Genomic DNA, 109,408 nt, shown 5'->3' with positions numbered 1-109,408 from the left:
AAGGGCAAGGAATCTTGCACCAATTGTGCCAACTACAAGCCAATATCATTTCTATTGGTCCCTGGAAAGGTCTTTGCTCACATTCTCCTTGGTAGGATGCAGTCGTTCCTTAACAGACATTGTCATCCACAGCAGTCAGATTTCACTGCAGGGCAATAAACAATACTGGTCTTACCCTCTGGCTCCTGGCTGAGCTGCATCAAGAATTTAACAATATGCTTCATGTGGCATTTTGATTCAGTTGACTTGTAAGCACTTTGGCTTGCACTGAAAGGAGTTGCTGTTCCAAATATTCTGCTAACTCTAATGCACGATCTTCACACCTGTATTGGTGGGAGAGTAGGCGCTGGTTCCTGGCCCTCACTGTGTTTCTGCACAACCTTAGGTGTGCAGCAGGGATGCATTCTTGTGCCAGTACTATTCTGTCAAGCTATCAACTGGATAGTAATATTTGCTGCTCCATACATTACAATCAAGTTTGGTCAAGAAGAGTTTAGCGTCATCAGCAAAGTTTTGGTCGGTGCCTTTTTCATGCAGAATTCAGACAATTTCAGACCCACCCTCCAAAGCTTTCAAGACACTGCCTGCACTATGGTGTTGAATATCTCATGGCAGAAGACCAAGGTCCAGAACCTTGGAGGTAGGTCACCCGAACCTCCCGTGAAGGTGGGGTTGCATACTGTGGAGAGTTGATGAGTTTATCTAATTAGACCGCAAACAGAGTTCAAATGGTCACAGCAAAACAGACGGGCTTTGACAAATAGGTCTCACCATTTCCTGCATGAAGTCCATATCTTACTTATGAACACAAAAATGTCTTTGCACTGAGACAAAGTTCAGGATCTATCAAACCTGTGTACTACCTGTATTGCTATATGGGTCAGAAACCTGAACCCTCTTCAGGCAGACTTACAGAGGCTAGAGGCATTCCATATGCATTGTCAGTGCCAAATGGTTTGACTTTGTGCGAAATGTCACAGTCTTGCAAAGATCTGGCCTTCCTTCAATTGCTCACTATATGCAAAAGTATCATTGCATGTTTTTCATCCATGTCACAAGGATGGACTAAAACACTACAGCACACTGTACCCTCAAACTCTCCATTGACGTGTGAAGGGGTGCCTTCCCTGAACCTACCTGGTGACACCCACAGGGTTGTCCCAGAGATTCCTGGCTTTGCAGGAGTGAGCTGGATCTGGGAACTTTACTACATGACACCTGGTGCGATACCATCAGCCATGGTCGCTCTGGGTGGCACAACGGCCCTCAGTAGACTATGTGTGTTTGATCTGTCCCCGCAAAGTCGGCTCTGTCTCAAAATTGGTGCATAACTTCTGGAGTTAAGAGGGAAGTTTTCTACAACATTTGAAATGAACTAAACAAGAGGTTCCTGAATTATGACATCCATAAAAGTGTTCAAACAGAACTTAAAAAGGCTAATAGCCTGTTGGACTTGCTGCTGAGTGTTGGAGATCATGAAGAGTTCAGGAACTCTGGCACTTGGTAACAGATTAGTCTGCCAGAGGCTGAGTATCCTAGCCTAGTGAAACAGCTGCCTTTTGAAAATCCCTGAACCTGAGTACTCATCAAGCATCAGATCATGCAGGTTCAGACAGCTAGAGAGCCCAGAGTTGAATTTTCAGAACTTCTCAAACACTCACCCTCAACTTTGAAAGCTTTTCTTGCTGTAACAGCATCCAAAACAGAGCACTCTAATTCCCTACTGTGTGCCTAAATGGCCCCCTTTGAAACTGACTTACAGGAGTCAGTGGTAGATCCAGAAATAAAACCCAGAGCTACACACATATACCATTAGATCATGCAGTAAGAAACAGCCAATAGCAAATCATTTGTATTATTTATTGTTTTAATGTGTGTTTAGATTATATCATTGCTTTCACTTGCTTGTAAAGCATTGTGTACTTAAGTGGTGCTGTGTAAGTGAAAGAACGACAATGTCTGGAGAGAAATCCCTCTCAAAAGTTTGGAACAACAAAAGAAAAAGACAAACCTTCCTCTCCTTTCTCCAGAGAATCCATCTCAGGATTTACACTGGAATTGGTGTATTCTAGAACAAGACTAAAGATAATCAAATGGTGAGGGCACTAGCTTGGAACTCGGGAAACCTTAGTTCAGTTTCCTGCTTTGCCATAGACATCCTGTGTGACCTTAAGACTTACTCTTTCTCTGCCTCAATTCTCCATCTGTAAAATGGGATAATTGCACCTTCCTACATCCTAGGGATGTTATGGGGATAAATAGAGTAAAGGCTTGGTGACGTTCAGATACTACAGTAATGGGGATCATGTAAATACCATAGATAGTTGTATATGTCACCACATAAGGCTTGATTTCCAAAGGTGCTGAGCATCATCCACACTTTGAGTTGGAAATCAATGGGAGATGTAAGTGGTCAGCTCCTAAGGAAATTCAAGCAACAGTTAGTTCATTCAGTATTGAGTTAGAGCTCGATTCTCAATTACACTAAGGGTACTTTACACCAATGTGGCAGAGTAGTGTAAAGGATCTTAGTGTAGCTGAAAATCAGGCTTTTTGTGTTTTAAAAGTGTACTAAAACCCGAAAATACTGGACTTATACCCTTCTTTTGCTTTTTTATGATAAAGAAGGTCTGAAAAGATTTTCTCAACAACAGGGAGTTTCCTCTTTAGCTTAGAAAGTCATGTTTTGCCTATTCTAAAGGTCTCTATGGAATCTGGAGAACTAGTGATATGATCGCATTACAAGAGTTGAGAATGAAAATTAAGCATTTGAAAGGGTCAGGGACTTTTAGTCAGTCTATTTAAAACTTATTTTTGTTAACACTTATTTCATTTCAATGCCTAATTAACATTTTGGAGAAAGGAGGTCATTTAAAAATATTTAACACACCAGTCCTTCAATTAAGGTTATTTTTATTAATGATTGATATTGCTGTTACATCAATAAACTACATTAAAAGAATGTTATGGTTGCAAAAATCAAGCACTGAAAAGTTAGGAAATGCCATAATTAAGGGTTCCCTGGGCAATCTTCATTCAGCCTTCCTGTGTGTATGCATTATGATAGTGTTTAATTATGTAATCACATACGATTTTCCCCTTAATTATGGCATTTCCTAATTTTTTGAATGCTTGACTTGCAACTTTAATGCTCTTTTACAGTATTTTTTTATGTGATACATCATAAAGAAGCAAAAAAAAGGCATAAATCTGTTTTAAAAAATCATACATAGGTTATTTTTAATTCAAACAGCTGTCAGAAACCCAAGATACTATGCATAGCTGCTTTCAACCTGGAGGATTCCAGGAGACTTTATCCTACTTAAACCACTGACATTTACCTCTAGGTCACACAGAGAAAAGAATGTAATGGAAATAATGCTGCATCTCAGAATGGACAAGATGAGGGAGGTTTTAAGAAGCCTGAGAGGTTTTAAGTGTGTCTGTAAAAACAAAATCCTTCAGAGTGAAAGAGTAATATCTGCTTTAAAATTAATCCAAAATGAATCAGTCTCCCACCAAATGACCAAGGCTTACTAATTCTAAAAAATCTTTTTGTAAAAAAAGTGAATGGGTGCATTAGAGGAACACATCCTAGGAAGAAAATGTTAGATGCCACTTGAGTGAAGAATAAATAAAGGGATACAACAATCTTTACCTATGTTTCTAATAACACCTGAGATTATTAAGACTAAAAGCAATTTAAAAATATACCTCTACCCCGATATAACGCAACCCGGTATAACATGAATTCAGATATAACATGGTAAAGCTATGTTCTGGGGGGGCGGGGCTGCGCACTCCAGTGGATCAAAGCAAGTTCGATATAACGCGGTTTCACCTATAACGAGGTAAGATTTTTTGGCTCCTGAGGACAGTGTTATATCGAGGTAGAGGTGTACAATTTATTTTTGACTATGTTTGTTAATCTTAAAAATTCCTCTCCACTTCAACAATGAAAGCCACTGGAATCATTTTTGCTTCCACTCTGTTACCATGCTGGGATAGTTAATTTGCTAACAGTGCAAGGGAACATTTGAGGGGAAGGGATTAACAAATTTCCATTGGAGTTTTTAAAAAAAAATTGAAACATTTGTACTAATCAAGCTCCTTTTTACAGTCTAAATTTTGAACACCACACAGTTTTGAAGCTACCCCTGCTCATGAGGTACCCAGAAATGTTTGCATATTAGCAGAAGACAGGCTGCTTGCTACAGCTTTGAAAGAGCTGTTGCAAAATCTGCTTGCTAGGCAATCTGTAGCGAGTGGACTAGAAATAATGCTAGCAATAATGCTTTCTGAAGTGCAGATTTAACAGTGTTCCTTCCATTCTGTTCAGTATAGCATATATATATAGGTGTTACATAAGCCACTCTTGCTTCAGTATATTAGATTAGTACAATTCCCTGTTACATCAGACCTTCAGGTTTCCCCATACAGAAAGTGAACTGGTATAGAACTCACTCTGCCAGGGCAGAGCATTCTTAGTCTCACTGGGTCACATGACCTAATTGCATCCAGCCAATCCATAGTTAAAGGGACCTCATCAGGCTATCTAATCATTGAATGATGTGTGGAAGCTTAAGCTGCTGTCTTCTACATTGTGCTAAGACAGTGGTGACCCACTCAGTTTCATAACTCCTAAATGTACACACTAAAACTTTTCCACTTTGTTAGGGTGTAGCCAGAGCCGGCTCCAGGGTTTTGGCTGCCCCAAGCAGCCAAAACAAACAAACAAAAAGCCGCGATCGCGATCTGCGGCGGCAATTCAGCGGGAGGTCCTTCGCTCCCAGGCGGAGTGAGGAACCGTCCGCCGAATTGTCGCCGAATACCTGGATGTGCTGCCCGTCTCCAGAGCGGCCACCCCAAGCACCTGCTTGACAAGCTGGTGCCTGGAGCTGGCCCTGGGTGTAGCAGAGTAGTCTGATTCTGCCCCTTATTAACAAGACAGAATTGAAACATTATATGAACCACTTCACATTTCCAATTCAGCCACATGTTTCATTCTTTTGCAGTATTCATTTCCTTTTCACTCTCTTCAGGCTCCATTTTTAATCTTTCGTGTTAGTTTAACTTTTAGAAAGCTTGATTCTTTCTATAATGTTTTCTTTGAATATGAGCACATTTTTGAAGGGCAGCATGCAGAACCAGGGTCATGCAGAGGTTTATGGGGGCCCAGAGCAAAATCTGAAATTGAGGCCTCCCCCACCCTTCCAAAAAAAAATTACCACTGAAGAGGGGCCGGGGTGGGTTGGAGAGCAAGCCCACACTGCACTCACCCTGCAGTGGCAGATGCTGTCTCACAGGGTTGGGGCTGGCTCCCTGGTCCAGGCATTGCAACCTCTCACACGGGGTTGAAGTGCCACTCAGATTTGGCCCAGTGGTCCCTCAATCATGATGAGGGGCCACAGGGCCAAATTTCAGTGAGTGGCATTGCGATGCTGTGCATGGGGGCATTGCATGCTGTGCATAGCACCACTCTGGTTCGGAGGCCTACTCAAACAGGAGGCTTATTGCAAACTGCCCATTTTGTTCCCCCACACACACCTTCTAGGTCTCCGCTCAGAGCTGTAAAAGTAAAAATAATTGTACCATAACCCCAACAATGTAAAATTGTCATGACAGAGCAATTGCTTTTAAGGCTTCTCTAACCGTTACAAGATAATTCCCTTAAATAAAGTGTTTGGATTTTTTGGGGATTCGGTCTGATCAGAGGGTTCACATATGGGCTCATATTTGGACCCTTTACAAAACCTTTTAGGCAACAACTTGATTCTTGAAGACGTTTATTATAAAGGGAATTGAATGATTTACTTATCTGAAGAAATATTTAACAGAATGCTTTCTAGAAATTGATGAGACTCAGTACTCCACTTAGGTCTGCCTTGTAACACCCTTTGTCCACCCATAAGTGGGGTAGGTAGTTCCAAAGGAATGCTGGCACCCTGAACTTGCAATGCCTCTTAATTGTTGCACAGTACTTAGCTACCATGGGGTTAGAAGCCTTAGCAATATATCTAATATAGACAGATAGATTACGCAGGCATCTTCATATGGAAAGAAGAGACCAATGTGGAAGTTATATTTAATGTTTTATTGTTGTCAGTTGAGCTATTAAAAGTCCCAGCTATTTATATCATTCTGCAGGGCCCTTGTAAGAGGAAACAACATAAGATGCTACCGCAAGTAACATCCTGGTGGAAAACTGTGTGAGTGAGAGAGGCTGCACAGCTGACGATGAAAAAAATACCTCACCATACCTTGCTAACTGTTAGACTATTCATTATAATTTTTTTATTATTGCTTAATTTATTTTCCTGGATTTTGCTCTGGATGTTTTATGTAACTCAATGTGTTTATTATAGTTTTGTTTAGGAAGATTCTTCCTAATGAAAATTTTTCTGCATTTTGACAAAAACCTTTCAAGGCTTCTTTATCCATCATAAATTAGCAAAAAGGGGACAAGCCTACTTTTTCTCACTGCATGTCATCCTTAAAACACTACTGAACCAATCCTTCAATAGGTTCTGCACAGGCAAACTCCTGCATGAAAGCTGAGCTACAGGGATCTGCATGCAGAGTTAATTGCAGGATCAACACGGACATTTCTAACTATTGCCTCCTTTATTTACCATCTTGGTATCCTATGGGTATCTGTCCAGCACTAACAAAACTCCCAGCTTCTTGTTCCAGAATACAGTGTAAACCCTGAAATGGATTCTTTGCAGAGGCTGGAAATCTCCCAGGGAGCAGAGAACCAGTCAGCCAACAACATGGACAGGGCTGAGAAGGACCTTCCAGTAGGAAAATGTTCAAGGGGAGAGCAGGAAAATATGTGTAGAAGATAAAGGAGAAGGGGAATAAACTAGTGGAGTGGTTTTCAAACTTTTTTTCTGGCGATACAGTTGAAGAAAATTGTTGATGCCTGTGATCCAACGGAGCTGGGGATGAGGTGTGGGTGGGGCTCAGGGATGGGGCAGAGGTTTGGGGTATGGGGATGAGGGCTGTTGCGTGGGGCTGGGAATGAGGGGTTCAAGGTGTGGTAAGGGGCTCTGGGCTGGGGCAGGGGGTTGGGGTGCGGGAGGGGGTCAGGGCTCTGGGCTCAGGGCTGGGTGCAGGCTCTGGGGTGGGGCTGGGGATGAGGGGTTTGGTATGCAGGAGGGGGATCCAGATTTGGGGGGGGCTCAGGGCTGGGGCAGGGGATTGGGGTGCTGGCTTACCTCGGGAGACTCCCAGTAAGCGGGGTAGCGGGGGTGCTAAGGCAGGCTTCCTGCCTGTCCTGGCACCACGGACCACACTGCACCCCAGAAGCGGCCAGCAGCAGGTCCAGCTCCTAGGCGGAGGCGTGCAAGCGGCTCCGTGTGGCTCTCGCTCACAGGCACAGCCCCCCCCCCCACACACACACACACACTGAAGAGGAGCCGGGGTGGGTTGGAGAGCAAGCCCACACTGCACTCACCTGTAGTGGCAGATCCTGTCCCACAGGGTTGGGGCTGGCTCCCCAGTTGGCCGATTCACGTACTTCCATTTGTTTGTTTTAAACCTGCTGCCTATTAATTTCATTGGATGACCCCTGGTTCTTGTTTTATGTGAATGGGTAAATAAGACTTCCTTATTCACTTTCTCCACACCAGTCATGATTTTATAGACCTCTATTATACCACATCTTAGTCGCCTCTTTTCCAAGCTCAAAAGTCCCAGTCTTTTTAATTTCTCCTCATATGGAAGTTGTTCCATCCCCTAATCATTTTTGTTGCCCTTCTCTGTACTTTTTCCAATTCTAATATATCTTTTTTGAGATGGGTGACCAGAAATGCACACAGTATTCAAGGTGTGGGTGTACCATGGATTTATATAGTGACAATATGATATTTAGTGTCTTATTATCTATTCTTGTCCTAATGGTTCCTAACTTCGTTAGTTTTTTTTGATTGCTGCTGCACATTGAGTGAATGTTTTCAAAGAACTATTCACAATGACTCTAAGATCTCTTTCGAGTGGTAACAGGTAACTTAGACTCCAACATTTTGTATGCATAGCTGGGATTATGATTTCAACGTGCATCACTTTGTATTTATCAACATTGAATTTCATCTGCCATTTTGTTGCCCAGTCACTTAGTTTTGTAAGATCCCTTTGTAACTCTTCAAAGTCTGCTTTGGACTTAACTATATTGAGTAAGTTTTTATGATCTGAAAATTTTGCGACCTCACTGTTTACCCTTTTTTGCAGACCATTTATCAATATGTTGAACAGCACTGGTTTCAGTACAGACCCCTGGGGGACATAGCTATTTACTTCTCTCCATTCTGAAAACTGACCATTTATTCCAACCCTTTGTTTCCTGTCTTTTAACCAGTTACTGATCCATACGAGGACCTTCCCTTTTATCCCATGATTGCTTACTTTGCTTAAGAGCCTATGGTGAGAGACCTTGTCAAAGGCTTTCTGAAAGTCCAAGTCACTATATCCACTGGATCACCCTTGTCCACATGTTTGTTGACCCCCTTGAAGAATTCTAATAGATTGTTGAGGCATGATTTCTCTTTACAAAAGCCATGTTGACTCTTCCCCAACAAAGCATGTTCATTTTGGGGCAATTAACAGCGCTGCAACTTTCTCGCTCAGGGGTGTGAAAAAACACCCCCCACTGAGCACAGCAAGTTGCAGCGCTGTAAAGCATCAATGTAAACAGTGCCCCAGGACTGGGAGCTACACCCCTCGTTGAGCTGGTCTTTTAGAGTGCTGGGAGAGCTCTCTCTCAGCGCTGTGCCGCAACCACACAAGGCAGGTTAAAGCGCTGCCGCGGCAGCGCTTTTGCATTGCCAGTGTATACTAGCCCTAAGTGTCTGGTAATTCTGTTCTTTACTATCGTTTCAACCAATTTACCTGGTACTGAAGTTACACTTACTAGACTGTCATTGCCAGGATCACCTCTGGAGCCTCTTTTATAAATTGGTGTCTCATTAGCTATCTTCCAGTCATCTGGTACAGAAGTTGATTTAAGTGCTAGGTTACATACAACAGTTAAAAATTCTGCAATCTCATATTTGAGTTCCCTCAGAACTCCTGGGTGAATGCCCATCTGGTCATGGTGACTTATTACTTTTTATCGGTTTGTTCCAAAACCTCCTCTATTGACACCTCAGTCTGGGACAATTCCTCAGATTTGTCACCTAAAAAAAATAGCTCAGGTGTGGGAAACTCCCTCAGACCCTCTGCAGTGAAGACCAATGCAAAGAATTCATTTAGCTTCTCCACAATAGCCTTATCTTCCTGGTCTTCCTTGAATGCCCCTTTAGCACCCTGATCATCCAGTGGCACCACTGATTGTTTGGAAGTGTTCCTGCTTCTGATGAACTTAAAAAAGAAATGCTGTTAGTTTTTCTGTCCTTTGCTAGTTGCTCCTTTTTGGCCCGCCTACTTGTACTTTTACACTTCGACTTGCCAGAGTTTATGCTCCTTTCTATTTTCCTCAGTAGGATTTGACTTCTAATTTTTAAAGGATGCCGTTTTGCCTCTAATTGATTCTTTTACTTTGTTATTTAGCTATGCTGGCACTTTTTTGGTCCTCTTACTATGCTTTTTAATTTGGGTTATACACTGATTTTGCATCTCTATTATGGTGTTTTTTAAAAGTTTCCATGCAGCTTGCAGGCAATTTCACTCTTGTGACTGTAGCTTTTAATTTCCATTTAACTAGCTTCCTTATTTTTGTGTGGTTCCCCTTTCTAAAGATAAATACTATGGTGGTGGGCTTCTTTAGTATTTCCTTCCCCCCCCCTCCCCCAATGATGTTAAATACAATTATATTATGGTCACTGTTGAGTGATGTAGCTATATTCACCTCTTGGACCAGAGCCTGTGCTCCACTTAGGACTAAATCAAGAATTGCCTCTCCTCTTGTGAGTTCCAGGACTAGCTGCTCCAAGAAGCAGTCATTTAAAGTGTCAAGAAACTTTATCTCAGCATCCCATCTTGAGGCGACATGTATGCAGTCAATATGGGGATAGTTGAAATCCCCTCTTATTATTGAGTTTTCTATTTTTACAGCCTCTCTAATCTCCTGGAGCATTTCACAATCACCATCACGATCCTGGTCATGTGGCCAATAGTATATCCTTACTGCTGTACTTGTAGAATTCAAGCATGGAATTTCTATACATAGATATTCTATGATATAGTTTGATTAATTTAAAGTTTTTACTGTATTTGACTCTATGCTTTCTTTCACATATAGTGCCACTCGCCCACCAGTATGACCTACTCTGTCATTTCTATATATTTTGTATTGTGGTATTACCGTGTCCCACTGATTATCATTGTTCCTCCACAGGTCTCTGTGATGCCTTTTATATCAATATCTTCATTTAACACCAGGCACTCAAGTTCTCCTATCTGAGGGCTGGTCTACAATGGGGGGGGATCGATCTAAGATATGCAAGTCGAAGTATCTTAGATCGAATTACCTGGGGTCCACATGGCGTGGGATCGACGGCTGTGGCTCCCTCATCGACTGCGCTACTGCCGCTCGCTCTGGTGGAATTCCGGAGTCGACAATGAGTGCGTTTGGGGATCGATATATCGCGTCTTAACGAGACGCGATATATCGATCCCGGATAAATTGATTGCTACCCGCCGATATGGCGGGTAGTGAAGACGTACCCTTAGTATTTAGACTTCTAGCATTTGTGTACACTTATAAAATTTGTCACTTTTTAGTTGTCTGCCATTATGTGATGTAATTGAATGGGACTCTTTTACATTTGACTATTTCTCTTCAGTTCCTACCTGTATTTTATCACCTTCTATCCTGTCCCCTTTACTAGGATATAGAGAATCTCCATTAATAGAGCCTCCCCTACAGGATGTCTCTGTCCGAACAACGTGCTCCCTTGGCACCTGTTAGCTTTCCCCCAGCCCTTAGTTTAAAAAACTCCTCTACAACCTTTTTATGCTTACATGCCAGCAATTGGGTTCTATTTTGGTTTAGGTGGAGCCCATCCTTCCTGTATATGCACCTTCTTTCCCAAAAGGTTCCCCAGTTCCTAATAAACCTAAAACCCTCCACTCTACATCATTGTCTCATCAACACATTGAAACCCTGCAGTTCTGCCTGTCTAACTGACCCTGTGGAACTGGAAGCATTTCAGAGAATGCTACCATGGAGGTCCTGGACTTTAATCTCTTACCTAGCAGCCTAAATTTGGCCTCCAGGACTTCTCTCCTACCTTTTCCTATGTCATTGGTATCTATGTGTACCACAACCACCAGCTCTTCCCTAGCACTGCACATAAGCTTATCTAGATGTCTTGAGAGATCCACAACCTTGGCACCCCACAGACAATTCACTGTGTGGTTCTCACACTCATCACAAACCCAGCTATCTATATTTCTGATGATCCAATCCCCTGTTACTTTTACCTGTCTCTTCCTAATAACTGGGTTTCCCTCCCCCAGAGAGGTATCCTCAATGCGAGAGGATATCATGAAATCATCTGGAAGGAGGGTTCCAACTATAAGATTGTTACCCTCTGCTCCAGTTCCCTGAGAATTTCATCCTCCTCAAGAGAACAGAAGATGTCAGATTGGGGGTGGGACCACGCTACTGTGTCCCAGAAAATCTGTTATATGTACTTCTCTGTCTCCTGCAGCTTCTCCAGTTCAGCCACTCTGGTCTCCTGAGCCCATACTTGGTCTCTGAGGGCCATGAGCTCCTTGCACTGAATAGCACACATACACCACCTGGCCACATGGCAGGTAATCAGACATGCTGCATTGGGTGCAATAAACTGGATAGCCCCCACTCTGCTGCTGGACTGCCTACACTCTTTTTACTCCTTCAACCTTTTTGGTGGGGATTAATTAGCCTAAATTCAGAGAATGTTAATCATCTGTATCTGGCTCTCACACTTCCTCTCTAAAACTCCCTTGCAAAACAGCCCTGTTCGCTAGCTCCTCTGGAGTTTCATTAAGATAGCATTTTGTTAGCACTGTTTTAACCATCTTTATTAGCAATGCAGAAAATAAATATAACTTTCTGTACTATACTGAAGGTAAAAGAGTATATACATATGTGTGTGTGTTTAAACTCAGTAATAAATAAGTGCAATCAATTAAAATTACTATTTTTCACAAATCATTATAGTGCCATCCAGTGGTCAGTGAATAAATGTTTGAAGGGAAATTTTGTTTAATTATAATAGCAGAATGTGGCATGTGACAATAAAGGGAGTACAAAGTCATCAGCAGTATGGACTCAAATGTGTAGTGAACTCATCTGAAAACAAAAAATAATAATAAGTGGAAACAGCTAAAAATTATGAAAAGTGATGTGGAGTGCTGAAAGGATCAGTACTGGGGCTAATTTTGTTCTATTTACATATAATTTGGATTCAGGAAACACCATTTGCAGATGATATGATATTTGGGGATCAGTCAGTAGAGAAGACAGGCAGCCAAATTTAGAAAGCTTTTGTGGGTCAGGAGCAATTGCTGACATGCGGCATATACAATTCAGTGTACAAAGAGCAAGAACAGGCAATGAAGTTAGGGACAAAAATAGGAAAAGAGAATATAGACAAATGATCTTGAGGGTGAACATTCAGCTGTGTGCTTAGTGAATATAATTTTGGAGTCTATGAACAGAGGTATGAACACAAAAGGAACAGTAGATACAATAGAAAAGAATTGGGTAAATGTGTGTTTGGAATAACCTGTTAGATTTTTAATCATATAAGAAGGATTGGAATCGTTGGTTATTTAGAAGAGGCCCTGGCCAGGGCAGACCCTGGGGGATTCTCTAACCTTTGTCAGTTGACAGCAGTCCCTAAAGAACTGTCTGCCGAGTGAGGATAGTCATAGTAGAACACTCAGGCCACCTCTTTATTCTTCCTTGCCCTCAACAGACCGTTCACTATTACCAATGCACCCCCTGCAGTAAAGGCTGCAAGGGAGGTGGGTACAGGAGCTGGGTACAACTAATAGTTGACTCCCTAACACTGGGACAATCCCTATTAGGGAAGATAGGTTACTAACATTCAGGTGACAACATTTGCAGGCGACATTTGCTAGAGTTAAGTATCAAAGGGGTAGCCGTGTTAGTCTGGATCTGTAAAAGCAGCAAAGAGTCCTGTGGCACCTTATAGACTAACAGACGTATTGGAGCATGAGCTTTCGTGGGTGAATACCCACTTCTTCGGATGCATGTCGTGGAAATTTCCAGAGGCAGGAATAAATATGCAAGCAAGAGTGAGTCAGGCTAGAGATAACGAGGTTAGTTCAATCAGGGAGGATGAGGGCCTCTTCTAGCAGTGGAGGTGTGAACACCAAGGGAGAAGAAACTGCTTTTGTAGTTGGCTAGCCATTCACAGTCTTCGTCTAATCCTGAGTTGATGGTGTCAAATTTGCAGATGAACTAAAGCTCAGCAGTTTCTCTTTGAAGTCTGGTCCTGAACTTTTTTTGTTGCAGGATGGCTACCTTTAAATCTGCTATTGTGTGGCCAGGGAGGTTGAAGTGTTCTCCTACAGGTTTTTGTATATTGCCATTCCTAATATCTGATTTGTGTCCATTTATCCTTTTACGTAGGGACTGTCCAGTTTGGCCGATGTACATAGCAGAGGGGCATTGCTGGCATATATTACATTGGGGGACGTGCAGGTGAATGAACCGGTACAACAGGGATGGAGCAGAAGAGAGAGTCTGCCTAATTTATATCACTGTAGGCTGTCCCAGTTTAATTATCTACAAGGCTGGTAAATCAGTAATTACACCTAGATACAATGGTGATGGGTGTGGTATAAGAACCAGAATAGAATAGGATAGATACTACAAAGATTGGTGCTTTAGATAAACTGATTGAAACAAACCAACCAACCCTGAACTGCTCTTAACAACAGTTGCAGTTTTTGGAAACACGAGATAACCTGTAGTATGTACAAGAAATGTTTACTTTTGTGTGAAAAGTTTACAATAAACTTTTAATTCTATCTCCAAAATATACTCTTTAATAACTGATTGAAAGAACTATTTCAGTTTACATTCAGTGGAAACATTACTTATTATACCATGTAATTTTGCATACTCAAGCCAATATTGATAGATGCACATTCACTAGGTTTTAGGACATCTTTTTTTATAACCCATTCAACCTAAGGGCATCTCTACATCATGGTGTTGCAGCAATGCTGCTGTAATCCATAGTGTATATGTTTTCTGCAACAATGGAAAGGATATTTCTGTCAAAGTAGGTAATCCACTTCCCTGAGTGATGGTAGCTAGGTCAACAGAATAATTCTTCCCTCAACCTAGCCACTTCTACACCAAGGGTTAGGTCACCTTAACTACGGTACTCCAGAATGTGATTTTTTCACACCTCTGAATGATATAACTAGGTCAATCTAAATTTTAACTGTAGACCAGGTCTCAGATAGGCAATTGCATAATAAGCTACACCATGTAAATTCTCTATTCCATATCCCTGTGCAACCTCCTGAGTAGATTCTTCAAATTATGCAGCAGTGTGCATTAGTAGATTAGAGAATAGACTCAAATTCTAACTATTTGACCATCTGGGGCTAGTATCACAAATTTTCCACTGAACTGGCATAGGAAAACAGACAGCTACTTAGCTACTGTATTAGTATATTTTAATTTGCTGCTGACATGAATCTCTATAAAAGAATTATAGGTATATTCTCTTCTTAAAACATTGTAAAAGACACATGTAAATACTTACATCTTGGGATCAGAATATACCAAGTAAAAAGCAACTTTTATTGAAGGAGGCAAGGATGAAAAGAAATGCTTCTAAAAATATTATTGTAATTCTAATAAAATTGGACTTACAAGGGGAAAAATATTGTGTCACCTAGTGGTGAATCAGGCCCCAGGATTTCATCTTCTTTGTTCATAGCTTTTAGAACAACTGTGCTAAACCACTTAATCTCTTTGATTATCTCTCATATTTCTTGGCATATATTGGCATCAGCTCAAATGACACCTATACTAAATTCAGAATCCAAATCCAAAGCTGTTGAGCTGTGAGCTCTGTGCTTTTACAAAACAAGTCCTAAATTTTTTCATAGGCATAGAAAACATAAAAGTCACCGAAAGTGGTACCAGTTTCCTGTCCATAGTGGCTCACACTGACTATTGATGCTTCTGTTTAATCTGAACCACTGGTAGTAACAGTGGGATTTGTGTGTGTGGGTGGGTGTGGGTGGGTGTGGGTGGCAAAAAAGCCTGATACAGGCACCTACAAACGCTGCTGCTACTACCTGTGAACAAGTGAATCTGAAATGGTGATAGATCACTTGCTTAATGTAATAATAGTTTTTTTTTATTCATATACTATCTATCTGCACATGTAAATCCCCAAAGCACTTTACAAATATTTATTAAGCCAAACTTTGGTTCTCACTTTTTGGCTATGGTCAAGTAGAATTAAACTTCACAATGGTTTTAGGAGGTATGTATTATCCCCATTTTATGGATGGATAAACTGAGGCAGAGAGCGTTTAAGTGACAACCAAAGTGGCACAAGAAATTAGGGGCAAATCTAGAAGTAGTATCTAAGAGTCCTGACTCTCTGTTCCCTAGTCTAACTACTAGACATACTCCATCTGCAGACTCTCAGGCCTTGATTTCAATAGGAGTTAGGTGCCTAAATACCAATGAGGATCTGGGCTTACTCTGAATTTATCAGTACAAGACTGAAATAATAAAAAGCCAAACTTCATTAATAAAAAAGAACAATTCCAGCTACCAACTAATGTAAAGTATCAGAGGGGTAGCCGTGTTAGTCTGAATCTGTAAAAAGCATTTCATACCTCCTTCATATGTTTGAATCTGAGTCTCATTTTCACTAAGGCCACTGCTCTTACTTTCACTGCAAAAAGAGGCCTTAAAGTAGATATAAATTACATTTACACTTACTACTGCCAGAGCAATGTTAGGGGGCCTTGGGTCTTATCTGCAAACAAAAGTTGTATCATTTTAACTAAATTAGTTTAGAAATGTTCTTCATTAAATTGATGCAATTCCCTCGTATAGAAACTCTTAAATTGGTTTCAGACTGCCCCATATTGATTTGACAAGTCAATAATTAACTGACTTAAGCTAAACTAAAATAATGCACTCAAACTAATTGAAAAGTACCCACATCTCCAAGAACATCATAATAATTGGCACTAGTTGGAATCCTTATTGGGCTTCTTATTAGCTGCCTCATCTGAATGAATGGGTGTGGAAATGTAATGACATCTCAAACTAGTAGTTCTGATTGCTCCAGAACAGGTATGTTGGCAGGTATGGAAATGTGCACTACAGTTGCCTGTGTTGTAACTATCAATACCTTTCATCTCCATACCTATCAACCCATGCAAGCATCATGCAGTGGAATTGTGTCATGGTCAGGAAGGATGGAGGAATCCTCCAGTGGGTGACAGATCACCTATACAAGAGCTGCATGATTGGGGTTGTTGAGTCTGCTGAGACAACCCCCCCCCCCGACATTCAGTGAGTGGATCTGCATAGTCGAAGACCCACTGGCCATGCCACACATAGCAGATGGTGATCAATGGGATTTGCCCTCTAGCAAGGAGTGAGAAAGCATATCCCTCCTGTGGGGGCGATTGAGCTGGGCAAGGGTGGATGTAGCCTCCTGATTCAATGTGTGCCCCATCCTGTAGTAAAGGGGGAACAGAGAAAACCCACAGATGTACCCCCTCCACCTCTAATCCCAGCCTGGTATGGGGAGGAAGGGGTCAGGGTTGGACAACAAGCCCTCTACTGCAGGGCAGAGCTAGGCCCAGCTCCCGCTACCAGGCTTTGCTACCTAGCACACAGGGTTGGAGCAGATCACCACTTGGGTTTGGCACCCTGGGTTTCATTAGGGTTACCATATTTCCACAAGCAAAAATGAGGACACGGGGGGGGGAGGAGCCCCACTCTAGCCCCGCCCCTGCCCCACCACATCCACTCCCTCCCACTTCCCACCCCCTGATTGCCCCCCTCAGAACCCCCAACCCCCCCCGCTCCTTGTCCCCTGACTGCCCCCTCCTGGGACCCCTGCCACTAACTGCCCCCTAGGACCCCACCGCTTATCTAAGCCACCCTGCTTCTTGTCCCCTGACTGCCCCCTCCTGAGAACGCCCTACGACCCTACCTGTCCCCTGACTGCCCGGACCCTTATCCACACCCCCACCCCATATTCAGACCCCCACCCCCAGACAGACCCCCGGGGACTCCCATGTCCTATCCAACTGCTCCCTGCCCCCGACAGGACCCCCAGAACTCCTGACCCATCCAACCCCCTCTGCTACCTGCCTGCCTCGACCCCTCTCCACACCCCTGCCCCCTGACAGCCCCCCCAGACCCATCTAACCCCCCCTGCTCCCTGTCCCTGACTGTCCCAACCCCTCTCCACACCCCTGCCCCCCTGACAGCCCCCCCCAGACCCATCTAACCCCCCCGCTCCCTGTCCCTGACTGTCTCAACCCCTCTCCATACCCTTGCCCCCCTGACAGCCCGCCCCCAAACTCCCAACCCATCCAACCCCCCCCTCCCTGTCCCCTGACCAGGGCCGGCTTTAAAGAGACCAGGAATTGGGCTGTGCTCTGGCCGGGGTTGCGGGGATTGGGGCTGGGCCGGAGATGCTCGGCCGGTGCTGCTGGGGCCCGAGCCGGGCCGGGTCCGGGCCGGGGGGTGCTGGGGCCCGAGCCGGGCCGGGTCCGGGCCGGGGGTGCTGGGGCCCGAGCCGGGCTGGCGCTGCTGGGGCCCGAGCCGGGCGGGGTCCGGGCCGGGGGTGCTCGCCCCTGCTTCTTTTCAGACTTCCCGCAAAGCTCTGATTCGCGGGAAGCAGGGGAGGGGGAGGAGCGGGGGGGGGGCGGAGCGTTCAGGGGAGGAGAGGAGGGGGAAGACAGCTGCGGGGCCGGACAGCGTGGTAAGGCTGCAGGGGATGAGGGGAGCCGGGAAGGGGCTTTGGGTGCCCAGCGGTGCTTGGCCGGGGGGAAATCCCGGACATTTTTAGATTTTTAAAAATCCCCCCCGGACGGCTATTTATAGACTGAAAAGCTGGACATGTCCGGGGAAATCCGGACCTGTCCGGGGAAATCCGGACATATGGTAGCCCTAGTTTCATTTCCATGGGTGCACATGAACCCATGCTAAAGCCAGCCCTGGAGCTAAACAACCTTGAGCAGTTTCCCTTAATGGGAGCTTAGTACTCTGGGGTTTGCTTTGATTTTGTGAGGGTCAGGGACTGTCTCCCCTGTTTGTACAGCAAGTAGCACCCAGGCTTGAGCTGTAACCCGGTACTTCAATACAAAGCTTGGAGGTTTTTAAGGCCCAGCTTGACAAAGCCCTGGCTGGGATGATTTAGTTGGTGTTGGTCCTGCTTTGTGCAGGGGGTTGGACTAGATGACTTCGTGAGGTCTCTTCTAACCCTAATATTGTATGATTCTAACACTATAATAAATATCAGCTGGATCAAACCACCGGCAAAGCTCAAAGCCAGTTGCCGGGTGTTGCACGCGGTTTCCCAGCCAGCCAAGACACTACAGCCCAGGCGTGCGCACCAGGGCCGAGCCCCGACCTCCCCGTGCGCTAGCTATGATAGAGCCGCTGCTGGCTCGGCTAAAGCAGCCGGGAGCCGGCGCAGAAACGGCAGGTGGGACCCAGCTACCTAGAAATCACCGACAGGGAGCGCCGGCGGGTGGGGCGCGGCTGGCGTGGGGGCGGGCTTAAGGCCGCTAGCGGCCTAGGCCTGGACTGCACCAGCAAAACCGCGCCCGACCGCCCGCCCCTTGCGGGAGGGGAGTCGCCCATTAATAGAGCTGAGGACGGCAGTGGGCGTGCTACTGCCGGGGGAGCCCAGCCTGGCAGCTGGCGGAGATGGCGGTGGAAGCAGCTGCGGGGCCGCAGCGGGAGCTGGATAACGTGAGTATCGGGTCGCAGTCTGGCAATAAGGGGTCCTGCCCGGCTGGCGCAGCACGCGGGGGTCCCCGAGGGGGCGCGGCTGTGCGGGCCCCGGGCTCGGTGGCAGCCCCCTATAGCGTCCATTCCGCAAATGCAGGCTTGGAGGCAATCGTTAAATTCCCTGGGTTTTCACTCTTGGCTGCGCCTGCCTTGCCTCTTAGGAGCATGGGCCCGTGGGTCGGGACTCTGCACGGGAAGTCATGGGGCTGGGTCCTCTCTTGGCCAGCCCTGCATAGACTTCTCATCATGTGACATGTACCTCAGTTTCCCCAACTGCACAGCCAGACTAATGATTCTACTCTTGTAAAAGTGCTCTGGAGGCTTTTTTTAAAAAGCAGGGGAGAAGTTCCTATAACAACAAACTAGCATCCAGCAGGTAATCTTGCAGTTGCTGATTTACTCACCCCCCCCCTTCCCCTGCCCTGGTTTTTTAACTATTAGTTATTTTGAAATGACTTAAGAAATCTTCCCCACAACGTGGGTCCAACGGAGTACAAGTAATTTACACATATCTTTTAAACTGATGTGTTGGAAAACAAAAGGCAGCCTGAATCTGTTTGCTTATTAGAAAACCAAACAGATTTATTATATATACAAATTATACCAAAGTTTATTCAACAAAAGACTTCTGTTTGTGGTTTTGTGTAGCTCCTCAGTTTTCAGAACACTATATGGGCTCAAGAGTCCTGTGGGGATGTATGCAAGGGGGGAACTCCCATAGTGAAGTGAAATACATGTAGTGGGGTGGGTAAACAGGATTGAGAGCAGCTAAAAGATAACTGTAGGTGGATCAAATGGACTTTTGTACGAAGGAGTGGTGGTTATGTTAAACTCCAAAACTGAACAATTTAAAACTCATTCTGAAAAGGCTTTTAGGACAGAGGCTTTTTATTTATGTTTCTACATAATCTTTTCCTGTTGTCTCGTTTGGGCTCTAATGGGGAACACTATTTGCTTTTTTTTTTTTGGTAAGCATGTAAAATACTGATTGAAAAAAATCATGCATCAAAATAGCAAACATCCCTTGTAGGGGATACCACTTTTGTGTGTGTATGTATGTATATGTGTGTGTGTGTATCTATCTATATCTATATATCTTTGTCTTATCACAGAAGCAACTTCACTGCATAAACTTAAGTAACACCCCCAACCCCCACCCAAATTATAGATGATTATCTATAGTACCAAACTTGGTAATGCTGCTTCCTTAAGAAGGATGTGGAGGAAGTGGAATGGCCATGAAACTTAAGTTCTCTATTTAATACACAAAAGACTCTGACCTTAAAATGTATAAGCTGTTGATATAGTACATTGCCCTTCGAGAACAGGACCCAGGCCTTCCACGATGCCTGAGCTTAAAAGGTAGAGAAATATGCTCCTTTGGCTGAAAGCTTGAGAGCTAAGGATTACCAGGTCCAGAAACCTGCACTGATTGTCAGCTTTAGGCGCATGGGACCCCAGTAAAGAGCGAGTGCTGAGAGAATGTGGAATCGGTCAACACTCTGCTCAGCTGATGCAGCAACTCATGGTGTCGGACACAGTCAGGTGGTCAAGGGACATCTACATAGAACACATCACTGGACATCCTCAGTACCTGGAGGGATGAGCTGGAGTGCTGATGAGAAGTACAGTCAGGAAAGTAACCAATACTTTCCTCATGGATTGTATTTTCTAAATAACCAACCAACTTAATCCTCAATTACTGAGGGACAATCTCTACTCATTGATATATTTTGCTTTCCACAGCTAAATCCCCGTACAACTTTTAATGAATGATGTACCCGAATATTTGGATTCTATTATCTAAACTGTATTGTTAAATCTATTGACCTAAATTTGGATTATTGCTAATTATGTACTCTTATGTATCATATAACTTTATATTTGTGGATAATATAAGCACTATACCCAGATGTACAGACACTCTTTTCCCAACCTATATATATTTAACATTAGCTTTAATAAAATTTTAAAATCTGTGCATTTGGCTATCCAGATGCACAATCGCTGCAAACAAAATGTAGATAACTTCTGATTCTGGCATGGAAATATGGCTGGAGGGTTTTCGAAGCTGGGGATCTATGGTGTGAGAGTAACTAGAATTAGAATAAAGAGATGCTTTTGTACTCTTGAAACCATAACTGCAGTAACAAGCCACAAATGTGACTTCCCTGCATCTTTCTCCTCCTGAGGGTGCCCCCCCCCTTGCTTTGACCTAGAAAGGTAGCCCAGGCCTCAATAAGTGAACTGCACTGTAATGATACCTGTTCTCCTAGATCACTTGTCATGCCATCAGGGTATCTTGGAAGCTATCAGATTTAGCCATTCATGTAGAAACTAAGAGTACTATGCTGACTACAGTAGCAAAGATTAATGTCTGAAAACATAGACTTGTCATGGGTTAGTAGTGCTGGTAAGAGGGGGAAGTGATACATACTTGTAGGTATTTTTTGCTGTTCACATGAAATTTGCAAAATTACACCCACATCTTGTACTCTTCAGTCAGTTAAAGGTGAATATTCACACTTCTGATTTCATTTGTATTATAGTAACATGGGAGCACCGTGTTAGTGCTTTCATTTTGATGGAATGAGAGGCTAGGAAACAGGATGGTAGCTGGAAAGATCTTCAGAGTTGAGTATTGGTGTCTTGAAATATAGTGTGGCCAATGCTCATTTTTCATAGAGTTTGATAGATCTGTTTCTCTGAAGGAGCATTGACTATTTGTTCTTCACTGGTTTTCACCAGCTGGGAGATGCATAAATCAGTTCCTCCAGGTTGAGGCTCTAATACTCTCTTCTCCTCACCTTCTCTCCCCCCCCCCCTCCTTCCTCTCCCCCCCCCCCCCCCCGGCTTCTTTAGCTTCAGCATGTGTTATGGGGCCTAACTCAGTTAGAAAATGCCATCCTAACCAGCATTCCTATCCCAGTTAGCTCTCTGTGTACTTCACATGTTACCCAAGCATCAGCCACAGTGAGAGAGAGAGAGAGAGAGAGAGGTTATGGGTTGACTTAGCGAGTTGACCAAGCAATATAGTTCTGCTTGTTGTGATTCTGCCATGTTAATTGCAGAGGCTAGTTTTGCCTTCTTTAAGGCAATGATGCAGTCATGTAAGTGTCTGCTCTATTGGCAGAGGAGTTCAGAGTTTTGTGTGGGGTTTTTCTTTCCTTTGCCCCAATGGCTTTCTAAACTTCTTACTCTGCACTTCATCTCCCACAGTTCATCTGTGAACCTTGGAGATTTTCTTGGTTGATGTGGAGGGCTTGGAATGAAGGTGTCTGGATTAGCTTATCGAACCTTGGCCTTATATTTAGAGTTGAAAACCTAGGGGGTTTTGCAGTCTTTAGGGTCAGACCAGCTTTGGTTGCTCACTGTCCTGGCAGGATGGGTTTTAACACTGCCTGGACGAGATGAGATCAGATCAGCTATTGAACCATTGAAACTGTATGTGACGGGTGAGGTTACTGGGCCCAAGAAATCTGTGGGATTCTGGTACCATGTTGGGCTGCAGCTCCTAGGCCTTCCTGGAAGGCCACATGGCTTCCATCTGAAGGTCTGTTCACCCCTAGAAGTGCTAGGTTCCTGTTATCCGTCACTTCATAGCATATGTATGCCCTCCAATGTCTTCTGTAGCAGAAATGGGGAAGGGGACCAGGACTGCGTCTCCGTATCTTTTTTTTTTTTTTTTTTTTTGTGATGCATTCTGAAGTCTGTCTTGGCTTGTGACACAGTGTGCTCGGGGGACTAGCTGTATTAGGGTAGGGTTGGAGACATGTCTCAGTATTGTGAGAGAGTTCAGGTGCTTCATCCAAAATTATAGTGTAGGTTGTGCTGGTTTTGTTGACTGCTAACCTTACAGTCAGCAGTAGAACCCAGGTGATCATTTTTTTTCTTATCTATTTTAAGGATGTTACTGATTGAGCAATTCACTACAGATGCCTCTTTAAAATTTATCCTAATGTGGTGTTCTAAGGGGGATAATATCAGAATCTGCTGGTAGGGAGGGGAAGAATTTTGGAAGGTGTAGGGCAATGGGATTCCAGATCCTTTTTAAGGGTGTTTGGTGTCCCAATTCTATAGATCCTGAAGTCCTGGCAGTATTGTTTTGTGGTCCAGAAGACCTGTATAAACAGACACCACTGATGTAGGGTGATGGTACAATAGTGGACTCAGGGTGGGGCACATTTCTTCTCTTTTTACCTCTTAGTCTTAATCAACTGGCACTTCTACTTCCCATTCCTATGTGGGCTGCTGTTGAAGGGAGGCTGAGAGGGCCAGGTGGCAGTAGGAGTGGGTAGCCAGCAAGGTGGGTTTGGCCCTTAATATAGGCTAGATCAGGGATGGGTAAACTTTTTGGCCCGAGGGCCACATCTGGGTATGAAAATTGTATGGTGGGTCATGAATGCTCACGAAATTGGGGGTTGAGGTGTGGGAGAGGGTCAGGGCTCCAGCTGGGGATGTGGGCTCTGGGTAGGGCCAGAAATGAGGAGTTCAGGGTGCAGGAGGAGGCTCCAGGCTGGGACAGTGAGTTGGGGTGCGGGAGGGGGATTAGGGTTCCAGCTGGGGGTGCAGGCTCTGGGGGTGGGGCTGGGTATGAGGGGTTGGGGGTGCAGGAGGTTGCTCTGGGCTGGGACCGAGGGGTTCAGATAGGGGGATCGGGGCTGGGGCAGGGTGTTGGGGCCCAGGAGGGGGTTGGGGTGCAGACTCCAAGCAGCATTTACGTCAAACAGCTCCTGGCAGCAGTGGCATGTCCCCTCTCTGGCTCCTACGCAGAGGCGCGGCCAGGCAGTTCTGCGTGCTGCCCCGTCCCTGCAGCCTTGGTTCCCAGACAAAGGGAGCTGTGGGGGCAGCATTTGGGAAAGAGCAGTGTGCGGAGCCCCCTGGCTATCCCTACATGTAGGAGCTGGAGGGGGGGACATGCTGCCGTTTCTGGGAGCCGCACGGAGCCACTGCACACGCAGCGTGGGGCAAGCCCCGGACCCTGTTCCCCGGCAGGAGCTCGAGTGCTGGATTAAAACATTTGAAGGGCAGGATGTAGCTTGCTCACGCTTGGTCTAGATGCTAGAGTTGTATATAATCATAGGACTATTGTGATGTTTCACTTCATATCTTTATGAAAATAGGCTTATAATATAGGTCTGACATAACTCAGATACTTTATGCAAGATGTCTCATGTGAGATCATTGGAAAGGTTATGATTTACTGAATGTGATTATCCAATTTGTATGCCTGTATCATTTCTGTATGATGTATCTGTATTTCAAATGTTACTTTGTTACCCCCAACCAGCCCTTCAGGTACAACAATGGAAAACCAGACAGGGCTAATAGGCCATTAGCAGAGACAATAGACTGTGAAAGAGCTTAGTCTTCCTTTGGACACTCCATACAGCCTATGAATAATGGCTGCCACAGCCCTGCAGAGACATGGGTCTGAGTCACCTGGTACTGGACCCACCCCTCAGAATGCCAGTGTTCTTCCACTGGGAGACAAAGGGTTCCTGCCATACACAAGAGCTATATAAGGCAGGGGAGTGACATCATCGGGTTCTCTCCTCTGCCTTCCCACCCAAAGAGACACTGAAAAATACCTGGAAGCAAGAACTGAACTGGGGAGAGAAGGGTTGAGCCCAAGCTGGAAGGGTGTCTAGTTTGTAAGTCAGGGGTAGGCAACCTTTCAGAAGTGGTGTGCCGAATCTTCATTTATTCACTTTAATTTAAGGTTTCGCGTGCCGGTAATACATGTTAACATTTTTTAGAAGGTCTCTCTTTAAGTCTATATTGTATAACTAAACTATTGTTGTATGTAAAGTAAACAAGGTTTTCAAAATGTTTAAGAAGCTTCCTTTAAAATTAAATTAAAATGCTGATCTTACGCCGCCAGCCTGCTCAGCCCGCTTCCAGCCTGGGATTCTGTTCACGTAGGCCTGCAGCGGGCTGAGTGGGGCAACTCGAGGTCAGGGCAGAGGGCTGGAGGGGGGTGTGGGGGTGCAGGGCAGAAGGCTAGGTGTGGGGGGGTGCAGGGCAGAGTGGTGGGGGGGGTCAGGGCTGGGGTGCTCGGCTCATTGGGTGCTCCCAGCCCCGTGCCCTGAGCAGCTCATGGCAGGGGGCTGGAAGGGATATGCCCTGTTCCACCCCTTTCTCCAAGGCCTGTCCCTACCTCTCTCTGCCTCCTCTATAGAGCAGGGAGCATGCTGCCACTCGGCTCAGCTCCACCTCGCAAGGGCCGTCGCCGGCAGGGAGAGGGGGGAGGAGGAGGGGCCAGAATGCACCACGTTGTGGGAAAAAACGGGGGAGAGGGAGAACTTGGTTGCCGCAGGACCAAGCTTCTGCCTCCTGCTCCCGCAGGGGAGAGCGGTGGGTGGGGGGGGGCTGAGTGGGGCGGGGGGCCGGGACCCCCACCACCACTACTCTCCCCTGCAGGGGCAGGAGATAGAAACTTGGTCCTGCGGCAGCCAAGCTTTCCTCCTACCCCTTCTTCCCCCAGCGTGGCGCTTTCCGGCCCCTCCGCCCCCTCCTCTCACCAGGCAGGCAGCGTGCCGCTCAGAATTGGCTCGCGTGCCGTAGGTTGCCAACCCCTGTTGTAAGTAATAGTACCTGAGGTCTCAACAGGGAGATGAGTGCAGCTGCCTTTTCAAGACTTTCTATAATCTGTCTGCAACAATATCTAGGGTGAGAAATACTATCTTTAGGGAAACAAGCTTAGTTTGTGTGTTTGGTTTTATTTGCTTAGTAATCTGCTTTGTTCTGTTTGCTATCTTAACCACTTAATCTACCTTTTGTAGTTGTTAAACTTTTCTTGTTTATAATATAACCCAGTTTATGTAATTTCTATCGGGGTAGGGGGCAAGAAGTCATGCACATCTCTCTTCACGTTGAGGAAGAGGGCAGGTTTTTCTACAGCACAAGACCGTATTATTTTGGGTTTATCTCCCAAAAGGGGTGTGCACGTGAGTGCTGGGGGAGTCCTCTCACACAGAGGTGACTTCAGTTTGTGTCTGTAGTGGGGTGTGGCATTACCTGTGTTTGTGCAAGAGGCCGGAGAGCCTAATTCAGCAAAACCCAGGCTGGTTGAGCAGGAGAAGCTCAGTACATCAGGTGGCATCCCAGAAGGGGGTCAAACCAGTCACAACTATAACCAAATTTAAGGAATGGTTATCTTCTACCTGTGACTTTACTTACTAGTAGGCCTGGCAGAACTGGGTTTATTTGTTTTTGATGTTATCTGCTTAAAACATAAGCACTTTTTTTTATATTTTTCTCAATTTATTCAGTTGCATGAAATCTTGGGAATTATTGAATAGATGTTGAGATTCAAAAACGTAAACATTTGTAATGGTTAACAAATTAGCATGTCAAAATATACAAAATAAATATCTTTAAATAAAATAAATTAATGGAGATGTCCTATCTCCTAGAACTGGAAGGGACCTTGAAAGATCATTGAGTCCAGCCCCCTGCCTTCACTAGCAGGAACAAGTACTGATTTTGCCCCAGATCCCTAAGTGGCCCCCTTAAGGATTGAACTCACAACCCTGGGTTTAACAGGCCAATGCTCAAACCACTGAGCTATCCCTCCCCTCAGGCAAAAATAAAAGTGGTTGTCTATAAATTTTAATTATCAATGGAAATACTTTCTTGGCTTTTGTGTGTACAATGAAACCAACCTTTACTGATGATCTATAACGTGACCCGATATAACACGAATTCGGATATAACATGGTAAAGCAGCACTCCGGAGGGGACGGGGCTGCACACTCTGGTGGATCAAAGCAAGTTCGATATAACGCGGTTTCACCTATAACACAGTAAGATTTTTTTTTTTTTGCCTCCTGAGGACAGGGTTATATCGGGGTAGAGGTGTATTAGGAACTCTTCTATAGGCAACACCAGTGGTTTAACCAACCTGGTGCATGAGCACTCTCAACTTCAATTTAAATGGCTTATTTTAGTTTAGTTTAAACATGTTTGTAACAGGCTCAAGATGAAACAAAATAAGCCTCATATAAATCAAAATAAGCATGCATACAGCCTCTTGTACTTATTTTTATACAAAAATAAAACTTTAAATAGTGCAACTCTGGGTAAACAAGCCCCAAATTTTTGTAAAGCTCAAAGTTCATCTGACTCCTAATCTCTCAAAACCTGATTAATGGACAAACCTCAATGGGTTGTATAGGTTCCTTAAAACAAATATTCTGTAAATTCTCCTAAATGTATGTGCAGCATAAGACTAATTTCGGGTGGTCTGGAGTACAATTAATTCTTGAGTAAATTTAACCTTTTTAATGTCTTATGTAACTATTTCTAATCTTTATTTAGTAAGGGACTGTGACGTTGTGCAGTCTATATGGTTATATAAAAATATAAGTGAATGTAATGTAACTGGGATATGCTTTATAAGGTATCATTACAAAGCTCATAATCTACTGAGTGTGATCATCCTATTTGTAGAAATGTACCACTCTTGTATCTAAAACTAGAAATATAAAACATAACTCTGAGGGCCTATTGTAATTATGTAAAGTGTGGGCCATTAAGGATGGTTTGGAATCTTGACTTCCATTGTCTGCAGATGGCTGTATTTACCTGTGAGTCTTCCTGTTTATGTGTGTGCTGGCAAGTGAGTAATGAAGACTTGCAGTGACATGTGATCATGTCACCTGAACTGGAATCCATCTTTAACCTGGTGCTTTTCCAGTGACGGGGGGGTGGAAACCCAGAGGGACAAAGGGTTCCCGCCTTATGCAAAAGATATATAAAGGGGTGGACGAGAACAAAAAGAGAGGAGCCATCATGAAAAATCCCCTAGCTATCACCTGAGCTGCAACAAGAGCTGTACCAGGGGAAAGAATTGTACCCAGGCCTGGAAGGTGTCCAGTCTGAGAAAAACTTACTGAAGCATCTCTGAGGGTGAGATTATCTGTATTTAGTTTGATTAGGCATAGATTTGCACATTTTGTTTTATTTTGCTTGGTAACTTACTTTGTTCTGTCTGTTACTACTCTGAACCACTTAAATCCTACTGTCTGTATTTAATAATCACTTTTTATTTAGTAATTTACTCAGAGTATGTATTAATACCTGGGGGAGCAAACAACTGTGCATATCTCTCTATTGGTGTTATAGAGGGCGAACAATTTATGAGTTTGCCCTGCATAAGCTTTATGCAGCGTAAAACGGATTTATCTGGGTTTAGACCCCATTGGGAGTTGGGCATCTGAGTGCTAAAGACAAGCACGCTACTGTGAGCTGTTTTCAGGTAAACCTGCAGCTTTGGGACAAGTGATTCAGACCCTGGCTCTGTGTTAGAGCCAGACAGGAGTGGCTGGCTCAGCAAGACAGGGTGCTGGAGTCCTGAGCTGGCAGGGAAAACAGAAGCAGGGGTAGTCTTTGCACATTGGGTGGCAGCTCCCAAGGGGGTTTCTGTGATCCAACCCGTCACAGAGACTATTAAACTTTCTCTAAAAGTGAAAAATACATGCTTGCGGGTGCAGGGCTAGTAACTTCCACCAGTTCAGTTCGGCTTTCTTGAAAACTTGAAACAAACATCTTATTTAATTGAAACCATTCTAACATCTTATAGTGAATGGCTTACTATGGGTTGTCATAATTTCAAAAATATGCTTATTTAAAGTAGTCTTGTAATTTACATTTTTAGAAATGGCTTTTTATCTACCCTATCTCAAGGGGTTAAACTTAAAAGCACTACATGATAACATCTAACTAACTAGCCCATGCATTGAAGTACTTAAGTGAAAACATTTGTATTTAAAATTCTAAAAGCAGTACTGAGCAGAAATTTGTGTGGGGGTGTGTGGCAAGTGAAGTAGCAAACTTTCCCTGGCAAGGAGAGAGAACTGAATCATAGCACCTACAGACTCTATGGCCACGTCTACACTAGGGCTTCTGCTGGTATAATAATGTTGGTTACTGGGGTCTGACGTTTCCATATCCGCACAGGCCCTAATGTAAATGTAGCTGTACCAGCAAAAGCACTTTTATGCTGGTATAGCTACATCTTGCTTTGCTTGGGCAACTGGTATAAGATCTTTTGCCAGTATAAACTGCTTCTACATGAATAGTGTTTTCCAGTATAGACCTGGCCGAAGTGAGATTTTTCTCTTGGTACATGTTGACTTGCACATACTTAAATGCACCTGTACCTACTGAAGACCAGGCCTAAGGGAAGGATTCTCCCTGCAGTGAGCCTTTTTGGGCTCAGGACCCATTCTGAAAACCTTGATGGCCTGTCATGACCCAGTGCACTCCTACAGGAGATTTGGGGTGGGAGGGGGTGCAGAGCAAGATTCCAGCCAGATGTTAACAGATGGGGAACCCCCTCCACTGGGAAGTGAGTCTGGGTGGTAAGATGAGAGATCTTCCCCCCCCCCCCCTCCCCCCCAATACACAGCTCCCTGCATCCCATGGGGGTGGGGCAAATTAAGGGCTGGGGGACAGAAGGGGCTGGGGTGAAGTGGGGGAAGATCTAGGGGCTGGGAGTCGCAAAGCTGGAGGGGGGGGCAGGGCAAGTTATATGGAAGATGGGGGGTGTTACATGGCTGGGGGGGGGGTCTGTTGTGTTGGTACATTGGGGGCCAGTTTTTACCAGAGAATGTGACATGGAAACCAAAGCAGGAGACTACTCTTCCCCCCATACCTGTAGAAAGAAGGGGCAGGTTAGGAGGGAATAGCCAGGACCCCCAGAATCCCTCACCCACCCCCCACCATCCAAGTGAGCTGCTACATCTAATGCAAACAGATCTACCACTTCCCCCTTGGCTCCTGTCCTGTGGCTTCCCACTGTGGGCTTTGGGACTTCTGGAGTTGCAGCACAACTCAGGTTTGGCCCAACTGCTCCATCATCATGGCAATAGGGGGCTGACCAGGCCAAATTTGTGTGAGTGGTGTTACCCAATGCACCAAGTTGTAACAATGCTACTCATACAGAGTTGGCATGGCTGTCCCCTCACCTCCATTGTCATGATGAAGAGGCAGCTGGTCCATATTTGAGCAGTGATGCAAAACTGTGCACCAGGTTGCAGTGCCTATAGTGGAGACCTGAGCCCAACCAGCCCCAACACCTTTTAACTAATTTTGATGACTCAATTTTGTGTTGAAAACCAGCTGTAGGCTCTTATAACCACATACACGAGCCATAAAACCCTTTTGTTGGTTGGGGCAGAATTCCCCTTGCAAACCCTGGAATAGGGGTCAGGAGGGAATTTTTCTGTTGCTTGTGCTGTATGGTAGGCTTGGCCAGATTAGTCATCACAGGTTAATTTCACCTGGCATGCTGAAACTGATGAGTGGGGGGGGGGGGGGGGGAGAGAAGGGGCGGGGTGCCATGGTAACAGTTGACCAAGCACAGCCTTCTCCACATCTTGCATCTGTAGGTATCTGGTGTCACTAGCCACCAAGGGTGCTCTCTGCAGGCCTGTTGTCACAGCTCCACCCGCTGGCTGGGTGTGCAGTGGCCATTCCTGGGCAGGAGCTTTTTACCAGTGGGCTGGTCTCCCTCACAGATGGGGTTTGTCATCCTCATGGCCCTGGCTGGGGATCTGATCTGCCCTGCCAAGACTGCAGCCTTTCTGGTGCCTACAGGGATCTGGTGTCACCAGCTGTGTAGAGAGCCTGTGCAGTGCTGCTGCAAAAATGTACTAAAACAGATACAAATCAGGAGGGGAGGAAGGCTAAAAATAAAAACTGATATTAACAATCAGATTTATAAAAACAAACACATTCTGCCAAGTCTAGGTAATAGGGTTATCTGGGCAGCCTGGGACTGCTATCCAATAGGGCAGCCAAGATTCTTTGTTGGGAGCATCCCAGAATTGGAAAGGGGCTTGCATCACTGCACCCTTGTCCCCTAAGATTCCTTTCTGTGAACCTGCAGGTGCAGCCTAGAATCTCTGCTTTTATTCGTTTTGCATTTAGCATGGCTTACAATAAAGTGAATCAGTAAAACTTCTAATGTAGACAAGACCATGAGTCTCTTTACAGGTGACCCTGTCCTTAGAAGACCAGACTTCCTGGATCTTCAAAGGTAAAAATAAAGCTGGAAAACTGTCATCTTTTTTAAAAAAAAAAAAAAAAAAAAAGTGGTGTGGGGGGGGGGGGCACAGATACGCTCAAAAAGGCATGTGCCCAACCATGTTGGTTTCTAAGAGGAATCTCTGCAGTTTCTCCTAATGATACATTGCTAGTGCTTTATAGCTGCAAAGAATCTCTTGAATATGAAATATTATGGTGTGTCTAGCTTCCTCAAGTGGAAGAACTACTAAATTGAGAGAGAAGTCTCCTTATTTTTCCTGATGTGGCTTCTATACCACTGTTGCTTGCCATAGCTTTGAGTTGTAAAGTGGCTGGAGGGTTTGATCTCACTGACTTAAATCACCTGGCTTTTTAAATCTTTCTTCAATCTGGTTGAGGCTCTATACATCTAATCTGAACGTATACTTTTGCAATGTTAAATTTTAAGTTGCTGCTTTTAATCACAGTTTACAATCAGTAAAGCAGGGAACCTTGATTTAAATAAGTGACTTTAATCTTGTGTTGCCTTCGTACTTCAATTTCCTAAACAGATTCACTCTCATTGTTTAGTATAATCATTAAAACTCATCAACTTTCAATTAAAAATGGCCTTTACTCTAAATTTGATAGAGCATTTACTCAGACTCCTTTTTTACTTTTTAATGTTAAATGGTGAATGACATTTTTTTTAACTTTGAATTTGTCAAGCTACATTTGAATGGAGATCAAAATTCAATGAAACACACAAACAGCATTTTAAAACTTTAAAACGTAGACCAGAAAAATGGCCACACTGGGTCAGACCAATGGTCCAGCTAGCCCAATATCTTGTCTCTGACAGTGACCAGTGCCAGACACTTCAGAGAGAATGAACAAAACAGGGCAACTTTGAGTGATCCATCCCTGTTGACCAATAGCAGATTCTGGCACTTGGAGGTTTAAGGATATCTGGAGCATGGAGTTACATCTGTGACCATCTTGGCTAATAGCTGCTGATGGGCCAATCCTCCATTAACTTAACTAGATTTAGAAAAAGAATCAGATATATTTTGACATCACCTGGCAACAAGTTCCACAGGTTGACTGTGCTTTGTGAGAAGAAGTACATCCTTTGGTTTGTGTAAAACCTACTGCCTATTAATTTCAGTGGGTGACCTCTGGCTCTTGTCATGTGAGGGAGTAAATAACACTTCCTTATTCACTTTTTTCCTCACACCATTCATTATGTTATAGACCTCTGTCCTATTTCTCTCTCTCTCTCTCTCTCTCTCATGTTCACTCACTCACTCTCTTCTTTTTTGCTAAGCTGAACAGTCACAGTCTCTCCTCATGTGGAAGAGGTTCCATATCCCTAATAATTTTTTGCCCTTCACTGCACCTCTTCAAATTCTAATATCTTTTTTGAGATAGGGCAACCAAAACTGCCTGCAGTATTCAAGGTGTGGCTGTCCCATGGATTTATATAGTGGTGGTATGATATTGTTAAACTTACCTTTCTATGTATCAAGGCATTTAAGATACTGTCATTAAACAAATCAGCTCTTGACTGTAGCTAGTGAATTGATTGATTGTTTCTGGTCACCATGGGCAAGATTTTCAGGGTACTTGTGTTCTTTTGCATATCCCAGTAGGCACTTATCTGCATGTTTAGACCCCTAAATACCACTGAATAAGCATCCAGATTGTCAGGTTTTAGAGGTATTAGAGATCCTCCTCTTCCACCCGATTCCTCTTCATACATTGGAAGAAAACAAACTTTGCAGCTCTCTCAATTCCTGATTGGTTTTTCAGTTTCGAATGAATTAGTTCAAATAGGGGGTGGTTGTGTGTGTCTGCCCCTGAAACTGACCTTAAAAGTAAATAAAACAAAAGAGTTTGTGTTGGACAGAAAGGAGTACTTCCTTTTGGAAAAATGTAAATGTCAGCACTTGCTCCATTGCAAAGACTGAAAACAATATAGCCACTTATTGCAAAACATGACATGACCGAATTATAAAATTTGAATTGATCTCAGAAAACAAAGCTGTTTCCCCCTTCTTCATATAATTAAAGCACATTTTGCACACAAATTGAGGGCTCATTAATGCTGCATGTTTGTAAAATTATTTTAATTATAGTATGGTTAAGCCTGAACACGGGTTGTCATAATCTTAAACAGGCATAATCTTTTAAAATGTATTAAATAAAAAATCCAAAATGTTGGCTTTCCAGGCCTCAGGGGTCTGTTTGTTGTCCTTGCTTAAAATTAATAAGGCTTCTAGAGTTTTATCTTGCAGGGAGAGAAGAAACTGAACAGCCAGTGTGCTCTGGTCTAGAACAATTGTTTGGCGTCACCAGTGTGCTATTAAATGTAACTAGTTTTAAAGGTCCTGCAGTACTTAGAGTGTCTTGGGATAAAGTTTGTCACAGCCCATGTGACCTCTCAAAATAGATTCTAATCTCAAAGGTGAGGTGTTGCTAACAGCAGAATGGCTTCAGTTATCCTCATAATTAAATAGGGCTCTTGGAAGCCTAATGTGAGATGCTACATAAAACAAATCTGGTTGACCTCCTGTTTTGTGTAAAGGTAATCTGAAAACTGGTGACTCAGCACATCCATATTAACTGTGCTGAATCTTGTTTGCTCCACTTCCGTACTAGCTCTGCCCTGTGCATTTTAGGGAACTCTGAAGGGCTGCTGGTGCCCTGTGGGACAGTGTGGGGAAGACTAGCTGAATAGTTCCAGCTAATGTTTGTCCACACTGGGACTAGAATAGTTGTGGCTGAAATAGTTCAGACTGTCCTTATTGGCCCTATTGAAGCATAGTGTACTGGAGATGGTGAGATTTGGGGAATCTGCCTGTACAATGTAGGAATTCTGTGTGAGATTTTGAACTCAGTATGTCTTGACCAGACTGTAGACTCAATTTTGGATATGGGTCTCAAGCAGTCTGGAGTGGCTCATGAGTGTGAGTACCAACCTCAGGATAGACTGCTAAGAAGCAAGGCACAGACACCAAGCTGAGATTTCACTAACCATGTATCAAGTGCAAATTCTGAAAGCATTATAATAGCCTTAACATGGAATCGCAGACAGTCCCCTTGGGTATTCTGATCTATTTTGCCACCCAGGGAAGCCTTTCTTTGTGATAGGTGGTCCCTAAATCACAATAATATTCAGGAGTACTTGTGGCACCTTAGAGACTAACAAATTTATTAGAGCATAAGCTTTCGTGGACTACAGCCCACTTCTTCGGATATGCATCGCATATGCATCCGAAGAAGTGGGCTGTAGTCCACGAAAGCTTATGCTCTAATAAATTTGTTAGTCTCTAAGGTGCCACAAGTACTCCTGTTCTTTTTGCGGATACAGATTAACACGGCTGCTACTCTGAAACCTAACAATATTCCGGTTACTCCCAGTCCCAAAGGACCATTCACTTACCCCAGGTCAAGTGCACCTTATTATCTCTCACCAAAGACAATGCTTGTAGCTAATTCTATAATTAAAGGTTTATTAACTAGGAAAAAGAAATTAGTTATTTACAAGGTTAAAGCAGGTGAACATGTGTGTGCACACACACAAATGAGTTACTTTTTGAAACCTAAGACTAATAGAAGCTGCTGTAGCATGCAAGCTCTGTATGTCCTTTAGGACTAACCCATGCCAAACAACCAGGGATCTCTTGTTTATGTTTCGAAGTCTTGCCCACTCCCTGAAGTCCAAGCAGGACAGGGATAACAATTTCTTCTTGACAGGGATTTTTATTCTTCTCTCCTCCCCCCCCCCCCCCCCCACTCCAGAACTCAAGATGATGGGCTGAATGTTTATCTCCTCTTCATTGGTCTTGAGGGAGCAATCAATGAAGTCTTTTGTCCACTGATGTGCCATAATGGCTTGTCTGATGTTTACAGGCTTTCTTTTGTTGGGCAGGAGATGACACCTCTTGTGGTAAACTAGTATTTCCCACTTGGTAATTCTTCTCTCCTTACTGTGAGGGTTTAGTTTTAGAGCAAACACTTAAATATTTACCTTTATAACACGTGGTACAGCTGTTTATAAGCAAGCTTAATACATGCAGCATCCTACAAGCATTTCATAAAAACTAGGGTGACCATATTTTCCTATGCTGAATACATGGCCCCTAGTAAAATTACTTGTATTTGGGCGAGTTCAATGGCAATCAATCAGAACTATGCCGTACAAACTTTCAAATTAACATCAAGTTGACTGAGCCCCAGTTAAAAAGAAGTACTGTGTAGTTGGATCCTTTTTATTTACCTTCTTATCTTTAAGGCTTTAGGCTCACATGGGGAGGGGTGACTGACCCTCCTTGCTGAGTGCTCTCCACCCTCCATGTCTGGGCCCCTGGGACCAACCCACCTCACCTGGTGCCATGTCTTCCTGAGGCAATGTGTAGGGGGGCATGCAGGGTCACATTTCTTTCCCCCCCACACACCGTTTCTGCCAGTGTTCACACCAGAATATGGCCAGCAGCAGCCTTTCAGCACTGTGCAGGAGGGAAGGGATGGGGGCTGCTTCCAGCTGCAGGGGGGCATAAGGGAGGACCTGGCCCACGTCTTTGCAGAGCTCATCTCTTCTCCTCCTCCTCTGCTTCTCTTTTCTCTCTCTCTCTTCTCCAAGCTGAAAGCAGCTTCTTTCTGCCTGCACAATGTCAAAAGGCAGCTAACACCTCCAGGCTGCTGCTGGCCCCTGACATAACCCAGTCTCCTGTGTCCCTCCTCCCTCCCCCACCCCCCTGGCTACAGCGTGATCAGGAAGGGTTTAAGTCCTAAGGATGCATTGTGCACCAGGGCCCAGGGAACTTGATTGCAGGGGTTTCAGTGAACCTGACCAGAGAGGTGGAGCAGCCCCCTGCTCCCTGGGTGAAGAGGGTGCTATGTTCCTGCCTTGGGGCTGGCTGCTGTGGAGCTTGCAGGTTCAGGGTGGGAACAGATTGGCAATTGCTTTGCGGCGCGTCCATCGCTCTCTTCCTCTCCTTCCACACCCCCCCCCCCCCCATCTAGAGTTTAGCTGAGAGGTGGAGAGGCTACCCCATGCCAGTACTGTGTGAGGCTTTGACACATGCAGAGCTCAGCTTCTCCTGGAGGGGGGCACTGGGCTAGAGGGTCTTCAGCTTTCCAGCCAGAGGCAGTGGGGGGAAAGAAGGAGCCTGCTGGTGAGCCAAGCACTCCGACCAGGGGCTGGTTCTCCACACAGCATTGGGAGCAAGATGCGCTGGATATGGAGGAGCAGTGGGATGAAGAGGGAGGGGTGAAGGGGCAAAGCAGGGAGAGGACAGCGGGAGGGGGAGCACACAAAGGGCTGATGGGTTGGCAGCATGGGTCTTGCACCCCCCTCCCATTGTCAGCCACTGGACCCACCCACATTCACTGCTGGTGGGTGGGCAGCTGGTGAGCAGGGATCTGGCCTGTAGCAGGACCTGCCGGTACTGATATGGGGCGGGGGGAAAATATGGGACAATTTGCCCGTTTTTAAGAAAGTCAGGACACCTGCAGGAGGGCTTTAAAATGGGATGTCTCTTTAAAAATGGGATGTCTGGTCACCCTGAACGACTAAACACATTCTTAACTCTAATCTATTTTACTAATACTAACACATGGGGCCAGACAGGCTTCCAGCTAGGCATTTGTCAGTGTTCATTTGAGGCCTAAGGGCCTTGGCATGAGCTGATATCTGGTCTGGAAGCATCACAGTTAGTTTCTTTACTTCTGACCTGTTGAACTAGATTTCCAAAGGTTAGGGGGGAAAGATAATGGGAGAGGAGTTGACTTAAATGTACCACCATTGAAATATAATAATTGTAGACCAAAATATCTCCCCGCAATAAACCAGTTCTCCTTGTTGGGAGCCAACTTGCTTAGCAACAGTCACCTGGTATGCAGTAAGGTCACCTGATCTGTCTGGGATCACCTTGGGAGGCTGACCATGGACTTGTCTGTAAGGGGCGGAAGCTACTCTATTTGGTCTAAAGTCATTTTTTACCAGTTTAAGATGCGGGAAATAGCAGCAGGGAGAGGGAGACTCTGCCTGAACAGTCTCCCAAGGGAAGGGTGAGCTAGAGTGAGAGGAAATGTATGTAGTGTTTATTTTGTAGAGACCTGTATCTTTCTCATGCTGTTAAAGAGCAGTGCTGTGTTCAAGTCTGTATATCAGGGGTCAGCAACCTTTCAGAAGTGGTGTGCCGAGTCTTCATTTATTCACTCAAAATTATTACTGGCACACGAAACCTTAAATTAAATGTTTTTAGAAGGTCTCTTTCCATAAGTCTATAATATACAATTAAACTATTGTATGTAAAGTAAATAAGGTTTATAAAATGTTTAAGAAGCTTCATTTAAAATTAATTTCAAATGCAGAGCCCGCCGGACCGGTGGCCAGGACCTGGGCAGTGTGAGTGCCAATTAAAATTCCGCTCGCGTGCCGTCTTCGGCACACAAGCCATAGGTTGCCTACCCCTGCTGTATATGCTACACATACTATGTTTCCCCCTGAAAAACTTAAACTGTAACTTAGAAGGCTCACCTTCAGTAGGAGTCTGGGATAAGGGTTGTTTGAGTTACTGAGCTACCTTGAGGGGGTTCAGTGCTGGACCTGGGGGCCAATGCTGAGGGGCATCACTTCCATGAAGGGGTAACAGATGGAGAGTGGTGTCTAGGAAATGTGCCAGAGACCCAGGGAGGAAGCAGTGCTGCAGCCCACAGAAATCTAGAAGCTTAAAAGATGCAGGGATCCAGAAGTGGGATTCCACTCTCAGCCGTCTGTCTGGTGGCCGGCAGGGGGAGCAGATCTGTGACATTTTCAAGCGTGCCCCATCTGGAGTATTACATGTGGATGCAATGTTTTACCGTTCTAATCTAGAGGGACTAGATAATATTTAACATGACTGACTTCTAGTGTGGACAAGGCATGACATTCTATTAACTTATTATAGGATAAGCATGCTAAAATACAAATTCTAACCTCATCCAAAGTAGACAAGCTTAGTATATGGCAGCAGGCTACTTCGCTTTTCACTATTCCCTGAGCTGGAAGCAGTAAAGTTATCTCTTGTGGTGGTGGTCTTTTCCTTGGTTGAGATTTCAGCGTGGTTGAAGAGACTTCTGACACCTCCACATTCAAGAAGAAGCGGAACACCTCAATTACACTCCAAAATACTTTTCAAATATTTAAGACTAAAGGCCCTCAATAGCAATACAGCCATTCTAGAACTGGCCAAATAGCATGATATCTGCCATGTCAGTGCTTAATGACCTAATGATTAGTTTGTTAAATTACTTAATTCAGTGTTCTCCCAGAAAGTTAAAGCTGCTTGAAATTTTGTGGTACAAGAAGATGGCCTGCCTTGGAAACACCCATTGAAAGAGTAATGTGGGAAAATTAATCTGAAACTCATGATTAAATTTCAGGGTTCCTTGGAGATAACGCAGAGCACAGAAGATGATCCTCTACTCGATGCACCACTTCTTCCACCTCATGCGTTGCATTCCCAATTGAGACCGAGATTCCATGCTATTCCTACAGTCTTGGTTGCCAATTTTCTGTTGCTTATACATGTAAGTTTGGGGAAGAATCATCAGATTTTTTTTTTTTTTTTTTTTTTATCATCAACTTGGGTAGGAGGAGATAATGGGAAATTCTGGTTCTCCAACTGTGATGTATTGGATCTAAAGCAGGGATTGTGGGGATGGAGAGAAGCAACTTGTGTTGCATACTCCTCTTACCTTGTATCTTAAAAATTCCATCCCAACACTACAAGCTTCTCACTCTCATGGATATGGCAAGTTAATCTTTAATCTAGTCAGATAGGAAGTAATTTAGGTTGAGTGTTTTGGATCATGTCAGTGCTACAAAATGACATTTTAAATTAGGATGTTGCCTCAGGACCAAGAAAACATTCCTGTACTTAAACTTTTGTAGAGTTGATTTAAAAGATTTAGTAATATTTCATATTAAACACTAATCCAATCTAAATTTTTGACTTGCTTCTTAGTTAGTTCTAGTAAATTTAGCCTTGTCTGTACTCACTACTTCTAGTGCCTGATAAAGATTCCTGAGTTGTTGTACTAGCCCACCTTCCAACTGCTCAGGTTAGGAAAAAAGTCTTGGGCCTCATATGTAAGGAAACTTGGACTGATGTAGTTACATCAGTCCGTTTAACAGAATTTGGGTAGATCTAATGTGGACAATGCATTAATGTTACATCTGCAGCACTCCTTCCCTTTTTTGTTTGTTTTAAAGGCTCAGTCTACATATCAACTAAACCAGTTTCCTAAAATGGACTTCACTAGATCTGAGCAACCCCCTTGTGTGGAGACTCTTAAACCAATTTAAGAGTGCATAAAGTCAATTTAGAAATCAATGTAGTTGGTGTAACTTCCTTATGTAGACAAGCCCTAAACTCCCTGTATGTTGGTAACTAAAAACATTAAAATACGGCTTCTCTCTGACAAGCTTTAGCTTGTATTCTCAAGCACAGCTCCAACTGAATTTTTCTCACCATCCCTTTTTCACACCACCCAGATACTCATCACTTGGGACGAGGGGTCTTCTCAAGCTTGGGGGAGAATGGCAGGAGCCTACCAAGGATGGCAAGGGTTTTGGGGAAAATGGTGGCAACCAAATGAGTGTCTTAAAGATCATATCGTCGAGGCAGGAGGGAATAGGGAACATTCATTCCCCAATAACTTGTACATGTAGCTCTTAAGCTGCTAAGTTTGGGGTGCAGAAAAGACTGGGGGAGGGGGGGAGGGAAAAGGAAGGAACACTCAATCACCTGGTTGTCTGAAGGAGTCCTGCTACTCCAAACTAGATGTCCAGAATGCTTTACCTCCTGTCAAACTCAAAGTCCTCTTGAAATCAATTTTCACAAATTTGCATGCTTAAAACCTCAGATTTACTCCCTTTGCAACCTTCTTTTTGCTTTTCAGAGACTCCAGCTCCATTCTCACCTATGCATTCATAAACATTTAACTTTCCCTTACCTCAAAACTGAACCTTCACTGAGTACGTCAAATTGATCGGTTGACCTTCTGGAATATTGATCTATCTATTTCACTCATTACCATATTATCCAAGCACTTGACAATTTTTAATGCATTTGTCCTTGATAGGGAAGTGCTATTATCACCTTCTCACAGATGGGGGACTGAGCCACAGAGAGACTAAGTGACTTTGCAAAGCTCAAACAGGAGGTTTGTGGCACAGTAGGGAATCAAACCCAGATTTCCCAAGTCTCATCACCATAAACATTAGGCCATCCTTCCCTCTCCAGTCAATTCTGAGGATGTACACACTGCATAATATTTGCTCAGTTTCCATCCTAATCCTGGTTTCAGAGTAGCAGCCGTGTTAGTCTGTATCCGCAAAAAGAAGAACAGGAGTACTTGTGGCACCTTAGTTAAATTTGTTAGTCTCTAAGGTGCCACAAGTACTCCTGTTCTTCTTATCCTAATCCTGGTAATTTAAAATATACATACCTATAGTTCCATGTTGGAATACCTGAGAAACAGCAAAAGTATTAAAAATACTGCTTAAGTAACTGGACAAAATAAAAATGACAGTGGCATTCTAAATTACCTGTCCAGTGGACAAGACACTGGGCTGGGAGATGGAAAATCTCAATTTTATTCACCGCTTTGTCACTGACAGGCTGTGAGACCTTGGGTAAATCGCTTAATCTTTCTATGTGCTTTTTTAAATCTGTAAAATGGAACGGAAACTTTTTTTTTAGTATTCTGAAATGCAAGGATGAATTTGGAAATGGAAGGATGAAGAGCTATGAGTGTAGGTAATTATTATAATGGTAGTTTAGTGGCATAACTAACTTTCTCAAACAGATGCAGGGTGAGAAGTCCTATCCACTCTCCAGACATAAAAACAATTTCTGGCTGATCTCCATTACAAGGGGTTCTTTTAATGAGTGGATCCAGTTCAAGTGTTGTATAAAAAAGTATTGTTCTTGTCCAGAATTACCTGGATTAAGGTAGTAGAGATGTAGTTATTGGACACTTAATTAAATGTCCCAGACAAAAATAGCTAGCTATTATCTCTACCTCATGATTTCTAAACTGAAATCACTTGGATTGTAAACTTAAATTAACTCTTGGCACCATCTCTTAAAAATGGGAATCCTTAACTGAGTTTTTTGGTGAGGAGGAAGACTAAACTACATGTTAAATCCACATGCTTTTAAATGTCAAAAATGTGCAGAACTCGGTCCTATTAGTTCTCTATCTAGAATGCATGGGCTTATACTGTGAGTATTATTGTAACAGGATATACACTACTGTTAGTTTGATATATATGGAAGATCTAAATCGGGGGGGGGGGGGGGGGGAGGGAGAATGTAAGGCATTTACTTTCTTCCCTACAAACTTAAGATCACTCTGAAGTGGACCTACTATTAAATGGCAGCTTAGTATTATAAGTACTTGTGGATAAAGGTTTGGAGAGCTTGGAGTCCAATTGTGTGTGTGTGTTTGGTCTCCTCAGAATTTAAAGTATCAGGGGGTAGCCGTGTTAGTCTGTATCTACAAAAACAACAAGGAGTCTGGTGGCACCTTAAAGACTAACAGATTTATTTGGGCATAAGCTTTCGTGAGTAAAAACCTCACTTCTTGCATCCGAAGAAGTGAGGTTTTTACTCACGAAAGCTTATGCCCAAATAAATCTGTTAGTCTTTAAGGTGCCACCAGACTCCTTGTTGTCAGAATTTAAAATGCTCTTATTTAGGATTTTAGTAGATCAGGGAGGCTTAGAATCAAAATCTGTCACTCTTTTGGGTTTTTAATTGTGTAGACTAATTTTGTAAGTACTTGGTATACACAGTATAAACTAAAAACAAACCATCCGTGTTATCTCGCAGGATAATTGTATTTGAGCACTCTTACAGGATTGTGGTCCCTTCTGCTACAACTAGTTTACTGTTGACTGTGACAATCCCATGAGAGGATAAGGCAGTAGAATAATAACTTAAACAAGGCTTAAATGCCTCCTTTAACACTTTTTTTTTTAAAGCCACTATACCTATCCTCTTCAGCTTTGTGAAAAAGCCTGAGTCACCAACTTAGTCTGCAAAAAACATCTTGTAGACAGTACGAGGAAGGATGTTTGACTTAATACCCTTAACTAAAAAGCTGTGTCCTCTTATCTGATTCTTCAGCCACTCAAGGCCTTGGGCCACTAAGCTGCTTTTTGCTTTTTTAAAAATGGCACTAATAACAGGACTGGAAGTTGGTGGTTACCTACAGATCAGCTGTCATGACCGGATTACATTCAATATGGGCAACCAGAGGACCGTCCCAAACAGGAATGTATACTTGGTGTTCCAAAAGGGCTAGTTTCCCAAAGCTGAGGAAAATTATGAGCAATGCTGATTGGGAGGAAAAATTAGAAAAATGGGAGAGTCCTTTGAGTTTATTAGGTGGCCAAAACGCCACAGCTTCACAAAGAGGACAGCTTTGGCTAAAAGCACATCTTGGTACAGTGAAGACAGCGATTATAAATTACAAAAGCAATATAGCACATATAAAGAGAAATAGATCGTAATTGACATAAATTAGAAATCATGAAATGTATAAAATAAGGGAAGCTAAAGACATGGGAAAAATCCATAGCTGGTAAAGCTGTGGACAATAAGTAGTCTTAGTACTGTATACTAGGAACAAAAAAAATCCTAGCAGTGTTATTGGTCCATGGGTAGATGGAGGTGGTAAAATTAATAATGATGCAAAAAAGGCAGAACAAATATTTCAGTTCTGTATTCAGGAAGAAGCAGCATGATATACTTATTGTACAAGGATGAAGTATCTTCTAGAAAACTGCATTAGGGATTCTAGGGATTTTTTTTTTCTCCCCCCACCCCCTTCCATTTGAACCAATCCAGAAAATAAGGTATAGTAGTTAAATTTTGGTAATATTGCTTATATTTGAACTATTAACCTTCAGGTTTTCTTCTTTCCCTTCTTTCACAGGTTGCTTTTGTTGTCTTAGTATTTTTAGCAGGTATATATTGTTCTTATGTAAACCCAAATGAGGATGAATGCCCTGGAAACTACACCAACCCACTTAAGGTGCAAAGTGTTATAATCATTGCGAAGGTAATTCTGTGGATTCTGCATGTTGTCTTTGAACGATATGTTCAGCATCATCACGGTAAAGTCAGATGCAGAGGATACCTCCTGATCTACCGATCAACAAGACATCTTAAAAGGCTGCCGCTCCTTATACATTCTATAGGTGAGAGAAACTGATTGGAATTTTTCTCTTTTATGGATTCTGTACCAACAAATACTGTGAACTGAACTACTTCATCTACGCTTTAGGAACTCATAATTTTTAAGGTGTGACATACTAGTTTGTGAGTACTGTGCTTAATAGTTAAATACAAACCTCCCTACTCTGTTTTTATCACTGGCCAGAATGCACCTGAGTTGAAATAGATTCAGAAATAATAGCCATTGACTGGGTGTCTTGTCCCATCAACTAAATGTGGTAGCCAAAATGTCCTTAGAGCGAACCTGCGCTGCATTTGGCTGCTAGTAATTTTTCCCTGTTTCTCCTGGACTGTTGGCTGTTTAAATGCTGACTTGCATGCATCCATAGGGCCCCAGGAATGCTCTTGGCTAACTTTTTACTTTCTGAAGCCATTGTAGACTTCATATAGTAATAAGAATCTGCACTACTTAATCAGTGTGCAGGCTTTTGATCTTGACTCTGCAGTCAAACTCCAGAACTTAAGAGCAAAGGGTGTTCAGGTTGGAGAAAAGCAGGCATGTAACATACCCCATTTTACAAAAAGGGATGGGGTGGAGAACAATTATGTGGTCTACTCTGTATCATTATGAAACAGCACAGACTTTCTCATTTCCATGTATGGAGAGATGATGTGCATGTGTGGATAGTGTTTCCAAGGGGTGCATTCCATAACTGCAAAATGGAAGAAAAGTCTGAAGAGGTCTCATCCCCCTTTACCATTTTCCACATACTCCAACTTCTAATATGTCTTAGGACATATGTACACTATAGCGGCACAGCTACAGCACTGCTGGTGTGCTGCTGTAGCATAGATGCTTCCTATATTAGAGATCATGAAGGAAACCCCTTCCACTGAGGTGGTAACTAGGTCGATGGAAGAGTTCTTCCATCAATCTAGCCATGTATAACTGGGGTTAGGTTGACCTAACTGTGGCACACAAGGCATGATGGTTTTTCACAGCCCTGAGTGATACAGTTAGGTTGACCTGCTTCTTTTAGTGTAGCCCAGGCCTAGGTTGCATGTTGCTGAAGTTTCAAGCAAAATAAAACTCCTTAATTTGCAGCAGGATTCATGTTATGAATGCTACTTCATCCCTACTTTCCCTGGGGCAAAGAGGATTCTTGGCAGCATTTTAACTCTGTATGTTCCTTAATTTTACTTTTTTTTCCTAGTGGCGGCAAGCATATAAGGTGTTTAACTAGCAGCAGCTGTCCAGCTGTTTCCAGAAACTGAAATTAATTCTTGCCTAAAATCATATGGTCATGGCTCATTTTTGAATAGGGGGTCCTTTTTATAGAAAGGCACTGATTGTGGAGAATAAAACCTAAGCTGACTACATAGTGTGCTTCAAATAGCTGAAATGAAAACCTCTCTATTATCTTGATAACACGTATGTGGTCTTGCAGTTTGATGTACTAATTTCCTTATGTTAGTTTAATTGTGTTCCTTTTGCAAGCTTAGGGCTTCTAGTATATGTAATGGTTAAAATTCCGAGTGTGTAAACATCCAAGCCAAACTTCCTTGTTGGGGATGAAGGTCAACTTCCCTCAAACACTACTGAGAAGTGAAGGTGGAAATTAAATGTAATGCCACATGTCATAAAGTGGCAATTTGGCCTTTACAGTTCAATCATCCAACATAGATTCTAGGACTGAAAGGGACCTCGAGAGATCATCGAGTCCAGTCCCCTGCCCACATGGCAGGACCAAATACTGTCTAGACCATCCCTGATAGACATTTATCTAACTTACTCTTAAATATCTCCAGAGATGGAGATTCCACAACCTCCCTAGGCAATTTATTCCAGTGTTTAACCACCCTGACAGTTAGGAACTTTTTCCTAATGTCCAACCTAAACCTCCCTTGCTGCAGTTTAAGCCCATTGCTTCTTGTTCTATCCTTAGAGGCTAAGGTGAACAAGTTTTCTCCCTCCTCCTTATGACACCCTTTTAGATACCTGAAAACTGCTATCATGTCCCCTCTCAGTCTTCTCTTTTCCAAACTAAACAAACCCAATTCTTTCAGCCTTCCTTCATAGGTCATGTTCTCAAGACCTTTAATCATTCTTGTTGCTCTTCTCTGGACCCTCTCCAGTTTCTCCACATCTTTCTTGAAATGCGGTGCCCAGAACTGGACATAATACTTCAGTTGCGGCCTAACCAGAGTAGAGCGGAAGAATGACTTCTCGTGTCTTGCTCACAACACACCTGTTAATACATCCCAGAATCACGTTTGCTTTTTTTTTTTTTTTTTTGCAACAGCATCACACTACTGACACATATTTAGCTTGTGGTCCACTATAACCCCTAGATCCCTTTCTGCCGTACTCCTTCCTAGACACTCTCTTCCCGTTCTGTATGTGTGAAACTGATTGTTCCTTCCTCAGTGGAGCACTTTGCATTTGTCTTAAGTAAACAGGATGAAGTTTAATACAGACTATTTCTCCAATTTGTCCAGATCATTTTGAATTATGACCCTATCCTCCAAAGCAGCTGCAATCCCTCCCAGTTTGGTATCATCCACAAACTTAAGCGTACTTTCTATGCCAATATCTAAGTCGTTGATGAAGATATTGAACAGAGCCGGTCCCAAAACAGACCCCTGCGGAACCCCACTTGTTATACCTTTCTAGCAGGATTGGGAATCATTAATAACTACTCTGAGTACGGTTATCCTGCCAGTTATGCACCCACCTTATAGTAGCCCCATCTAAGTTGTATTTGCCTAGTTTATTGATTAAAAATATCATGCAAGACCATATCAAATGCCTTACTAAAGTCTAGGTATACCACATCCACCGCTTCTCCCTTATCCACAAGACTCATTATCCTATGAAAGAAAGCTATCAGATTGGTTTTACATAATTTGTTCTTTACAAATCCATGCTGGCTATTCCCTATCACCTTACCGCCTTCCAAGTGTTTGCCGATTTCCTTAAATACATAGTATACTGTTCATACTCTGCTTCAAAGTAGTAAATGAGTTCTACACCTACCTCACAGCTGAAAGATGTCTTATGTTCCCTAGAATGTTGTAAGAACTCTACAGCACAAAAGAAGGACATGGTCCCTACTCTGAATAACTTAGTTTCTATTTTATATCTGACACAAGAAGTGCTTGGGGACTGAGATTGACACATGGGAGGGGAATGGGAATTCAAATGTCTCTTCTGCCTGGTTTTGGAACAGGGATTTGATCTTGGTATCCCTCGTCCTAGGCAGAGTAGCCTAGCACTGGGCTACTGGCTATTCTGGGGTAGGTCTCACAATTTCTCCTGTTGGAGCTGTTGCACTTTATATAAGTAAGAAGGATTTGAATTAAATGAAGCTAGTGCCTTGGTAGACTAGATTTGGGAAATAACTTCAAGCATCACGCAAGTAAAAATCATCATATTTAGATAATGGGCTCTAATATGTACAGTTGTACTCACTCAGCTATAATACATGTATTTAAAACTTCTGATCTGCATGTATGTATAAAAATGTGCACGTACTTACCTAAGAACTAAATTCCCTTAAATATTTGCAACTCCTCTTCTCAAAGTTAAACTGAAATGATGATGTGTTTGTAGTACAAGACAGACCCATAATTGGGGTTCTATATTGGATATGTAGAACGAGATTGATGTACTGAAAGGTCAAATATTAGACACTAGGTCTAACATTCTTATCAAACAATGACAGCATTACTGATTCATTGTATACATTAGCTGTCACTGAATTTTTTGTGCATTCGCTTGAAGCCTTCAAGCACTATAGAAAGAAATCCTACAGGCCCAGAATGCTTCAAACTTAAGTTTCACAACTGTAATTACGAATAGCTTTCTTACTCTTTTATGCAATTTAACACATCAGTTATGTATTAGAGGGGTAGCCGTGTTAGTCTGGATCTGTAAAAAGCAACAGAGTCCTGTGGCAACTTTAAGACGAACATGCATCTGATGAAGTGGGTATTCACCCATGAAAGCTTATGCTCCAATACATCTGTTAATCTTAAAGGTGCCACAGAACTCTGTTGCTTTTTACCTCAGTTATGTTTTTCCATTCCATAGCTATAATCCATCTAGCCTAACAAACAAAGGTCCACTGGGATGTAGATATTAGAGGGAGTTTTTTTGGAGTCATTTTTGGTTATTCGCTAGACTAAAACACGTAAATGTCATGTCCTGTGGTGTTTTGTTTTTTTTTTGTTCTTTTAAGGAAATGCAGCCCTGCTTCTGATACTGTCAGCTCAGCATTCCTTTCCTAACTACAGTAAAAAGGTATCTCTACCTTATCCTTGGAGTCTTGTGTCTGGAGCTGATTTGTTCTTTGACGTGCATAGTCGTTTACACAGGTAAAAACTGCAATTATTGCCTTGTTGCGTGACCACCTTACAATAGGTACTAAACTCTCTCTTTCTCTATTCTCTTAGTGTAGTACAATAACTTTTGGCACCAGAAGACTTGTTTGCAGCTATGATTGTAAAACTGGCTTCTCAGTATATGTACCCATTGCGGACAATCCGATGTTCTTGTTTAAAACAAACTGGAAAGTCATTGTCATGGCTTGAACTCTAAATGTTGCCAAATAAAAACTAGGCTAGTTGTTAGAGTTTAAGGCACTTTCCCATGAAGTTAGTGATGTAGTGAAACTGAAGTAGTTAAAATAGAAGTAATTGTCTAGCACAGATTGCTAGTGTGCTTTCATGATGGTTTTGTCAAACACACAGGTGTGTGTGTGGTGGTGTTGTTTTTATACTGTGACTTGAAGAGAAGTAATATTTTTCTTGTCTAGTCAAAACCACTTTCCTTTGGCATGTGGAACTTAAATGTTTAAGCTGGTATATGGCATGTCTCCATCTTCAAACTTGCAATGTCCTTCCAGTTCCTCTTCTCTACCTCTTCTCCCAATCTTATCTCCTGTAGTATTTGTTGAAGGATAGTAGTTTGTAAAGTGACACTCAGACTCTTGGAGTCCCTACTTTAATTATATGAAGCAATATGTATCTCTAGCCCATGTTCACTATAACACTAACAGCTAGTACAAAATAATTTAATGTAGAATACTATATAGTATTACTGGCCTGATGGGTTTGGCCTAATCTTCCAGGGCCATGTTTTGTTGGTTTCTGTCTTGGCTCGTTCTATTAAACCATCACAATAAAACCAGGCTAAAAGATCATAGGGGTGACCGAGACAACATGAAATAAACTTCTTCTCCTGGCTACCACTATTAAGGAAAACAAAAGGTGTTAAACACAACAAATCCAGATAAACTAGTGTTCGATTTTTAAAAGCAGAAATTAGGTCTCATGCTCTTAAATAAGATTATGCACTTGGCTTAAATGTCCTCTCTTGAGCTGTTGCATGTGGATTCTTTATTGCTACAGTGAAATACAGACAAATACTACAAAGTGGTATCTATCTTTATATCTTGCTTTTAAACACCGTGTAAACATCATTGTCCTTTAACTCCTGGGAATCTTCATTTTCTTTACACTGTTTTTTTTTAAATTGGAGTAATGATATTTTTTTTTTTTTTTTTTTTAATTTAAAAACCTAGTAGGCTTTCATCAACTGTACTTACTTCCTAATGGGCTGGTGTACACAACTTAGTGTGAAGTGAGACAAACCAATTGACTTCAGCAGGAATTGAGCTGCACCAGTGTCTCCCACACAACAAAATGAATGCTGAATGACGTAACGGGTGGTTGCTAGTAGCTCAGCAAAACTACTGTGGTAGTGGAATTCAAGTTCTGGATCTCCTCCCAGTAGTTAGAAAGGAAACCAATTGCAAAACTAGAAGTGTGGTGTTGACAAAAGAAGGGCAGGGATGAGAAGAGGTTGAGTTGAAAAGGGGAACAAAGTAGTTTCAGGGAGGGGAGAGGAAACAGCTGCTGTAACATTATGCTGCTGATTCTCATGGGACAATGCTGAATGCCAAAGCAACTTCTTAATAGCTAGTGTTTGTCAGTAACTGACCCATAAGGTATCTCAACTTAAAACTACTCTAGGAGAAACTTCATGACTAGAGAAAAGCCTAGTTAGTGACTTGCTATAAAGTTGCCGAGTGTAGTTATTCCCAGTGTGATGGTACACTAGCAAATTCTAGAAAAGTTTTGAATACACGGTTTCAAGATCTGACTTACTATTTTCTTTTTAACTTGTGTTTGTAATAGTATTGAGACTACAGTCTCAAATGTACCAATCTACCTCCCTTGGCTATAATAGAGGCTCTGACACCAGGTTTGTCTATATGGGAAATTTGACCAACATAGCTGCAGCAAAGTATTCCTGTATAGCTATGCTGGTAGAACTTCCTCAGGTGAATGCTCTAGTCTGGAGCAAATGTAGTAGACTTTGGAAGTAGAGTAATTACTCCAAAATAAAATCACTCTTATAGCAGAATAGTTATTCTGCTGTGGTCAGTATATTTTCCATTCTGGATATCTACTTTTAATAAGTGGATATTGTTGAAATAGTTTTCTCCATTTAAGCACATTAAAGAATCAAATATCCTAATGGAAAATAGTGAGAGTTGATTTAGCTTAAACTCCCCCCCCCCCCCCCCCCCCCAAAAAAAAAAAGCTGGAACATAGTTACAAAGACTTGCATGACAGAAACAGCCATCGTTCACTGCCTTGAAAACTATAGCACAGATGGTGCACACTAGCAATAAGCTTTCTACCACAAGCAGAATAACCCAGTGGGATGCCATTGTTCCCCCCTCCATTACCCAACTTGTACCTTTCATCCTGGGTATGGGGGAAGGGAAGGTGATGAAAACACCTCACAGGTCCTGTTCTCATGGTGGTTGCCTTCAGTCTTTTGATTTGGGCTTTCCACAATAGCACTTGTTTTTCCTAACTGTCTTCTGAACTGTCACATTCCTCAAACTTCTTCAAACTGCTTGATAGACCTAAGGGTTTTTTACTGCAAACGTTACATTCTAAACAAAGTATTCCATTGCTTCCCTTGCACACACTGATTTTCAAAGAGCAAAGAATTGGGTATTTCTTTCTCAGCCTTGATCTGTTGTCCTATTCCAACTGGATAAACAACCAAGAAAAAGCTGGTCTCCATACTACTGTTGGAAGCTGAGCTTCATCCCCTAAACCAGGGGTCGGCAACCTATGGCACACGTGCCAAAGATGGCACGCAAGCTGGTGGTTTTTTTTTTTTTTTAATGGCCCACTGCTGCCTGCCAACTCAGGCAGGCAGCAGCATGCCGTTAAAAATCCTGCCCGGCCCACTGTTCTCTGTCCCCTGGTGGGGGGGGGGGGGGCGGAGGGTGGAGAAAGGGGCAGGGGGCAGAAGCTTGGTCCTGCTGGCTCCCCTGCCTCTTCCCGCAGTGTGCTGGGTTCCTGCCCCTTCTCCACCTTTCGGTCCATCCCTCCCTGCTGGCCGATCAGCTGATTGCCCTTGCAAGGGAGGGGTCGGGGAGGAGTAGAGTCAGCCTGCTCGCTGCTCCTGGCAGAGGTAGAGAAGAAGCGGGGGCAGGGCCTTGGGGAAGGGGGGTGGTGGAATAGGGACATATCCCCTCCAGCCCCCTGCTGTGAGCACCCCACAACCCCAGCCCACACCCCCAGCCCTCTGCCCTGACCCCCCCCCCACACACCCCTGTTATGAGCCCTTTGCCCCCCTCACACACGCCCAGCCCTCTGCCCACAGCCCTGCACACCCCCAGGCCCCTGCAGTGAGCCCTGTGCCCCCCCACCTCCTTCCCTGACCCCCCCCACACACACACCCTGCCCTGAGCCCTGTACCCCTGTCACACACCCAGCCCTCTGCTTGACTCCTTCACCCCCCCCATGACCCCAGCCCTGACTCTGGCATCCCCATCCAGGCCCCCCACACCCTATGCCCTGACACCTGCACCCCCCCACATCCCCCCCCTGAGCTCCAAACGGGAGCTCCTGCACCCCTCACACCAAATGGGAGCTGCCCAGGTAAACGCTCCACACCCAAACTTCCTGCCCCAACCCTGAGCCCCCTCCCTCATTCTAGCTCCTGGCCAGACCCTACACCCCAACCCCCAGCCTGCTCCTTCACCCCCAGCCCTGTGCTCAGTGCACTCCCACCCTCAGGTCAGTGCAGAGAGAGAGAGGAAGAGAATGGGCCAGAACCAGGGAGACGGTAGGTACCCACTGTAGGTGGGCAGGGCCGGGACCCTAGACCGGCAGCGAGCTGGGCAGGGCCGTCAGCCGGGATCCCGGATGGCAGGAGCCAGCGGATGGAACCCCTGAGGGGCAGTGGGCTGAGCCGCTGCCGGCCTAGATGAACAGAATCCCAGACCAGCAGCGGCCCGGCGGCATAAGATCAACATTTTAATTTTAAATTAAGCTTCTTAAACATTTTGAAAACCTTGTTTATTTTACAATACAACAGTAGTTTAGTTATATAATATATAGACTTATAGAGAGAGAGCTTCTAAAAAACATTAAAATGTATTACCGGCACGCGAAACCTTAAATTAAAGTGAATAAATGAAGGCTCAGCACACCGCTTCTGAAAGGTTGCCGACCCCTGCTCTAAACCTTCATGTGCCTTAACACAAATATTCATTGAAACTGAGCTTCACACCCCTTTAAAAGATGAGGAGTCTTTGTAATCCCATCTAATTGATGTCCATTCAAGATGTACTGCAAAATTGGAAAAGCAAGTGAGGGCTTTTTGGGTGTGGGGGAGCAGGAGAGACTTAAATTGATACAGAACCACACATAGTAACTTCAGGCACAAATTCTGTTTAAAGGCCAAACTCCTGAAGTAAAATGAATTTGGAGTGGGTTACAGCACTGAAAAGGTGTAAACTAAATGGTGGGATAGCCCCTCAGTTTCTAGCTTGGTATTTCTGACAGAAGAGCACTACCTGAGTGCAAGCATTAAGACTCTCTGTCAGGATGTTTGGGTTTTATCGCAGAACTTGGAGCATTTTTCTCTCAAATGCTTGAATTCCCCCCCCCCCCCCCCCCCAAAAAAAACTTGCCTGGCATTCTTTCTAGTACACAGATGTCTGTTAAAGTATGTCTTTCTAAGATGAAAGCAGTGTTGATGAACATTTTAAGTCAGTTTGAGGACAGGTGTACATTAGACACTTTTGCCAGTATAGTAACATAGGCTGGAGGCATAATTTTCTTACAACAGGTGTATACCAGCAAATCCTCCTATGGAGATGCAGTTTATACCAGCATACAAATGTTTTTGCCAGTACAGCTTTTCCCTTAAACGAGCATAAGCTAGTATAAACTGCGTCTACACTAGGAGGGTTTGGTGGCAAAACTATACCTGTCACTATAGCTTCAAGTGTAGACCTGGCCTAAGGAACTCTGAAGCCTCTCAGGTTAGGTAATTCTCTTATGATAAACTACTTTTGGTAAGCTTTTCTTCTCCCCTCCAGGAGTGTTATAGTTTAATCTATTCCTGCTGTAGCCTTCTTATTTTTTTTTAAACTAAAGCAATCTTTTCACTTACGAATTACACTAACTCAGCTGAAAGATCATAAACAATCTCAAACAGGGTTATACCATATTTCCTCTTCTGGCACCAGAAAGTAAATTTCTTATTCTCTAACTGTCATGTGTGAGCCAGAACGGGTTGGTAGATTTTTGTATTGTTAGCAAACCACTTACACTGTCACTTGAAATAGTCCCACAACACTGGCTAATGATTGTCTTGCAATTGTCCTCAAAACATACTGGGGACTGTTCCAATCCCAAACATTCCCTGCCCTGGAGAGTTTACACATGTTTTATTCAGTGCTGAACTTAATTTAGTTCTTAATGGAGCATACAGTAACTATACTGGCTAGGCACAAATGTCTCTAGTCTGCATCTTTTTGTGCTGTGGAGTTCAGTTAACTATATGGCTCAGGAATTAAAACTGTCTGGAAAAAGGTAGGATGGGAAGAAGTCAACATGTTTGTATAGCTTAAAAAAACTACAGCCCTGAAGCCAGAAAACCCTAGTACAGAAACAAACAGCACTGAGTCATAATTGTCCTGTTTCCTTGTATTTGTTAGCTATACAGTTCATTAGTATATTTAGTAATCTGTGAAGCATCGATGCATTTGTATCAACACAATCATTAAAATCCAGTACGCAGAGGTAAATGTAAAGCAAGTTTTACATAGGTACTTGAAGTCTGTGATATCCCGCTTTTTGCTATTGGTTAAACATGTTGTTCTGGCACAAGCTTGTTAAGGAATGAGTAGCTTTGTATTCCTAGTTGACCCACCGCTACTCTTGCTGCCATGGGAGACAATTGATATGGAATCAGTATTGACTATCATACACTACATAGTAATCTCCAATAGCAGAGAATCTCTTGGATTGAGATGTTCTTGATTTATGGGATACAGTGTAATGTAAAGAACTCTATAAAAGCAGGCTAGCATTGAATGAACTACGCTGGAGTCAAAATTCTGAAAGCTCATTTCTTTATCACACCAATATTAAATCCTCTTTTAAAACACTTCCTAAATACAGGCATTAAAAGCTTCTGGTTACACCCTACCCTACATACTACTTGCTGCACTGTTGAATGTCTGTTCAGAGGCTTGCAGTGTCCCAGACCAACTTGTCTTCCTGCAATGAATCTTTAAACTTGCTTGTAGGCAGTCTACTCTTCTGTATACAAGGAATTGTGATGTAATTTCATGTCCAAGCAGAACAAACTGGGCTGTAATACTATTTTAATGCCTAATACCATAGGCCAAATCAAATTTGCCTACATGAAGCACTCCTTGTTCCCCTGTGACACTGACAAGATACTGTAAATCCTCTTTCTACAACCCAGGTACATAATGGGCACTGTAAGCCAGCTTTCCCTTCTCCCCTGTCAGTATGCCTCCCTCTTCTTCTGGAGGAACCACCTCCTGGAGGGTGTGACCAACTTTGTATCCAGTGCCATTAATTCCTTAGCTGCTGATTGGTGACTCATCTTGAAGGATGCTAATAAGTACTAGTTGCAGTGGGGGAAACCTGTCCACCAAGGCCTTGTCTAAACACATAAGCTGTACCACTTCAACTACACTGGCAGAAAAATCACTTCCCCTAACCAAAATAGCTACTTACTTGTCTGCAGTTTTATGCTAATTTCAGTCCTTAATTAGGTCATTGAATGAAATGGTGGCAACTTACTGTCAATACAGAGCTGATGTAAAACGTAGTGACATATATGTGAGACTTGATATCTGATCCTCCTGAGTTGGTGGGGGGGGGGGGGGGTGAGGAAATTTCAAATCTATATTCAACTAAAATGAACTCTTCTTGGCTATTCTCTGCTCTTGGCAGCAATGGGAGGCACCTTATGACTTGTCTCTATTGTCAGCAGAGATGTAAATCTTTAAACTCTGCACTTATAATACTGCCAAATAAAAAGATTAATATTGTCATGGACAAGTCATGTTGGAAATTCCTGGTATCTCCTTAAGCTGGTTTTCTCTGTATAATACTGTGATAGATGTGATAACTTCCTAGCCTGACGTGGCTAATCTCTTGAGGGTCTTGTCTTATTCTAGCAAAGTGACCTTTTAATAAACCCTACAGCATTCTTGACTGGTAAAGGACAATTTCTTCCACATAATTAGGTGCCAAAGTAGCTTGATTCATTTTCATAGATCCAGATTGTGATAACCTTCCTCACAGGTAGTCCCAGTTACTTCAATAGGGTTGCTTGTGGAGTAATGTTAGGGTATCTGTCTGGCCTGTAAACAATATATTTTCCTAATGGTCTACCTCTGCTCAGAGTGTAATCTTGCTAAGATCTACACATCCCCATTTCCCATTGATTTCAAAGAGGATTGAGGGTGCTTGGCACCTTGCAAGATTGGACCATATGTGGGGGATCAGATCAAAGCCTTCTATGTATCCAGTGTATATGTAACAGGCATGACAAATTCTAAGCTTTCCTCTCAATTCCATATTGTTCTGTCCCCCAATTTAAATATAATGAAGATGACCATTTGAAGGACTTATTTTTCCTTCCTCAGTGTCTGTGAACTTACAACAGGCTTAAACTTCATTCACACACTTGAATGACCCTTCTCAGATAAAGTTTGGGGTGGAAGCAGACCACTGAGGGACAGTCTGGTTTGATGACTTTACAACTTGCTGAGACACTTCAGCTTTAGTTATTCCTATGATCAGTCAGACAACTTGCTTCTATATAGCAGGTGGCCTAGGAAAACATCCTTTCCTCGCTAGAGAGGCTGGAATAGAAGAGAATGGACCATTACATAAAGTAGGTCATCCAAACTCTTATTTTAATGTCTGTTCTCTAACCAGATATACTGTGTGATACATCTCTAGCTTAACCAGGGTCTGAGTCCACACTAACCTGGATAGCCCAGAAAGGATCAGATACTGGGGCTCAGTTCACTTTCAAGGGGTAATATTTTCAAAAAGGTCTGTTACAATTATTAGCTTAGTTTTTAAAGCTGAATGTTTAAAGTCATTTTGATCTCTCTATACTTGTAAATTAGTAGAGATTATACTGTTTCACATGCATTTGCATGATACTGCAGTATTTGAGTTGCAGAACTGCTGGGGAGTAGTATTAAAAAGTCTTTTAAACTGTCATGGAAAAATTAGTACAAGTTATACATGCTTAATCCTCATGGGGGACTATTCTTGCACTTGGACTGAATTTGTAACCTAACTATTTCTGGATATGTTAGGAAGTATAGATTATGGACATTTTTTCAGTTTCCAACTGGCACCATTAATGGCAGTCTTGTCAGCAAACTGAGTGTGTATTGATTTTAGGCATGAAGATTGAGCTACCATGTTATCCCTGTAACTGGTCCTCTAAAATCAGATTGAGGCATACTGGCCCCAACTACACTACCCTTCCCTGTGTTTAAAAATGATAGCAGCTTCTAACAATTGTTACAGCCAATATGAATAGGGTAAAGTGCATCAAGAACTGACTAAAATCTGCTTTTAGTTTAAAGCATATTCAGCATGGACTATGATAATGGAGACTCATTTAAGTGGTATCCTATAAATGCGCACATAGGGCGCACAATCATAACTCTTCAGGAATTGACACAATCTGAGCAGCTAGTAAGTCCTTAAATAATGTGCGTTACCAATGAGTGAAACCCCGCACAAATATCAGGACTTTCATGGGGATTCTCTGAAATGTAATAGTTATTAGGACTGGTTGATCATAACTGTACAGCACTCCCACACAAGATACTGCTGTACATGAGATTGGAATGCTGAAAATAGAAAAGAAAAATGACCACTAATGATACAGACAACATGGCTCCTAACCTGCTCTCTAAAGAGTTGTTTTGTGAACTTGGCAGATTTGTACACAATTAAGAACAAGACAGTACAGACAGGTGAGAGCAAGCGACTTTCATCTTATCTTTCCTGAAAAATACAGGAACATTCCCCAGCTCTTGGGGTAGGGTGCCCGGTAACAGCCTTAAGTACAAGCAGAGTGCTGCTTGGGGTTCTCGCAGCTAGTGCAAGCGCCACAATGCTAGGCATGCCCTTATGCAATTTTGAGCAGCAGGACCAAAGGAAATGCCAATTCTTAACGTGTAACCTGACCCTCTTGTTGGGTTCCCTGGTTCTCCCTTACTGTAACCTTTGAGGCAGGTTTTAACCCTGTGTAGGACTCCAAGTTGAGGAGCCAGACCATGCTATTAAAAACTGTCTGCATTAACTACCTCTTTTTATTTCAGTGAAAATAAGCAATTTCAACAAGGCCAGGCCAAGGCCTGATATAATTGAAGAAGAAAAGATGTACGCTTACCCCAGTCGCATTACCTCGGAGATTGGATTCAGGTAACCTCTTCTGTTATCTTCAGTTAGTTTATCTGGGTAACTTTGTAAACACTTAGTATCAATTTCTGTACAGAATGGTGTGCGGGACCTTAAAGCTGTAAGGAAAAATAGAAAGGTGATATTAAAATTCCTTAATGGACTTCTGTAGCGTTTCAGCTGCTGTATAATAGACACACAAAATCAGAAACTATCAAGATGGTCCCCCTCAGCAATGGTAACTTGATAAATACAAAAATACTTAATCATGAAAAGGGTATGTCATTGCCTTAAAAGGTACATAGGGGCCATATGACCATTATTGGAAAAAAATTATATGAATCTCTACTATGATGTGCTAAACATAACTAGCTGTGCTTATTAAACTAGCTGCACTTAATCTCCTAACATAGTTGGTTTTAAGCAGTCTGTGGAGAAATACTGCTGTCTTGGATGTTATTTCAAATGTGTCTCTGTATAAACTAAGAAGCTCTTGCCCAGAAGGAGTTGGGTTGATAGCTGGGAGGGAAGTGAATTGGGTGCTCTTTGCTAGAAGGTCAGAAGTGGTGTGTGTGGTGTGGTTTGTTTTTTTTTTAGCTTGAGGTCAGGGATTTCTCTCTTAAGCTGGGGTCAGGAGCATCTGGCAGCTGGTATAGGGTGAGAAGTATATTTCCACTTTTTGGAGAGGAATTCTACAGATATATTGCATATTTTGTGTGTTGGCAGAGACCATGAATAAGCCTATTTGCAGAGACCAGTCATTCAGCCTGCTCATGTTAACCTGACAAACACCCTGACCCATGTACTTTTTTTGACTACTACATATTTCAGCAACTGCAAGGTGTTCAGATGTTTGTATTAAAAGATTAGGGTACTGGTTGTGGGGGAACTACTCCCCCTCCTCCTTGCATCTAAGCTAGACTGCACATGTAGATCAAATCTGTGACTAAATACCCCATAGGTCATGGCATACTAGCATGGAAACAGTCTGGTGGTGGGGTGCTGAGAGAAAGATCTAACAATTCTGCTAGTCAGTCTCTTCTGAACCTTGATGTTCACAATTTCAACTTCCATGCACTTTCTGGAGAAACTGATGTGCGGCCCCTCCCCACAAACGAGCAGCGCAGAAACCCAGGATGTAGGGAAGGTCTTCAGTGGTGTTATCTTATCACAATGTCTGCCTATTTGGGTCGGTGTCTCTCACTCACTCGTGTATGTGTATATATCTGTATAAGGGATCACAACCCTTATTGATTCAACTCCCCAGGGGCAGCTCCAGGCACCAGGGCAGCAAGCCGCTGGGGGCGGCCTGCCGGTCGCCGTGGGGGCGGCAGTCAGGCCGCCTTTGGCGGCGGCATGCCTGTGGGAGGTCTGCCTGTCCTGTCGGTCCCGCGCCTTCGGCTTTGCCGCCACCCAAACCGCGGATCTCCCGCAAGCATGCCGCCGAAAGCCGCCTCATTGCTGTGCTTGGGGTGGCAAAATACATAGAACCGCCCCTGCAACTCCCCTCTTGACTCAGTCTCAAACATTCTGAGAACATTTCTGCACCACTCTGTAATAAGACTACCTGTGCTGAGCAAGAGACTTATTGACCCCTCGATTGTTTAAAGAGCAGGTCTACTGTGAAAAGTTCCGTAAAAGGAGGACAGAGATATTGGAGAAGTCCACGCTTTCTTGTTCTTTCTCAAATGTCTACTTAATAACTTTGCAGGGCTGATAATTCATGGTGGGATCTGAGAAGAGCTGTTCCCTTCCTTCTCATACTTACCCAATAGTAAAAGTCCTGCAGGCCGTCTTTTGCCCTCAATAACCTGTGCAGCCCTGTTGGCTTAAGTGGATTTGTACTGGTGTAACTGACGGGCCTGGAACTGTAACTATTAAACAACTCTATTGATGTACAAGAAGAGACTGCAGCTCCATTCTCAGGGCTGCGCTGGCTCTGTAGGGTTAACAAGAATACAAACTAGTGAAGCTTCTTAAATGTGGCACTTTCTGTGCCAAGTTACTCTTCAGAGTAGAACTGCACTCTAGTACATGTAGTACACCTCTAACTCGCTATAACGCTGTCCTCGGGAGCCAAAAAATCTTACCGTGTTTTATAGGTGAAACCATGTTTTATATCGAACTTGCTTTGATCCACCAGAGTGCGCAAGACCCCTCTTCCCCCCCCCCCCCCCCGGAGCACTGCTTTACCATGTTATATCGGGTCGCGTTATATTGAGGTAGAGGGGTATTGTACTCCGAAGTCCACAAAAGTATGTATTTGGGTATATGTGGACAAGACTCTACGCATGTTCAATCACCTGTTTCAAGCTTTATAAAAGGCTTAAATTTATTAGAGCCCAAATTCTAAGATTTAAATGTGAAGTGCTCCTCCTAATGTGTTCTAAATTTAAAAAAAAAAAAAATCCTTTTGGATTTCTAAAAGTCCTCTCTAGGCCAATAAGAATGAAACTTCAGCCAGCATGTAATCTTGACTGTTCCATGTCTGAAAAAAGGCCAATGGATAGCACTACTAGTACCAATTATAGTTAAGGTTGCAAAACATTCTCCATTAAAGATCCTGTTTTCAGTTGTATAACTACCAGACTTTTGCTGTTTGGGCTGAAAGTTTCCAATTCAGATATCTGCCTCTGAACTTTTGGAACATTTTCAGCAAACATGGTTCAGCCATCTCAAAGAAAGAATGTGGGAAAGATTCTTCTTATCCATGGCTTATTTGTAGGAATTATTGGTTTTTAATTGTGTGGCTGACAAGCTGTAGCATTTCCATACTCTAGAGGGACTCAAAACTTGGCACTTTATTGTCAGGGGTTTTGTTCAGGGGGCGGAGGGGAAATAATACTATATGCACAAGGAGTTGAATTAAAGTTGAATCAGGTAACCTTAAATCTGGCACTTGCTAGTCTAGCGTGCTTGACTTTGTAACTTGAATGTTTAAATATAGTTCTTTTGGATTTACTTATTAGCATAATGGTGTTGGTGCTGAACTGCAAAGGAAAAACCGATCCAAGTAATCACTTAGTATGGAGGACACTGCTTCTTGAAGTCTCCTGTGAACTATTTTCAACTGCATCATACAAACAAGTGCTGTTCATTATTAGTTTAACTGTAAATTGGAATGCATTTTCCTGGGGTCTAAATGAGGCTAATGACCACTAAATTATAAACCTTCCTATCTATTCTTCTTGACTCTTTATGGTAAGTAACTTCTTAATTCGGGGTATAGGAAGAAGCCATTTATAGCATTCTTTAGTACAAGAGAACTGGCTAAATTCTAGCCAACAGCCAAGCACTTTGCATTTGATACTTTTGTAAGGTGACCAGATGTCCCGATTTTTTTTTTTTTGTAGGGACAGTCCCGATTTTTGGGTGGTCTTCTTATATAGGCTCCAGACCGATCCAACCACAGCTTCTTTTGCTATCAAAGAATATGGAACTCAAACATGTACTACAACATTAAACAAAACACACGGTAAAATGCTGATGGGATGGACATTAAAACTAGAAGGGCAAACGTGCCTTGTCCCAGGGACCCAGGAAGATCTAAGGGTGCTGCCTGTATGGGGCCTCTCCAATCACCTAACACCCATATAATTTTGCTAAAGGCTCAGATATTCCTCTTATGGCCCAAACTATTGTTTCAGAGTAGGAAAGTAATCAAGAGGAACTAAACCAAAGGGGTTTGTAGAAGTATCATCAGTTAGCTCCAATCTCCTTTGAGTAGTGATAAAAAAAATTGTAATATAATCGTTTAACGCACATTGTGAATGACTTTCCTCCTTTTCTTATGTCTTCAAGGGAAAGCTCAAGTTTGGAAGAAATAGTTGAAAAGCAAGGAGATGTGATAGACTATCTCCAACGACACAATGCGCTGCTCAGCAAGAGACTACTAGCACTAACATCACAGCAAATCAGAGGTTAGAAATATCCAGGAAGCTGCTGCTGCATTTTAAGAGGAATCCAAAGCAATGTAATTTGATTTGGAGGACTGACAACTCCACTTGATTACTGTCTCTAATGAAAGTAGTATAGCTCTCAAGTTGGAAGTATGAATTCTATTAGAAGTGTAAAATCTGCAGCTGGAGCTATTGTCTATTTTGAACAAACTTTCTTTGAGGACGTTAACTTTTGCTGGGCTGAAGTTGGACCTGAGCTCCCTGACTAAACTTTGTTTTAATGTTGTTCAATTGAGATTTTTTGCACTGTTGTAACAAACTCCAAACTACCAAAGTCTTCTGTGCTTCTAGAACTCAAATATTTGTTTTCCCAGAATGAAACATTGCAGGGTATGGCCCCTTCTGACTTTCTGGATTTCTTATGGTAGAGGTTGTGATGAAATCAAATATTGTAACATGCTATAACAACTGTGCTCATTGTCTACCATGTTGAGTTTTTAAAGGCTATTTATTTCAATATTCCTTAAACACAGTTCTACAGTTGGAGTGGAAGAGTCTATAGGGCAAATTGAAGAGACTCAGTTTCTGGATCAGTGTCTCTTGCTGTTGTGTGTTAAAAAGAGTAACTACACAAATGGGGAGATAAAGCAAAGATGAAGAATCAGGTGTTTTGGTCTAAAACACATCCAAGTCTCTCCTTTGTATGCAGGAAACGCAGGATTTCACGTCACTAAGCATAGTAAGTAAAAACTAGGCTCGCAGACATTTGATCAAATTGATGGCTGATCAAGCATCTAAACAGAATTTCAGTGTAAAATGTCTAAATCTGATTTTTAGAGCTGTCCTAAGTATTTGTGGCTTTTTTGCTGAACTTTTTTCCCAAGAACTATAAACAGGAACTATTCTGCATTAAATATTTATATTTGGAGAGAGTATTTTTGTAAACTACTCTCTAAACTTGTTGTTGACTCTTTAGTTCAATACAATCTCAGTATAATGCTGGGAGTGGTGGTCATCTCAGAACACCAAAGGAAAATTACCCCATCCTGTCTTGGTTCTGGGACACAACTTGGTGTCCAATTCTGTTGTAATTAATTAATAACATACGATACTTGTAGTTGAGGGACAACGGGAAAATTGGAGACTTGCTGCTATCTAACATTATTATTTTCTCCCTAGCTGTATTTTTCAAAATACAGCTGATTTTATACTGAACATTTGAGGGATAAATGAGTCTTTGTTTTTAGAACACTCAGGTTTTGATGTAACTGCGTATAACCGTTTGTACATATATCTGTCTGAAAAGCTGAGAATGTGACTGAAGTTCATGCACAATAAATGCAATTAAGGAAAAGTTTAAAGCCTTTTATGACAATGATTTAAAATGAGATCTCTTAATTTAAGGATTTTGGACCAGTCTGGAAAAGCAAGAGTTGGATATTCCCTTTTAATCTGTAATACCAGACAGCAGCATTTAGATGGAGAAGGCACTTTTCCTAAACTGCTGATCACAGTAAAACCCTGCAAAGAGGAAGAATGAAATTGGAACGGCCTTCCGAGGGAAACGGTGGGGGCGAGGGACTTGTCTGGCTTTAAGATTAAGTTAGATAAGTTTATGGAGGGAATGGTTTAATGGTAAAACATAGTTGTCAAGAAAAACCAAGCAATGGTAGGTAAATAGCATAATGGCTAAAAGGGGTCAGGATGGAGACTCTTGCCTATATGCTCGGGGTCTTACTGATCGCCATATTTGGGGTCGGGAAGGAATTTTCCTCCAGGGCAGATTGGCTGAGCCTCTGGAGGTTTTTCGCCTTCCTCCGCAGCATGGGGCAGGGATCTCTAGCAGGAGGGTCTCTGCCGATTGAAGTCACTAATAACAGGATTGGGGACTTCAGCAGCAGAGTCCAGGGAAGGGGCGGGGATGGTTTTATGGCCTGCAGCGTGCAGGGGGTCAGACCAGATGATCATAATGGTCCCTTCTGACCTTAAAGTCTATGAGTCTATAATGGGATCTACTAATTTATGAATACTCCAGGTGTTCTAAAGGTAACATGAGGGCTAGTAAAAACTTCTTAAGGGTGCCTTTCTCCAGCAAGTTCCCACAAAGGTGATAGCAGCCTTATCTATCATGGATAAGTTGCTCTAAATTCCTGCTGCCCAGAAAACAGTAAGTTAGGGTTAGCTTGATGCAGCTGGTTCCTACTGGAGCATCCCGCTGAAGCTAGCTTGTAGCAAAGTAGTAGGTAATGACATAGTCACTTACTTGGCTGTCCTTAAAGCAAACTTCTCCACTGCATCAGTGGAAGAAACTAATGGGCCATGGTGCAATAGAATAATACTTGGTACTAAGCCATGTGGGAAACCTACCTAAGTGAGAGGATAGCCCAAGCAGAGCACCTGATGGCTTCACTTACAGTGAATCCTCTAGCTCCACACCAATGGGGAAACTTTAAGATCTGAATGAAGTGCTCACAGACTAGAATCTAGCGCTTCTTCACAATCTCACTGGAACTAGGGCTCAGTCTACACTTGGAACCTATGTCGGTATAACTACATTGCTCAGGGGTGTGGAAGAGCCACACTCCTGGGCAACATAGTTACACCAATCTAACCCCCGATATAGTGTGTTATGTCAATGGGAGGGCTGCTACCACCTCTTGGGGACATGGAGTTCCTACGCCAACAGAAGTAGCTGTCCCATTGGTATAGGTAGCATCCTCACTAAGTGCTGCAGTGGTGAAGCTTCACCACTGCAAGTGTAGACAAGCCCTTGGTTTTGCTATTGCTGTCTATTGATAGGGGACAGAATCTTATATTCAGATTTGGTTCAGCTATAGCTGCCTTCTGTGACCTCAGTTTCTTTTCAGTCCCATTCTGAGACTTAATTGCTCAATCTCCTAGAAGCTTCCTTTAGAGGATCCCAGGAAAGCAAATCATAAGAGGCCTCTGAGCCTTGTGAGGGGTGAGTCTGGTGTCTCAGACAATGGCAGAGGGCAAAAAGGAACAGGATGGGCCAGGTACCACGAGATTTCTAGCCCCCAAAGGATTTCCCGAGTGGGCTGGAGGTCTTGTGAGATTTGGCAGGAGATTTGGAACCATGATAGGAGCTCTGTACTTAAAGCCACTTCCTGTTGTTGTTGGCTTGTTTTTTTTTTTTTTTTTTCCTAGTAGACAGAATATGCAGATAATCACATGGATTAGAGGCAGCAGTTTGGCAATGACCAAAAGCAACTCAATTATGCAGGGCATGTGGCTGGCCAATTGCAGCATTAGGACCAAGAACCTGTGGGGCAGCAGAATGGGCTAACAGACCTGGGGCAGCTGCTTGATGCAGGGGGCTGTGTTGCCTATCCCAGGTGGGAAAGCAATGGGGAAAAGCCAGGAAAGCGAGAGGAAACAGCAAAAGGCTAGGAAGGGAACCACATCCTAAGCAGCCAGGGATAGGGCAACTCGTGGAGAGAATGTGCAGCTGGAAAACAATGCCCACCTCTGTCCTTGTATCAGAGTGATTTCACAAACAATTGGGGCCCACTGTGAGGGTGGGGGGAGGGGGCAGGCCCTAGATTCCAGCCTCAGTGGGTGTGTTTTGGGGTTCAGCATATTCCTTCAATGTGGCCTTACGGTCTCAGGTGAGTGCTTCTGGTGGAAGTAATGGGAGGAGCTCTAGGTGACTTCAGGGTCTGGCCTGTAGGGAACCATAAGAGGAATGTGAACAGTGGGTCATAGAACACACTGGCTGTCTTCAGGTATTGGGGATGGAGGAGGGGGAACCCAAGGCCTGAGCCTTCCAGCATCTCAGCCAATGGCCTTACAGATTCCAGCCAACAGGCTCCCTCATTTCCAACCCTTCAGCCTCGGGTCCTCTCTGTGTGTGTCTGTCTGCATCTCTCTCTCTCTCTCCTCCCTCTCCCTCTGAAGTACTCCCTCTCCCTCCCCCCATTGGCTCTCTACAGCAACCTATTGGGCCATAAGAATGGTCATATTGGGTCAGACTCAGTGGTCCATCTAGCTCATTATCCTGTCTTCCAACAGTGGCCAGTGTCATATGTTTCAAAGGGCATGAACAGAACAGGGCAGTTATCGAGTGATCCAAGCCCAGCTTTTGGAGGTTTACGGTCTACTAATATTGGTCTGAATCCAGTGTCTTATACAGCTGTTTCTGATCAGTTGGGGGCCCATCTTCTCCAGTCAATGTGTGAGAAGATATGGCAGGCAGAGTATATGAACAGCAGCTGAAGTCCACTCAGAGGGTGGCTGGGGCCACACAGCTGAAAAGAGCAACATATCCAATTAACACGTGTTTTAGCCCCCCTTTTTCAGGAATTACCCCAAGGAGGAGGATTCCATATATTTGTGGAAGGTTTTGTTCAGGGTTTCAGGATCCTGTATGAAGGGGAGAGGGTGCATGTAATGGCAAATAACTTCAGATCTGTTAAAGTAATGGAGGGCACTGCCAGGGATAAGATCTAGAAAGGGTTATTTTGAGCAGGGTTGTGGGTCCCTTTTGGCTATTGCCACAGCCTAGTCTTCATATCTTCTCCTTGGGCCTTGTCACGTAAGTGTCCAGTGAGTGTCGTCTTATTCATGATCTCTTGTACCCAATAGGAGAATTATTGACTGATGTGATTAACCCCAAGCTGTGCATTATGCCCTATGCATCACTTGATGCAATGGTGCATGTAGTCGGCTTGTGCACCACTGTACCCTTGCTTGCAAAGACTGACAAAATTGGCATTCTGCCTCCTCCCGGTCTACCCGACAGACGACTCTGATCTCTTGGGGTTTTCCTTCAATAGTCAGTTTTATGTGAACAAAGCAATGCCCATGAGCTGTGCTATTTTGTGTGCAGTCTTCAAAAAAAAAAAAAAAATTCAGTACAGTGTTGGACAGGTCAGTTAGGAGGATTGCAGGATGCCAGTGGGCTTCCACTTGTTCCATATAGGGTCTGCAACTGTGGCTACCCAGTTGGGTTTGGGTGCATCAGATGTCCAGGTTATAGGACACTGGTAATCCAGGCCTATAAATTCTTCATGTGCTTTCCTGGGGGAGAGGTGGATGCAGATTGGGGGTTATAAGTGCCACTGGTTTTAATAACGTCTACTTCTTTCCTATGTCTATTGTGTATATAATGCACCAGTAGCAAGCTTGTAGCTGGGCCTTGCCTGGGATATGATTTTTGTCTTGGCACAGTATCTGGGGCATGTGCTGGGAGCAGCTCATGTCTCTCTTGCATGGGCTGGCATGTTGGCCATCATTGTTCTCCCCATAATGACCTGAGAACCTAATCCAGGCTCAAACTGACTTGAAAGCTCCCTGGGATGTTGGGCGGGAGGTGGCTGTATTTCCTGGCATGGGGATAGTATGGTTGGTTGTTCCTGGATAATCTTGGTAATGGGTCGCCTGAACTCATGTGTAGTGCACATGCATGCCCCCTACCCTGAGCTTCCTGGCTATGGGGTATTCTGAGGCAGATTTTTCAGTATCTGTTTTGGAGCGGGTCTGCAGGGCATAAACTAAATATGGATGGGGCCAAAGACAGTGACTATAGCCTAGTGGTTAGAGCACTCTGCTGGGAGGTGGGAAGCCAATGTTCAAATCCCTGCTCCATATTTGGAAGTGAGTCTCCCACATCCTTTGTGAGTGTTCCAACCTGTGGGGAAGAGGGAGGGGGCCGCACTACCTTCTCCTTTGTGGGGCTAGATATGCTACCTAATCACGCCCTGCAGGCAAAATAGGGGAACATCTAGTTTGAGAATCCCACTGAGTCTTAGGCCTGAGACTAGCAGCTGGACTCAAGCGATTGCATGTATGCTCACAAGCAGAAACTTGGACTTTAGGCATCTACAGTGTTAGGTGGCAGTTAAGCAGGAGTTTGAAGATTCAGTGATGCCTAAAGCAGCAGTTAAGCACTTAAGGCTTTTGTGAAGCTAGCCCAAACTTAATTTCCATAGCCATTTGTGCCCACTTTTAAAAGTCAAATTTGTTTAACATCAATAGGAATGTTAAAGCTAATGCTGAGCACCTCTGAACTCCCACCCAACAAACTGAGCTTCAAATAAAACACAGAATCCTTATAATTCCCTATTTTCATAACTTAAATCTCTTCTGCTTAAATTTGAGGGCCTGGTTTAACAGGATACAAGCAGCAATTCATACCAATGAACACTTAGTAATGCTAATTGTGTAACTGAAACTCAGTGTTCAGATTATGAAGCTTTTTACCTTCTTGCCTCTGAGTGGAATTCAGTGCTTTCGGCTTGCAGTAATTGAGCAAATGTATTTGTCTTTCTTCAATAAGGAGAAATAGAATGAGGGAACCTCTACTTTCATGCCATCTATGGCTTTGCTGCAGAAACTTGTGCTGAGGCATGTTATACAAAGTAGACGGCTTTCCCACAAAGCAAATGGCATGACTGGTAGGTCATGGGTTTTGATCTGATGACCAGTTTTCTGGCTTTAATTAAAGTTCAGATGTGTGTGTGTGTGTGTGTGTGTGTGTGTGTGTGTGTGTGTTTTCAAGTGACATAGTACCCATCCAACTTGGTTCAGCACACTGGGGGGGGACACAACAAACTGGCAACACATTCAGTTTTAAGAAGTTCAGAATTCAAAGTTGAAATTGGTTCTATTCACAATTAATGTGGGAGATAACTTCACAATATGCTTTTTATTTTTTCCTACTTCTAGACACGGACACATCAGCAAATACTTCATGATTCAAGTGCAGCAACGCAGCAGGCAGAATAATGTTATACCCATGTTTAGTTAGCATGTTGTACTCACTGCTCTGGAAACTCTCAAACTCCAATTTAAAAGCACAGATTTGCTACCTTTGAAAATAAGGACACTTCAGTGCCTAAAGATGGATTTAAGAGCCAACCCTGAGCCTCCCATTTTTAGAATCTCAGCCGTAACGTTCTACAGAACTGAGTAACTGCTTTTTTTAATTCATAAATGCTATGGTGGAGTAACTGTCCACTAATTTTCATTTAGGCTTACATTTCCATCCACCCTACACTTCTTTTCCTCCGACCACTACCACCCATTCCTTTATTTCCATCTCACCCAACTACTACTGTTTCCCCATGTCTCCTGTCTGTCTCCAGGATGTGAAAAAATAGTTGCACAGCCTAGTAAAAGATTAACTTTACTGCTCTGAGGGAAATTGTTGTTGAATTAGTAGGACTGATGCGTCTCTTTCCACTTCAGGGGGAGAAAGCTAGGCCTTCCTTGTGGCTGCATACACAAAGTGAGGGCAGTATCTGCAGTTTTCCCCAGGAGTCTGAAATATTGTAACTGGAAAACATGGTTATATGACCATACAAAACCCTACCTCCTGATCTGCAATTGTTAGTCTTCCCCTTCTTGCTTCCCTATTCTTCAACCTTCAATAAACATAACACTTTCCCAAATCTTCACCACATTCGTTTGTATTTTCATCTTTTCCCTTAATTTTTGTATCATTTAGAGTGGAAGCCTCCTGAATAAGGATTGGTTCAGGTAGGTTTGTACAGCATTGAGCAGAATGGGGTTTCAATCCTCATTCACCCTTTTGGACACTACCACGTTTTCCACTGAACAAAGAAAAATAGGAAAATACAGCATATTTGGAGATGCGATGTCTGCACATAACTGATAGCATCTCTGAAAATTAGAGGCCAGAAAAGTTATGTACATTATTTGAGCATAATTAATGGGCTTTATATTTTGGCTTTTGGCAAACTTGCTTAAGTTTGAGTTATGTAAAGATGTAAAAAACCTAATGTTAATATGACATGACAATGTAAGAGCAACAACAATTACTAAACATTTTTAAATTTTATATCTATTTTTAATCCACATAGCACACATTAGATTAAAAGCTGGCTGAGAGGCCTCAAAATGTAATTTTCAACAAGGAACCATTACTGAATGGGTGTATTTCTAGAGGGGTTTGTTGGCCTTAGCTCTTTAACATTGGAAGAAAACACATCACAAAGTTTGCAGATGACACACAAATTGGGGGCGTGGCAAATAATGAAGAGGACAGGTCACTGAGTCAGTGACATTTTAATATGGCTAAATGTATATGTCTAGGAATCAAGCATGTAAGCCATACTTACACCCTGGGGTCCTCTATCCTGGGAAACCGTGACTCTGAAAAAAGATTGAGGAGTTGTGGTGGATAATCAGCTGAACATAAGCTCCCAGGGTTGATGCTTGGATGCATAAAGAGGGGAAGTGCGAGTAGAGTGATTATTTTACTTGCGTATTTTGTCGTGGTGTGACCACTGCTGGAATACTGTGTCCATAATTCAAGAAAAATTTTGAAAAATTGGAGAGGGTTCAGAGAAAAGCTGAGACTAATTCAAGGATTAGTAAACATGCCTTACACTGATAGACTCAAGCAGCTCAATCTAGTTAGCTTAACAAAAAGGTTAAGGGGTGGCTTGATTGCCATCTAAGTACTACCTGGGGAATAAATATTGAACAATAGGCTCTTCAATCTAGCAGAAAAAGATTTAAAAAAAAAAATCCCACGATTCAGTGTCTAGAAGTTGAAGCTAGATATTCAGACTGGAAATAAGGTGTAAATTTTTAACAGGGAGAGTAATTAGCTGTGGGAACAATTTACTAAGGGTCTTGGTGCATTCGGTATTACTGACATTTTTAAAACAGGAGTGGATGCTTTTTAAAAATATATGCTCTAAGAATTATTTTAGGGAAGTTCTATGGCCTGTATTATATGGAAGGTCAGACTAGATGATCACAATGGTACCTTCTGGCCTTGGAATCTATGAATTTATAACACTGTTTACTTAATCTGTAAATCTGTTTATACTAACATTTAACTATAAATGCTTGTCACATCAGCTTGAGGTTTGTTTCCAGAATGAAGACTGCTCTGCATATATATTTATGCTAATATGCAGCACATTAGTAGAAGTGATTTGGTATTAGGTTATATGGGTACTCTAAGTCAATGGGGACAAAGCTAAGGCTAGCATCGCCGTTGCAATTTACACCAGCACTCAATGTCTTGCATCTGAAGAAGTGAGGTTCTTACCCACGAAAGCTTATGCTCCCAGTACTTCTGTTAGTCTCAAAGGTGCCACAGGACCCTCTGCTGCTTTTGTATTACTATTCATTTCTGATTTTTGTGGCCGGCATTGTGCTGCTTTTTCTTAAGCTTTGTACTTCTCTTACTTTTCACGGAGAAGTCTATTTCTTTAAGATAATATACATTTAAAACTGCAGGAAGAGGGAAGCAATCTGTGTGCCACCCTAACTTAAAGGGTACATGTGACAGTAACAAAGAAGAAAAATGCTCTGCAGAACAGAGCTGTCCAACTCAAGACATGAAATGTTCACCTAAAGCTAATCTAGCTGGAGTGTCAGATGAGTCAGTTCTTAGTTTTTTTTTCAGATCCCTTTCCTACTTGAAACAATTGCCATCTTTGGTGACCAACAGAGATGTTAATTCAAAATCACCTACCACCCTATTCCTATCCAAGTGCTGATCTGCCAGGGAAAAGAATGTTAGTCAGACCCTACCTCTGTGAAAAAGGCCCTGATCCTAGTCAGCATCAACTCTTAATGAGGTCAAGGGTTGGGGGAGAACAATGTAAAATTCTCTTCCAATGCTCCAACTAGAAAGTTAAATCCCTAATTGGATGAAGACCATCCAAGCAGAGACCGAGTACTTCAGCGGGAAGAAAGGCTCTAAAAATCAGACCTTAGTTGTGCCAGTGGGTTGCTTTGGCACATTTAGACTTTTACTAAACTACCCAATCAAGGAAACACTAATACATTTTTGAAAATCTTTGGAAAACCTCCTCAACAACCCATAGCTGCCTTTTTGCCACCTGGTGAGGTGGTAATAACAGTCAATCTCTCCCCCTCCTGACGCTTTCAGAGCTCATCAAAACTTATTGAGGAGACTGGCTGCTGCTCTGGATATCCAACCAGAAGAGGTGTAGGAAGAGTCTCTGACACATGGACACTTTAGCCTCTGCAGAACCCTCTTGGGTAGCTCTCCCTATTAGGAACTGACAAGGTTTTATGGCTGACCTCATCTTCCATGCCTCCCTCTGCTAGAAGGATGGAGAAAAGAGATGTCTCTTCACAGGGATTTGAGCACTTCTCTAACTACCCTTCTCCATGCTCCCTGCTAGTCACTGCTGCTAATGAAAAAGAAAGACAGGGACACCAGGCTTCTACTTCCAAAAGGAAAGAAGCTAAAAAGCTAGATCTGGTCAGCAGGTAACTTTATTCCACAGGTTTACAATTTAGGATTGGGATTTGCAAACCAAGAGGCTGTGCTGGGTTGATAGGATAATATCCTGAAGTTCAAAGACAAGCTTCTTGATAAGGCAAAATACAAATTCACTGCTATGGTGTAAGAGGACAAATTAGTAGCCAGAACAGCACTTCAAATAAGCCTGGATAAAGCGGACTCTGTGGCTTGAGCTATGGCTTCTGTCATTGCGATGCAGTGTTCAGCTTGGCTGCAGTCATCAAGTCTTCCCCCGATGTGCAAGAAACAATTCAAGACCTCCCATTTGAAAGTCCCTTGCTGTTTTCCAAGAAGGCTTTATAGTCTTTAAGGATTCATAGGTGACCCCTAAGTCTCTGGAGATTTATACACTGTCGACAAAAAGAAAACTATAGCAATCCCAACAGTTTCAGCCCCTCTTGTCACATACCCAAAAAGAAGAGCAGAAGTTACAAGAGGCATCTCCTTCTTCCCCCTCTTCTGCAGCTGCCAGTTCTCCTAGTCAAACTGGGTCCTCAATCATTTTGACCTGTTGGTTGAGAGCAGTCTCCCACTTATCAATAAGTACCATCTTTCCCCACCCCAATTTTTCCAACCACCTTTCCCACTTCTTAAGTGCTTGGAGCTGTTGTGCCAAGAGGCAATTCTCCTCTAGATTTTCTGCCTCTCCAGTTCCATCAACCTGAAAGCTGCTTACGTTATGGGAATTCAAAACACTCTGGCAGACTGTTTTGAGCACAGAGGTGAAACATAACTGTTGATAGTGGGGGGACAGGGAGGACTTGTATTTTTGAACCAAGTCCCCACCACAAAAAAAAAAAGGGAAGAAAAAGAGAAAAGGTATAAACCATGGCAGAAATCTGGGGGCTGCCCATCCCACATGTCACCTCTGTTTGATTGGGTCATGTGCAGGTCACCACTATGTGTGGTCTCTTGACCCAGATGTATCCAGGGCCATTTTCCACCAGTGAGTAGGGTTACCATATTTCAGCAAGCAAAAAAGAGGACGGGAGGAGCCCCGCCCTAGCCCCGCCCCTGCCCCTCCCACTTCCCGCCCCCCCAGAACCCCCAACCCTCCCCCCGTTCCTTGTCCCCTGACTGCCCCCTCCTGGGACCCCTGCCCCTAACTGCCCCCCCCAGGACTCCACTCCCTATCTAAGCCTCCCTGCCTCTTGTCCCCTGACTGCCCCAACCCTTATCCACACCCCCACCCCCAGACAGACCCCTGGGACTCCCACGCCCCATCCAACCACTCCCCACCCCCTGACAGCCCCCCCCCGAACTCCCAACCCATCTAAACCCCTCTGCTCCCTGTCCCCTGACTGCTCCGATCCCTCTCCGCACTCATGCCCCCTGACAGCCCCCCCCAGAACTCCCAACCCATCTAAACCTCTCTGCTCCCTGTCCCCTGACTGCTCCGATCCCTCTCCCCACTCCTGCCCCCTGACAGCCCCCCCCCAGAACTCCCAACCCATCTAAACCTCTCTGCTCCCTGTCCCCTGACTGCTCCGATCCCTCTCCCCACTCCTGCCCCCTGACAGCCCCCCCCCAGAACTCTCAGCCCCCCACCCCCCTGCTCCTTGTCCCCTGACTGCCCCTTCCTGGGACCCCTGCTCCTAACTGCCCTCCAGAACCCCACCCCTAAGCCTCCCTGTTCCTTGTCCCCTAACTGCCCCCTCCTAAGACCCCCCCCAACTGCCCCCCAGGACCCTACCCCCTACCTGTACCCTGACTGCCCAAAACTTTCTCCACCCCCCCCCAAAAGCCCCCCCCCCCCCCGTTTCTTGACTGCCCCCTCCAGAACCTTCCTGCCCCCGGTCCCTCTTACCCTGCTGCTCAGAACAGGGTGTTGGGCTCTGTGGGAGCCGAGCCGGACATGTGGCTGCGCTCCCCAGCACAACAAAACCCGGTCCCTGGCCCTGCACAACAAAACCCGGTCCCTGGCCCTGCACAGTGCTGCCGGACCGGGTTGCAGGAGAGGCCAACTCAGAATGCAGGGCGGCTCCGGCTCCTCTACAGCTGCTCAGGAGTCCAGCCCGGGATTTTTCTGCAGCCCTCCCAGCCGCTCGCTCTGCCGGGGGAGGGGGAAATCCCGGACATTGTGAGTGCTTTACAAATTCCCCCCGGACGCTATTTTTAGCGCGAAAAGGAGGACATGTCCGGGTAAATCCGGACGAATGGTAACCCTACCAGTGAGGAATTCTCTAAGTGGACCTATTTCTAACAAGAACAAACAAAGTCTTTGTTTTGTTTTTGTTCCTGTTCCTGAGCAGGTCACAGCCCAGGTTCACTGATGGATACTTTCCTCATACCCTGGTCAAAAGGCCTGCTGTATACCTTCCCTCCACTTCTTCTCCTGTCCAAAGTCAAGCAAGGGTCTGCTCACTTATTCTAATAGCTCCACCGTGGCCCTATCAACCTTGGTTTTCGTCTCTACTAGCTCTGTTGCTCAGACCTCTGCTGTTGCTCCCAAGAGATGGGGATGTGATCTCCCAGGACTACTGCCACCTCCTTCACTCCAACCTTCAGTCAGACCCTACACCTGACAGCGTGGATGCTTCATCGCTAATCTCCAAATACATTTGCTCTAAGGGATGCAGGAAGTGCTGCTAAATTGTAGAAAACCTTCAACAAAGTTTACTTAACTTGCTAAATGGAGGAGATTCTCTGTCTCATACAAAAAAAGTACTGCCCTCCAGCTCAGGCTCTGATTTGCCATATCTTGAACTACAGGACTATCAATTTTTTCAAAACCTATATCCATCAGATTTCTAAAAGGTTTTCTCAGATTATACTCACAGGTTTATAGCCTGGTTCCACAGAGGAGTTTAAATTTAGGTTCTAGCAAAGCTGGTAGGTCCCTTTTGTGCCACTAGTGACTTGTTTGCCCCCTGTCTATGAAGGTGGCTTTCTTGGTTGCTATAACCTCAGCCAGAAGAGCAAGGGAGCTGGAAGCTTTAGTATCAGAGCCTCCCTATACAATTTTCTTCAGGGACAAGATTTTCCTTTGACACTACATTCCTGTCTGAAGTGGCTTCTGATTTTTCATGTTAATCAAGCAATTTCTTTACAGACACTTTCCAAAGCCACATTCAAGTAAAAGGAATGAAAAACTTCATACTCTAGCTGTTTAGAAGAGCTTTGGCTTTTTACCCGGATCAGACTAAACCATTCAGGTCTTCATTGTGGTTTCAGACAGAGTAGGGGCCACCCTAAACCGCCCAGAGGTTCTCTTCCTGGATTTCCACCTGTATTCGTTTATACTACTGATTGACTGATGTGGCTCACTCAGCTAGGTTGCAGGCAGCTTCCGCATCCTTTCTGTACCCATATTGGACATGTGTAGGTTGGCAATCTGGTCATCAGTCCATATGTTTGCCTCCTCTTATGCCATCTCTTATCAACCTAGCCACAATAAAAGATGTTGAGGCTGACCTCCAATTCAAACTGCTTGTGAGTCACCTACAGGCGAATGCATATGTAAAATCACTTGAAGAAAAAAAATTATCTACCTTTCCTTATGTGTTCTTTGAGATGTGTTGCACATGTCCATTCCAGTCTTTCTGGTAGGAAAGTACTGAGGAAAGCAGCATGGCCCTTTATACCTGGGTGCAATGGTGTGAGGCATCAGAGGGCACTTACACATCCCCAGTGGTTACTGCCAAGGGAAAAAATTTCTGATGACTGTACATGAGGAGCACACATACCCAGAGTGAAATGGACATGTGGAACATCTCAAAGAACACCAGTTAAGGAAACATAGGTAACCCGTTTTTACAAAAGCTTAGCATGACTCTGTCTCCCCCTCACTTCTGTGCATATTTAAATTGTGACCTTAGTGCTGCTTTGATTTAGGGTTTTTTCTATTTAGTTTCCTTGGTTGGGGGTGTGGAATCCATAAATAATGTCATAGCATTCCTGCAGCTCCAAATCAGACTTGAGATCCACAATTTATCAAAAGTAATGTAATAAGGAGAGATGAATCCTGGAAGAAGAGTATCCACAGAGCAGTTTATACCAAAGTTACTACTCGGTAATTATTCCAGAATGGGCATTTTGATAAACTTCCAAATGCTGACAAGCCCTAGTAGACTACTTGCATTCTCTTGCTTTTTTTTCTTTTTCAGTTTACCCTAAGCACAGAACTTCCTGTAAGTTTTTTTTTCTTTTTTTTTTTTTTTTTTTTGAGGAGGGAAGAGGAATGGTTGATGCTGTGAATGTCAGTCTGAGTGTGGTGAAACAGTTTTATTAACATTTCACTTGGAGGAACAAATTCTGCCTTCAGTTACATATGTATACAAACCGCCTAAAGATAACTGAACTGGATCTGTAATAGGATTATAATTTAATCTGCAGAATCTTTATTGATTATGCCTAAACAAGAGAGAACCCAGACTGATTGTCACTGCCCAGAGATTGAGTTTGCAGGACTGACAATTTAAAAAAACCCATTTTATTAACTTCTAAACTGAGCAAATTTGGTCTAGAATTGGTAAAAGACATGAAAACCCATTATACCATTTTACAATCACCCAAAACTAATACCATGTTTTAGGGTAGAAAACAGTCATTTTATCCCCAAACTCTCATAAATTAAAAAACAAGCTGACAGATTTGAAAACAAGAACTTATACTGGAAGCCTAAATACAACTTTAACTGCAGTTTGCACTCCCAGCAAAAGTTAACATATACCATTCCACTAACAAAAAAGCCATAATAGCATAAGCGCATGTAACTTTCTATACATCAGTGTTGTTTATAAAACTTTCAAACAATGTCATCTTGTATCAATTTACTCCTTGATAAGCTGGGCTCTCCCTTCCACGCTGGAGAAGAATGGGATATCTACCAGCAGCTAACAAACCAAGTCTTCCATTAGTTAAAAGAAAATATGCCTTCAGTTTGTAGAAAGAAATTACTGTGAGAAGGTCCACAACTGTTCTAATGGTTTTGAACTTTTTTTTAAGTTCAATGTGTGGGTACTAGGTGGAGTTGGTGGCCTAGGATGTACAGGAACTCAGCCTGGATGATCTGATGGTCCCTTCTGGCCTTAAACCATCAGGTCTTCAGTCCATTACTAGAAGTGAAGATGACCACTTTAAAATAAAATAAGTTTAGAAAACCAGGATTTTTTTAATGTCTTGATTTCATTATTCCCAATCTGTAACTGGTCGGATTATCAGAGGAGTTGTATGGACTCCGGGATAGAAAAAAGGGCGGAGTTTCTCTGTAAAAGTTTCAGTGAAAGTGTAGATGTGAGAATGGTCATTCAGATTGTAAAATGAAATCTCTCCCAGTTCATAATCCAGGAAAATCCCAATCCGTTTAGGCTTCACTCTCAACAATAGGGGTGTGGGACTGGAAGTAAGAGCTGTGTAAACATCTTTATTCCACAGCCTGAGTCTCCAATATCCATCCTCAGGTGATGGTGTAATCTTCCCTTTCCTAGTCACAGAGTCCCTACAAACTCCTAAAGTCCACTGAGTCTTATCTCCCACCTCCACCTCCCAGTAATGTCTGCCTGAGACAAATCCCTCTGAGCCTAGAACAAATGGGTAATAAGTAAATCTCTCAGGATTGTCAGGCAGATCCTGCTTGGCCTCTCCAAACCTCACACTTTTGCGGTCTTCAGACAGTATAAGATTAGGATGAGCTGTTTTTGGATCCAGAGTCACATCTGCTTTGAATTTCTTTATCATTTTCTTCAGGGCAAAGTGCTGCAATGGAAAACTGCAACTGTCCTTCTTCAGTTCAATGGAGATGGCCTTGGGGATCCTTATGTTTTCACACCTGTTCAGAGTGCTCCTGATGCCCTTCAGTAGGTCAATGGCTGGTTGCTGGCACCTCTCCTCAATCTCTGTGATGAGCTTACTGAGGCTGGTGCTGTGGTCAGCAAGCTTGGCAGCGTTCTCGCTCAGCCTCTGCAGAATCTCCTTCTCCTCATCCTCTAGCCGCCGAAGCACGGCCTGCTGCTCCTCCTGCAGGAATTGGTGCAGCCTCTCAAACTCGGATGCAATTTTCTGCCGCCGGCTCTCAATTTTCTCCCTCAGCTCAGCCGGCTTCTTCTGCTCACTGGAGAGGAATTTACGAGCATCTTCAACCTGCCTCTTCAGGGGACCCAGGTAGGCACGCAGCTTCTTCTTATGGGCCAGGGCGGCCCTGTCAAGGGAACCGACGGCATGGTCACGGTGGTGGCAGGAGATACGGCAGGCTAGGCACACGGCCTCCTGGTCCTTCTCGCAGAAGAGACTGAGGACCTGCTGGTGCTTGTGGCAGAGAGCCCTGGCGGCATCGGGGCGGGGGCGCCGGTGGCGCTGGCTGCGCTTGGCACGGAGCTGCCTGGCGATCTCAGCCACATTGCCCAGTTGGCGGTTGGTACGGAAGCAGCGGAGGTGGAAGCGCCGGCGGCAGACAGGGCAGGGGAAGTGGCCTTCCAGCTCCTCCCAGCAGCGGGCAATGCAGCCCCGGCAGAAGTTGTGGCCACAGTCAATGGTGACGGGGTCACTCAGGTAGTCCAGGCAGATGGAGCAGCTGGCCTCCACCTGCAGGCTCTCCAGGGCCTGGGCCGTCGCCATGCTCAGCCCCGCCCAGCGCCCGCGCGCTCACCAACGGCCCCCAGACCAACAGTTCCTGAGACAGGCCCTGCCACGTGACGCTGCCAGCGGGGGGCCCAGTCGCGGAGTCTCCAGGGTTTCGCTCGCGCCGGCGCTCACGTCTCCTTGGGCCCAACATCTATCCCTTCCTTCCGGGGAGACGCTGCGGCCCGCAGCCAATAAGGAGAGGACTTTCCACCCCTGCATCCACGTCGGCCTCGGGCCCTGTATCCAATCAAAATGGAGAGCGGCCGGGGTTAAGAGTCTTTCTTCCCGCCCCTCGCTTTCTATTCAGCCAATCAGAGTTACCCTCTTCCCTCCTCCATGGCCTCCCGACGCCGCGGAAGTTGTGAAAGGCGGAGCCGAGTTTAGTTGAGCCTTCGCGGCAGCGCCAAATAACGTCCTCTCCGCTCGCTACTGGGACGGAGCCGCCCGCCATGAGGACTCCCCAGCCGTGCGCCTTTCCACGGGGAGGAGATTACAACGGTGACACTTCCGTGCGCCGGAGACTACAGGTCCCGGCATGCAACGGGCACAAGTCCCGGCCGGGCCCATGACAGAGCATTGCCTGCCGGGAGCTGTGGTCTCCGTGCCGCGGGGTGCTGTGGCGCGCTGGGAGCTGTAGTCTCAGCGGGGCTGCCGGAGTAACGTTACGTTCTGCTGCCCGCCGCACGTCGCTGCTTGGCTTTGGCTGTTACTGAGCTGGTTTGGGCCACCAGTGGAGCCTGCGCAGTAACTTCGGCTGAATGGGGTGCCTTGACGCTGCTGTACGCGGGGTCGGGGGGTCTGAATGCACAGGAGAAGGGCAAGCAGTCGGGACTGTGAACGAGGCACTGGGGACGGCAGAGGCGAGCTAGCTGCAGTGGTTGCAAACATAAGATGATGAGGACCAGAGGCGTCTTTTCACCCTAGCAGGATGGTACAGCTCAGCACCCCTTTCCCCAGGCTGAGTGCATCCCTGTGCCTAGACAAGGCAGCTCCTCCCTGTCGGAGGTGATGTTGGAGCTGTTCAAGAAGACCAGTGAAATAGTTACATGCTTTCTCCCTCCCCGTCCGAGCAGTTTCACATTTATACATGGTGGTAGTATTTACAAGAATCCTTTATCTGTTCCTATGACTGCATAAAGCCTCACAGCAATTCCCAAATGCGTTTGAGCTGCTGTTCTGATGGCCTGAATTGGATTGCCTTTTTCTTATGATGCACTGTAAATGTGGTTTTGCTCCTTTAACTTGTTTATTTTGTAAAATGCATTTCTTACTTTTAGCATGTCTTCATCATTTACATTTGTTACTACTGGATGGATATAATTGTGCATAGGTTTAGTAAGAATCATTGAAGTTACTGGAAGCTTCAGCAATCACATCTCACAGTAGTTCTGGTACAACACTTCCTGTTTATATTACTATATTAATTTTTAATTCTAAATGCTAGGGGGTTTTCCTCATGTCTGATGGGTTGTCCCCTCTTCTAGGGTGCCACCTGATGTACTGGGCTTCCACTGAGCCTGCCCGTTCCACCAGCCTGGGCTCCTTCACCGTGTCCTGCTGCTTACACACAGGTAGGGACACTCCCAGCTGTAGCATCATACAGAGTCTGTGTGGGAAGACAGCTCAGGGATTGCCCTGCACTCAAGTGCCCACACCCTCTGGAGTGTAAACCCCAAATTATATTGTCTTGCACTGTACAGAGAGCTATACAGCATAAGCTCATGAAATTCGCTCCCTCCCTCCATTTGGAGGAAGATATGCACAGTTCCCCCCCCCCCCACTTATGAATTACACAAACTAGTTATAGAATAAACAAAGTTTATTAACTACAAAAGGTAGATTTTAAGTTATTATAAGGGATAGCAAACAGAACAAAGCAGATTACTGCACCAATAAAACAAAACACACAAACTAAGCTTATTACACTAAATTAAGTGCTTAATAGTAGCAAATTCTCACCCTACGTGTTGTTTTATACAGGTTGCAGAGTTTCTCAAAGGTAAACTGCACTGCTTGCAGCTTAAATCTCCAAGTCTTCCTTTCACAGGCTAGACCTTTTTGGCCTGGGCTCAGTCCCTGCCTCCCGCTTAGTACCTCTGTTTCTTCAGGTGTTTTCAGCAGTCTTCCTTCTTGGAGAGGGGAGCAGTGGAGAAGAACCAAGATTAACTCAGTCCCCAGCCTTAAATAGGATTTGCGGAAATCCTTTGTTTCCCAGTTTGACCCCCACCCTCTCTTAATGGAAAAACTAGAAGTCCAAGATGGTGTTCAGTACCAGATGACATGATCACCTGACCCTGCACTGTTAAAAGCAGCATCCCTGGAAACGTCTCAGGAAGGAGGGAGATTAGCATCTTCAAAGTCCTATTGTCCTTCCTAATGGCCCATCCAGGCTGATTGCATACTGTCTGGAAGGCATTCCCCAAGTGTAAACAGTTGTAAATTTCAGAGTAGCAGCCGTGTTAGTCTGTATCCGCAAAAAGAACAGGAGTACTTGTGGCACCTTAGAGACTAACAAATTTATTAGTTGTAAATTGTTACATAGTCATTTCTGTATCTGAAGTTAGGTATTGATACCTGCATACAAATAGGATAATCCTATTCAGTAAATCATAACCTTTCCAATGATACCTTACATAACCCATCTTGCATAAAACATATCTTAGTTATGCCATATTCATATCATAAGCATATCTCTATGAAGAATATGGGGCATAGCGGGGTCTCAAACTCAAATGACCACAAGTGCCGCATGAGGACTAGTGTATTGGCCTAAGGGCCACATCATTGACACCCACCTCTTGCTGCCCCTGGCCCCACCCCCATTCCACCCCTTCCATGAGGCCCCAACCCTGCCCCGCCTCTTCCCTGCCCCCATTTCAACCCCTTCCCTGAAGTCCTCACCCCAATTCTGCTCCCTCCCTGCCCCCAGGGGTGTGGGGTGTGGCGGGGGCTCAGGGCAGGGAGTTGAGGTACAGGAAGTGTGCAGGGTACAGCAGGGAGCTCAGGGCAGGGAGTTGAGATGTGGGGTGCAGGAGGGGTGAGGGGTGTGGCAGGGGGCTCAGTGCACGGAGTGCAGGAGGGTTGCAGGGTGCAGCAGGAGGCTCAGGGCAGGGAGTTGGGGTGTGGAGTGCAGGAGGGGTGATGGGTGTGTCAGGGGGCTCAGGGCAGGGAGTGCAGGGTACGGCAGGGGGCTCAGGGCAGGGAATTGGGGTGTGGGGTGCAGGAGGGGTGATGGGTGCGGCAGGGGGTTGGGGTGCAGGGGGCTGAGTGCAGGGTACGGCAGGGGGCTCAGGGCAGGGAGTTGGGGTGTGGGGTGCAGGAGGGGTGAGGGGTGTGGCAGGGGGCTCAGGGCAGGGAGTTGGGGTGTGGGGTGCAGCAGGGGGTTGGGGTGCATGAGGGGTGTGTGGGATGTGGCAGGGGGCTCCGGCCCAGCGCTGCTTACCTAGAGCGGCTCTGGGGTGGCAGCGCTGCGCACCGTGGCCAGGGCAGGCTCCCTGCCCCCTGGCCCCGCTCTGCTCCAGGAAGCAGCCGGAGTCCCGGGGGCGGAAGAAAACGGCACCATGTGCTGCTCTTGCTGCTCCTCCAGGTACCTCCCCCCAAAGCTCCCACTGGCCGTGGTTCCCCATTCCCGGCCAATGGGAGCTGCGGGGGGCAGTGCCTGGAAGTGAGAGCACAGAGCCCTCTACTCTCCCCTCCGCCCTGCCTGGGGCTGCAGGGCCATAGTTCCGGCCGCTTCAGGGAGCTGCACAGGGCTCGCAGCGCCAGGGGGTAGGCAGAGGGCACGTGGGGAGCTTGGCAGGCCGCACGAAAGAACCCTGCAGGCCGCGTGTTTGAGACCCCTGGGGTATAGGGTCACATCATGCACAGGTTTATTCTTTGGGATGGTGTGACTTTAAGGCTGACTGATTTCCTGGCTTGGTCTCAAAATTTTTTTGTTTGTTTTTGATTCACCAATGGAGATTGTTTTTGTTAACTATTATCTTGCCTCTGTCTAGCACCCTAGTGTTTTTTTTACATGTTGCAATTTGTGTGTAGAATTTGGGTTTCCAAATATTCACTAATGACCAGATTTTTAAAAGTTAAAAGCATCTAGATGCTTTTGAAAATCCCCCTAGTTGCCTAAATACCTTTAAAGATTTGGCTCTGACACTCTTGTATAAAATCCTTCTCAAAAGCAATTTTATACTGTAATTTTTATTAAATATAGATCTAAAACCCCAAGATAAATTGGCAACTATAAGAATTAAAAAATTGTGAGTTATATACCTGAAAGTCATGAAATTAAAAAAATAAATAAGTTTTTGATTTCTTTTAATTTGCCTTTTTGTTTCTGAGCCTTTAGGGTACATTAACTTCATACTTCTGTTACCTCTCCCAAAGAATTCATATACTTAGAACAGTTGTATATTCCTACAATAGTTAATATCATTTTGGGTATCCAGTAACATGATTTCCCCACCGCCCCCCTTTGTCAGTTGAGCAGAGGAACTAGTTTTAAGTGCAGTGTACTACCCCGATGAGCCACATGGTAGAATAATGGTTGTAAAAGTATTCTTTTGTCTGGTGTCCTTCAGTGAAAGGGGAAATTCCACCTTTCCCCATCCACCAGCACAAACCCGGATGATTTTCTGAATGTATAAAGCAAGATGTTTGGTCATCTTTAGTTTGGCCACCAAATCCTCTTTCCCCTTGCTAAAAATACAAATATGAAAACAAATGAGGGACTAAAAAAAAAAAATCTAAAATACGGTAGTGGAGAAATACTAATTATACTGAATCACTGCTTTATAAACTCCACAGCTCCTGGCTTTGACGCTGAATCAGCTGGTCCATTTCTTTTTGTTTCTCGTGCATTTTACATTTAGATAGAACTCTTCATTCCAGAATGCTCTGCTCATTTAAACTGTACACTGGTCATTTCATCTGCTATTGAAGTGCAGTCAGTTTTGGGACCAGACATGCCAGCAGTTCAACAGTGCACAATTGAAAACACAGGAAGTATTTGGTTAGGCAGAAAGTCATTAGAGTTTATTCATAACAGCCAGGTGAACACCTGTGCTCTTGTGAAACATGCACTAGGATAATTAATGACTGCAGTGATCATGCTCTGGGTTTAATATTTTAGCCAAGACAGAAAAACCTCCAACAAAAGTATGGGGGCATAGTTTCTATGCTTAGACATGGGCAAGAGTGGCATCTAATGAATTATAAATACTGCTTCCTTTTGCACTCTACTTGTTACTCAGAAATCTCCTATTTAGCCCAACTCCACTTGGCATTATCCTGCCAGCACTTACACACAAGTAACTTTATGCACATGAGTAGCTACAGAACTCATTGGCACTAGTTTTGTGTATACAGCTACTCACATATTTGCAGGTCTGAGGCCTTAGATTGTGTGATCTGTAGGATCACAACCAGAATAGTCTGAGCATAAACATTAAGAATTAATCATTAACACTGAAGTGGTGGCTATGAAGTAAATTACATAGTATGTATTTTGGTTTGCAGTTAAAAAAAGCTTTGTGTCTTTCAGGATTTTTTACTGTTTTTTAAAATGTCTTTATTTCTCCTGAAAAAATAGTGCTATAAAAACCATGCTAAAAGTACATACAAAATCTAGTTGAACCAAAATGCACATATTCTATTAATATTATTTTGTTATTTTATTATAGTTTATTTGAGGTACTGCTCAGATGTGTTAAGCACTTTCGAAACATTCAACAAGGGATATTCACTGCCCAAAGGAGCTCTCATGTATGCATGCTAGGTAAAGCAAAACAAATTTCCCCCTCAGTAGACATTGGTGTACAGTTATGTCTTTGTGAATAGTGCATACATTTTTCTACCTAAACTGTTATTCATGTATCTTGAATGATCTCTTGCAATAAATGATCTTTTTTACCAAATCTCTACTATTTCAAGACTATGTAATCTGCTCAGGACTAACCCAATTTAATGAACAGTAATCAAGGAATAAAGCCATTCAGCTGACAAGTCTATCAACAGCCTAACTCTGAGAGTTAGGCAAAAAAGCATCATCATTACTGGATTTAGCTAAGCACTTAGGCATTGCTCCTGAATAAAAAGGTATGTTACAATGTTTTTTGTATCAGAATTGTGCTATGGTTGACAAAAAATATATTGATTGCTGTTACTAGAAAGAAATAAGGTAAATATTAGTAGCAGATCACTATACAAAGTACTGGTCTGTAGCAGTTTATGTTTCACTTGTGCTATGGAGTTAAAATATTTGAGTTTCGCTTACTAAACCTAGCATTTTTGGGTCAAATTCTGCTGTAGGTTACACTGGGATAAATGTACTGCGACCGAGAGCAGAGTGAGTGTGTGTGTAAGAAAAGCATTACCAGACTTATTCTTCTATAATTTCCTTTGTCTATACTGGAAAGGGAAGAGGTGAATTGTTTATCATTTGTGAACACACCGCTTTGCTGTTTCTCACCACAGTCTATTTCCTGCTGACCTGGTTTTATATTATTTTGTATTTCACTCTAAATAGCTAATGTAATTTAAAGAGTTGATGAAAGGGAGTAGGATATAAAATTTGTTAAATAAATAGTCCAACATAATCTCAGATTCTTTCTCTATTTGGGGATATTTATTTAGGTTTCAAAAACCCACATTTTGACTGTGTCAGCTTGAGAACTAAATACCACTTAGTTAAGGTTTTTTAAAATTCAAGTTAGGTTAGTTCCTTATGTAATTGAGTTCTGATTTTTCAGCAGCTTCCATTTGCATGCGTGCAGCCCTGCAGGTGTATACACACACAATGGCACTAATCCTGTTAACACCCAGGCAGATGAATAATTTGATTCAGTTCAGTCGGATTACCCGTGGGGGTTTGTTGTGGCAGGATTGGGACCCAAATGTCTCCTATTTTTGTAGGTGATACCAGATTCTCACATACAAAAGCCCATTTGTCTAAGTGGGCTTGCATCTGTATATTCTACACTCCAAGTGAAAGTGCATGTTAAACAAAACCATACCAAACCACACACACAAAAACCTGTACGTAAGTCAAGTGTGATTTGAGGCTCAATTGAATATCGGGCCTGTTAGTCCCAATTCTGCTGTCACTAATGTTGATGGCAAAATTCCTGTTGACTTCAATGGCTACTACCACTTTTTTCCATTTTAGACTCAAATAAGCACCATATTGCTATTTACTTGTTGTATTCATCCTTTCCAGGAATGAGTTAATGCTGATTTTGGCTTTTGCTCTCAATTTGGAAATAGGACCACTTCTTTTACTGCTGGAGTTGCTGCTTGCCCTAAAACAGGGCAATGACATTTCATTTTATTTGCAGGAAAATTTCAGTTTTCAAGGTCTAGTGTAGTTTATAGGACAGTTAAAGACTCACATTTATTTCAGACTTAGAGATGTGGAATCATGTCTGCATCCCAATGCAAATCACATTGGTTTATCATATCAAGTGACATGACACAATATAATGCTTTAACTATACTGTCCTATAGGTTAAATGCAAGAATCTCATAATAAGTTGTTTCTGTGTATCAACATTACTAGAATTATTTTAATACTTTCAGAATGCAAAGAAAAATTGGGGAAAAAATCTGCTGAAAATGTATCATCAAGTGAATAACTGAATTTTATTTAACTGTATGTCAGAAATTGAGTAAGAAAAGTTTTACATTGATCCCTTATGAAATTTACAAAAGAAATTAGGTACATTCTTAATTTTTCTTTGGGTGCAGGACCCTTTACACATAAGGAATATAAAATTAAAAACAAAAATTGTACAAAGTTTATTTAAAATGAGACATTAATTGAAGAGCATATTTTTTTTTTTTTTACAAAATATACAGCCACATAGGTATTTTATAAACACAAATAACCATCAAAGATCATGACCTATGTTTTTGTGGTATGCAACATGATTTATAACAGAGCTAAGACATTCAGGATTCTTTTCTAAAGTCTAGATTGAAGATTTTTGCTTCCTAAGAGAGGTTAGCACTTACAACTTTCTGATAGATGCATTATGCTTTTCTTAAGAATATAGTAAAGTTAATTGCATAATTATGGCTACATATAAACATCCAATACTACCATAAACATTAAAACCCATATATTTGTCCATAAAATGTAACTATTAAATATTTATTTTTCACCATTCTTTTTCATGTTCTTTACTAGGTATTATATCTAAATAGAAATACACAGACATATGTGAATGGTAAATAATAACTATTAAAATAATAGCTTTTTCAGTGGTATAATGTTGGTCTAATTTTTGAAAAATTTCAAAGCTACAATGCTTTGCTGTTACCCACATGGCTATTTGTTGGTATGTAGAAAAGAATGACTTATCTTTTTATGGCACTCTTGATTTTCCCAAGTTCCTGAAAGGGGTCCTTTGAGATTCCATTGTTTTTCCCAACTTAGAGAAATCTGAAACTCCTGTGAAGTTGTTCCAGAAGGAGTCTGATAAGGTTCTGAATGTGGTGATGGCTTTTACATGGACACCTGCACTGATTAGAATGCTGCAGCTATCACATTGCATTTTCTTGACTGGTTTCCTCTTTCATTCTTCTTTCTGTTAGAAAGTATGGTTTGGGAAGGCAAAAATCACACTTGATTTAAAATCATTGCACTGTCAATTCCATTAATCTTTAAAGAGGTTCATGGATGTTCAGTAGCTCCCTACATTTTGACACAGAGAAAGTGTATTGACTTTACAAGGCCACCATAGTTTTTGTTTCTGTTTATAATCGTTACCAGAATTTCATCTCATTATTTTGATTGCATGAATTAGGCACCTCACCTCTGCTGATGTGTGGTTGCAAGGAGCTGTGAAGTGTGTGGATTTTAAAAAAATCAAATGCATTCTTGACCTCTGGCCCAGGAAGGAATAGCTTTCTTTTTATTTAAATTTCTCTTTCACTATGGTGCCACATTCCAAATATTGTTTTCCTTTTAATTAAGAGGACCTGATTACTACAGAAAATCAAGGTTAATCAAACAATGGTTTTCTTTGGTGGTTTGTTTTTTATTTGTACTGGTTGAACAGGGTGTTTGTAGTGGAAGCCAATATCCTTAAATGCAATGGTCATAGTTTGCTTATTCTGCTTCATTTGAATCAGGTAAACAGTAGATATTCACCCAGTGGGCCTCATTTTGTTTAAATCTGTTAAATAAGTAAATCATTCAACAGCCATTGCTGTTTGTATAGGCTTGGAGGAGCCTGTGAGTCTCATAATTTTGTTTCAAGTGGTCTGCTAGGAAGGGCTAATAGATCCCAACTACTGAATTCCCAGATACATTACAACTGTCTCCTGTGACAGCTCAGATTCCAGAAAACAAATGGTAAGCTTTGCAATAACAGCTCATTAGATAGAAGGAAATATGGTCTGTGCTTAAGGCACTGGAGTGGGACTTGGAAGATCTGGGTTGAGTTCTGCCCCAGATTTTTGTACCACAATGGACAATTCACTTAGGGCCAGATCTACAGAGAGATTCAGGTACCTAACTTCCACTTTTAGGCACCACTGTGAGACACAAAATCCCCACTTGGCTGCCACCTAACTCTGTAGGGATCTAAACTCACACAGGCCTAATTTTTGCTGTAAAAAAGTCTCCTAGGTGCCTAAGTTTCTGCCTCTGGGCATGCACGCTGCTGCCTCAGGCATCCTGGTGCCTGTCTATCTCCCATCTAAGCCCCAGTGCAATTCTCAAATTAGGGAAGATAGGTGCCCATCCTTCTAGCTCGCCTGCAGGGCCTGATCTGGTGGTTTACTTAGAGCACACCAAAGAGCTGGACTGCACTGGAAACTTACATTGGCAAAGCTACGTGTCTCGGGGGTATAAAAAAATCCACACCCCTGAGAAATGTAGCTATGCTGTCCTAACTCCCAGTATAGACTGTGCTAGGTCAACAGAAGAATTCTTTAGTCAACCTCAATTCTGCCTCGGGGAGGTGGATCAACTATAGCAATGGGAGAACCCCTTCTGTCACAGTAGTGAGTGTCTACATTGAAGTGCTCCATCGGCGCAGCTGCAGCATTTTAAGTGTAGGTGATAGCTACGGCCCTACCAAATTCACAGCCATGAAAAACGTGTCACAAACCGTGAAATCTGGTCTTTTGTGTGCTTTTACCCTATGCTATACAGAGTTCACAGGGGAGACCAGCATTTCTCAAATTGGGGGTCCTGACCCAAAAGGGAGTTGTAGGGGGGTTACAAAGTTATTTTAGGGGGTGATGGCATTACTACCCTTACTTCTGCGCTGCCTTCAGAGCAGGGTGGCTGGAGAGTGGCAGCTTTTGGCCAAGGCTGGCTCCAGGCACCAGCCCACCAAGCTTGTGCTTGGGGCGGCACCTGGAGGGGGGCGGCGTGGTGCGGCGCTCCGGCTCTGGCTGCCGGGGAGAGCGGAGCCCCGGCCAGGCACTCCGCCCTCCCCCCGGGGCTCCGGACGCCCTCCCCCCGCCCTCCCCTGCCGCACTGGGGGGGGGGGGGGGCGGCTGGAGGCTTTTTTGCCTGGGGCAGCAAAAAAGCCAGAGCCGGCCCTGCTTTTGGCTGCGTGCCCAGCTCTGAAGGCAAAGCCGTCACCAGCAGCAGCGCAAAAGTAAGGGTGGCAATCCCATACCATGCCACCCTTACTCCTGCGCTGCAGCCTTCAGAGCTGGGTGGCTGGAGAGTGGCGGCTGCTGACTGAGGGCCCAGTTCTGCAGGGAGCAGCGCAGAAGTAAGGGTGGTAATACCATACAATGCCATCCTTACCTCTGTGCTGCTGCTGGCGACGGCTCTGCCTTCAGAGCTGGGCTCCCGGCCAGCAGCCGCCACTCTCCAACTGCCCAGCTCTGAAGGCAGCGCTGCTGCCAGCAGCAGAACAGAAGTAAGGATAGCAGTACCACAACCCCCCTACAATAACCTTGTGACCCCCTCACAACTCCTTTTTGGGTCAGGAGTCCCATAATTACAACACTGTGAAATTTCAGATTTAAATAGCTGAAAACATGAAATTTGTGATTTTTCAAATCCTTTGACTGTGAAATTGACCAAAGTGGACCATGAATTTGGAAGGGTCCTAATGATAGCCTAACTCTGTGCAAAAGGGTGGGGGGAGGAGGCAACAGCAGTCACTTCCCTTAAAACTGTTAGTCCAGTGGTTAGGGCACTCTCCTGGGCTGTGGGAGACCATGGTTCAATTCCCCCTTCTGCCTGATGAGGAAAAGGGATTTGAACAAAGATCTCTCAGGAGAGTGCCCTCACCACTAAACTATGGGATATTCTGATGTGGGTCTCTCTTGCTAAAGCCTGTCCATTGAAATTAAATATTAACTGGGCCAGAGAGAGTGTGTGTGTGTGTGTGTGTGTGTGTGTGTGTGAAGGTGAAGCATTCTGCAGGCGAGTGGTTACAGTATTCATCTCCTCATCAGGCATAGGTGAGAATTGAAAGTGGGGTCTCTTCCATATCCTGGTTGAGTCACTGGCTTGTGTAGAAGCAGGCAGGTGCCTAAGTTGGGTGTTGCATGAACTGGCTGTTTCAAGGCCTAACTTGTCTGATTCCAGGAAGGAGGTTTCCAGACGTGGATCACTAGCTAGATTCCTCCCTGCAGCTGGACTTAGGTGCTGAACATTGTCAGGGGCAGGACTTAGGATACACCTCTCTTGTCAGCACCTCCCATTGGCTAGCTTAGGCGACCCCTGCCCAGCATGCTGGCTTTTATGGATCCCATTCTAAAGCAACTCTCTGTCTCCCCCTTCCTTGTATAGGGAGCCTAGGTGCCTCACTGCAACTTGTATATCCCAGTGATTTTCAAGACACTTAAAGTTAGGTTTTGCAACACACCATATTGTATCACTTAAGTCTCTCTGTGGATCCAGGCCCCAATTCTCTATCTGTAAAATGGGAATAATAATACTTGCTTTGTCTCTCTTGTCTGTTTAGACCAGGGAGGGCTAACCTGTGGCTCTGGAGCCATACGTGGCTCTTCAGAAGTTAATATGTGGCTCCTTTTATAGGCACAGACTCTGGTGCTGGAGCTACAGGCACCAACTTTCCAATGTGCCAGGGGGTGCTCACTGCTCAATCCCTGGCTCTGCCACAGGCCCTGCCCCGACTCCACCCCTTCCCGCCCTCTCCCTGAGCCTGCAATGCCCTCACTCCTCCCTCTCCCTCCCCCAGACAGCTGATTGGGGGATGGAGGTGGGGGCGGGAGGGAGAGGTGCTGATCGGCAGCTTTGCCAGTGGTCTGAAGGCGCTGGGAGCAGGGGAGTTAATGGGCGGGAGGGGGGGGGGCTGCTGACGTATTACTGTGGCTCTTTAGCAATGTACATTGGTAAATTCTGGCTCCTTCTCAGGCTCAGGTTGGCCACCCCTGGTTTAGATTGTAAACTCTTTGGGGTTGGAACTGTCTCTTACTATAGGTATGTCCAGCTACAATGTGGTCCTGATTGTGGTTGGGGTCTCTAGATGCCACTGTAAATAAATAAAGATGCTAAATTACAATTGTGGTAAATACACAAAAATAAATTTCCAGTTTAAAACTGGAAAGGAAATGGAACTCAAAGGTAAAGCCCACTTAAGATATAAGGCCTGATTTTTTTCAAAAGCACTGAGTATCCACAGCTCCAGCTGAAATCAGTAAGAGCTGCAGATGCTAAATCCCTCCTCCCCCCAAAATCAAGCCCTGTAGATTTCTAAACAGCTTGACAGAACAGGATTATAACAATCTTTAGCTAAACGCCTATAAAATTGGGTATGAATTAATGAGTACATTTTTTTGCTATGTCACTGACTTTTTGTTACTAGAAATTAGCTCCCTGAACTAAAGCAGATAACTTTGACAATAGCTTTTAGTCTGGCAAATTGATATACTGAATGGGAAAGAAGGGAAGAAAAAACCAGAGTAAGTGCATATTTATCATCCAGACAGTGCAATCTGAAGCCAAATGTATGATATACTATTTCGGGGGCACATTAGAAAAAAAGGATTGGAGGATTGGAGGAATGCAGGATTGGAGGAAAGGGGTGTTGAGTCCACTGTCTTAATCAGAATTGAAACAAGTCATTCAGGAGTGACTCAACAAGCCCCCTGCTCCTAAACTAAAATTCCACTATCCCTCTCTACATTCAGCTCACTTAGCTCCTGTCTGCCCGCTGAGTGAGCTGATCTGATTGCTTAGCTGGTTATGTTTATGCTGCTACTGATGAGGGAACTTGTCTCGACTGTCTCCTTTGAAATGAGCAGGCAGGTTAGCCTTGGTGCTCAATACTGAAGCACCAGTTAAGCAGATCTCTCTTTAAACACTTTAATATGAGCATGTTTTTAAACCTGCACCCTGAAAATATTCTAGTTACTGCCTCAATGCAGTGTTGGAATAAATCTGGGGTTATGCTGAAAAGACCTCTTAATCATTCCTTAGGCTTGCAGTTTTCCAGCTTCCTGTGCTTTTCCTATGTATGTCATATACACATACCATTGTGTTTATAGACCAGTGTAGCCAGTTGCTACTTGGTCGTGGTAGCAGCAGGGAAACAAGGATGCCCTTAGATAGGTAGTTTTGGGTGTGGTGTGTGTTTGCTTTATGCAAAATAGAAATTATATTCATGGCATTGTCAGAAGCTCTGCTTTGGTCTTTGTTTTATACAGTCAAATGCTTACTTAGCTAATTGAAACCTCTTGGCTCCTCCTAGTATAGATTCTGTCATTATTTATTAATTATGCTGACATGCCTGGGGCTAGCACATTATCTTGACTATAACAAAGAGTTTAAAAGATGCAAAACTATTGACTGCATGTTTTATTCATTCTTAAATTTATGAATGTTTTATTCATTCTTAAATTGCATGCTTCCCTGAAAGGGAGTCTTGGTATCCTTTTGATGCCTACCCTACTATATTTACATATGCTACCTGTATGCTTCTGGAGTCACAGGAATGCATTTGAATATGCACGTATTTGAATGCATATTCCGTAATCTGCTATAGAGCATTAATGTTTTCCCCTTGCATAGCCTTTCATCCAAGGATCTCAAAGCCCGTTGCTGACATTAATTAAGCTTCGCAATCCTCTTTGAAGTCCGTAAGTAGTATCTCCGTGTTAGTGATGGGGGAACATAGGGCAAAGAGTAAGAGAGAACAAGTGACTTGTCCCACCTCACACCGCAAATCAGTTACAGCTATAACCGAGTTCTCTTGGTGCCTAGTCTAAAGTTCTCATCCCTGGCCAGCGCTTCCTTTTTAAACATTTGGGGTTAGCTTTTCATACAAAGAGAAATGTCCTCAGAACTACAATAGTACAGTGGGAAGTGTTTCTAGTCCAGCAACGTTTCAGATATAACAGATTCAAGAATTTTCAGCCTGTATAAGGAGAGGAGGGAGTTTGAATTTGCCTGGTGGAGAAGTATAAAGGAATGCTAATGTGGGACAGCACGTTATCCAAAGGAGCTAATTTCTTGTGCAGAATCTGCCATACTGAAAACACTGTAATCAAGTGCAATAATCCTAGCACATCTGGGATCCTGCTATGGAGTTTAAATAAAGCATACTTTTCTCCCCTACTGCTTTCGTTAAAGCCCTGTTTTTAGAACAAAGAAATCGCAAGGACTCGAGACCAAATGCAATCATGTCTGTGGTTTGGTTAGTAAAATGCAGCGCAAACTGTTTTGAAATGTAAGCAGAATTGGGAAATGTGCTTATTCTGGAGAGCATGTTCAGCAGTGTTTCCAAAGAAATGTACAGGGAAGCTTTGATAATTACATCCTCCTTGGCGCCTGGTTTTATTACCGAATTCTCCTAACTTTAGCAAAGTAAGGTTGGATTTCAGATACCTCAGGGGAAGGGCACTCTGGAGTGGAGAGGCATACATCGCCTGTGGGAGCAGTTGTGTCTGTGCAGCTTTCTGCGCAGGGCCAGGTTAGCTGAAAGGCAGAAGCGGGAATTGAAACCACACGGTTTGAATCGAAAACTTCAACAATCAGACAATTATTATTACAACTGTGTATACTGAGCACACAGCATGCAAAAGAACCTGATATTCAGGCATCACCGCGGGCATTGATGTCCTACACCAACCTGTTTGTTTTTGCATTTTTCCCCCTTCTGAATTTCTAAGAATTTCCGGCAAGTACTATTGGACATTAAGCAGCAAAGCAACGGAAAGAAACACAAACGTCTTTGCACTGAACCATACCGCTTCTTCCATATTCGCCCTAGTTGTCCTCACAGCCTTCCGCTCCCCCTCCCCACCTTTTTGGGTTAAAAAACATCCCTTAAAATTATAGATTTCTTCCCATTTAAGAAATAGCGTCCGTCCCCCACCCCCATGTGCCATAAGCTTGTTGACCGAGCATATTCAAAAATTGCAGTCACCATTCCTGGAGCAGAAGATATATCACCCCCAAACATTTTGAACAGTTGTGTAAAATAAATGCATTTCCGAATCGGGGCCATAGTGCTCTCTACCTTACAGGATGAATCCCTTCCTTATATACTTTGTATATCGAGCCCCTTTTCTATGTGTTCTAATTTCGAGTTAGGGCGCAATCTGGCTCTATAGCGGGCGTAGTAGTCAAGAAGTTTGCGTTGATTTCTGCATCGACGAAGACAGACATAGGGTCACATTTGAGATGTTCTCTTCTCTCCCTTCCCTCCCATTGATAAAACTCCCTTAAGCAAAAAGAAGAGTCAGAAATGCAACCAGCAGTGCGGCGCGTTGTTACCTTCTCTGCTCCTGCTGACAACTTTTTTTTTGCCTTAATCAGGAAATAGAGTGAAATTAGTTTATTTTGGTGTAGTTGCTACAATTGCCTAACTTAAAGACTATAATTCTACTGCTTGGAATTTTGCTTCCATATTTTGTTCGTTCAAAAACCTCGGTAAGTTTTCTTTCATAGGTGTGTGTGGAAGTTTTGAATGGCTGGTTGTTTCAGATCCGTCTAACAATAATTGTACAGTAAACAAGCTGCTTCTTTTTTACTACCGCTTTTTATGATAAATCTGATCAAAGCACTGCTTTAAAGCCGTCATAGGAAACACTAAAATTGCAATCAACATAGATAGCAGATTTGAATGATAGGTTACCGTCAATGCGAAGTAGTAAACAAAATTGCATCGCAGCAAGTGTAGAACTCTTTCCCTCCCCCTATCCAATATTCGTAAAGATGCTACTTGCAACCTTTTAAATATATGTATTGCTCCGTAAGTGTCCGAATTCATCTGTATCACCACCGTGATTATAGCTGTTGACGTCTTAACAGCTTCATTTGGTTTCATCGTGATTTTTATCAGGGCGTAAACTCAGCCTAGTCAAGTCAATCATCAGAGCTAAGTGCTGTGGATGCTACATACCAAGGTACGTTTGATGTAGCTGATATAACATTGTCTGATCGTGTTTTCTCATGAGCAGACATGGAAATGCAACATCTTTAGATCTGGTTTAAATTAATTTCTTTAGACCTTTTAGTAGTTACACTGTATACATGTATATCTTTATTACTATTAATATGTCTATAGATCCAGGGCTTTTAAAATTCTGCAAAACAAATAGCAATGGAAGTACAATAACTAAGAATCCATAAGTGTTTGGAACAAAGTCATAGCAATAAACTTAAACTGTATAGTCGGTACTCATATAAAATATACATATTAATATGTAATATGAAGACACAATTCTTACCTGGCCTCTGTCCATTGATAAGGAGTAGACTCATCAAGAGAAAAAATAAGATATAAAGGAGCTGTTGGAATCTCATTTTGCAGTCACACAAAATAGATGAAATATTTATAATACTTGCAGCAAATCAAAAAATCCTTGAAATGCCTCTGCAGTATCTGTGTCTCTGCTCACATTCTAATGACAAGCTCCAGAGTGCACTGCCAGATGCATTTTCCAGCAAGGTTAATGATCACATAAGACAAGGTTATTGGGTGGTTCTGCACTATGGTCAGTGCCTCCCTCTTTTCTCTCTCTCTTTCCCTTCTCTTTTTTGTCACTCCCCCTTATTTTCCATAAGCAAACAATGAAGGAATGTAAACAGTAGCTTCTGTCAATGTATATGAGGCAGGGAGCCATGTGAACAATGGAGCAACTTCATGTTAAATTCAACCCAGTCAGGGAGAAATATGTAAAACAAGGCACGATGTTCCCTCCCGCCATTTGCAACTGTTTAAACTCTGCATTGCCCATGTTGGTCCCACATGCAGAAAGCAATGGAAATGACAGGAAGTCTCCCCCCTCTTTTCCCTTCTGAAAGAATTCTGAAGCACAAACTTAAGCTCCCCCAAAGCATTGTGGTCCTTGTTGCTGCCCAAAGGCTTTATCTCTTCTAAACTAGCTGCAAAGTAGTGTCTATTCAAGGTGAAACTGTAAACTGTTAAACCTAATGTGTGGCTTTTGTAACATCAAGTGTTCCTAGAAGCTCAGAATATCCTGGAATGAATATATAAGACTTTTGACACTTCTTTTGGTAAAATGAAAAGGTAGAGATATGGCTTTGTTAAACGATATTATTAACTGTGCTGCAACAATTTGAATATGGGGAAGAGATTAAAAAGGATTTAGTATTTATAAAACCCATCTAGATATTCATTACATTCTTTACTCAAATAAGGTGATAAACTACCTTTAACAAAACTGTGCTGAAATAATCTGATATACAATAAAAACACAGCTATATAGAGCTCTGAGAAAAGAGACAGTCCTAAGGACTAACCCTGCAAAACCCTTATTGAGACACATAGTGTCTTTGAAATATTGACATGAGTTAAAATTTTATTAGAGTGATCCTTATTATTTATTCTCAACCTGCTGATTTGCTGGAGGAATACAGACTAGTACCATAGAAAATGGAAATTTGACCCTTAGGGAAAATATCCTATAGATTTTATAGAGAGACTTTTCTACAGAAACGTTTACCCCATCCTATTAAATTTAATAGAGAATTAAATCCCTGTTAAATAATTCTCTAAGATTCTTTAAAAACTGTATTTAGTTTTCCCCCTATTAAATTCTATAGAACTTTTTTCCCTAAGAGAAAGGACATTGTTATGGGACTAGTGATCTGATATGAATAAGAGATGTGTGTGTAAACCACATCGAATAATAAAAATGTAACTTGCAATTTGATCCAAATAATTATTTGAAGGTTGAAACTTATTGAGGAAGGTGCTAGACTGACAGCACTAGAAAATGAAGTCCTCTGTTAATGGATAGAATCATAGAGCTGATGTAGTTACAGACATTGTTAACTTCCCCAGATTGCTCTTTAAAAGTTAGGGTATATCTACGCAATGGAAATGATGCCCACTATGGCAGTGCGGAATAGACTCAGCCTACACTGCCAAAAGGAGTTTTTCTGTTGGTGTTGGAACACCACCTTCCCCAGTGACAGTAGCTCCGTTGATGGAATACTTCTGTTGAAATAGTTGCATTGATACTGGGGGTTAACTCAGCATTGGTCAGTGGTGTGTTTCCCCCGCCCCCCCAAACCCGACCAATGTATCTATGTCTTTTAAGGATAAACCAGGTCTTAGAGGTTAGTTCATTCTCTTTGTCCATTCAGTCCTTAACCCTTTAGATTAGACTTCCAATTATTATTCTAGTGCCTAGAAATCTCAACTGAAATCAGGGCCACTTCTACTAAATGCTGTATAAATCCCTATTGGCAGATACTCCTTGTCCAAGGGTTTACAATCTAAAAAGACAGCTGAGTGGGGAACTGATTTGCCCAAGATCACACAGCAGATCAGTGGCAGAACCAGGATTAGAAACCAAATCTTCTAAATCTCAGTTCAGTACTCTATCCACAGGACCACCTTTTTGGTGGTGTGTATATCTGCTCACTAGGAATTAGAACATTGTGTCTGACTCCTTTCATACAGGCTCCTAAAGGATAAAGACTTTCAATCAGCACTGATCTGCCTTTGATTCAAACCAATAATTTAGAGGTGAAAGGGGCTTAAGTTCCAGGGTGATAGGTACTTTGTAAATACTTAAAAAGATAGAAAGACTATTGCCAATTTCCCCAGGCTATCCAGTCCTTTCATGCTATAGAACCTACAAATATTTTGATCAGAAGTACTTAAAGATACAACTGAAATATTTGAGGCATAAAAATAGTATACAGAATTCTAGGCTCAATATTCTTACCTTTTCTGACTGCGTTATTTATTCAATATACTATATAAAATGATACAAAAATTAATTTACATGTCTGGTCCATGCCATTAGATTAGAGAATTCCTTGACATGCTCCTGCTGTAGAAATTTGGTGACAAACCAATAGTTTGAGTTTTGCTGCCCAATTCTTTTGAAATTTAGGTTTATTTCAAATCTACCCTTAATTCTCTTGTCATATCTAGTGCTTGAACAGACACAAATAAAACAAAAACATGATGGCGCATTTCTTCTCCCCATCTTTTTTTTTTTTTTTTTAATTGGCCCAAAAGAAATGGGAAAGCAATCAAAGGTGCATTGGAGATCTAGACAAGTGTAGGGTATGTTGCTGGCAGATGTGCTCTGTGCTGTAGGGATGGTTCACTGGATCAATGGATTTCTACCCTCAACCCCTTTAGTTGTTGAGAAACAGCAGCAAAAAGAGCAGAGGTTGACTTTGTCATTCATCACCTGGGTTGTTGCTGCTGCTACTCCAACCCAGGGTTCTCTCATGTGAAAAATGTTCGGAGTTATCTGCTCATAAATCAATCAGGAAGTAAAGGTGCCATTAGTGTTAGAATAGTGGAGACTAGAATAGGTAATTTTTTATTTATTTTAAGGAAAAGAGCAAGGCTTGTCTTTTACTTCCCTTCTTTGATCTTCCTTAATATCAATATCATTATAGACAGTGCAGGTAGCAATGACTAAAGTTAAGGTTGCCTGACTTTTTCCAGTATAAGACCCTGTTTTCAGTTGTTTAAAGCTTTCCCAAACTTAAACCATTCTGGCAGAAATTTTTCTTGGCTTGGCTGTCTGCCTAAGACAGGTTTTTTTTTTCCCCTCCCAAAAAGTTTCTAAAATCTAAAATGATTCAGTCATTTCTGAGAGCAAGATTAGAGGAAAATACATTAATTTGCCTATATTGTAAAAAATTACAAGCATTTCATTGAGAAGCTCTGGCAACTCATACTTTGGAGAAAGAGCTTAAAATTTGGCAGTGGGTTAGGGTTAGGATCACCCTACTGTTAGGTGCCTCCGTTGTAAAGAGCTTTAGAAATCGATTGATGAAAAGTGCTATATAAGAGCTAGGTATCATAATTATTTATTATTTTACTGTCTCCATGAACATACGCCCAAATTTGGCCAAGTTATCAGTCTCTGAAGAAATCTCAGTTCACTCTACTAAGTAGAGACTTAGGGCTTGTCTTCACTACCCGCCGGGATCGGTGGGTAGAAATCGATCTCTCGGGGATCGATTTATCGCGTCTCATCGGGACGCGATAATCGATCCCCGAATTGACGCGCGTACTCCACCAGCCCAGGTAGAAGTAAGTGCCATCGACGGGGGAGCCGCGGCGGTCAGTTTGCCGCCGTCCTCACAGCGGGGTAAATTGGATCAGATACGTCAAATTCAGTTACGCTATTCCCGTAGCTGAATTTGCGTATCTGAAATCGATTTCCCCCCCCCCCCCAGTAGTGTAGACGTAGCCTTAGTGTTCGGTGGCTACATTCTCTGAATATTTTTACTGCACAGTGGTGACCAGATTGAACATGAACCATCCCTACTGTGCGAGGGTTTCATCTCAGATCTGCAGGGGCTGAGCAGGATACTGGAACTGGAGCAAGAAGACTGTTTTCTGTTTTCAGTGCTCCCCCTGCTGGCACCCAGAGAATGCTGAAAAGAAGTATGAGGCAGCCTGACCTGAATGCAGAGGTATGATGAATGGTGCCGTACATAGGTGGGTGGGTGGGGGACTAGGAGTAGGAGATGTAGAGTGAGGGGTGGGAGCAGAAGCCTTGGAGAGGGAGACGATAGAAGCAGAGAAGATAGGAGCAGGGGTGAACAAAGGTGTGGGGTGGGGAAACAGACAGGAGTTGCGGGGAGAGCAGTAGTGAAGGGATAGAAGTGGAGAGGAAGAGAAGATGGACAAGGACTAGGGGTAGGGGGCAGCAGGGATGCGGTGGGGGGGAATGGACAGGTGTTGGGAGGGGATGATAGTGGGGAAGGGAGGGAACAGGAGTAGGAGCTGAAGAAACAGGGATTAGGAGCAGAAGGGAACTGGGAGAAGGTGGGTGGACAGAGGCAGAAGGGTCGGTAACTGTTACAGAACACTCCTATGGTGTTGAACCCTATTCCTGAGTTTCAACATTCCTTTACTAGCTAGCAAATAGTTGTGAAACCCACTAGCAAAGGGACTCCTTCCCCTAAAGGCAGGTCCACATAGAAGATAACAACCTTCTATTGCTACCAGTTATTCTGTTAGCTCAAGTGATAGAGGACTGTTCTATGGGGATCAATATGATTCTATGTCATGTAATTTAATTTTTATGTTTTTAAAACAACTTAGATTTTTAATGTAATTTACTATGTTAAAGAATGTTAAGGTTGCAAAGTCAAGCCTTCAAAACTTGTGCCACCTTAATGCAGATTCCGTTGTGTGCAGTGGTGCTGGAACATTTTTAGTAGTGGGGATGCTGAAAGCCATTCCCCCTACCCCTGTCTGTCCCCCCTCCCCTTCCTAGCTGAGGCTGGGAGCAGGGGCTGTGTCTCTGGGAGGGGGAGACCCGGACAGGGGTAAGGGGGGTGGGTGTCGGGCCAGGAGCGGAGCCCCAGGCAGAGGCTGGCAGCTGGGACCCCACGTGCGGGGCCAGGAGCAGAGCCCCATCTGTGGGGCTGTCTGCAGGGCCCCAGGAGTGGAGGCCTGGGAGCGGGGAGTGGGGCTGGGCACGGAGCCAGGAGTGGGGTCCTGGGTGAGGGCCCTGGGCACAGGGATAGCAGCTGGGGTGTGGGGCCGGCAGCTGGGACCCGAGCCCCAGGTGCAGGTTGGGGAGTGGAGTGTGGGGCACAGGGCCAGTGGCTGGGGAGCGAGGTGGTGGCCGGGCCCTGAGCCCGGGATGCAGGGCCAGGGAGTGGAGTCCCGGGCGGAGGGCTGAGAGCAAAGCCCCGGGCATGGAGCTAGCGGCTGGGGAGTGGGGCACTGGGCTGGCTCCCAGGACCCGAGCTGGGGAGTGGAGTCCCGGTAGGATGACCAGATGTCCCGATTTTATAGGGACAGTTCCGATTTTGGGGTCTTTTTCTTATATAGGCTCCTATTATCCACCCCCGACCCAATTTTTCATATTTGCTGTCTGGTCACCCTAAGTCCCGGATGCAGGGCCAGCGGCCCCTCATAAAACCTGGGGGGTGCTACAGCACCCCTACTTCCTGCACCTATGATTGTGTGTATGTATTATGATATGGTCTTCAATTATGTGATCACATACTATTTTTTTCCACAATTCATTCAGTGCACAGGACTGAGGGTGCTATGAAGATGAATCAGGGTTGTGTAAGGAAGGAGGCTGTTGTCTGTAGGATCCCTGCTTCATTTGTTGAAGGAGTGTAATGGAGTTGAAGGAGTGTAGGAAGTTGAAGGAGTGTAATGAATGAGGCAGAGAATTTCAGAAAGAAAAGGGATGGCATCCTGGTTAAGGCAGTCAAATGCTTGGATAACTGGATTTTATCCCTGCTTCTGCCAAAGTTCCTGTGTGATGCTGAGCAAGTCATGTAAATCAAACTTTTGAATGATGACCATTATGTGTTCCTTATTTTCTGGTGCCTAACTTGAGACATCTGGGGTTTGCTTTGCAGAATTGCTGTGCACTCACAACTGCAACTAAGATCAATGGGAGCTCAATTCTGGACATGTGAGATGCTATAATGCTTCAGTTCTCTATGTGTAAAATGGGAATAATATCGCCTTGCCTCACAGAGGTGTTGTGAAGATACATTCATTAGTGTTTGTAAAGATCCAAGATACTATATTGAGAGTACCATAATTCTGCTCCAAAGAGTCACTGAACAAATGGAGGTCCGTATTTATTTTGTCTTATTGCCTTCAGATCAGTTTGTTAGTTTACATTAAAATTGGTTTTCTAATTCTTAGCCTGGGAAGTGAAAGACTAAAGATGCAAATGGAATTTACTTAAGAATTCTGTTGATGTGGAAGCCAGGCCAGAAGTCACCTCACTGACCAACAGAAGTGTTTGGCTCTACAGTGCTAGCAGGTGTGAAAATTGGGGGATAATAAAATATTCAACCAAATAATTAGATCTGATGCCGAGTACTCTCCAGGAGAAGCTCTGAGTAAGGAGGTGCCTGTTTGACATAGCAAGAATGCATATGAATTGTGCAACAAGGGAACAAAAATGCAATGGGCCTTTCTGTGGATTGCTGTTTTGGGATGTTTGAGAGGAAATGTCAGCAAAAAATGTCTGAACAGATGAGATTTAAAAATGGTGCTTGGGCATATAAAGTGTGTGTGTGGTTTTTTTTCTTCCCCAAGCACAAATTTCATTGGGATTATTATCCCATGGTTTTACTGGCCATTGTGCCAATTGGAATTATATGATATGAGGGCATAAGGGCTACTTCAGCTAGAAAGCAGGGCCAAAATACATATTCCTGCAATAGTCTGTAACACTAAGATCCCTCTACAGTGGAATTTTAACTCTAGGGACCTAGTCTAGGGTATTTCTTAAAGATGTAGTTTTGAAATACTGTAGTTTGGTCCTCATCCATACTGTGGGCCCAAACCTCATTAGAAAGCATTTTAGCAAGAACTGTCCTTTAACTGAGTTTAAGCATGGTCCTAAAATATATTTAAAGCCCAGGGCATATTAGGCCTAAAAGAACCATGTGTTGGAGTCTGTGTACTAACATATGTTGTACTCCTAAGCATTCACTTGACTGATATTCTGGTGTATGCTTTTTTTGGGGGGGGGGGGCGGGGAGGGGAGGGAAAGGTGCATTTTCAGAATTAAGAGGCAATACAAATTAAGGGCCAGATTCCATATTAAAATCTACACTGCAGAAAAGCCTAGGCAAAGTCTGAAAAGTTGGCTTTTAGTTTGTACATGGCTTGGATGGACTATTTAACTGTGATAGTTCTTGGACATGTGTACAAAGTTAAACTGATGGCCAAATTTAAGGTTAGGAAGTAATTTTCTTTCCAGGCCTTACCAGCAGGGACTCCGAGGTGTACTGGAGGGGATCTCAAAAGTCCTTTGTTAAAAATTCCACTATCAATTTGAAAGGCGAGTTAGGGATATTTTCTACCCTCTGATGAAGGCTCTTTCTCCATCCGGAAGAGAGCATCATCAAATCATGACTAAATCAACTCTTTCAGAGATGCCCTCATAAAAATACTTCTAAAAATTCAGTGGTGTTCTTTGGAATAGCTCAGTTTCCTCCAAATATCAGGTAATTAAAAATATGTCCCTGAAGGGGGGTGGGTGGGTGGAATATTGCCCTCCTCTCACAGAAAGATCTTTACACAACACCAGATTTTTATACAAGCGGAACACTATGCTATCAATATCAGGGCCGACGAGATGGGGGGGGAGGGAGCCGGTACAAATTACCGGGGCCCAGCGCTCCGGAAGGGGGCCCGGGTCCCGGCTTCCCCAGCTTCCATCCGCCCCTCCCCACTTCCCTCTCCCCCTGTCGGCCCAGTTTAGCCGGTCCTAGGGTGACCAGACGTCCCGATTTTATCAGGACAGTCCCGATATTTCCTTCTTTGTCCCGCGTCCCGACCGATGTTCGGTCGGGACACTGGACAAAAAAGCAAATTTGCCCTCTGCTCCGGCGCTCACGCCCCCCCAACCCCGACTCCGCCCCCTCCTTCCCCCATTGGATCTCTCAATGGAGGGAGGAGGTTAGGAGGAGGGTCGGGCAACTACCAGGAGCCTGGGAGGGGAAGGGAAAGTTGCCGCGGCCCCGCCGGGAAGGAGCCGCTGGAGCGCAGCCGAGTGGGAGAGGCGCGGGGCTCCCATGCCGGCGGCGGGACGCGCCGCATGTGCCCACGGCGGGCTGGGGAGCGGGAGGCTCTGCAGGGCTGGGAAAAGCCCTGGCTCCTGCCCGTTGCCCAGCCTGGAGCCCCGGGGAGCCCCTCAGGAGACCGGCCGCTGCTGTGGAGGCAGCAGCCGGGGCTGGCTCTGGCCCGGGTGGGCAGCGTGGGCCGCCGGAGACACGCGGCGAAGAGAGGCTGCGGGGGCGAGACTTGTCCCAGGCAGGGAGGCCGGCGGACAGGGGCGAGGGGCCAGCCGGGGTCCCCATAAACTTCCCCGCTGCTGACAGGGAGCCCCGCGCCTCTCTTGCTTGGCTGCGCTCCAGCGGCTCGCCCCGCCTGGAAGGAGCCGCTGGAGCGCAGCCGAGCGGGAGAGGCGTGGGGCTCCCTGCCGGCGGCGGGACGCGCTGCATGTGCCCACGGCAGGCTGGGGGGCAGGAGGCTCTGCAGGGCTGGGAAAAGCCCTGGCTCCTGCCCGTTGCCCAGCCTGGAGCCCCACAGGTGACCGGCCGCTGCTGTGGCTCGGCTGTGCCAGCCCTGGCCCCTTGCACGCCCGCGCCGTGGCCAGCCCCGGACTTTGTTTCTTGTCCCCCCCCCTGCCCTCTTTATCCCTGGCCCCTTCTGCATCGGGGCCAGCTTTTGCCCTGGGGTGGGCAGCACGTGCGCCCGGCGCGGCTGGGGCCTGCTAATGCCCCCCCCGCCCCAGCGAAACTGCTTTTTTTTTTTTTTTTTTTTTGGCTCCGCCGCCATTTTTTTTTTGCTCCGCGCCCCCCCCCCCCCCCCCGCGTCCCGATATTTCATCCCTGTGGTCTGGTCACCCTAGCCGGTCCGCCCTTGCTGGGGGGCCCGAAAATTTTTTTCACCGGGGCCCGCTCTTGGCGGTCCTGATCAATATACATTGCGGGAGCAAAGTACAGTAAAGATTGCCTCCTTCCTTGGTTATAATTATGGAGAGTTTTTTGTACCTAAAAGGTGATCATCAACTTGAAAATTGCACTTCCATCAGAAATGTTGTACTGTACCTACAAGTGCCAACTAAGACTACTTCTACATTTCGAGCTAGCAGTGTGCTTCCTTGCTCACGTAGACATACTTGTGCTAGTTCTTATCTGAGCTAGCACACTAAAATAGTTGTATAGCCATGTAGCACAGGAAGCAGCAGTGGAGGCATGGGCTAGCCATCCCACATACAAACCCACCTGAACCCTGTGGGTATATACTTCTCACTGCTATCCCATAGTACTGCAGGAATGCTACTATTTTAGTGTGCTAGTTCAGATGAAAGCTATCATGAGTATATGTATGTGGTCTGGGAATCACACCTCCAGCTTACAGTGTAGATGTAGCTTAAGGTGACTATAACCAAAGAGGATTAGGGGGGGAAATCTCTTTCCTGCTCCCCTTTCTTGTTTTTCTTGGCTTTGTGCATTTGGAAGCATTGTGTATAAAATCAGTTTCACTGTCTGATGGTCAGCTGCACTTCCTATCTGAACATGAACTAGCATCATGACATCATGCTCAGGCGCTACTCTGGGGAAAATTCATTTTCATAGTGTTCCCCAGGCCCTCAACATAACAGCAGTGACAAAGCTGAAACTGAAGATGCAGTAGGAGAGTAGCAATTGGGGGGGGATGACTCAATCATGGGGTGAAACCTCTGGGTTTCCCCTTTCCTTTGGAGCACTGAGAAGATATCAGTGTAAGGTGCAGGCAGGTACAACCTACACAGTCCTTCCAGTCTGTCATTTCTTTTGTTTGTTTATGCAGAATTTGTTTTTATATTTGAATCTAGACAAAGTATTTACTAACTGTAAGGGCTCCTATGCAGACATTAGGGTTTCTTAGGTATATTATGAATGCATCTATCTACTGAGTTGTATTAATGCTTTTTTTCCCCTCTTACCTTTTTTAAGGAAAAGACACAGATACATTGGGGCCATATTCATTTGCAACAAAGGTTCCTGTAAAATTTTCAGAAAATATGTCTTTTAGGTATTTGCCTCTAAGGAAAATAAAATAATAATTAAAACAACAACAAATAAACCCCTAAAGAAAATTAAAAAACAGACACTCCTTCTCCCTGACCTGCAGAATGGACCACACATCTGTTTCTGCAGTACTCTCTGCTCTCACTGCTTTGGGATCTGAAATCTGCTTCTTACAAGGCACTAGCCATAATTTTTTTAGCATTTTCAAATTAAACAGACTTGTATGTTGCTTGGCACTAATAATATTCCATGAAAAATACTAAGCTTATGCAACAATAGTAATTCTGAATCTGATCGCTTGTTAACCTTCAAATGAGACACACCTTAGGCTTCTGGGCTTGTCTATACCACGCAGCTTTTAGCAACAAGGCTGTGTTGACACTGCCTTGTTGCTAAAAGTCAGCGTGTGTAAATGCTTTGTCAGTACTTTGTCAGCACTTTTGCCAACAAAATACTTCCAGCCCCACGAGCAGCATTAGCTTTGTCGGCAGGAGAGTGCTCCTGCCGACAAAGCTGCGTTCACACTGCCACTTGCGTCCGCAAAACTTTTGTCTTTCGCTGGGTGGGGGGGAGGGGCTTTTTTAAGTACCCGGGAAAGACAAAAGTTTTCTTGATAACTTTGCAGTGTAGACATACCCCACAGAAGGGAAAGTCTTTAAACAAATGATCATTATACTATAGTGAAATCTGTCTTGAATGATTATCTAAGGGAACAGCAAAAAAAATGTGCCTTGTTGAGATGATCTTTAATGTGGTTACTTAAGGCAGGGAGTTGCTTATTGCAGACTTTCAGTTCAACTTTGATTCATATTTCCCCCCCAAAAAATCAGTGAATAATTGCGGAGTTTTTTTTCTTACTCCTAGTTTTTAGGGCTGCTAAGAATAAAAAATGATTAAATACTTTTACAATGATATGTTGTTTGTCTTGAGTATACCTGTGTGGCTACAAAGTAATTATTTTTTTTAATGTATTTATTTAGGAAGTTTTAACAGGTTTACAAATCCTTGCCCTGTAAATATCAGAAACAATACAATAATAATTACAACAGTGAGTACAAAATAACTGTTTTTAATAAACCTACTTTAAATCAATTAACTTCTACAGATTTCAGCTACTTTTCTAAATTGCAACTTCAAAGTTCTTAAATGCCATTTTCTATTTAAGACATATCTCACCCACCTTGTCTCTCTAATATCCTGGAACCAGCCTGGCTACAGCAACACTGCATATTTTCTGTTTAATTCGTCCTTTGTCTCTTCTGGATGTGGGCAGTCATTCGCAGATACAACTTTCAGTAGGGGAAGAGTTAGGACATTCCTGGTGAATTTCTTGTGTAGACAGGAAGAGACTAAAGAGGAGAGAAGTCCATCGCTTCTCGGCTCTCTATGAGGTGATGGGTGAAAACATTATCTGAGAGACAATTTCAGATGACTCTCTCAGGTTCTTTGCTTGTTTACAATTCTGACTTTGGAGACTAATTTGGTATGCAGATTTAATTGAAACCTTTAAGTATTGCTGCAAATTATCATAGGGAATATTTTTGTCATAAAGCAACACTGTAGTAAAACATAGTCATTTAGTGTCCCTACTGAGTCAAGCATGGTGTATTGTTTCAGAGTAGCAGCCGTGTTAGTCTGTATCCGCAAAAAGAAGAACAGGAGTACTTGTGGCACCTTAGAGACTAACAAATTTATTAGAGCATAAGCTTTCGTGGACTACAGCCCACTTCTTCGGATGCAGCATGGTGTACTCATATTAATATTTTGACCAAGGACTTTAAATCTATAAAGGTCTATGCCGGTCAATTTGAAATATGAACTCTTTCAAAATCCTGTAAACAGTTGCCACCTCTGCACCAAGGTGCTGTATGTATTTTACATATGAATCTTCTTCCCGGGTTGTTTTCCTTTAACCTGATGTTTTCCTTTAACCTCTTCCTCCTGACAAAAAGTGGATTGAATCTTTGGCTTTAGTCCTCTCGAATCAACTGCTGAACATCTCTCTTTTTTTACTGTTTGATTCATTTATTTAGCTGCCATGGGCAAGAAGGTTAGTCTTTTTACTGCTGACACAGCAGGAGAGGAGAAAATTGCAAAGGCAGAAGAGAGGTGTATGATATTTTTCACGTTGGTGACCTCTCTTCTCACTGAAAAGCAGAAGCTTCTCATTCCTTAAAAAGTATAAAGAAAGGAGGATCCAGGTTTAGATCTATCTAAAAAGAACCTCTAAGAGAGAGGGCACAGGCAAAAACTGCAGTAGTAAAGCATTTAATTCCTTAAGAATTACTGAGTTCCGCTTACCCTTTGTTCTGTGTGTACGCATATGCTGTTAGGCTATGACTATACTACAGCCTATGTTGGCAAAACGTATGTCGCTCAGGGGTGTAAATATTCCACTCCCCGAGCAACATAAGTTACACTGACATAAGCGTTTGTGTGCACAGCACTATGTCAGCGGGAGAGCTTCTCCCGCTGACATAGCTTCTGCTGCTTGCAGAGGTGGATTTTTTTATACCGACAGGAGAGCTTTCTCTTGTTGGCATAGAGTGTCTTCACCAGATGTGCTGCAACAGCAGAGCTATATCACTACAGCTGCGCTGCTGCAGCGCTGTATGTATAGACGAAGCCTTGTTACGGAATGGGACAGTGCCTTAAAGGTAACATACTAAATATCCTTGTTTAGTGAAATGAGTCAGATTGCCCACGCTTAATTTGGATAGTAGCAAAGGCATGGTAATAGCCTGGTAACAGCTCCCAAGTGGTGTAGGGGTTTTGTTAGCTGGTGTGGATATTTCCTGTTTCTAAATAATTATGGATACAGCCTCACCTTTTGTGTATCCAGTTCAAATGGATTCCAGGTAAATAGTGACTGAAAGATGTTAACATCAGAGGCTTTGTCTATGCTAGACTATTCTGGTTCATTTTGTTTTTTCCTTAAAATTGCTTACAGCTGTTAACACTGGGATGATCCACCAGTGATAGCAAGTGGCTACACTATTGTAGACTGCCCAGCAGCAGCAGTCAGTGTTTTAACCTCCGGATTGTCTAGACCTGCTGGGAGCAACAGTGCTGGAGTGGTACTAATAGTAGCAATGGAAGAAATCTTAGGGGGGAGGGGAGTCTAGTGCAACAGAACCTTACAACCTGCTGAGCCCTCCTGTGAAGTGCTAAGCTTCCTTAAAGTTGATGAGAACTGAGCCAGTCAGGACTCTGTAATCAAGCTCCAGTGGCTTTTGGCACTAATGGGTATCAATGTTAGCTGCCTCCATTGAGAGGCAAAAGATTGAATCAGCATAGGCATTGAGCTAGATACTGCTAAAATGCCATAGTGATGGGCACAATACAAGAGCATGAATAGAATTGGCTTTCACATATTTTAGGAGTTGAGGCATGGCAGGAAGCATTGTCAGGGAAAAGTTTGTTTGTTTCTGGAAGGGGAAGGGTGGCATTTCTACTGTTACTGCTCATGCTGTACCTGTTCTATGGATGAAGGGCCCACTCAAAGGCCATTGAAATCAATGGGAGTCTTTCTATTGACCGCAAAGAGGTTTGTATCTGGCCCCAAGAGAGGACTTCAGTCTCCATGCCAGCCAAAGATTTCTTTTTTATGGGCATTACAAAATAATTATATACAGGGATAAAAATCTGATGCACTGGGTACCGTGAGTATGTGTGGAGAGGGAAAGCAGGGGGAGAGGGGTTACATTAGGTTACACTGCAAAATTTGACCTAGCATTAGGAAATGCAGCTCACGAGACACGTTGCATCACATTTTTAGAGAGACAGTTGAATTTGGCAGTTACCCTGTGGTGTTCTGTTTGGTTTTTGTGGTTAGTAAATACTCTTAAATTGCACATTTCTAGTAAATAGTCAGCAAATTGTGTGGCCTGAGGTCCTGAGAAATTCTACCTTTTAGAGTCCCACTTTTTTTTTTTTTAAAGTATATTTTGCAAAGGATATGCAGTCCCTTCCCCTTTCATCTTGTTCACTTTTGTGGCTTCTGCGTCTTTTGAGAAATACAGGGATGTTTGCTATTAGTACAAACGTTAATTCTGATGTACACCAGATCTTCAGGCTTTACTACTTTTTTTTTTTTTTTTTTTTTTTTTAAAGAATTCTTCAATTAGGTAGTAAAAGTCTCTGAATACGTGTGTATCCCATTCATACACTTGATTCCTTAATTTTTGGACATGTCTTTATAAAGGAAATGCACTTTCTGTACAGAATGGGAAATCATGTTTTCAGCTGAATTTCTTCTTGTTGTTGTTTGTTCATATGAGAAATCTGTGTTAACCCTCTCTACATAGACCAACAATTAAATCCTATGCCAGAAATGTTTACAGTTTTACAGCCTGCAAAGGCTTATACACATGCTCAACTTCTTTGCACAGTCAAGCATGTAAGTAACTCTTTGCAGGACTGAGACCATAGGTACCTCACAATCCATTGGCCTGATTTTACATTCTGATTTTATAGCCTTCAATCATGTGAATAGTCTTTTTACTCACTTATTAATTTAAATAGGACCATTTGCATTCCTGATGCTTGCAGGACTGGGTTTTATATGAGATTTGCAAGTATAGTGGAGCAAGTATGTCCTAGCAAACAAATTAGTTAAGGAATCCTTCAAATTGATATGCATTAGGGATTAGGGGCTAATTGTACTGATCAGATCACACATTTCCT

The 109,408-nt window shown here is 43.6% G+C and overlaps 3 protein-coding genes across 4 annotated transcripts; 1 reads left to right on the top strand and 2 right to left on the bottom strand.

The window, feature by feature from the left end:
* The first annotated feature begins 18,548 nt into the window (after nt 1–18,548).
* Nucleotides 18,549–62,287, top strand: TMEM192 (transmembrane protein 192). Its single transcript, XM_008173172.4, is given in 7 exon segments — nt 18,549–18,940; nt 38,423–38,569; nt 42,989–43,253; nt 47,472–47,527; nt 47,529–47,607; nt 56,949–57,051; nt 60,829–62,287. Coding segments are annotated over 7 exon segments (819 nt in total). The 5' UTR covers nt 18,549–18,895; the 3' UTR covers nt 60,953–62,287.
* A 13,124-nt stretch (nt 62,288–75,411) lies between these two features.
* On the bottom strand, nt 75,412–78,801 carry LOC122172354 (E3 ubiquitin-protein ligase TRIM39-like). The gene has a single exon (XM_042842132.2). It carries the CDS (start codon nt 77,755–77,757, stop codon nt 76,333–76,335), a length of 1,425 nt encoding a protein of 474 aa, XP_042698066.1. The 5' UTR covers nt 77,758–78,801; the 3' UTR covers nt 75,412–76,332.
* Nucleotides 78,802–85,376: 6,575 nt separating this feature from the next.
* On the bottom strand, nt 85,377–94,898 carry APELA (apelin receptor early endogenous ligand). Of its 2 annotated transcripts, XR_002889585.3 has the most exons (4): nt 94,429–94,898; nt 92,582–92,671; nt 90,171–90,227; nt 85,377–86,342 (listed from the first exon to the last, which is right to left on the bottom strand). XR_002889585.3 is itself a non-coding variant. In XM_024109788.3 (3 exons), exons 1-2 carry the CDS (start codon nt 94,502–94,504, stop codon nt 92,583–92,585), a joined length of 165 nt encoding a protein of 54 aa, XP_023965556.1. In that variant the 5' UTR covers nt 94,505–94,890; the 3' UTR covers nt 85,377–86,342; nt 92,582. The 2 variants fall into 2 exon arrangements, 1 of the variants encoding a protein (XP_023965556.1); XM_024109788.3 differs by lacking the exon at nt 90,171–90,227 and having other exon boundaries at nt 94,429–94,890.
* Between the last annotated feature and the right edge of the window lie 14,510 nt (nt 94,899–109,408).

Source organism: Chrysemys picta, chromosome 5 (genome assembly GCF_011386835.1).
Source record: "Chrysemys picta bellii isolate R12L10 chromosome 5, ASM1138683v2, whole genome shotgun sequence".
Classification (NCBI taxonomy): Eukaryota; Metazoa; Chordata; order Testudines; family Emydidae; genus Chrysemys; species Chrysemys picta.
Note: the sequence above shows the minus strand (reverse complement) of the source record. Positions and strands in the feature narration are given on the sequence as shown.

Coding starts and splice junctions, on each gene's coding strand:
- APELA (XM_024109788.3), bottom strand. CDS start 94,504: ATGAGATTCCAACAGCTCCTTTATATCTTATTTTTTCTCTTGATGAGT. Junction 92,672..94,428: donor TATCAATGGACAGAGGCCAG/GTAAGAATTGTG, acceptor TCTGCCTTTCAG/CTAACCTGGCCCTGCGCAGA.
- LOC122172354 (XM_042842132.2), bottom strand. CDS start 77,757: ATGGCGACGGCCCAGGCCCTGGAGAGCCTGCAGGTGGAGGCCAGCTGC.